Source organism: Carassius carassius, chromosome 9 (genome assembly GCF_963082965.1).
Source record: "Carassius carassius chromosome 9, fCarCar2.1, whole genome shotgun sequence".
Taxonomy (NCBI): Eukaryota; Metazoa; Chordata; class Actinopteri; order Cypriniformes; family Cyprinidae; genus Carassius; species Carassius carassius.
The window spans coordinates 7,262,081-7,390,492 of NC_081763.1; the positions used below are offsets into that span (position 1 = coordinate 7,262,081).

Genomic DNA, 128,412 nt, shown 5'->3' on the forward strand with positions numbered 1-128,412 from the left:
TTGAGATGTCAAAACAAATGGCAACAAAAAGTTGGGAGAAAAAAGGGAAGTGATGCACCTGTGGTTTGGCCTCTATGGATCGAGAGCTGTGCGGTGGGCAGCTGGGCCACTACATACAGCTGTTTGGCAGCTGCTTCCCTCTTGCATTTGTTTCATATTAATGTATGTTTGTGTTAGCGAGTATGTTGGACATAATAACGTACTCTGGGAATAAGAGCACACAGTCAGTTCTTCAGCTAAAAACACATGCAAAAGCACAGCCTGCATTCACACAGTCATTGTATTTAATATCAAGTTTAATTCACAAACCGTCTCGTTCACAGAACAACTTACCCTTCATAAATATGGAAATGCAGGACACTTGAAACATAAGTTCATGTGGAAAAACACAAACGTTAAAACTGCAGGTTTGTGGAGCATATTGTATATTTTTACATATTGTATTTATTATTTACTGTTGAGTTTATATATTTTTTATATTTACACACACACACACACACACACATATGTATGTGTATATACTATATATACACTCACTGGCCACTTTATACGTACACCTGTTCAATTGTTTGGTAACACAAATTGCTAATCAGCCAATCACATGGCAGCAACTCAATGCATTTAGGTGTCTAGATGTGGTGAAGACGACTTGCTGAAGTTCAAACCGAGCATCATAATAGGGAAGAAAAGGGATTTGTTTTGTTGGAGTATTTACAAAAACTGCTGATCTACTGGGATTTTCACACACAACCATCTCTAGGGTTTACAGCGAATGGTCAGAAAAAGAATATCCAGTGAGCAGCAGTTGTGTGGATGAAAATGCCTTGTTGATGTCAGAGGTCAGAGGAGAATGGACAGACTGGTTAGAGATGATAGAAAGACAACAGTAACTCAAATAACAACTGGTTACAACCAAGATAAGCAGAATACCATCTCTGAACACACAACACGTCGAATACTGAAGCAGATGAGCTACAGCAGCAGAAGATCACACCGAGTGTCGCTCCTGTCAGATAAGAGCAGGAAACAGAGGATATTATTCACACAGGATCACCAGAATTGAACAATAGAAGACAGGAGAAATGCTGCCTGGTCTGATGAGTCTGGAGTTCAGACATTCAGATGGTGGGGTCAGAATTTGGTGTAAAGAACATGAAAGCATGGATCCATCCTGCCTTGTCTCAATGGTTCAGGCTGCTGCTGGTGTAACGGTGTGGGGGATGTTTTCTTGGCACACTTTGGGTCTCTTAATACCAATTGAGAAATGTTTAACACCAGCCTACCTGAGTATTGTTTCTGACAATGTTCATAACTTTATGACTTCCAGCAGGATAATGAACCATGTCACAAAGCTCAAATCATCTCAGACTGGTTTCTTGAACATGATAATGAGTTCACTTTACTCAAATGGCCTCCACAGTCAGCAGATCTCAATCCAATAGAGCAGCTTTGAGATGTGGAGGAACGAGAGATTCACATCATGGATCTGCAGCCGACAAATCTGCAGCAACTGAGTGATGCTTTTATGACAATATGGACCAAAATCTCTGAGGAATGTTTCCAACACCTTGTTGAATCTATACCATGAAGAATTAAGACAGTCCTGAAGGCAAAAGGGGGTCCAACCCGGTACTAGCAAGGTGTACCTATATAATAAAGTGGATGTGTGTGTGTGTGTGTGTGTGTATGTGTGTATATAAAAATAACAATATTACATACATGCATACATGAGGAACACCTCATGCGTCTGTCATCCTTTTGTTTGAAGTTAGGATTGTACTGCTGATAGATCTGAGCAGGATTAGAGGCTTCGGTGAGTCATGACGGTCAGGAGTGTTTGTGACTCATCTCCTGAAGGATAATGAACATCTCTCTACGCCCTGAGCCATGACACCCCCACCCCTCAAATTCCACAGTCCACCCTCACCACCCTAACCTCACTCAGCCAAATCTTCATACGCACAATATCTGCCTCTCGCAGCGGGAGAGAAACATCATCAATGAATATTAATGACTCAGAGGTGGCAGCTGAGCACATCAATGCTACGTCAAAACCCCTTCTGATATGAAATGGAGAAAAGTGCAGAATCTTTCAGCAGCTTCCCAAATCTCATTTACTCACACGCATTTTAATGACGTAGCAACTGAGAGGAGACTGATCTCATCTTCATGTGTTTTTCTTTCCATTGCGTGTGTATTCAGACTTCTTAGTCATCAGCTGCACCTTGGTGACTTTGGAATTCACTGAAATGTTCAGGCATTTCTTTCCGAATGCAATTATGACAATAAACGAAATGCACATTTAGAAAGTGCAAAAATGCATTTACTTTCAATTTACACTGTAATTTTTATATTGACTATACATGCCTGCAGTGACAGAGTGAATCAATAATACGTCTGTTTTGCCTGTCTTGATCAATAGTAATATAAGACATTATTATAGAAGACATTAATTCTGGTAGCTTCTACAGTACAGTGCTGCATACTAATCATGACTTCTCATTTTTGCTTCAGTTTCTGTCTAATCTTAGAAATGCAAGTATAAATAACAGATTATGCAAATTATACATGCAATTGACAATTTAATGTATTATAAATCCACTATAAATACCCTATATGTACTATTTATGCTTTCAAAAAAATGTGTGTGAAGGTTTTGTAAACATTGACTTATTCTCCTTCACTTTGTGTATCTTATACAATAGCAGGGCATTCACGTGGCCTGAAGGCAATAAGGCATCTTGTTGATTTTGAACGATGTCACTTGAAGATGAAATCGCGCCAAGGGGAATTCTTTTTTATTAAAAATAATAATAATAATAATTAAAAAATATATATATTGCATGCATATACGTATACAGTTTATATAGTCTTAGTGCACAACAGTAATAGGCTTAATATAAAAAAAAACTATCAACCATTGTATCAAAGCAAACACACCCTCAACAACAGATAACCAGAACACCTGTGTCCATGTTTTCCAGAGGCATTCATGCTGTAATTGAGCTGTGCTTATAAACTTCTTCTGTCTCGTATTGATTTATGGCAGACAGCTATTGTGACCCTCACTGCAATTTAGCAAATAACTTGCATACAGGAAATTTGTGCTGGGAAATAATACTTTAAACATCACAAAGCATCTATTTTAAAGAAAATAAATATACAGTTTTTTTGTTGTTGTTGTTGTTGTTGTTTTACCTCTGTTTGTCTTGATACACCACATCGGCTGGATGATTTGAATACAAGCTTATTGATTTACCATTACCTTCAATGGGAATGAAAAATCCATGGCTTTCTCTTTAAATAACCATCAAATGTGCTCAAGCAAATGTGCTGAGGGAATTACAGTGAACATAACATGTGATAGTGTTATTCAGTGTGAAAAACAAGATTTGGCCTTTGTAACTATTTGCTTACTTTTGAATACATTTTTTTATTTTCTAATGTAGTATTTTCTTTGGATGCTATTTGTGAGTGGCTTATGCGTCTAATCAAAGAAGTGATTAAAATGCATGTAAAAGGTATTCATTATTATACGTGTTCACACAAAAAAGGCCTAAATCTAAGAATTATGTATTTGAATTGCATATAAAATTTACATCCATCTGAATTATTTAGTTTTAACACAAACTTAAACTTCATTCATCAATGAAGCAGGTAGGATTTCTGCACTCAAAAAAGGCATATTTTATTACTAACTATTTGCATAATTTTTTAAGTGACGTGACATTCAGCCAAGTATGGTGACCCATACTCAGAATTCGTGCTTTGCATTTAACCCATCCAAAGTGCACACACACACACACACACACTGTGAACACACACCCGGAGCAGTGGGCAGCCATTTAGCCATTTAATTTATTTTATTTAAATCATATTCTTAAAATGCATTTATTCAAATGCATAGAATCAGCAAAAAATCTGTTCATTGTGAAAACAGTTCCATTCATTTAGTTAAAAAGTATGAATGGTTAATATATGGCTAGCCGTCAAACAGACAATATCCGATAAAATGTATGAGATTAAAAGAAAGTGGATTTGATAAATATACTGTATAAATCCAATTATTGTGTATTTAAAACATTTCTTAAAAATCTTACCTGTTTCATTTATGTATGAATGACAAATATGCATCATATTAAAGTAATAGTTGCAAAAATGAAAGTCTGCTGGAAATCGTCTAAACAGATGAGAAATTTAGCATTACATGACCTGCTCAACAATGGATCCTCTGCAGTGAATGGGTGCCGTCAGAACGAGAATCTAAACAGCTAATAAAAACATTACAATAATCCACAAGTAACACCACTCCAGACCACCAATTAATGTCTTGTGAAGCAAAAAGTTAAGTGTTTAAAAGAAACAAATCCATCATTAAGACGTTTTTAACTTCAGACAGTTGCTTCCAGCTAAAATACTATTGTTTTAGTCTATGCTTAAATTTTGCTACCATGCCAAGCAGGAAGCAACTATTTTTTTGTAGTTGTGTGCTATTGTACTTTTGCATTCCATAAAGCAAAACCGACTTGTGATCTTAAAATGAACCCATTTGTCACTTGTTTAAAAAAGGAAATTCTATTCTATTCTTGCTCAACATTTCCACATTCCTCATTGTAATTTCATCTGATTGTATCTTTTAAATCACAGTTTGAAACAAAACACCCCCCATCCAATCACCTGCGTGGGCTGCTCGTCATTCCCTGGCAGATTCCTACATGCCTGCATTTCCATATAGATGGAGCACCACATTAAACTGCAATGCATTGTCCATTTATCCTATCACAGTTTGTTCGAGATATTCTTTTTTAATATGCTTCATCTTACCTGGCACATCCACAATCGTTGTTTTATTATGTGTGTGATTGGTTTCATCTGCCCAAGTGAATGTGTTATGTTGTAACATTGGCTTAATGGTCTTCGGGTACCAAGACCTCAAGGTTGCTGTGTGAAATAGCCCAGACCCTGAGACCAGATAGTCATGTTTCTAATGGATTAAAAAGTTTTGTTACTGTAACTGTTTTCAGGTTGACTCAGTAATGTCAAACAATATTGAAACATTGCACAAAAGTTCTTTATATTGGAAAAAGTTCTTCAGATCATTAAAATGTTCTTTGTACTAAGACTTTATTTACATTTATTTAAGCACAGTTTATTCAATTTTTTTTGGAGAACCTTAAATGATTCTTCTTTTGCATGGCTATGTAAACCCCCATTTGGAACCTTCGTTTTTAAGAGTGTAGTTCTGTCATTATTTATTTACCTCGTGTCATTACAAACCTGCATTTCTTTCTTCTGTGATACACAGAAGAAGATATTTTGAAGAACATTTGGGTCCAAACAGCATTTGATCCCTTTGACATTCAGTGTATGGACCAAACACAGACTTTTTCACAATAACTTCTTTTCGGGTTTGAATGACTTGATGGTCCCTTCTGAGGGATATTCCAAACCAAAATTAAAATAGTGTTTAAAATCATGCCATTTTAAACCTGTATGACTTCCTTCTGTGGAACATAAAATAAGTCATTTTGAATTATATTGGTAACTAAACAGTTTTGGTTCCCATTGGGCTCCCATTGTTTTTTTATACAAATGGGAACCGAAACTGTTTCTTTTAAATATCTTCTTTTGTGTTTCACAGAAGAAAGAAGGCCATACAAATTTGGAATGACATGATTACCTATTTTTGGGTGAACTATCATTTTAAGCAGTTGTCTCCATTTTAACCACTTGTTGAATAGGAGAAACATGAGATATTAATATATGCCAGCATTAATTTCCCATACAGGACTTAATCAAAATGCTGCTTAGCGTCTTTTATGCCTGCCAAACCAGTTCATATTTAGCTGTCCCTCCTCTCTATACATCTTTACTGACAGTATGCAGTATTTTAGACTAAAGGCAGTCAGTGTAGATGGATGGATGAGACAGCATGCTTCATTGCGTGATATAGTATTGACAGGTCAGCCACCACAGTCCTGCCGGATCCCTCTGCACCCTGGGGGACTATGCTGTCTGTTTTGGACCCCCTCCCCCTCAGCCGACAATCCCAACCCCCTTCATGTGCTCTGGGGGTAGAGGAGCATGTGCCGTGGTACTTTCTGATGAGCAGACACCCCTACCAGCAATGTGCATAACAATGACACAGAGAGCGCATCTTAATAATTCATAAAAGAAAGAAAATTAACTCTATATTTTATCTGACCAATCATGTAATAATTGAAAGATAATGGAATTCTGAAGCTCGCAGCTCAGGGAGATGCATTCTGACTGCACTTGAAATGCTTTGCAGGTATAAAGAATACATTGGAAATGACTTTCTGATGCAATCACATTTCTTTTTTAAGGCTTGCTATATGGTAAATCTCGATAATCATTGAATATAGCACCATTTTTGGAATGCTCGTGTAAAGAAAGCTCATGTAACTTCTTCAGAAATGTATTTTCTGTCATATCGCATGCGGTTTTGATATCAGGTCATTAGGATACTGGGATTTAATGAGCTCCCACTGAGCTGAGATAGACTGCCTGTAGGCCCCTCTTAACATTTTCTAATACTCTTCCAGCCCTCGACCAATCCTCTTCCATGACCCTTTATAGCGGGATAAATGCAACGCTTGGCTGGGCAATGGAAGCTACACTTAGTCTGGCACACACTCTCTCTCTCTCTCCGTCAATCCCTTTCTTTCTTTAGCACTTAGGTGCCTGGCACTCAATATGTGGAACCCCTATTTTGGGTGTTCTGTGAATGAGTTTCCATAAATGGAAAAGCTCTGCAACAATCACAGTTTAAGATCTCTTTGAGAGGTTTCCATCCAGTCAACTGTCTTTTGCTGCCAACCAGAGCACTCTTGAAATGGTTAAGGTCATTGTCATTATCATGAGCTGTGTCTGGAATTCCTGAGCTCTTATGGTATACTCAATTTGATTAAGACTTACTTCTCATAGTATAAATATTTTCCTGGAAATATACTGAATCTGCTATGTTGGTATTGTTCTTTGGCAAACAACTTTCTTGGTCCCCATAACTTGAAAAGATTCACTTAAACATAAAGGTTCCAAAAGAGTTTTTTTTTTTATAGAGATGCCAAACAATAACCAATTCAGGTTTTCAAAAGAACCTTTCAGTGGACAATTATTAAAAGAAAAATTTGTTTTCTTGGTGTAAAGATTATTTGAATGATAATAATGAATAATAATAATAAAATAAAACTCCACTATAAAGAACGTTTTTTCCAATGGAAAGGTTCGGAATGCTAAAGGTTCTTCATGGAACCATAGATTCCAATGAAGAACTTTTGTTTGTGTAGGCCTACTGTTTCATAAATAGCCTATACTTCAGATATACAAATTTAACATTCTGCTTTTTGAATACTAAGTAATTTATTGCTTTTGATACAAAGTGAAGTATGCATATTCAGATTTAACTTTCACTGATAATACGAAAAAATTCTGGTCCATCTTGCATGAGATTGAACTGCAATATCTGAGAGAATGGTTTCGTATAGTGATGAACAGCACTGAATTTGATGGAAGAAAATGTGCAGCTCCTAAAATGAATGTAGCATTGCAGTAGAAGTTGTAGTTAATATAGCCTATATATTTTCTAATGCATGTTGTGCTGGATATAGCCTATAAAGATATGAGGTGAGGGGATTTTATAGGGTTAAATCTAAACTCATATTTCTAAAAATTAAACTCCAACTACCTGTCATCGATACTTATATAACACCAGGTGTAGAGCAACCATCGTTAATCCCCGTCGTTAATATATTCAACCATTTTCTACTGCCTGTTCCTACCGCAGCAGGGTGTGTTCTTCTGGAGAGAAATACAGCGCGAGGATCAATTTCTCTTCATCAAAACACAATATTCGTCCATAAAATGTGTGACATATTGTGTTTCTGTGTGAACATTTCAGTGTGCAAATAGAGAACGTAATAAAACCCAAGAACCAGCTATATTTGCGCTTTCTTTTTCATGGCCATATATGGAGATTAGCTTGGCTGTTGACGCGCCAACCTCATTTTAACCCTTTAGTGCCTGAATTTTATTCGCTGGTAATAATCATAAAGATAAAGGTGTAATAATTGGTGCACTGTACATAATGCGTTTTAGTAATGACCTACGATTTAAAATCCTCAGATGTGCGAAAGTTGCGTCATATTATAGTCTATAAAACTGAATACATTATAGGTGTTAATGCCTTCAGCTATTAATGCGCTATGTTGGCGGTAAGATATAGACCTTCTGGCGTTCAACTGAGGAGCCTTTAATAGAACTAATTTACATAACAGATTTATAGGTGCATCCAAGTATTTTGTCTCTGTGTGCTTCCTCCCAGCAATGTTAAGGCTTTAAGCTAATAATGTACGCTGCTGGGGGTAAACGAGTGGTTAATTTACCTGTGAGGTGTCTTTAATAGAACAACTCGTTTACATGACATGTTCAGAGGTGTAAATATAGGTATTTAGCTAGTTTCTGGTTCCTGAGTATTTTGGCATCACGTTTAGTTATTAATTATTATTATTATTATTATTGATTGTTTATTGGAAATGAAAAAGGACTAGAATTGCTTTAATAGTAACCTATATAATGCAGATTTAGAGACAGTCTCAACCTGTTTCTAACACATTATACATCGAAAAAAATACATTCTTTTTGGTATGAAATGCATTACAACTAGCCTAAATGTGATAGATAGATAGATAGATAGATAGATAGATAGATAGATAGATAGATAGATAGATAACATGTTAGGTGAGATTTTAAGCCATAGCAAGCTGTATTCATGCCTATTTTTCAAGTTCTTAATTACCGCAAGCAACACCGTTTATACACACACACACACACGTCTGGTGCACTATCCTTAGACTCTCCATAGACGTAAATGGTTTTTATACTGTACAAACTGTATTTTCTATCACACTATACACCAACCCTACACCTAAACCTACCCCCCAAAGGAAACTTTCTGCATTTTTATAATCTCAAAAAAAAAAACATTCTGTTTGATGCTTTGTACCCATGGGGACCTCAATTTAGGTCCCCACGGTGACACAAGTCCCCATGAGTTGGAGTGTATTCAGGTTTAAGTCCCCACCAGTATACAAAAACCTGTAACACACACACACACACACACTACAGCTTTATATTGTGCATTTGGCACAGTTCTCAACCTCCCCTCCTCGCGCGCTGACGTCACGCGCCTGCCTTGTCTTATTATTGCATGAAGTATTTTCTGTAGTAGCAGCACCAGTGAGCTTTTCCCGGTGCCTGCCGCTTAACGTGGAGACAAATACGAGCGAGAGAGGGGAAGAGGAGGGGTACGGGACAAATTCATCTTGGGCCACAGCGGTGGCACAGCGCGAGACGGCAAAGCGTTGCAGCGAAGATTGTATTTTGCTCGTTCGCTGGAAACGGGCGGCGGACACGGGATGGATCTACCTGCCGTCGGGGAGCATGTGTTCGCGGTGGAGGGCATCGAAAAGAAGCGTCTACGGAAGGTAAAACTGCCGCGAACTAGAACGAACGTTAGTTAGTAGAACGTTAATGGTGCGGAGGATATATCTGTTGTTCCTGTCCCCAACGCGTTTTCGTTGTTTTTCAGGGCAGAATCGAGTATCTGGTGAAGTGGCGAGGATGGTCAGCCAAGTGAGTGTTTAATTGGTTTATATGCGTTATTTTAAGACACATTAACAGTAAATGCCGAGCAATGTTGTTCTTGAACGCCCGGAGTCCTACATTGGTTGCGCGCTGGGCTGTTTTTACGGATTCCATCACAAATTTTACGCGACTGAATGTCATCATAATGACATTTTACTTTACGTGATAAAATAAACTCGAATGTATTTGCTTGCATTATCAGTAGGCTACAAATGTGTGTGTTTTTTTCGCGCAGTAGGCTAATCTGTAAAAAATATATATATATTTTACGCAACCCTTGAATTTAACATATGGTTTTCTTCATTTTCATATTCTCTCGTCAATATGACAGATATAACACATGGGAACCCGAGGAAAACATTCTTGACCCGCGCCTTCTCGTGGCTTTCCAAAACAGGTGAGACGAGGGACGAAGAACTGAACTTGTGGTAATGACCATATATGGTCACGGGAGGCGGGGCCAAGTCCCTGCACATCGCAGTAGAGGATTAATGGTAGCCCCACGGGTCAGGTCTGACTGCTACAAAGACTCTCTTGATGTTTGCCTTTTATCCAGTTTTGTAAACACCCCATTGTTATTACCAGTGCTAGTCCTACAAAATGAATGTGCCATTGTATATTGACCAAATAAAGATTAAATTTTTTTCCTGTCAGGGTAGTGGTTCTCAAACCAGGGGACCATGACCCTCTGGAGGCCCCATTAAACACATTAAACTTTCAAAGGATGTGGGTGATGACATATATATGAATGAAACTTCTGTAATCAGAAACATTTATTGAAAATATAAATTTCAGAAGAAAAAAAAACTTAATATTGTCTTGAGTCAGCAAGTTTGATATCAGCACTGAAAATAACTAAGCTTTAGAACAACTTGGATCAAATAATTTCATACATTCCTTGAAAAATACATCAGTAACAGTGTTCTCTGGCATACCCCTATGTATGCACTCATGTCTATGATCTAATCTGCTGTCAGTGGTTTTGTGATGTTCACACACCCCTTTCTGTCTGCACTGTTCTGTTCTGAAGATAAAAGTATAATGAGTATCAAAGCATTCCAGAAACTCAAGGAAAAGACTTGTTAAGTTTAGATAGCAGTTTTCGCAATATGTTTCTTGAGTTGCATTCAGTGGTTAAGCTGCACTAGAAGATTGAGAGTGTCATGTTACTCACTGTGTTCTTGTCTTGTGTAACCTGCTGATCAAAGGGATCGATTCGACTGTGGCTTGTGATCTGAATGTTGCACTAATGTTGATAAGTACACTCTTGAAATTAAATGTTCCAAAAGTTTTTTTACAGCAGTGCCACAAAAGAACCATTCAGGGTTCCCCAAAGAACATTTCGTTGAAAATTCCTAAATAACCATTTTCTTGGTGTGAAGGACATTTTAATAAAAGTAAAGAACCTTTAGTACAATGGAAAGCTTCCATGGATTTTAAAGTTCTTAATGGAACTGTAGATGCTAATAAAGATCGGTTAATTTCAAGAGTGAATGAGGATATTGGTTCTATTACACATGAATGGGTTAATGAATGGTCCATTAAGCATTTTAACACTGCAGTTTTACTGTAGTGAAAACCGTAGTTTGAATATCCAGTGTGTTGTGTTGAAAATATTGAATTTATGTATATATTTTATGCATTGTTTTCAGAGAAAGGCAGGAGCAAATGGTGGGATATCGCAAAAGAGGGCCTAAACCCAAACACCCTCTTGTCCAGGTATTTTGTTATTCCAATTGCAGTTTTTCCAATTGCAGTGCATCAGTTGGCAATATTTTTTTGTTAACACATATTCTCTCTTTGTTCCAGCTTCCTGCGTTTGCTCGTAGATCAAGCATCCTGGGTGGTCTTCAGGACACATCATTGGATGAGGAGAACCAGCCCAAAGTGGAGCCCCTCCAGCTCCACTGCTCACGGCCGCAGCACTACCAGCTGAACAGCAAAAAACACCACCTGTACCAGCCCAGCTGCAGGGAGATCTCCGTAGAACAACATGTGATTGGGAAAAAGAAGCACTTCTACCAGCTGAACAGCAAGAAACATCATCACTACCAGCCGGACCCCAAGATGTATGACACACCACTCACGGGACCCAATGAGGTCAAGGTTCAAGACCCTTCCAGCAAAGTTTGGAACCTCCCTCCAGCCTTGCAACAGAAGTGGATTAAGAACAAAGATACCAGCTGCCTGAGTAAAGTGAAAGATCTGTCTATCCAGCTCAAGAGCCTGCCGGATAATGCTGACAAAGCGGAGTGGGCACTTAAGACGAAGGCCAAAGAGTTCGCACTTCCTAACGGCATCAGCAGCAAGATGAAAATAATCAAGAACAAAAACAAAAACGGACGAATTGTGATTGTAATGAGCAAATACATGGACAAAGGTGTGCATTCATCTAAAGTAAAAAACAAGGATGTTTCTCAAGTGGAAACGCAGCACAATGAGGAATCTACACTGAATAATAAGGACAATCTTTCTGATGGTGAAACTTCAGAAGGCCGTGAGAATGGCACTGCTGAGAACACTAACACATTTTCTTCTTCTAGTGAATGCGTTCATGAAAACTCCATCAAAAAGGCTGAACTTCCAAAAGCTACGTCTACAGAGACTGAACAAACAGTGATGTATATATGCGACCAACCAAACTTTTCTCCCATGGAAGCAGAGAAGGCCCCCCCATCCCACATGGACACCAAACTCAATCACCGCAAGAGGAACCTCTCAGAACCCAGTGAGGATGTGAGAAACTGTAAGCAGTTCATCAGCTCCAGGAGTATACGTGCACCAAACACCGTGCTTTCATCCCCTCAGAGAGAACCTATAGACCTGCATTACAGAGGCTGCCTTGCCAGCAGAGCCTACAGTTATGACTTAAGCGACACCATTCCTGAAGAGCCTATTGACTTGAGCTGTGGTCCAACTAAAACTCTTAAACAGTTTCCCACAGCGGAGAAGGTTTCAGGAAGCTCAGTGCAAGCGGAGAATACAAACAACAATTTTAAACCATTTGTGGGTAACGTTATCATCACTGATATCACTACGAACTGCTTAACCGTGACCTTTAAGGAATACATTCAAGGATAATGACTACAATTCGCTGGACTGAAATTTGTTCATTTGAACCAGCTCAAAGTTGATTCATGTCAGATGCACTAATCATAACCATTCCTGATAATGTGGAGACGTTTAAGCAAACAAAACCTATATATACATAGACAGAGAGTTTGTTTAGATGTTTGTTTTCTAATACATAAAACTGAGATGTTTGGCATTTTGCTGCTGTGGAATTTAAATTTAAAATCCCATCAGTGTATAGTGTGTGTAATATTGTTTATAACGCTTTTGAATTTTAATGCTACCTGAGGAAATATAGCGGCCTATGGGAGAAAGCACACTGGTGGATTTTAAGAATTCGTTGAAGATTGATGTTGCCATTGTATATGAATGTACCTTTAAAAAGTATTTTTTTCTGAATGTTTTGCTGATATATTTTACTTGACTGGATTTCCAGATTGTGGTTGGCCTGTGAGGTCTTCCTGTGCAATGCTAGATAAACAACTGGATTGTTTGGTGTTCACTCTTTGTAAGAAGTTTAAAGGGATAATTCACCCAAAAATGAAAATTTGATGTTTATCTGCTTACCCCCAGGACATCCAAGATGTAGGTGACTTTGTTTCTTCAGTAGAACACAGACTAATTTTTTTAAAACAAACCGTTGCAATCTGTTAGTCATATAATGGAAGTAAATGGGAATCACAGCTAAAACATACAATAAAAAACATATACAAAACCAATTTAAACCCTGCGGCTCGTGACGATACACTGATGTGTAAAGACACAAAACAATTCGTCTGTGCAATAAACTAAACAGTATTTATATCAGGGTTTTTTTTTACCTCTGATTCACGCAATGTGAACTTTTAAAACTCTCCTGAGCGCGTTCTCAAGCAGCAGGCGCATAAGGCATCTTCTTCTTCTTGCTTTATAGTGGATTGCAGACTAATAAGTGCATTACTGCCCTCTATCTATCTATCAAATGGACCATTGACACTCTATCTACAATCTCAATTAGATTAGATTAGATTAGATTCAACTTTATTGTCATTATGCAGAGTACAAGTACAGAGCTAATGAAATGCAGTTAGCATCTAACCAGAAGTGCAAGAATATAGTGTTTTATATACATAAAAGTGCAGAGTAAGTAAAGCTATGATATACAGAATGTACAGTGGAGTTGCTATGTACAATATTGATCAAAGTACAGAATATAAATATGAATGCAATGTAGGGATTGTATTTACATTATGAACAGAGCAATGAAGGATTATATATATATACATTATTAAATAGCAGGAACGTGAGAACAGTGGTAATAAATACAGTTGGATGAGTGTGCAAAAGTATTGTTGAACAATGAATTATATGCAAAATAACAGTAGTGCAATGACATTTTTTGTAGAAATAGTTTACTGTGCTTGTACAGTAACAACTTTAGAAAGTTTATAGTGTAATAGCTTAAACCATGTGCAGTCTGTGCAAAATATGAATAGTGCAAATAATGTATGTAAAGTACTGTGACCAGTGCAGTAAAAGAGCAGGTGCAGGTTAGATTGGTGGTGTGGAGTTTAGAAGTGTCACAGCCTCAGGAAAGAAGCTCTTTCTGAGCCTACTAGTTCGAGAGCGTAGGCTCCTGTAACGCCTGCCGGATGGAAGGAGGGTGAAAAGTCCATGGTTAGGGTGAGAGGCATCCTTGATGATGTTTCTTGCCCTGCCCAGACAGCGCTTGTAATACAACCCGAATTCCGGAAAAGTTGGGACGTTTTTTTAAATTTTAATAAAATGAAAACTAAAAGACTTTCAAATCACATGAGCCAATATTTTATTCACAATAGAACATAGATAACATAGCAAATGTTTAAACTGAGAAAGTTTACAATTTTATGCACAAAATGAGCTCATTTCAATTTTGATTTCTGCTACAGGTCTCAAAATAGTTGGGACGGGGCATGTTTACCATGGTGTAGCATCTCCTTTTCTTTTCAAAACAGTTTGAAGACGTCTGGGCATTGAGGCTATGAGTTGCTGGAGTTTTCCTGTTGGAATTTGGTCCCATTCTTGCCTTATATAGATTTCCAGCTGCTGAAGAGTTCGTGGTCGTCTTTGACATATTTTTCGTTTAATGATGCGCCAAATGTTCTCTATAGGTGAAAGATCTGGACTGCAGGCAGGCCAGGTTAGCACCCGGACTCTTCTACGACGAAGCCATGCTGTTGTTATAGCTGCAGTATGTGGTTTTGCATTGTCCTGCTGAAATAAACAAGGCCTTCCCTGAAATAGACGTTGTTTGGAGGGAAGCATATGTTGCTCTAAAACCTTTATATACCTTTCAGCATTCACAGAGCCTTCCAAAACATGCAAGCTGCCCATACCGTATGCACTTATGCACCCCCATACCATCAGAGATGCTGGCTTTTGAACTGAACGCTGATAACATGCTGGAAGGTCTCCCTCCTCTTTAGCCCGGAGGACACGGCGTCCGTGATTTCCAACAAGAATGTCAAATTTGGACTCGTCTGACCATAAAACACTATTCCACTTTGAAATAGTCCATTTTAAATGAGCCTTGGCCCACAGGACACGACGGCGCTTCTGGACCATGTTCACATATGGCTTCCTTTTTGTATGATAGAGCTTTAGTTGGCATCTGCTGATGGCACGGCGGATTGTGTTTACCGACAGTGGTTTCTGAAAGTATTCCTGGGCCCATTTAGTAATGTCATTGACACAATCATGCCGATGAGTGATGCAGTGTCGTCTGAGAGCCCGAAGACCACGGGCATCCAATAAAGGTCTCCGGCCTTGTCCCTTACGTACAGAGATTTCTCCAGTTTCTCTGAATCTTTTGATGATGTTATGCACTGTAGATGATGAGATTTGCAAAGCCTTTGCAATTTGACGTTGAGGAACATTGTTTTTAAAGTTTTCCAAAAATTTTTTACGCAGTCTTTCACAGATTGGAGAGCCTCTGCCCATCTTTACTTTAATTTTACAGAGAGACTCTGCTTCTCTAAGACAAAGCTTTTATAGCTAATCATGTTACAGACCTGATATCAATTAACTTAATTAATCACTAGATGTTCTCCCAGCTGAATCTTTTCAAAACTGCTTGCTTTTTTAGCCATTTGTTGCCCCCGTGCCAACTTTTTTGAGACCTGTAGCAGGCATTAAATTTTAAATGCAACCAGTTTCTCAAAGCACTTGGCAATGATGGGGGTGTGGACAGTGTGAGAGGCAGTTCACTGGGTTGATGCTCAGCTTTGAGTGAGATCTCCTTATTATTTTTATCAAAACGAGCATAAAAGTGATTGAGCTCGTCTGGGAGGGAGGCAGAGCTGGAGGGGGACACAGAGTTAGGTGGTTTGTAATCTGTGATAGATTGTATGCCTTGCCACATACGCCGGGGGTCTGAAGAATTGAAGTGTTCTTCAATCCTCTGTTTATGTTTGAGTTTGGCCTGGCAGAGACCCTTCCTCAGGTTGGCTCTGGCTGAGCTGTAAGCCTCCCGGTCTCCAGACCTGAAGGCTGCATCTCTTGCTTTGAGCAGGAGGCGAACCTCTCTGTTCATCCAGGGCTTCTGATTGGGGAAAATTTTAATTTTTTTGTGTGTGGTCACTCTGCCCACACATCTGTTGATGTGCTCCAGGACAGAGTTGGTGTAATTGTCAATGTTGATCTGAGAGTTTGTGGTGGCCTGGGCAGCAAACTCACTCCAGTCTGTGTGCTGGAATTGATGTTGAAGAGTGGAGTCAGCACCTTCCAGACAGATTTTAACAGTCTTTATTGTAGGTTTCACACATTTGATAACCGGGGTATACTTGGGGAGCAGGAACAAAGAGAGGTGGTCAGACTGACCCAGATGGGGGAGGGGTGTGACTTTGTAGGCATCAGTAACATTAGTATAAACGTGGTCCAGTGTTTTATGTCACCTTGTAGTGCAGGAGACATTTTGATGAAATTTAGGGAGAACAGATCTTAGGAGAATTAGGAGTGTCAGTCATCTTGGATGTCCTGGGGGTAAGCAGATAAACATCAAATCTTCATTTTTGGGTGACCTATACCTTTAAGTTGCACTTTATCATCTCCTGGATCTGTTTTGTTAATAAATTCAGTTTTAAAAACTCAGTAAAGGCTGTTTAACCTTGCAGAATAATTTGTAATAATAATCTGTAACAGCAGTTTGACTGTGGTCAGAGATCACCAGAACATGCAAACTGTTACATATGGCCAGAAAGCACATATAAGATTGATGCTATAGATTTGGTATGTATTGGATTTTACAGTATGTATCAATTTACAGTCAATGCAATGTAATGTACAGTATGTAATGTACAAATTACAGTTATGCCTAACTGTGTAAGGCCATTTATATGCATAATGGCATGTAAACTTTGAATTTTCGTTTGAAAATGCTTCTTAAATCAATATTAAACTCTGTTAAAAAATAAACGTGAATGATTTGTTTTATAATGTGTCATTGATATTTTTTTATTCCATTTTGTCTGATTAACTGCATCCTGAGAAAATATACACTGACCGGCCACTTTATTAGGTACACCTGTTCAATTGCTTGGTAACACAAATTTCTAATCAGCCAATCACATGGCAGGAACTCAATGCATTTAGGTGTCTAGATGTGGTGAAGACAACTTGCTGAAGTTCAAACTGAGCATCAGAATGGGGAAGAAAGGAGATTTAAGTGATTATGAACGTGGAGTGGTTGTTGGTGACAGACGGGCTGGTCTGAGTATAGACAATGAGTTCACTTTACTCAAATGGCCTCCACAGTCAGCAGATCTCAATCCAATAGAGCAGCTTTGAGATGTGGAGGAACGAGAGATTCACATCATGGATGTGCAGCTGAGAAATCTGCAGCAACTGAGTGATGCTTTCATGTCAATATGGACCAAAATCTCTGAGGATTGTTTCCAACACCTTGTTGAATCTATACCATGAAGAATTAAGAAAGTTCTGAAGGCAAAAAGGGGTCCAACCCGGTACTAGCAAGGTGTACCTAATAAAGTGGCCAGTGAGTGTATTTGATGAATTGAAATGTTTCCTTACATATTAGAGACCCTAATAAATTAGAGCAATTTAGCAATGCTGCCTCCTAGGTGCAGGACCATGTTAATAAAGCACCATATCTGTCTTATATTGACCAGAAAACAACCCCATCATCGCAACATCATTTTTTTTTTTTACTATACATAGAGTAGCTGTATTAAAGTAAAATACATATAGGTCATCTTTCTGGGTGAGTCAGCTAAATCCATCTACTGTATGTCAAGAAGATCTTAAAAAATAACACATTTTCTTATTTATAAATGATCAGGAAAAGTGGCATGGATCCATATATTATAATGAGCTGTCCCAGTGTGAGATGTAGATGTTGGTATTATAATTTTGTATTAAATAATATTTAAGATATAATAATACATTTAGATCAATGAGAGAGGAGGTTCATAAATGTTCTGCTTTACTATTATATTATATTATATTATATTATATTATATTATATTATATTATATTATATTATATTATATTATATTATATTATATTATATTATATATTAGGCTATGTGACCTGTTTCCATATGTAAACATGAAATGTAAAAAAGAAAATTTGCTCAAGGTAACAATTCGAATTAATAAAGTTTAATGAATTAAATGAATAAAGAAATTACTATCATATTCCTCCTAACTTATCTCTCTCTCTCTCTCTCTAACTTGAATTTAATTTAGGTTATCAGAAGATAAAATATTTTTAAAATATGTTGTATGTCAGCTGGATTAAAAAAAACACTTCGGCACTAAGGCTATATATATATATATATATATATATATATATTGCCTCCGGTTCGACTGTTTTATTTATGAATCTGAATATTTGTATGACTGTTTAAAATAACGATGGATTATTTGAATTAGCACAGACACTAAAAAAAACAGCTATTAATTTAGCCTACTATTCAATTTAAGTGAACAAATTGTCGCTCTTTTTGACTGAATTTCTAAGATTTCTTATCGTCATAAAATAGGCTATTATATTTTTTCTCGATAAAACGGGTAAAGAATTAGTTTTTTTAATAATAATAGTAAAATAAGTAACGAGGATTTTTTTGATTAATTTTAATTCATTGAATCGAAACAAATAACAAAACATGGCGTTAAATAAAATAAGATAATTTCCTAAATTTGTTATTATCCGTTGCATCGAATGATTTGGACAAAAATCGAATTAATCTTTCAAATCAAATAATTCAAATAAAAGATTAGTTGCTGTATATCAGAGAGCGGGTCATTTCCATTTCAACGCTGAGGACAATTTAGAATTAAAATTCCACACGACAGTAAAATATAATTTCTTAACAGAAAAAAACATTCATTAAAAATAGTAAACTAGGCTACAAGAAAATGTAAAGAAAGAAAGAAAGAAAGAAAGAAAGAAAGAAAGAAAGAAAGAAATAACTAATTTTTAAATCTTTTCATCTTCATCTTTAAAATCTTAAAATCGTTTAAGAATGCTAAGAGCGTTTTGGTTTATGATTTGCACAATATTGCAAAATTACCCTCCAGTAGGCTAACACTTAACCTAACTAGATTTACTTTGCCTCAATGGAGTCGGATCGGGGAGGGTAAAATATCGATACGATGGGCCTAGCTATCGACATAACTGTGGATTTATAATTTATAAAGTTGATTTATCCTAAAAGTGGATTTATGACCAGCCCAAAAATCGTTATGTAGCCTATTTACGTATTTTATTCATTTTTTTATTGTATTTTTTATTATTATTATTATTATTTCGTTATCTGTATTGAATTAAAACGTGTTTTTTTCTGTAATTTGGGATGGCATATGTGGAGGGGAATATAGGCTATGGATGCACAGATTTGCGTTTCGTGAAGGTTTAAATTAAAGAATGTGCTTGGACGTCTGGATTTCAGTCCTATTAAATACAAATAAATAAATATATTAATAAAACGCTATTTATCACTATATATATATATATATATAGGTATATCCTACTCGAGCAACTCCTTCTACAAAGAATGCCGAATCTTGACGCAAAGGAAAGTGCCATTAAATTTCCGTGAACATGCGACTAATACGGGACTCGTCAAAACGCCATGACTGCAGTCACTCTAGACTAGTATTGAAATAAACACTACATATTTGTTTCCCAAACAGCACTCATAAATGACACTTCTACGTGCACGCGCGTCCTCTAGTTCAGCCGCGTTTGACTCCTCCTCCCCAACTCCAACTCCAATCACACAGCAGGTGCCATGGTAACCGTTTAGAACGTGATGACGTCTCCGCGGAGAGACTATTATGGGCTATCGAGGATTATTCAGGGAGAGGGCTGAGGGGGAAAAAAATAGCTGCAAGGTAGAAGTAAATATGGAGCTCTCAGCCGTCGGGGAGCGGGTCTTCGCCGCCGAATCCATCATTAAACGGCGCATAAGGAGAGTAAGTCTTCCCAGCCTGCTCATCGGGGCTTCGGCGCTGTTACAGAGGCGCCTGGTTATTTTTTAATGCCCGCTCAAGTGACATGTTAAACGCGATAGGTTAGCCTAGCAGCGTTAGCTTGCTAATTTGAGTCTCCCTTTGCTTTTGCCCGCAGGGTCGGATGGAGTATCTGGTCAAATGGAAGGGCTGGTCTCAAAAGTGAGTGGTAATGACACGTTAACGGCAGGTGTTGCAATGGAAGGAGCGGTTTCGGGCTTCCCGAGCTCGCCTAGTGTTAGCACGGCTGAAGCGGGGACTGTGTAACGGGGCTCCGGTGAACGTTAGCTGACAAGGCCAGTGATGGAAGGCAGTCGAGATGCATCGTTCAAAAAGCATTATTAGCTGGAAAATACACGAATATACAGAATATGTATCCCTTTATATATGTAGCAATAAATATTATACATGCACATACAAAATCTCTTGAAATAAGTGATGCAAAATGCACCTATTAGTAATAAATGTGTAAAAAGGTAACGTAACTGTGTAAACATGATTTTGGACGTTCTTGTGTGCGTATAATTGAACATGCAATTATTGGTGCAGATACAGCACCTGGGAACCCGAGGAGAATATTCTGGATGAGCGTCTTTTCGCTGCTTTTGAAGAAAGGTAAACGTTTCTTCGTGATTTCTGTAATCGCAGTAGACAGATTAAATATTTTTGTCGTTTTAAAATGGCTTTTCTCAGCCTTGTTTTCTTTATTTTTTTTTATTGCAGAGAGCGTGAGAGGGAGATGTATGGGCCAAAAAAGAGAGGCCCTAAACCAGAAACTTTTTTAATGAAGGTGAAAGAATTATATATTACTTAAAACTGTTTTTTTTGTGAACTTGCATGTTTAATATTTCTAAGATTTTTTTTTTTTGGCTTTCTTTTTAGTGCATTGATTTTTACTTATTGTCTTGCACTTTAATGCATTGAAACCGTGGTATCATGTTGCTGTTTTTTTTTTTTTTTATAGGCAAAAGCTAAAGCAAAAGGCAAAAACTTTGAGTTCAGACAGGAAATGTCTCGAGATTTGCATGTGTCATTCCCGGTAGCCGAACCGGTTGTGACACCCAGAGCACGTGAGGGACTGCGGACAGTTGTGCCAACGATTTTTCCTCCGAGCACCATCAACAGAGGCGAAAGTGTCCGTGTGCGTCTACCGGACCCTGAGAGAGACCCACTGATGCATGGGATGCTGGTACAACGCCCGCTGGATTTTGCCAGCTCACCAAAAAAGCGAGGACCAAAGCCAAAGTTGCGTCCAGTAGGTTCATCCACCGCAGGTGTTAAAAGAAAGGCAGATGAACCATTATCTTATCGACCTTCCAAATCTGAGAGATTGGGAGAGACTTCGAACTGTGATGTCACCCAATTAACCAAGAAGTTTCAAGCAGAATCCAGCCACGTACAAAAGCAAATGGGAAGCAGGTCAAGTGATGTAAATTTCACACATGGTGGCACCATCTTAAAAGCTGGGCTTGGTGTTTTGGGACCTCGACGGAAGGAGAGCCCAAGTGGTGCCATAAAGCACTCCAAAATGAAACATCCTCCCAAAAGCAATCTATTTCGATCCACCGATCAAACCAGAGAGCAGTTGTCTCTGAGTTTTATAGACGAAACCGATCAGTCCTGGTTGCCTTGTTTGAAGAATATGGAGAAAATAGTTGTTACTGACGTAACAAGTAACTCTTTGACTGTAACCATAAAAGAGAGTTCAACGGACAAAGGTTTCTTCAAAGAAAACAGATGATGTGATTTTAGTTACTGTATGTGTATACAATATTGTAATCAAATTAGAAACAATCTACATTTCTATATCATTTCTAGTTTATAAATGTAAAGTCTTGCAATCATGCACAAAATGCAAAAAAAAAAGAGTATATAGTTTATGTTTGGCCTACATTTCCATTCGCATTTTCTATGAAAATGAAGTTTATTTTTCTATTTCCCAGATTTTATGTAAAGTATACCAGTTGGTTCTTTATTTTGGTTGCCTTCTTCAGCTTTATTATGAATGTAGGTTTTAGAGGCTGTTAACGCATATTAACGTTTCAACTTAATGCACCTTTTTAAGGGATATATTGTAAGTCCCTCTTTTATGAACTTCTGGTATTTTTCTGGTTAAATTTTGTATATATGTGAAGGTCCAAACAGTAGTTTCTATTAAAGCACACCCTTTAAAAAGAGTGAAGGGAAATATGCTGCAGTTACATTCAAACCCGTGTAGGCTCAGTTTAGGCCTAAATATTTGAGGCACAATCATTTAGGGTTTAGAATCGTATTTCGTTATTTTTCGTTTATCTATTGAACATATAATTGATGTGGATGTTAAAATTTCAATATAAAGCTGCTTTACGATTCTGTTGCCATTCAAAAACGAAAGAAATTGATGTCGTACAAATAATTTCTAAACTTGCGGAATACTTCAGTGAGCTCAAAGCCTGTTTAAGTGATGAAAATAAACATTTTAATAAAATTAAACGATGTTAACTCGTTTAATTAACGGTGGATAATAAATAAGAGTTGAGTATTTTTGCAGAGAGTCAATGTGTATCAAATCGAAAATAAAAGTGTAGGTAATTTATCTATGTCTGTATTGATTCAAAACTCACGCATAATGATTAAAAATTGAATATTATATCGGAAAGCCTTTTTTAATCGGGGGATAAATTACAGACTGCGTGCCTGTAAGCAAAGTCTAAAATAAATGGTAAACCGATATATATATAATATTTTAAACCGCATGTCGGCATATTTTGTTCATCTGAGTAAAATGAAAAAAAGTGTAAAAATAAAAACAAAATATTCTGGCGATTGTTCAAATCCAATCATTGGTTGTAGCTCAGATATTCACTCTGTTTCAAACTTATTTCTAATATAGAATTTATTATACACATAAAATAGCATAATATTACCATTATATGTTATATTTTATAAATTTTATTATTAAGAATAATACGCCACCGTATAAGTGTCGTATAGCGGACAATAATTAGTCATTTCTGTAGGCTATTTCTATTTTTAAAGATCTCTAATGAAAGAAATCATTTCTGACTGGTGTTTAATGTTTCAACAAACTCCACTATTATTTTGTTAATATTTTCCAATAATTGCAAAAATACAAACTCTAAAATTGATTTCATTAGAGGCGTGATTTCAGATTGAATGTCATGTTTTGTAGGCCTACTAGTGAGATCTTGTTTAGGAAGTTCAGTTGACCAAAAGCCACAAGATGTCGCCGTGAACTTGATACAGCAGATATGTATTCCTTTTAATAATCCTTTAATTCCGTCTATCACTGATATACTGTGATTTTTGCTTCAAAATGAAATATTGAAAAACGCACAGGGCCTATAACTAACAGTCCCAGACTGCTCGCTGTGTCAAAGGTCCCTGTTTGTACTGTAGTTTCCTTGTCATTGGTTTAATTTTGAATAATCTGTGTTTTGTGTTTTAGAATTCAAATGTAAAATAAACATCTGAGACAATAAGATTCCAACACGTAACACTGAAATAAATGTGAAAATAATTCTAATGTTTTGAGTTTTTGAATGATTTTTTTTTTTTTAAGAAAAACTGCGCTATTTATTTAACCGCAACCAATGTCTTTTAAATCTAACAATATCTTAGCTTTTTTGGTCACACGGTTTGATTTTGACTTAGGCTAAATATCCAAATATCTGAAACCCATATTGTCCAGAATTATATATAAAAGTTGACATATATTCAGCCAATCATAATTTCGAAAGTTAATAAAGTTAAATGTCGGTTTTATTGAAAAAAAAAAAAGTTTTTTTCCACTTTGCGACCGTTTGGGCGCGCACTCGTCTGATGATATTTTTCTGAGAATAAATGGGATGATTCAACATAGGCTAGTATTATTATATTAGCCTATCTACTATAAGTTTAACTTTTTTTTAAAGAGCTAAACTGTTTAAGCCAATGATCTCTCATGCATTCTTAAATTTTTGTGGACTTAAAGTGTTACCAATGTCCACCTCTTTTACTCGGCTGATGACTAACCTCTCTAACTAACCAGTGACCGATATGACAGGGTCATCATCACCTTTGACATGCTGCTTTTAAAGCTTCCCACAATGTTCATATATAACCTGTGTTAAATCCATGCATGTTAACAACCTCAAACACACGTCTGACATGTTTGCATTTAGTCAGTAGCTACCTTTTATCTGAAAAAGAGTCATTTCATTTCATTTGTATTGCAGAGTTTATTCTGATGAATTACCAATAAATGGGTAATATTGTGGGGAATGGGGAAGTTGTGGCCTAATGGTTAGAGAGTCGGACTCCCAATCGAAAGGTTGTGAGTTCGAGCCCCGGGCCGGCAGGAATTGTGGGTGGGGGGAGTGCATGTACAGTTCTCTCTCCACCTTCAATACCACGACTTAGGTGCCCTTGAGCAAGGCATCGAACCCCCAACTGCTCCCCGGGCGCCGCAGCATAAATGGCTGCCCACTGCTCCGGGTGTGTGCTCACAGTGTGTGTGTGTGTTCACTGCTCTGTGTGTGTGCATTTCGGATGGGTTAAATGCAGAGCACAAATTCTGAGTATGGGTCACCATACTTGGCTGAATGTCACTTCACTTTCACTTTCATATATAGGCATAAAAATGTGCATGAATGAACATAAAATAATAAATACCGTGAAAATACATTCGATTAGATTCGAATTTCCATTTTTCCAAATTTAAACATTTCCTAATTCAAAATACAAAGTTCTAAATATTAATATTCACCAGAGCAGCCTTTCAGCTTCAAGGCAGGATTAAGGCCTACAGATTATCTGACATTTTTATTGAATTAAATGAAAATAGGTTTGATTCTTGTGCACTCAAAATAAGACAGAGAGGTGCAGATGTGCTGAATGTTACTTCATCAGTAGACGGGTGTTGTTGTCTCCGAGCAAAATTCTGAAAGAATAAAACATATCTTAATCCAGTCAAACTGAGAACTAAATAATATGGCAGATTAATGATGATTTCAGCTCTGTCTGTGGAACTCACAATGCTTGACTCAAGTCTCACCTGACTAATGCAGCAGCGATAAGGCCACCAGTAATGGGTCCCACCCAGTAAACCCAGTGGTGAGTCCAATAGTTGGTCAGCACTGCAGGACCCAGCGCTCTTGCAGGATTTAAGCATGTACCAGACACATCACCACTGAAACACACAGAATTCATTCATCTCCAGACCACACACAGAAAATTTTGTGTAACATAATTAATGAACTCACCCCACTAGTACATTAATGATGACTGTGCAGCCCACCAAAAATGGGACCAAAGGACTTTTGCTCTTGGTATTAACTGCACCCAGTAAGACCACCATGGTAACAAGACACGTCATGGCAATTTCTCCAAATAACGGCTTCAAAACATGGTCATCAGCCTGGAGAACCGTAAATGCCGCACCTTGAGCTTGAGCATATTTCTCATTTGAGGTCATTCCCTGAAAGGGATTAAGAAAAACATGTAAAATCCGTTGAACTGAATGGTTCGAGGCCACATGTGTTTTACTCACGTTGGCCATGACTGCACCAAGTAAACCTCCAGTAAGCTGAGAGATCAGGTACGGCGCCACCATTTTCAGCTCCATCCCACCACAGAGGTAGACGGCAATGGTGAATGATGGATTGAAATGTGAGCCACTGTGTCAGAAGAAAAAAATAATAATAATTGCATTATTCATCAGTAAGCAGATGCTTTTTATCCAAGGCAGCTTCTGAGGTATGCTCAGGACTGGGACAAAACCTTTGGAGAAACCAGACGAGACGAGACCACACCAGGTCAACCAAAGCCACATCACTCTGAAGATGGAGCGTTTTCACCATCCCTGCTGGTGCTGCAGGGGGTCGCTGGATTCATATTTATAAGACTGCAGAAGATAATATAAGAGGTTGAAGATCCTGACTAATAGATGCATCAGATTATCGTATCTTACATGAAACACAACTTTATTATTCATTTTGATTTATTTACTGATTTAATTAAAAAATTTACTAATATATAATTATACTAATTTAATAAAAAAATAAAAAGCATAATAAAATATTAATTATAAAAAAATCTATAAATAAATATAAAAATGTAACACAATTTATATTTTGTAATCATATAGTTTACATAAAAACAGTTTGTAATTCACGTTTTTAATAATTATAGAGAACCTGAGAGATAATTGTTAATATAATTTAATATATATAATTTATAAATATTAAAATGTAAAATAAAAATGAAATGTAAAATATAAACTATATATAATTATATGTATAGTTTTAAACTATTCAATTTAATATTTATTATATAGCAATATGTTTTAATATAATTTATGTAACTAATATATATTTTATAAAAATGTATTTTATTAGCTATATATATAGCTACTGTATATTATCCTACATCATAAGCGATATATGTTATTAGGCCTATATAAAATATAATTTGTAATTCTTTTAAATACATTTGTAAATTTTACAAACACACACACACACACACACACACACACACACACACACACACACACATATATATATATATATTACGCATTTATATTATATTGTAGGCTATTGCATGCGGTTTGCATGAAAATGGGGTTAAAATGTTCATTATAAAAATAAAGATTAGTTTTGTTTATATGTAAATCTACTTGGTCTAGGCTACATATGTTTTTGTTCACAAATAAAAAAAAAACAATAAAAGAAATATCAAAAAGACATTTTTTTCCAACTTTTAATTTTATTTTCAAACTTTTAAAAAAGGTCACACTCGGTATGCTATTTTTTACCATATATATTGTTTTTGTTCTTTTTGGGAGCCACATACAGCATGCTATCTCCATGAGTAAAAACGCATTTCTTCCCACCTGATCTCCGCCATACAGGCGATCAGCACCGCCAGCGCGAGCCCGTGAGCCAGCGCAGGCTGCAGTCTGCCGGTGTCCGACGCGTCTTCGATGACGGACACACACCCGATGAACACGAAGAAAGCGGTTCCCACCAGCTCGGCTACACACGGCTGAAAGAGCCGCTCAAACAGGCTCGGCTCTCTCACATCATGTTGTCCCATCTTATCCATCAGAGCTCTCTCCATGTTGTGAAGCTCCACTTTGTCTTCAGCCATTCTCTCTGAGGCACGAATATCAAATATGTTGTTGGAGGATGCTACTCTCCATTTAAATGGGAGTGAACTGCTCAATGACCTTTAAGGGCAATTGATGATTTAAAAGACTAATAATAAACGTTAAATGTTGACCAGTGGTAAATAATACATATTGAAGGAAATTAAAATGTAACAGCTTTAGTTTTAGACGAGAAATGACTAGAAACTAATTAAACAGCAGAAAGTTTAACCTGTGCTGGTTATATAGAATAGGCCTACAAGGAAACTACAAACACGTCGAAGTTCAATACCTGAATCAGTTGTTTAATGATGGAAACCATTCTGTTCTTTTATCTGAACAAAAACATTGCGTTATGCTGCTGGACACTGCAACATTGAGCCTATTTGTTATCATTAAATTCATTATCATAATCATAAACGCATGCTGAATCGTAACGCAAATAGTTTTACCGTTTACTGCACTTTGTGTTTCTTTTAGTTATTTAGTGAATCGAACATTCAAATAAAAGAAAAGAAAAGAAAATTAAAATCTTGTCCTATACTGTGAAGGCCAAATGTCACTCACGATTGAAGATTTTTGGCCACTAGGTGGCAGAAGACAACTTTAATAAAAGTCTAGTACAGAAACAGACCGAAAAGTAAATAAATAAAAAAAAAATTGTCTTATATGTTTAGTGTTTTTCAGTGTCAGTATGAACGTTTATTAATTATAGATTAAAAAAAGGTTTAATTGTGCAAGAATGATCTGGACTTGCTAAATTGCTTACAGTGTTTCTTCATATTTTAGCTGTAGTAATATTTTTTAAGCTAAACACTTACTGGACAGAAACAACTTAGGTTTGCTTGATTATCCATACATAAAACCAGAGGTGGAAAGAGTACAAAAATATTCTACTCAAGTAAAAGTACCATTACATTAATGAAATTTTACTTAAGTACAAGTAAAAGTACCAGTCTAAAAAATCAACTCAAGTAAAAGTAAAAAGTAGCTCATTTAAAATTTACTCAGAGTAAAAATTACTTAGTTACATTTTAACAGTGGGAGGGAGTCAAAAATGGGACAGGCCAAGGGTGTCAAACTCAGTTCCTGGAGGGCCACAGTCATGCACAGTTTAGATTTAACCCTAATTAAACACACCTGATCCAGCTAATCTAATCATTTAGGTTTATTTGAAAACTACATGATATGTGTGCTGGAGCAGGGTTAGAACTAAACTCTGCAGGGCTACGGCCCTCCAGGAACTGAGTTTGACACCCCTGGGATAGGTCTATTAATCTCAAACTAGTTGTTTTTAATTAAAGGAATCAGTTATTTAGAATAATAAAACATTTGGGCTGTTACCAGGCAAATCATTATCAACAAACTCATCTTTTCAATACAGAGGAAATGCAAAAGCTTCATCGGACGTGGCATTTAGATGTATTTACACACTGTTTAGTGCAGGACAAGAATGCATTTAACCTGCAGTTACAAATGCATGAATAATGTTTTGATATGCCAGACATAAAATGTTGAATGCTCATTTGAAATTATAAAAACTTAAATGTGAAATTAAAATGGCCAGTATGTGTCAGCAAGTCACTGTTAATAAGTGAGTCATTGCGATTGAACCAAATCATTTAAACGGTTGATTCATTCAGAAACGAAACACTGTCATGTTGCTCAGAGATGCAAAATTTTGCTTTGGTGGCTGTGTTTGGAATAAATTTTTGTTGTAGAAATAGAGCAAAAACCGGCAATATGGTGTCTAAAACGCAAGTCTCTTAGTTTGCTGTCCTGTTGTAAAAAAAAAATATATATATATATATATAAATATATATATATATATAAATATAAATATATATTTAATAAATATAAATATAAATATATAAATATATATATATATATATATCATTGGCGGCTGCTGGTCTTTCAAAGAGGGGAAGCTCATTTTCGGCCTACATTATAACCCTCTGATGGTCTTCATTTGTAGTGACACTCGGGGTCTTTTTGACCCCAGACAATAACATTTCATTTTGTAATAGTAAAATATTTAAATTTTTTACAAATATAATTTTACTCTGTTCATTTATGTTTTTACTAAACTTTGTACAGTTTTTGGAGGATTTAAATCTTTTACATTTCTATAAATAAATAAATATTTATTTAAATAGGCTTTTTTTTTTTTACAAAAAAAGAAAAAAGCATTTCAGGTAAAATTCACTTCATAAAAGACCCAGATTTCTAACTTTCATACATGGGGATACCATGGATAATTTTATAAGGTTTAATGTAAGATTTTTGCCCATTTTTGGGGAAATTAGTTTAAAAATTGTAATAAATCCCTTTAACCACTAGATGGCTATAGTGTGTGTGTGTGTGTGTGTGTGTGTGTGTGTGTGTGTGTGTGTGTGTGTGTGTGTGTGTGTGCGTGCGTGCGCGCGCACATTTTCAATCTTAGTTACCAATTCAATTTTGTGGTGGTTCTGCATTTTACAAATATCAAGAAATATTGCCGCAGTTTGCCTTTCGAATACACTTGAGAAATCCGCGATCATGGGACTGAGCGTGAAACAGCTTCACCGACTTCTTATGGTGCAGACCGCTGTCAGTCAAAAGGAGATCGACAGATCCTCCAATCATCACGCGGAAGCCCAGTCTTCATTCACCTCCAGAGACGATGAGCGTCCGTGGGCGGGACATAATCGCAGCATTTATCCAATGACCGTCTAGCTTCGGAGCACAGAAAAAAACTGTTCAAAGAAAGCCCCATTGAAGTCGCTCGGCTTCTTTAGGGAAATGCACTGTGACGCTGCGGGAATGTATGAGAAGAAAATCGAGTCAGCCGACTTGTAGCTGATTAACACAATACATAATACACAATAGTACATATTTGACCGTTGGTTTTTTTTTTTTTACATTACGTGGGGTTGATGTCTTGTCGAGATTTTATAAACTGCTAGTTTGGTCTCCCTAGGCAAGCACAGCATACACAGCATAATAGAGTATAAATATGGGCAGGGGTTCACTTCATTTCAGATTTGGTCTGAAAGTTATACAATAATCAAATGTCAGCCTTTATGGCTAATTCAGGAGCATTTTTATGGAATATATTTCTTGATTTGTATTCAGCATGAGGCTTTATTATCCCTTTTTGCAAAATTGTTCTTCTAAATCTTAGTGAAGATGTAAGGTCAACTGCATATTAAAGCTTATTCTCTTTCAGCAGCTATTACGCTGAAGATGGCGCTATTACAGAGAAAAATGAGTAATGTAACTTCATAATACACAATGAATGGATTTAAAGGGAGTTGCTCGTTATTTAGATTTTTGCAATAAAAAAATCATAAATCTGAGCCTATAACATATATCCACCAAGCCATCTGATTAAGAGTGTTGTTTAATCAGACTATCTCAGTCAAGGTGTCATGTGTCACAGCCCACTCTGCTCCACAATAGGGAAGTGAACTGCACTTCCTATTTCCTCAATGTAACTGCTGTCTACTGACTAACCCAGAAATCTAGAGGATGAGAAACGAAAGGAACACGTTTGACGCACGGTTCATAAATGAATATGAGCAGTGAATGACACATACTCTGCGGCTCGGATCCAGTTGTGCGCGCGCAATGGGAGCGTCGCGCGTGCGGGCGGCAGTTTGATAAAACAGTCACTTCTCAAAAGTTTTTTTTTTTAAGTTGGCGGCTGAAGACGATTCAAGATGAAGAAACAGTTTGACCGCATGAAACAGCTCGCCAACCAGACCGTTGGCAGGTTAGTCTGTTATATACTGTTTTTGTAATGGTTCGTGTAAAATATGTACACTAGAGTTAGCAGTGTCGCTGTGTGTGCGCGCGCGCAGGACTGAACAGTGATAAAACTGAGGTGTACATAGCAAAAGACAGGTCTGAGGAGGTCAAAGTTATAAACTACACATGCTATATGACCATGGCTCGTTATTCTATTAATTAAACCACTTTATATTGTAATGGTAGGTCTATGTGTTTGATATTTGCGTGTAGAAGTGTTTACACAACTCAACTGACAGAATGAGATTGAGACATTTTGGTCTTCTCTATTTTTATATTAATAGGCCTATCTCTATCTGGATCATCAAACATCTATTTGACTGAAATAAGAAATACAGTATATAAACAGTTTAAAAAAGTGAAATTCATATTGGCTGACTGATAAATTTGTATACCTCTGTAACAGTTTTAGTTTTTTTAGTTGAAGTGACTTGGCAGGTGACTGACATTTTATTAAGAAAATTTAGCTAGTATTCAGTACTGTGACTTTCTCATTTAACAATAATTATGGATGCACCAAAAATGAAAAATTGATTGATATATGGGTAAATATATATATATATATATATATATATATATATATATATATATATATATATATATATATATATATATATATATATATATATATATATATATATATATATTTGTAATGTTTTTTTTTTTTCATTTTTTTCTCAATTTCAAATAAATGTTGCGAGGTTTAAGTGGCATTAAAGCATTATAATGTTTGTATGGATAAATATTAGTTTTAAAATAAATAGTTAATGGGAAAGTAGAAATTATGATCATTATTATATCATTGCGCTCTTAAAGAATGAAATTTAATCTAAAATCAAAAAGTAGTTGGAGCTACTTGCCTTATACTGCAAACATGAACATTGTTAGTTTTAGTTTATCACTGCAGATCTCAAGGGACTAACTTGCTTGGAAACAGTAAGAGGAAATTTGTCTTAAGTTGCCTTGCTTTGCACATTTTTTTTACAAGGGTGAAAGGGTTAAGTTTGGTCACAATTTCTTAAATGCTTTTTACATTGAGCTTGATTTTGCCTTTTGTTTTTGCCAAGAAATTGTCTTTATTTACATTCACACGTCCTCTTGTGTGAGTTAAACATCTCGGACAGCTGCTAGATTCATCAGTCGCTTGTCACAGTCTATCCGAGTGTGTGATGCAGAATGCAGATCTGGGGTAATCCAGAGTCAGAGGTAGAAGAGTCAGGCCAACTCTCATGGCAGCTTTCCAGGCCAGAGAGACGCCACGTTTTTGATACAGTCGGTTAAGTTATGGTCCCAGTTGGTTTTGTCTCCGCTGCGAAAGGAAACACTGTCAGAGATTTTACAGTGATGAAATACATAGGAAATTGCTTGGTTTTCTGTGATGTATAAAGTTGCTGATATTCATTTTAACCTGGGTAACTTTTAATCCTTGATTAAAAATGATAAATGTTGTAGGAGATGTTCTGTATCTTTAGTGATGCTGCATACTTTTGTAGTGAAGTCTTGAACTTAGGAAATGTAACAATCTAGCTTGAGATGTAATTGACTTTGAATCAGATGCGAATCAGAAATGGCGTAAACACGAATAAATACACAGTTGCATCCAAAATATTGCACTCTGGTGGCAATTTTATGTTAAAATCCGGCAAAAATGGTGGCATAGACAGCAGGGCTCTGTCCATTTAGACCCAGGACACTTAAGCTTTTTAAACATGCTGATGATCATAGAAGTTCCTTCTTTTCCAGAAACCTGAACCAGATGTTCAGTGAGCTGGTCAAAAGAAAATGGTGGCATGAGGCACTCTGTCTACATGCTTTATTATATGTCATTGATCTTAGGAGTTAATTGATCTAACATCAGGGAACATTCTCAGAACTTTGGCTAACATTCTGAGGTTCTCTCGAACGTTCTTTCAGAAACATAAATGGAATGTTTACAGTTATCTGGTCTTTAATAATGTTTTCAAAACGTTAGCACAAAAATGGTGTGTATGTACATTTAGTTTTCGTTAAGGACGCTTATCTTACTTCTTTTGAATGTTCAGATAAATGTTCCCATGGTGTCTGGAAAATGCTAAATGGATGGCATTCAGAAGTAACGTTTTCATAACTTAATTAGCAAAATGTTCTTAGAGTATTTATTTTGTGAGCTTGCAGTGTTGCCTCTGAGAGCTGGAGTTGGAAGTGGGGCAAGCGGTTTGATTCGGTTTTTAAGTCAAAGGAAATAAAAAGTAGGTGACAATATCTCTTTTGTTGAATGACCAAATACCAACTAACATAATCTGGAGAGATTTTAATCTTTTCAAATAAACACATTGCCACTTAAACCCCTTGTTTAGGAGGGTCAAACGGGTTTGCATTATGCAAGATGTGAGCTCCAGTACTGTTTATCAGCTGTTTACAATCAGATTCTGCCTGAATATGGCTTAAGATTGTGCTTTTTATTCTTTACAGTTTGTCGTAATTGAGCATTATCAATTTATGTTAGTGCAAACTAAAAGGAAAAAAACAAAGTTCGAAACGGTCACCCACAATTAAACATTCAACACTGGTGTCAATGATATGGTATCACTAATAATATGTTTTTGTGTGCCAATTAAATAAATGTTGTGTACTCAAAGAAAGCTTGAGTACATAGAGTTATCTTGTGTTGCTTACAGATCACAGAATAACACATTACTCATTGTTATGGTGCAGTTTATCTTGTGCTCAGAACCAGATTACTTGGAGATATTACGGACTTTAGTGATCAATCACGTACCTTAAAGGACGTTTTGATGGTCCAAGCTTAGATCTTGATAAATCTTTATAATATCATGTATGCTGTATTCTCAACTTTGAATGTATGAAATGTTAGCTGAGGTATTTCTGGAGGTTTACACAGAACCCGATATGCGTTTGCTGAACACAGGATCAATGCTAATTCAGTATTGATGGAAATCTAAAAATTCCCTCCTGCCTAATGCGAGGTCATTCTCAACCTGTGTAATGAGATCTCAGTGATATTTTCTCTTGTTACACCAATTTTGTGACCTTTTTTCTAAGTTTTCTGTTCTGTATGTGTGTAGAGTATATCCTGTTATTTCTCATTGCTTCTCTCTTTTATAAAAGTTGTTGTATATTGCATTTAACAACCTCTTATATCTGTCAAGAACTTTAATATTGATCTACTCAACCAAAATAATCATCATGGTGATAGACATTGAGAAAGGTCTCTTTATCCGGAGGGATTGTCTGTCTGTGTGTCAGTTCATCACACGAAAGTAGACATAAATAGCAGTTGCACTTGTTGAGTGCTATAAAAAAAGTTTCAAGGTTTCACCTTTTTTTTTTCAAGGGGTCATATGATGCTGCTAATAAAGAACATTATTTGGTGTAATGAAATGTGCTTATGCCGTGAAATGTAAAAAAAAAACACATTATTTTCCATGTAATGCACATTATTGTTTCTCCTCTATGCCCCGCCTTCTGAATGTGTCGATTTTTACAAGCTCATCGTTCTGAAAAGCGAGGTGTGCTCTGATTGGCCAGCTATCCAGTGCGTTGTGATTGGCCGAATGCCTCAAGCGTGAGACGGAAATGTTACGCTCCTTAACATACTGTGATACTGTGTGTGTGATGCTAGCGCGGTGAGATAGAACCATAAAAACCATTACAAACGAGGCATTTGTTGCATCCAGTGGGGACTTAATTAATGATTATAATGACTTATACTGTACTTTTTATGCGTTGCGTTGCGTTGCGTTGCATCACGCCGCACACACATAATGTTTATAACTGTATCTCTGTCAGTCACTCTGATATTTAGTTGAATGAGTGCTGTCTATTTTATAGAGCTAAATGCTATAGCCCCGCTAAAAAAGCCTATCGATGCCCATGCTTCTTGTGTACATTTCAGAGAACCAGGATATTTCAATCGATCGCTCAGGCATTTATGAGGCACCCGAAATCTGCGTTCTGATTCGGTTCGGTTCATACCGGTTCCATAGGTACCAGTGCCATATTGGTACCGGGTTTCGGTACCCAACCCTAGTAAACATAAAACCATGTCTGCATTTGTGATCAGAGAAATGACAAACAACAAGCGCTTCTCTACACAGCTCAAAACTCATGTTTGAATCATCAGTGGTAAATTCTTTACATACGTAAAAGTACTTACAGACTGTGAGTCAGAATTATTTGTCAAAACATCAGCACTGTAGGCTACTCTCCCAGGAAACAGTCCTTGCCCTCTGTAAAATGTGCTGCACACATCTGAATACTTGGGCTGAACTGTTCTGGAACAGTGTTGTAAATACAACTTTACCACTGATTTCTAGTCGTGTCCACTTTTGGAAGAACAAACAAAGTAGTTTCACCTTTGCAATGAAACAAGCAGTTACTCCACTACATGGCGGTGGCAGCAATAATAAAGTTACTCCTTCTTTCCTTGCGTGAACATTTGAGCGGCATTATGCAAATCTTCCCACATTGTGATGTAAACATGTGGGGGCGTGTTTAAACGGGTGTTTCAGGGGGGCGTGGACGAGTCTTATCTCTTATAAAGAATATCTCTTTAGGTCTGAGACTAGAGTCTTTGCAGCTTCAGGGATCTTATCTATTCACAACAGCTTGTAACACTCCAAAGAGTGTTAAACACTCCAGTGTTTAACTACACTGCTGGCTCAGCAGTTTTACCACATAAAAATAACACTCCACTCAAACACAATTTCATAAGCAATACTATCTGTTCTTAATTTTTGAAGACAAGACAGATGTACATCAGATTAATAGACTATTATTATTATTATTATTATTAACATTATTATTATTATTATGAAGACAAAAGGTTTTATTTCCAGTAATTGCTTTCTTTTTTTTCTCTAGCTGTTTTTTCCCTTTTTCAATAAATAAAACTCCCAAAATAATGTTAGATTTAGCAAAAATAAGTTCAATATGCGTTCTCTGAAAACAAGGCTCATTTTCTCATTCTCTCAAGTTTTTCTTACTTTAAAGATGACCAAATATTCTTACTGCAAAGATTAAGGCTTTTTCAAGTGTAAAAGACTTGTTCAAAATAATGTGCATAACACATATCAACTATATATAAATAAATGAAAATGCTGAAACTATCACAGATGATGCCATAATAAAGTTCTGTCAGAGGGAGTCTCTGCTCATTAGTTATGAAGCTCCACCCATTTTTGCAGACAGAGTGTGTGTAAAGCATCAATAGCCCTGCCTCCTTTACTTCGGTTTCCATAACAGCAATGTGAAATGCAGAGAGCAGGAAGTGGATTTTTTTTTTATTCTGACGTGTCCCAGTTTGTTGACATAGTTGTAAAATAAATGATATGTTTCATTTAAAAAAGTGAAGTGCAGCGGATGTTTTGAATGGATGATATTAATGATAAAATGAATTGTAGTGAAGGCTTTACACAAAGATATGTTTGTTTGGTATCTTTTTATAGTGATACTGGCCTAACCTGCTTTCACAGTCACCCTGAGGAAGAGCACCAGTCACATGAAGCACTGCACATTTATCTGCTATATAACCAATCACTGTTTTCCCTTTTTTTGTCCACAGAGCAGAGAAGACAGAAGTACTGAGTGATGACCTTCTTATGGTGAATATTTAAATATTATGACTTGATCCTGACTTTATCCCAACTATGAATGACTGCACAAATCACCTAAAATTCCACCCAGGGCACAGCTGTTATTTTAGTCTTATGTGTATACTATTAAAATTTTTATTAGCATTTTAATATTTTGTCACTTTAATATTTTTTTAATGTCACTATCTAGGTTTGATTTATCTTTTTATTTATTTTAGTATTCTTAGTATTTAATATTTTTAGTTTTTATTTATTTTCAGTTAGCAATTTTGCTGCTTTAACAGTTCTAATACTGTATTTATATTTTTATACTTAATTTAAATGAAACAATATTTTTTATATTTTAAATTTCAGTCCACAATACTATAATAACCCTAGAAGTCACTGAATTATTATTTATTGCTAATTTCAGGTGCTAAGCATTACTTAGTACACCTTTAAGAAATTAATAACAAGAGTATTATGTCTTATTTCATGGCTCTCTTGAATAGTTGATTCTGATTGTTCAACCACTGCATAATGAATGTAGACTATATGATTGCCAAACGATGTCCTACAATATGCAATGCATTTTCATATCTTTCCACAGCCATTTTCTCCCATGCATATCTTCTCAAAACAACATTTATTAATCAATATTTAATATTTACATTTATTTATTTGTTAAGTAGTTGTGCAATAAGCAGGATAATGTACAGTAAACTGGTCAAATATATTATGTTTTGCAGACTAGCTGATTGTAAATGATCATTTATATTCATATTAATCACAGTATCAATGATATTGTGCTCTAGTATGCTCTTATTTAGTGTTAATCTTGAGCTTCTCTAATCGTCTCCTTTGCTTTCTCTTACACTATGAGTGTCTCAGTTGACCTTTGGTCCTTTACCTTCATCTTTTTCTTTCACACAATCTCTCCTCTTTCACACTCCTCCTTGTTCCTTTTTTCGGACTAGTTGTAAATAACAGGAAAGCAGCTGACTGTCTGGATATAACTCATTTTAATATTTCTGACACCACACAGCCCATGTTTGCGTGAGCATGAGCATAACTATGGCTGTTATAAACAAAGGAAAGCCCAAAATAGCTCAAAAAGCACCAAGCCCTAGCAGCTTTATGTAGACGCTGGTAATTATGCATATAAATCTAAATCTAAATCTATGTCATTTGATGCATGAGACCCATAATCTTTCAAAGCAAACACTCACTCCAAAAACAAAACCAATCAGCCTAATCTGTCACTACCTCTTTGTTTAAAAAGCAGCTCGTGTTGAAACATGCCTGTGTGAAACACTGTACAGCTGAAGTGAAATCATTGAAGCTCGACGGACTCTCGCCAGAGCTTTATACGCCGCTCCTTCACCTTCATTCATGCATTCCTTGTCCAAGGGTCAAAGTTTAACTACCTGATTGCTCTGCGACTTACGCTGCCTCGGCTCTGCAGGAGGGAAAGGAAACATGATAATGGGCCATGCACTCACTCCCTCTTGAAATGAGTCAGAGGGAGATGTTTTCTGGCTTTTGAAGGTCTGCCAGGTTCAAATGCAGCGGTGTTGGCAGATGACCCTGTTAGAGCTGTACTACCGCTGGTCTCTGGTTGTGGTTGAGTTTTTGTGAACCAGTATTGGAGAGTAACACAGCTAGCTGAACGACATTTTTCAGTTGCTGGTTTCAAAACAGGAAAGCTTTTTTCTACTAATGAGCTGCTTTTTCCAACCAGCAGATCATCACTAAATCCTGTATTTTTTTTCTCTTTCACATTGTGTTGCATAGAAATGAAGCAATAATCATACACTCTCCTAAAATATATTTTCTTATGTTTATAGTATCGCAAAGTCCCATTCATTTTTTTGTGGATGATTGATGTAAATACACTGTGGAAAAAATTCACAGATTAATTTAATTACAGATCAGGGTTTTATAAACCTAAAAAAAAGTCGTTATTTGAAATAAATGTAAACTGAAATAAAAGTTAAATTTTAAAACTAATAAATAACAGTATATAGACATATAAAAAAATAACAACAAAAACAACAAATTTACATATGTATATGTCTTTTTTAAACGTGTTATGTATATATATATATATATATATATATATACATTTGTGTGTGTGTTTCTGATATATATATACACACACACACACACACACACATACAATTGCATAATAAATGAAAAGAAAATAGAATACAAAAAGATTAGAAAGGTAGTTAGATTTTTTTTTAAGAATAGAATTAGAATAGTGAGTGTTAAAGTTAGAGGGTCAAATAAAGATGGAAGAGATATGCTTTAAGCCGATACTTGAAAATGGCTAAGGACTCAGCTGCTCGAATTGAGTTGGGGAGGTCATTCCACCCGGAGGGAACATTTAATTTAAAAGTTCGTAAAAGTGACTTTGTGCTTCTTTGGGATGAACAATCAAGCGACGTTCACTTGCAGAACGCAAGATTCTAGAGGCACATAAGTCTGAAGTAACAAATTTAGGTAAATGGGTGCAGAGCCAGTTGTAGTTTTGTAGTTAAACATCAATGCCTTGAATTTCATGCAAGCAGCTATTGGAAGCCAGTGCAAATTGATAAACAGAGGTGTGACGTGTATTCTTTTTGGCTCATTAAAAATTAATCTTGCTGCTGCGTTCTGAATTAATTGTAAAGGTTTGATAGGAATTGGCTGGAAGGCCTGCCAAGAGGGCATTGCAATAGTCCAGCCTGGACAGAACAAGAGCTTGAACAAGGAGTTGCGCTGCATGTTTCGAAAGAAAGGGCTTGATCTTCTTGATGTTGAATAAAGTAAATCTGCAGGATCGGACAGTTTTAGCAATGTGGTCTGAGAAAGTCATCAACTGTCAAGTCATCAGCTGATCATCAATCATAACTCCAAGGCTTCTAGCTGTTTTTGAAGGAGTTATGGTTGATGTGCCTAACTTGATGGTGAAATTGTGATGAAACGATGGGTTTGCTGGAATCACAAGCAGTTCTGTCTTGGCAAGGTTGAGTTGAAGGTGATGGTCCATCATCCAGGAAGAAATGTCTGTTAGACAAGCTGAGATGCGAATAGCTACCGTCAATTCACCAGGATGGAATGAGATGTAGAGTTGATAGTCATCAGCATAGCAGAGAAGAGAAGTGGTCCAAGAACTGAGCCCTGAGGCACCCCAGTAGTTAGATGTTGTGACTTGGACACCTCACCTCTCCAAGATACTTTGAAGGACCTATCTGATAGGTAAGACTCAAACCATTGAAGTGTGGTTCCTGAGATGCCTTTTGCCAGTAGGGTTGATAGGAGGATCTGGTGGTTAACTGTGTCAAAAGCAGCGGACAGATCAAGCAGGATAAGTTCTGAAGATTTGGATTCTGCTCTTGCCAGTCTTAGAGCTTCAACAACTGAGAGGAAGGCCGTCTCATTTGAATGTCCACTTCTGAAGCCAGATTGGTTGCTGTCACGGAGGTTGTTGTGTGTGAGAAATGTAGAGACTTGGTTGAACACAGCTCGTTCAAGTGTTTTTGCAATGAAAGGAAGAAGGGAAAGTGGTCTGTAGTTCTCTAAAAGAGATGGGTTGAGGTTGGGTTTCTTAAGTAGTGGAGTTATACGTGCCTGTCTAAATGATGAGGGAAAAACACCAGTGTGGAGGGATGTGTTGATGATGTGAGTGAGTGCAGGTACAACTGCAGGAGAAATGGCTTGAAGGAGATGAGATGGAATAGGATCAAGCAGGCAAGTAGTAGGGTGATTAGAAAGGATGAGTTTTGAGACTTCTGCCTCAGAGAGTGAAGAGAAGGATGTAAATGAGTGTAAGGTTGCTGGTGATATGAGCTTGACTGATTGTGGTGTGGAAAATTGTGCACTAATGTGTTTAATTTTATTAATGAAAAACGTAGCAAAGTCGTCAGCTATTAGAGATGAAGCAGGAGGTGGAGGAGGAGGACAAAGAAGTGAGGAAAATGTTTTAAAAAGGATGCAAGAGTTAGACGTTAGAGTTAGAGTTATTAGTTAGAGTTAGTTATATATATATATATATATATATATATATATATATATATATATATATATATATGTGTGTGTGTGTGTATGTATACACAGGTATATCAATTTTTTTGCAGCGTTGCAAACTGCCAAATTGTGACAAGACTGCATTATTTGATTGGCATAAATCCTTTAGTGTATCAGGTGCTGAAACAACACAGATAGTGAGTGCAGAATAAACAGTGCCCATACAAACAGAGTGTAGGTTGCATATATTGGTTGCAGTTTTTAATCTTGTGTCTTTGTGGTGAGCTTTTATTGAAATGCGTTTGAGTTGCTGAAACGAGCAGTCAGCTCACGCGGAGTTTCGGTTCCACTGCGACTGTCTGGAACTATTTGAGGGACTGTCAGGCACATTTTTAGGAGTCGCCACTTGTGCATACATTTGAGAAAGAAATCTGCTAGAAAACAATCAGCCAGTTTGGCAGCTTTCTGTGCCAGCTGCAAGAAGACAGATTGTGGATTGTGCAAACTGAAAACAGACCTCGATCCAAACTGGCCCAATTTTATTCACCTTAAAAAGTACCTTAAAAAGATTTGCATTCCAAATATAAACTACCTTCAATTGTAAAGGTGTTAAAGGTGCGATTTTCCAATCCAGGCGTCTGTTTATGACTGCAGGTCATGAGTCTAGAATTGATGGCCAACTTAATGAAGAAACTGCCAGAAAGCAACATTTTCCTGCTTTTCCCAGAGAAGATCATATTTTTCGTAATAACACATCCATATTTCCATATATACTTCAAGAAATTTAGCAAGATTGCGTTAAACTGAAAGTAAAGACAATTATTACGTTTATTAAAAAGATTTCTGTTGTTCTTTTGAACTTTCTATTCATCTTTTTTCTGTGAAAGAATTAGCATATTAAGCAATGGTTTTTAACATTGATAAGATGTGTTTCTTGAGCAGCGAATCAGCATATTCAGATGATTTCTGAAAGATGATTTGACACTGAAGAATTCAGCTTTAATATCACAGGACTGCATTACATTTTCAAAGATATTAAATGACTATGATGCGACTTGTTCTGGTGTCCTCATCATGCTTTTTAACCAGCTTAACCCAAAGGACTTTGTAAATTGTAAATTTATTTAATTCGGTCCTCACAGACAATCAGTCATACAAAAATAAATGAAGTTATACATAATAACCGAAAAAAGGTGTAGGCTGAAGCCTCTGCTTATTACGCCTACCCTTTGTACATAATTATCAATCAAATGAGCGGCACTTTTTACTAGTAGTGATTAATACAAGACACACATACATATACAAAGTTTATAAAGAAAAAAGAAAAAAAAAGAAAGAAGGAAGGAAAAATAACTTTTTAATACCCGTTAAATTAAATAATTATTAACCACCTTGTTTTTAAACATTTTCTTGAATTTACAAAGTGAATTACACAATTTTAATTCCGTATGCAAATTATTCCATAGATTAACCCCTTTGACAGATATGCATCTATTTTTTGTATTAGTTCTTACCCTTTTTTTTTTAAACATATGCATTCCTCTTATTCCATACTGACTTTCTCTTATTTCAAACAGCCTCTGGATACAGTTTGGAAGCAAATTATTGTAGACTTTATACATTGTCTGTACAGTATAGAAATTTACTAAATCAAAATTTTTTAAAGCATTTAAATTACTAAACAATTGATTAGTTGGCTCGTGATAGTCAACATGTTTTATAATCCTTATTGCTCTTTTTTGTAACATATATATTGGATTTATATTGGTTTTATATGCATGTCCCCAAACCTCCACACAATAGATCATGTATGGAACTATGAGCGCACAATACAAAATATATAATGAATTTTCATTCAGAATATGTTTAGTTTTATGTAATATTGCAATGGATTGTGACATTTTTCTTTTTACATAATTAATATGTGGTTTCCAACATAATTTATGATCTATTATAACACCTAGAAATTTATTTTCATATACTCTATCTATTTCCTCATTGTTAATCCTAATTTTAACTTTATTAAAACTCTTTCGATTACCAAATATTATGAACTTTGTTTTACTTAAATTCAATGACAATCTATTATCATCAAACCATTTTTTTAAGATCATCAATTCAATTTCCACTGTATTCAGAAGCTGTTCCAAATTTTTCCCTGAACAATATAAATTAGTGTCATCAGCAAACAAAACCATTTTTAATATTTTTGACACTTCACAAATATCATTTATGTACAGTACAAACATTATGGGGCCTAACACCGAGCCCTGTGGAACACCACAAGTAACTTTCATTAAATCTGATCTAACATCATTTATTTGGACAAACTGATATCTGTCATCAAGGTAACTTTTTAACCAAAACTAGGCTTTGCCTCTTATACCATATCTTTCCAGTTTCCTCATTAATAGACCATGATCAATAGTGTCAAAAGCTTTTTTTAAATCCAGGAACACCCCCACAGTATATTCATTATTATCCATTGAAGTGGAAATCTCTTCTACCATTTCCATCACTGCCATTGAAGTTGACCTATTTGCTCTAAAGCCATACTGATGTTCACTCAATAGTTTATGTTTGTCTATGAAGTTGTCTAGCCTACGCACAAATAGTTTCTCCAAAATTTTAGAGAACTGGGAAAGCAGAGAAATTGGTCTGTAATTGGAAAAAAGATGTCTATCACCGCTTTTAAAGATAGGAATAATTTTAGCTATTTTCATATTATTTTGAAATATACCTGTTAAAAACGATTGATTACAAATATATGTAAATGGTTTTACTATATATTCTATGATATTTTTTAATAATGACATGTCAATATCATTACAATCAGTAGATTTTTTATTCTTACAATTATTAACAATATCAAGTATTTCCATTTCACGAGTTCCCCTAATAAATATTGAATGGATATTACTAGGGATATCTACTTCATCTGGCCTTTCCTCATTTCTCTGCTCCACAATCTCTTGTGCTAACTTATAACCAACATTTACAAAATACTCATTAAATGTATTGACAATGTCATTCACTTTATTTATAATTCCTGAGTCATCATTTACAAAATAATTTGGGTAATCTACTTTTCCTCTATTCGTTTTAATTATACTATTAAGTACTTCCCATGTTTTTTTAGTATTACTCTTATACTTGGTCAATAATGTATGATAATAGTCCTTTTTACTAAATCTTATAATACTTACTAATTTATTTTTATAAATTTTATAATTATTTTCAGCTTGTTTTGTCATTGTTGCAATACATTTCCTGTATAATGCATTCTTCTTTTTACATGCCTTCTCTATTCCATTTGTAATCCATGGTTTGTCCAAATTTTTTCGCTTCCTTACAAACTTCTTGAAAAAACAATGTTTTTCATATTTTTCAATCAGTATGGTTAAAAAAGCATTATAGGCTCTATTAGGATCTTAATTTTCATAAACCTCACTCCAGTTAAGTTTCTTTAAATCCTCCCCAAGGGCAGCAATGGCTTCTGGTGTTCTATGTCGAATCATTTTAACATTGTTTGTCCTATTTTCATTTGGTTTTGTAAAAAATCTTTGAAAGATCGCAAAAACTGGGAGATGATCAGTCATATCATTTATAAATAATCCTCCTACAATTTCCCCTTCAATTTCATTTGTATATATATTATCAATTAGTGTAGCAGTGTCTGATGTTATTCTGCTTAGTTTTGTAATCACCGGAAATATACCTTTACTATACATTGTATCAATAAAATCAGATGTTCTCTTATGTCCATTTGGATTTAACAAATCAATGTTAAAATCTCCACATATAATTTGTAACTTGTTCTCATTCCATTTATTTAACACCCCTACTAATCTATTCATAAATGTATCAATACATGATCCTGGTGTTCTATACACACAAGTAATTATTATATTTTTAGATCTTTCAAAGTTGATTTCTATGGTTAAGCATTCCAGAATATTTTCTATAGTCCATGACATACTTTTAATCGGACTACATTTTAACGCTGTGTCAACATATAAAGCAACTCCTCCTCCTTTTTTGTTAACTCTGTTAATCGTCAACAAATTATATCCATCCAATTCCACATCTTGTGCTTTCTCATTATCAAGCCAAGTCTCTGACACAGCAATCACATCAAATTTATTAAACTTGCACAAAAAAAATCCTTAATTTGTACGAAGTTTTTATAGAGACTTCTGCTATTAAAATGTATTATTGATAATGCCCCTTCCATTTCCACATTTCTATTAAATTGTTCTTCTGTATAGTACTCACAACAATTATTATTTATATTATTGAAAAAGTGGTTTTCTGGGTCTATGTCATTATCAATCTCATACATTTTGTAATCTGTGTGATTGAAAGTTTTAAAATTTAAATGTTCATACTTACAGTGACTTTGTAAATCACCAGACACACAGACTTCTTTTATAAAACAGTGTTGGTTGAATACTTCCACCAGTTTTGCACCACAGTCCTTCAATACCAGAATCACAGTCCAGATGTAATTAATGAAGAGGCACATTTAACTCGAAGGGTGTTAGTGTGCAGGACATACAATACTTTCAAAAGTGTTGCAGGAAATGCAGAACAGGTGTGCATGTAACTATGATCATTAGTGTGCTGAATTGATTGATGGAACTGGGAATCGCTGGAATCCTGGTGAATTTGAATCAAATGCGCGCATTATATTACAGATTGAGCGGCGCCTTGAAAATATGCGACTGGTCTCTCATAATGCGCACAAGAGGATGGTCGTGTGTCTGCAGGGTAACGTGGGCTCAGATGTGGAGAAGAGACATGTAAGTCATAGCTGCTTTTACATTTGCAAATCCCTCCGAAGTGCACATTTCTGAAATGATTTTTTTTATTCCTCTTAGAAAAAGCTTCCTCTCACAGCTCTTTCACAATCCATGCTGGATGGAGGAAGTCAGCTCGGAGATGAGTCCCTCATCGGGTGAGTTTATGAACTCTTTGACTCTTTGACAGACATGTATCCTCCAGAACCATCCCATAATCTGGTCCATCTGACCTGTGATTCATACCCATTATGAGATAGATTTGAACGTTCACTCTTTTCTGAGTCAAACAGAGAGGCGATTTCATTAGCCATGTGTCCAAACATCTCTGAATCATCTGTTATGTCAGGAAATCGATGTATTTAATTGTGATGTGACATACGGCTAAGTATGGTGACCCATACTCAGAATTCGTGCTCTGCTTTTAACCCATCCAAAGTGCACACACACAGAAGTGAACACACACACACCGTGAACACACACCCGGAGCAGTGGGTCAGTGGGTCTTTACGGACCTGATCTGTGAAAATATAGAGTGGAAGCATCATAGTCCAGTTAAATTCATAAAAGTGTGATGTAACATATACAATTATTATCGTTCATGATGGAAAATGTGACTTCATGCTGCTGATGATGATTGGTTGATAGCGATAGATAAGCAAGAGTACATTGTTTTTTGGATCATGCTGGTTGCGTTTGATGTGTTTTATGGAATATAACCCAACCAAAGTATTTATTACCCATGTTTTAATTTATACAGTATCTTGTTTGACCAAAAACAAAAAATGCAATGTTTTATTTTCAAAGACTGATTTCATTATTTAAAGTCTTATGAATTAATTAAAATAGTCAAATAGTTGAGTTGCACACAAAATAGTTTATTTATTTTAAATATAAGTGTCTTGTGAAATATTATTAAATCATAAACCCATCATGGCCTCCAAATTAGACATTAGCTTAATCAGTTATTTTTTTTATATATATATATATTTTTGCATTGTGAAATATAATGAAATCATGTAAAAAAAAAAAGATTGGAAAAATTAAATGGAAAACAGAATATGGAAAAAATAAATAAAAGGCCGGAAATTAAACCGTTGCTTATTCTGTGGAGTTTATGTGTAAACAAACAAGTTTTGGTTAAATTGATTCTCAAGGTCTAACAAACACGTGGAATGCATTTCCTTCACCATTAATTTTTCAAAATGAATATGTTCGAATGATATGGAAAAAGATATTGTGGTAATATTTTTAAGAGCCAATATCCCCAGCCCTATTATCTAGCATGACCAGACAGCATGTGTCCTTTGTCTGTTTGTATCTACAGGAAGATGATGGAAGTGTGTGGAGAAGCTGAAAGCAAACTGGCCTTTGAGCAGAGCCAACATGAAGTTCAGCTGGAGAGAGAGATTCTAGAGCCTATCAACCAGCTGGCAGAGGTACATGAAGCCAAAGACATGCGGATAACCTGCTTTTTAAACACGCACTGTAGCTTACATCTCTGTTTCTGTGCTTGAAGGTGGATATTCCTAACATTTTGAAGCAGAGGAAACATTTAGCCAAGCTTGTGTTGGATTTTGATTCTGCAAAAGCCAGGTGTGTATATATACTACAGATTTGGGGTCAGCACGATTATATTTTATTTTTATTAATACGATTCGAATAATAATTCGAATAATAGTGAAAATACTTTAAACTCTGATAATACAGGTATCAGCAGGCCACAAAGGCGTATCCATCCGCTGCAAATGCTCAAGCAATGGCTGCCAAAGTTGACACACTTAAAGAGGAGATGGATGAAGCTCAGAACAAAATGGAAATATGCAAGGTATGGATATGTGTCTGATTTTATTGAGGATTCTAGGCAACCTTCGGTAGCCCATTCAATCTAGTCTGATCTGTTTTTGTCTTCAGGATCAACTGGCAGCAGACATGTACAGCTTTTCCTCCAAGGAAGGAGAATATGCTCGCTATTATGTGTTGGTAAGTCATTTCTAAAACAAATAATGTCTGATAAAGTTCGATTTATACTGGAATGATGAATTTGACTTGCAAATAAGGAATCAGAATGACCTTTAATTATGACACTGATCATTATTAAGAAACCGGTCAAAGGTTGATGGTATTCATAGGTCTTCTTACTATACACTGGTAGCATATCTGGTCAGCAGAGTTAACTTAAATGAATATATACTATATTTTACAGGATTTAGGCAATTATTAGATAATTTAGTCCAAAAATGTTTGTCTTCTCAAACAAAATTAGAAAAAGTGTGACGTTTTTGTGTATTTGACTTGTAGTTGTTAGAAGCTCAAGCTGAATACCACAGAAGAGCTTTGGCATCCATCGAGAGTGTCCTGCCCAGCATACAGTCCCAGCAAGGTGGGATATTTTCTCTTCACTTCCTGGACAGTCCTGCACTGAGCATCTGCTGGATTAATAAGAGAGAGAGAGATTTTTTTTTACAGTAATATATTATAGGTGTTTTATTTATTTTAAATTTTCAATCATATATTAAATCATACTGACTTACAGAATCTATGTTCCACACACCCACCTAGTGATGCTTCTTAAGTGTTTCCTGCCATAACTCAAATCATTCTCACTTCATCTCATCATCTGGCATAGATAAATGGACAGAGAAGCCAGCATTTGGCACGGCTCTGGAAGAACATCTGAAACGCACTAGCAGAGAGATCGCTCTGCCCTTAGAGGCCTGCATTATGATGCTACTGGAAACCGGCATGCAGGAAGAGGTACCTGACAAATGGATGCACATTGTTACTGCATACACAATGGCGGATAGTGGTCATTTTCAGGGAAGTGGTCAATATTTCTGCCTTGTGAATATTTAGCGATGGGTACTTTTATACAGAACCAGTCTTAAATGGTTGGATTTATTTGACATGCATTTAAAAAATGAAGTTGCATAGTTGTCAGAATCCAAATAAAAGAAGCAGAATCTGCCTGTATTTACGTGTGTGTTGATCTTCTCAATATTTGTCTTTTATTCCTTTTGTCTCTGGATGGATGGATTGATGGATGGATGGGTGGGTAAATGATAAATAGATGAAAGATGGGATGGTGGATGGATAGACAGATGGATGATAGATGATGAATGGATGGGTGGGTAGATGATAGACAGAAGATAAATAAATGATGCATGGATGATAGGTAATGGATGGATGGGTGGGTAGATGATGGATGGATGGACAGATGGATAGATGTTTAGATGGATAGATGTTTGGATGGGTGGATGGATGGATGGATGGACAGATGGATAGATGTTTAGATGGATAGATGGGTGGATGGATGGATGGACAGATGATGGATGGATGGACGGATGGATGGATGGATGGACAAATGATAGATGGATGGATGGACAGATGTTTGGATGGATGGATGACAGATGTATAGATGTTTAGATGGATGGATGGATAGATGGATGGATGGACAGATGGATAGATGTTTAGATGGATGGATGGATGGACAAATGGATGGATGGATGGATGGACAGATGGATAGATGTTTAGATGGATGGATGGATGGACAAATGGATGGATGGATGGACAGATGGATAGATGTTTAGATGGATTGGATGGACAAATGGATGGATAGATGGATGGATGGACAGATGTTTGGATGGACAGATGGATAGATGTTTAGATGGATGGATAATAGATGATGAATGAATGGTGAAATTGATAGATAAATAAATAATGGATGGATGATTGATGGATGGGTGGATAGATGATAGATAAATGATAAATGGATGGCTAGGTGGAATAATGATAGGTAGATGATAAAGAAATGATGGATGGACAGATGGTTAGATGGATGGATGTATGGATGAATAAAGGGGTGGGTGGATAGATGATGAATGATGAATGTGTAGATGATAGTCGGTTGGTTGGATAGATGGATAGATGTTTAGATAGATGGATGGATGGATGGACAAATAGATAGATTTTTGGATAGATGGATGGATGGATGGCTAGATAGATCGACCTTGATGATTTCTGACACTTTAGCAGTGTATCTGTGTTTGAGACGTCTACTGATTCACTTCTGCTTTTTGGTTATAGCAAATCTAATAATAGCAGTGAAACGAAACAATCAATTCCCTGTGAAACCATCCCTGACACATAAGAAAACAGCCTTTTCAGTCATTTTTTATACATCAGGATCTCAGTTTATATTGTACTGCACATTGCAAAGGTCTTGTGTGTTCTCCACATTTCCTTTGGTGCCAGGGTTTGTTCCGTATCGCTGCTGGAGCCTCTAAACTGAAGAAGTTAAAGGCGGCGCTGGACTGTTCCACTTCCCAACTGGAGGAGTTTTACTCTGACCCTCATGCTGTAGCCGGTACAATCCATTTTTCCTAAATGAAACCGTAGAAGGATGCAGTTTGTTTGCAGCTAGTTTTTTTTTTTTTAGCATTTTTGCATTTTGAATGATTACCAAAAATGAAAGTGAGACTATATTTCTTTGATTTTACCCCCGTGTTTGGTTGTATTTTTGATTACAAAACCAGAATTCTGCTTCTGATCTGTTTTGAAACCTGGACATTTTCAGTTCTGCTCACCAGACTGAAGAGTACCACAGCTATAGCCCAATATTTGAATCCACTTCTATTCAGATCTCACTTTGCATGTCATGTTAAAACTAAAATTGGTGGTTTTCAAATCCATTTGATGTTGGTTTTGTTTTTGCGTGATTATTTAGGAGCCCTCAAATCTTACCTGAGGGAGCTGCCTGAACCTCTGATGACCTACCAGCTGTACGAAGAGTGGATCCAAGCCTCAAAGTAAAGCACATTCACATACTGCACATCAATGTCCATGTGACTTCAGTGCCTCGGTATTCAGAAGAAAATACAGGTTTTTTAGTGAGACTCGCCAAATCTTGAACATTTGGTTAAAAACTTGAATGACTAACTTAGGTATATGCATAAAACCATATTAGCAAACAAACAATGAATTGCAAAGAGATTAGCTTTGAAGAGCAACTAATATAATAATTCTGTATCAGTCATAATCTATCAAAACCAACAACCCATTATTTACATGCTTCAATTCAAAATACACCACCAAAACCTTGCGGCCGGCAATGTTTTTAATTTTTTTTGAAAGAAGTCTCTCATGTCTAACAAGGCTGTATTCATTTGATATTTTTAGTTCTAACCCTAAATGCAAAATAAAGTGTCACTTCCTGTAAAGAAAAAGCCGTGAAAAATGACACCCATGCTTATATTTTGCTGATTAAAAAGTGTGCGAGTTTAAGAAATGAAATGGATGAAGATGTTTCATGTTTTAAACTCATCACTCATATAAAAAGTGATTATATCTACTTGCTTTTCAGTTTTTGTTGTGTGCTGAAGCCGCTTATGAGATCCTTGTAACATATATCTGTTTTTCTCTTGTTTTCTCTGCTCTGCAGTATCTCTGACCCTGATAAGAGGCTTCAGGCACTGTGGGTGGTATGTGACATGTTACCAAAGGCCAACAAGTCCAACTTTAGGTCTGCTTGTTAATACACTAAACTAACTTTTGACATTGTCCTGTAATGGCTGTTGTAATCGTAACAAGCTAATCTGTGTCTGTGAAGGTACCTGGTGAAGTTTCTTGCCAAGCTTGCTCTGGGAAGTGATGTAAATAAGATGACGGCAAGCAACATCGCCATCGTACTGGGACCCAATTTACTGTGGGCCAGGACAGAGGGGTGAGATAACCCAACAGCAATCCACTCACATAATAATAACCCATAATACTTCTCAAATTGATTATGTTATCAGTTAAATGTCCTTGTTTAGGTGTCTTGAGGAACAGTTTGATATGTTGCAGTTTTGTTGTTCTTCTAGAAGCCTGGCTGAGATGGCAGCTACTACCTCCATCCATGTGGTGTCTATAATAGAACTGATAATCAACCATGCAAGCTGGTTCTTCCCTGAAGGTCAGAGTTGCCCTGTCTAAAACCTAGTGAGCTTCCTCACTGCTAACTGTCTAGATCTTAAATGGGATGTAACCTCATAAGTGACTCCTCACGAGAAGCGCAATGGAGATTTGACTAACGCTTCCAGCTGAATATGCTGCATGCTATTTCTGCCTTTTCCAGCTTTGAAATTTCAAACATGGAATTTCCAGCTTCCTATTGGAAGAGTCACATTTGAAATCAGGCTTGAAACACAGCTGTACATTATAAAGATTTGAATCAAATACCTGCAAAACAGCAAATTACAATTTGCAGCCATGATCTAATGTGAGCATTAAACTCACATTTGCTAAGCTAAGAACTTGTTAATAAATATTACGTTTTTAGCAATACTTTTCAGAGCTTTACCTAAAATATTGATATATAACCAATGCTTCATCCTCCATCTTGGATTTTAGATTTATTTTTCGTATTTTTGTATTCATTAGAATTTTATTTGAAGCTTTGTTAATTTTGTCAAGTCAAAATTGTTTTCCATAGGATATTTAAAAGCAACAGAGTTGCGCCAAAGTGCTGTACAACAAAACACAATATATAAAAAGCATAATAGAAAACATGCATTATACAAAAAAACTGTAATTGTTAATTTATGCATTTAGCAAACACTTTTATACAAAGCAACATGCAAAACATAGCACAAAACAAAAGCAATTTCTCAAAAAGCCAACAATATTCCTAATGTTTTTATATTTGTCTGTATAATGAAACATGAAGAAGTAACAATATTTGTAATAGACATTACCAGGTTAAGCACATAATGTAATGTGCTTTTGTCATTTTTATTGGTTTGTAATAATATTTCTATATAGCTTTAATTTTATTGCTTTTAGTACTAAATCTAAGTTAGTTGACAACTTAACATTTCTAATTTTTTGTTTGAGTTTTTAAAGTTTATTAAATTTTTTTTTTTTTTTTTTTTTTATCTAATATGTATTTTATTTTTATTATTAAAGTCACTAGGGATGGGCACTGAGCTTGACTTTGTTAAGATCAGTGTTCTCTGAGTTTACTCAGTCATGGCTGTGTCTTAATATCCCCCGCTCTTTTGCTCTTCAGACGAGGACTTCAATGTTTCAGGCATGTTTGCTATGCCTGGGTGCCCCGGGACCCCTGACTCAGAAGCTGGAACCATAGACAGGAGGCGCCCAGGCAGCCAGGGGTCGCTCGAATCTGACACACCCCGCAAAGACAGGTACAAGTCTCAACCCTGCAATCATAGACATGACTCCAACTCTACAGTAGTGTCCGCATCATTTGTAGTGGCCAGTGAGTCCGTCACGGTCAAAGCAGACAGTCTGAGACCTGAATCTATTGATTTCATATGACACATTCATCTTTTTCAGTTTTGCTTTGTTTTTCTTTAGATTTTTTTTTTTTTGATTTTGTCAACCGTTGCTTAGGCCTAAAAAATAAAATTGTTTGGTTCCGGTTTCCGACTGACCCTGTCAATTTATGTGCGACCCAAATTTATTTTATGAGACTGGGGAAGAACGGTCTTTCACACATCGTTAATTAAATTACAGTTTCCTTTAAATGCTGTTTTACACTTAAGTAATCCGTTAAAAACCATTAAGTATTGCATCAAAACCCTTTAACTGTCAATTCCTAAAGTGAGCTATAACTTAAGGTTTGGAAATCGTAACATTAAGAGAAACACGGGGGGAGTCAACAATATATCGCGGAACAGAGAGGGCACTGACAACATGCTGACAGACAGGACATTAACATTACCAGCTTACTTTTAATATGAAACAAAGTCTCATTTGGTTATTTCACCTTTCAAATGTGGTCATTTTTTAAAGAAATGTAAACAATAAATACCGTTTTGTGGCTCTTGAATGTGTCGAACAGATCGCTGTAAGTTAGATCATCAGTTAAAACTAACTGATCGTCTCTTGCTTCTAGTTAATTTATAGCATCAAAATCAAATAAACCACATAAATGAACATCATAAAGAATGTTGTTTGATTACAAAAAGATGTCTGTACACTCCGTTTTTCAAGTTCAAATCCTCCATGTTAATCTACTATGAGATCGCCTGTCAAACTCCCGCGAAGGCTTTTTGTGTGTGTGTGTGTGCGTTTTGCGTGTCTATGGCAACAACAGAGTTTAAACGGGAATACAGAATCACTGTCGTAAAAGTACCGGTACACACATTTAAAATCAGCGCGCGCGCGTGTGTGTGTGTGTGTGTGTGTAAAACTGCCACTGGAGAAAAAAATAAATAAATAAAATAAAATAAAAATCCCTACCGACCAATGACCTCAACTGACAACCAACCGGAACCAAACTTTTTTTTTTTTAGGCCTTATTGTATGCTTTCTGAAATAAATGAACTTTATGCTCATAGCTTTGTATAAATGCATTACTGATATATTTCATTATTATGAAATGGGTGCCCATTTCAGAGAAGAAAAAAGCCAGGTTTTTGACTTGCATTTCAAAAACACTGATGCAGCATTAAAAGAAATGAGAGGTTATAATGAAATGATGTGTCTCCAGTAAATCCAGGCCTAGTTTCTATAATTCCAGTTCTATTTTTTCAGTGAGGGGAAGCAGGAAATGTTCAGTCCCCTGTCAACAGTGCTCTTGTTGGTTTGGTATGTTCAGAACGAGTCAAACAGCTCCTCTCCCGCAGACCATCACACCTAAAATTCAGAGAATGTAAAGGTGAATGTTTTTGTGCCTCAGGCACAGGAGAGTCCTTCAGCTGAATGTCACCGGCTGACATGTCTCTTTCTAAAATAGATTTGACTGCTTCATTAATAAGCAACTCAAGTACAGCCAATGTTATTTTAGTAATATTTACAAATACATCTTTTTATAAATATATTTATTTTATGGTAATTCTTAATATTTTTAATTAGCTTTTATTTTTTACATGTACATTTTTTTATTTTAGTTTAAGTTTGAGTGATTTTACATTTATGCATTTAGCAGATGCTTGCAAAAGAAGAACAAAAGCAATCCGTCAAAGAGCTGACAGTATTCATAAAAGACCAGGTTTATCACATTTTGTTATCTGCTTTCTCATTTTTATTAGTTTTTATAATTATATAATTATACTTTTTTAAAGTAAAAACTATTTTTAATAGTTTTAGTTAACAATAAGAACATATTAAATGGATAGTTCACCCAAAAATGGAAATTACCCCGTGATTTCCTAACCCTCAGTTTACACGACAACGTTGTAGTCAAAAACTGAAAGGTTTTCCCCTTGTTTTTAAAAAGTTTCATGTAGACATGACAACATTTTCAAATTGATCTGCATTTACACATATCTGCGAAAACGGCCCAAAACACTGTATAACGTATGCCAGGCCAGTAGATGGCGATGTCCCCTTGTTAGTAAACAGTACATGTAGGGAAGTGACGATTATATGTTGTATATGATGCGTCTCTGCTGTTGGTTGTAATATTGGTCAAGTAAATCTTCACCACGTTAGCAAACTCTTGAGCAGCAACAACAGTACCATGTGCTCCGTCATTGTTGTGTATGTTTGTTCTCACTTGCCTGTAAATTTACTGTATTTTTACATTTAGCAATGCAACATTCAGTTGCATAGTGTGCACTATACTTTATAGCTGACCCTGGACCATGAAACTAATCATAAGGGTAAATATTTCGAAATTGAGATTTATACATCTTCTGAAAGCTGAATGAATAAGCTTTCCATTAATGTATGTTTTATTAGGATTGAATAACTATTTGCAAATCTGGAATCTGAGGGTGCAAAAAAATCTAAACATTGAGGAAAGTTGTCCGAATGAATTCTAAGCAATGCATATTAGTAATAAAAAATTACGTTTTAATATATTTTCGGTAGGTAAATATCTTCATGGAGCATGATCTTTACTTAATATCCTAATGATTTTTGGCATAAAAGAAAATTCAATCATTTTGACCCATACAATGTATTTTGGGCTATTGCTACAAATATACCCCAGCGACTTTGTGCTCCAGGGTCACATATTTATTGGCTATTTTTGCTCTGTCAGCAAAACCAGTTCCAAAGAAGAGCAACCATCACAGGTCTCAGAGCAACACACACTAGTGGTTATCCTAAATAATCACATTTTTTTGATGAATAGGTTAAGTGACAGTCACTACTAGTCTACTAATACTACTCTACTACTACTCACACTAGTTTTGTTCCTGTGGCATAACTATAAAACTTGCAGAAAGAGTATATATAGAGTACACGTGTGTGTGTGTGTGTGTGTGTGTGTGTGTGTGTATACAGAATTATGTTTTATGTTAAGTTGGGATGCTGAATCCTCAAATTTGACAAACCATCTGAAATCTCAGCTGTTCTCATCACATGTCTCCTGTCCTTCTGTGGACACTAATACCCCACTGTCAGTCTCTGGGTTGAGTGTTTCATGCTGTCTCCCCTCTTCCCTGTAGCCCTGCTAACAAACAGCCGGAAATCGCCCCTCGTAGACCTGGCACATTAACCAAAAAGCAGCACTCCTTGCCTAACTTCCAGCCCTCTCTCCCTCCCATTGACGTGTTTGAGCCCTTCCCCCTGTCGCCCACTGGCGGGGGTCTGGAGGCTGGGCAGGCGGTTCCTCAGACCCATCAGCCTTTAGATCAGCAGCCCGCGGAGAACAGGTAAGGACTGGAGCGACCGTAAAAATCTCCCACCGCTGCCAGATGTCAGGAGATCTGTGTGTCGTTTTGTGCCATTCTCTTGATTATTGCTTCAAAACCCCGGCTAACAATCGGGTGTAATCACAGGGAAAGGTTAGAAACATTTCAGGAGACCTGGGATGGCAATAATCAAATGCTGTTGTTTGTCGCTGTGTCATGGACGTCATCTTTTTGTGCCATTCTCATGTTGTTTTTTTGCTTTAAACACAATTACAATCAGAAAATGATCACTGGAAAGTCATAAACTATTACAGTTGCACCCTTGATTAAGGTTATTTTCTACCCTAAATTTATCCAGACAGGGTCATTACTCAAATTCACAGGGCCCAGGACACATGTTTTATGAGTGAACCCCGTTTCTCTCTATATATGTAGGGTTAATTCAGGATAATTAAAAAAAAAATCGCTGTCATCATAATCGCAAAAAAATATAAATAAATAAAAACATAAAAAAAGTGTTTCAATTTACCAGAATTAAGTAAATTAAGTTTTAATATATAGCCTGCTGTGTAAAAATTAAACTGTGAAACTGTTGTACTGAAACTAAAAATTATTATAAATAAACTGATTTTGTTTTTTTTTTTATAGTTTTTGCATGTTTGGATAGTGTGTAGGATTTTTTTGTTTCAAAATAAATAAATATAAATTAAATGTAGTTTATTATTAAACGTTTATTATGAAGTTATAATTGATTTATGTTTTAATCAAATGGGGAAGATTGAAGCAAATGCCTCTCAAGTTGAGTCTAGTGTCTCTTTTCTGCAGAATATTCTCTATTTCTTGAATTTGTGTGTCCTGCCTTGACTTTCTCTATTGCTTATTCTTTGTTTAGTGGAAAAGATGGCGTGCATGCCGAATAACACACTGCTAACTATGCTAACTGTTTTTCCTTAACACATGTACTACTGTATATAGTGCAAGACCATTTTAACTTCGCTGCATGTGAACTGATAGGTGTACACATACTGCAGTGTGATCCCATGAGACGTGCTTCTCTTCTCTCCCCAGTAACACCCCCCGAGATCCTGCATCCACGCCCCCTGCCACGAGGAACGGGCCGGGAGGTTCGAATGGGACGCCCGCTCAGCTGAATGTGGGGACCCCGACCTCAGGTCCTAAGGGCCCCAGTCCATTCGTGGTGCGCAGAGGTCAGTCCTAATCCTCATATTATTGTGTGGTATTACAGGTTACCGTTTGAAAGTTTGCAGAAATCTATACTTTTATTCAGCAGCGATGCATTAAATTGATCACAGTATTGCTGTTTCAAATAAATGCTAAACTTTCTGTTCATGAAAGATTCTTGGGCAAGAAATATCACGAAAGGATCACGTGTCACTAAAGACTGGACTAATGGCTGCTGAAAATCTGGCTTTGCCATTACAGAACAAAATTAAAAAATAAATAAAATAATAATAATATATATTATTATAATTATTATTTTCAGATAGAAAACAGTTATTTGAAATTTTAATAATATTTCACAATATATAATTTTTTATTGTTTTCTATACAACAAATTCATATTGGTGAAAATAAGATACTTTTTATTTTTTCAAAAACATCAATAACTCTTACTAACACCAAACTTTGGAACAGCAGTGCGTATATATATATATATATATATATATATATATTATTACATTTTGTGTTGTAAGTTGTTAATTTTTATGCTCATTTCATCAATTTCTTTTCATCAAACTCTTTGAAATAATAATTTAATAACACTGCTACGTTATAATGTTGTGATGTCTAAATGCACTTGTAACATTTGAAAGATTTTTGTGTGTTTATATTTTGTTTGTTTTATGAATTAATTAATTAATTATTTTAGACAAAAAATTATTTGTTATTAGGACATTTATGAACTAATTAATTAGAAAACAATTATTTAAAACGTTATTATCAGTGCATCCCTAAAATGCATGTTGTCTAGTCATGTAAAATCATGTCTGGACTGTTTGGTTTCAGGTACAAAGAAACAGGCGCCGGCGCCTCCCAAACAGGCCGCCCCTTCCACACCTCAGAGCGTAAAAGTGGTTCCTAACCAGCCCACACCAAACCAGTCCTCAGCCCCGAGCACCCCTCAGCCTCTCACTGCATCCCGTCGCAACAACCAGACCCCCATCCAGGCCCCCAGCCACCCTCCTCCTCGACCTCCTTCCCAGAGCACAGAAGAAGCCGAACCGTCCCCTCCCAGGACGCCCACTCCTCCCGGGACACCTCCTTACGACAGCTCCCAGCCACGCCCCAGGCCCACCCCTCGAGCGCGGCCCAAACCCAGCGGCCCGCCCCCACCACAGCCAACTAGCGACGGTGCCGATGGTGTCTGTGTTTCTGGATCCAAGATCATCTCCGGTAACAATCTGCTCTTTTATTTGTCACTCGTGGAAACACTCCAACAACATGCTGACATTTTTGCACAAAATAATAATTTCTGTTCTTTTATAAATAAAAAAATATATAATTGTTTAAAATTATAATTATTTAATAATGTTAGTTTATTATGTTTAAATATAAGTCTTTAAATATTAAATATGCACATTTAAAAAAATTCTTCAATTATTAATATGAAACAAAACCAAAATCTTTTACATTGTATAGCCAATAAAATTATAATAAATAATAATGGAAATAATTACATACTTTTATAAATAAATAAAAATAAATAAAATTATTTTATTTTTTTATAATATGATTCATTATTTCATTTATTGTTTAAAATACAGCAAACGAGCCAAAATGTTGTACACTGCATAGCCAATACAATTACAGTAATTGTGCAAATAATTACAATTATTTTATGTACAAAACTAATATTTCATTTTATTTGCAGAACATAATCATACAGCACATGACCAAAATGGTAATATAATGATAAGGGAAATAATTCAATACTTTAATAAATAAAAATCATTATTTTATTATATTCTAAAATGATTCATTGTTTCTATTTATTTCTAGAAAATACAAATACAGCGTATGACCAGATGTTACAAGCTATATGGTTGCATCCAGACATTTTCTTCATAAATAAAACTAATAGAAAATGAAATTTTCAGAGAAAACAGCACAGATGACTTTATCCGTTTCCTGAGGGCAAATGCACACAATTATAAAAACATGTACATTAAGGTCAATCTCTCAATGGATGTCATTTGCACACACATTTCTACAGCTCAATCAACTCTAGAAACCTGGAAACACACTCATCTAGAGTCTGTATATCAGTGTCAGCTGATTGTGTACCTCTTTAATAGCTCATTATTGGGAAGGAAGCCCAGCACTCGCCCCTGCCAGACAACAGCCCTGGGGTTTCCCTCCATTAGGCTCGTTTCACTCGACGAAAGACACCTGCAGATGATGGTGTCCATGCCATGTTATTATAGAGTTATTACACAATCCCAGATCCAGAGTTAACAAGCCTTATTTTCAGAAGTAGGTTTGTGATGATGGATGAAGCACACAGTGTGCAGTTGTTAGCAGCATACAGCAGTGTTGTCTGATCAATAAATCTTTCATACGGGCCAAAACAGGTCCTTTTGATAACTGTGTTTTAGGCATTACTTACTGTATAGTCGGGTCTAGTTTCTGTTTAACATTTACATTTAATATAAAGGTCACAGAATTATCAATCCTTCAAGATTTCATTTCCTCGATCCTTTAAAGGAATGTTCCAGGATACATTAAATAATAATAAAGTGAAGAATTAATAATAGCGTGTAATAAAGGTGAATTAAATAGACGTTAAGCTCTACAGACAGCATCCACGGCATGTAGAAGATACCTATGAATTATAAAATGTAAATCATTAAAAAAAAAAAATTAAATACAAGAAGGAATGTTCCAGCTTATATTAAATGTTAGACTCTATGGGTAGCATTTAACAAAAACAATAATAATATTTTAATTTTATTAATTAAAAATAATGCAATTTTATATTAACTTCTAAAATGTATTAGTTAAACTCTATGCCCAGCATCAAAGACATGTAGAAAATACGGATGAATTATAAAATGGAAATAATTTCAAATAAAGAATAAAATAATTTACAACAATAACAATCTAATGAAGCAAGCAAAAATACAGTTTACAGAAATGCATTTACAATGAAAGTCTCTAAAGGCAATCATGATAAATGTATAACTACATTTTAGTTTTTTGCCAAATTAAGGATTAAGTTCAATTTATACTGACCGTGAAACATTCCTTGAATGTCATGTAATCGTTTTTGTAAACTGGCATGAAAATCTCCTCCTGAAACAGACCATCGCTGGAGTTGAGCAGAAATGTAGCCAAAGAAAAAAAACGTTTGAACAGGGAGAAAGAAAATTTGGATGAGGAATTCTATTGATGGAAAACCAAATGTTCCGTGACGGTTAATTATCATCATTTATTATTATTATCCCTCATGCCTTTCAGCACCTTTGTGATGTTTACTTGACCTTTGCATACGTTAATTCAACTCAGGACTGAACATAGATCTTTAGTTTAGTGTTTAATACATAAATTGACTTCCAGCCACACACACACATCTTCATGTCTGGATTTCACATTTCTCCCTCATTACACAAAATGTCATCATTGGCCTGGCTGTAGGATGCGTCGTGTATAATCATCTTAGTCGTAAGTTTGGGTCAGTGAAACCACAGGCTGCAAAAGTCGGATCGGTTTCCAGCGAGCGGTTGTGGAAATATCAGCAGCTGCCAGGAGCGAGGTTCAGTCGCTGCATCTGCGTGAGAGAGAGCTGCGATGCTGCCACGTTTAATGACATTACCACCACCATGATTAATGCTCCTAGCATTGTTTAAAGAAATCACCTCTTTCAGTGATTAATGACACTTTTCTTGGTGGTTCATTGCCATCAGAACTTCATCATGAAAAGCCAACATGAAGTCTGACCGTGTTTGCTCTCCTAATACACGTTCCTGATATTATTTATCATGCATTTAAACATTTCAAAATGTGACCAACTCCAAACGTTCGACCAGTGGTGATTGCAATTAGCATAATCCAATGAGTTTTGCCCTTTTAGAAGTAATATGGGTTGCAGACAGTGTTTCATGTGAACTTTAAAAGGCTGAGATGTGATTGGATTGGCCATCTGAAATGTGATTCGCTGCTGGTCATCAGTGTTTGATGTTGTGATGCTGTTGCACTGTTACAGATGTGTGATCTTCTTCCTGTGAGGTGTGTTGTGAGTGCCAGGCGATGGTAAGGACTGTTGTGTGTGTCTGAACGCTTTCTTCGCCTGTTTAACCTGACTAACAGCAGTTCACCTGCATGACAAGCTGCCTAACCAGTGTCTTTGTGGCATGTTTTAGGATAAAATACCAGCACATGCTTTCTGCAACTAAACACACAGTAGTAACTAGTTACTCTAGTAACTCCTGCCTATGAACCTCAGCCGCTTCTGCAGGGTGGATGTTAGCTGTGCAACAGATACTCTATTATTTAGCATGATTGATTATTTTACATTTTAATGCGCTACAGTATGGGGTCAGGTTTTTTTTTTTTTTTGAAAGAATTATCACTTTTGTTCATTAAGGATGCATTAAATTGATCAAAAATGACAGTACGGATATATATATATATATATTTATTATTATTATTTTTATTTTTTTTGAGTAAATTATGTTCCTTTAAACTTTGTATTTCTCTGACAATTCTGGAAAAAAAATTAATCACAGTTTCGACAAAAATATGAAGCAGCACAACTGTTTTCAGCATCGATACGATTTCTTTTTTACGGCAAATCAACATATTCGAAAGATTTCTGAAGGTGAATCATGTGACACTGATCTGGAGTGATGCTGATCACGGGAATTAATTATATTTTAAAAGTATATTAAAGTAGAAATCTGTTATGCAAAATTGTATTAATATTTCACAATTTTACTGCTTTTGCTGTATTTTTGGTCAAATAAATGCAGCCTTGGTGAGCAAAAGAGACTTCATTCAAAAACATTTTGAACAGCTGTGTACATTATATCATGTTTGGAAATTAATGATGTATAATATAAGTATTGTAACAATAATAAAAGTATTTTTTATTAAATGAAAGCAATATGAAAATAATTTAAGTTGACAGAATATATATATATTTAAGTTTATTTGAATGTCTGTCACAACTAAACTACATTATTTTCATAATGCTATCGTTTAAATATAATAACATTAATACTGGATATGATCCAAGTCTATCTTGTTAAATGATACATATCATCCATTGCTTGTTTTCCTTGAAGGTCAGGTTTTTTGGAAGCTTAATTTCGGTGGAAATATGATGTAATGTTCTCTTTGAAATCTCCTAACTATGCATTATGATTGCGCAGATGGAGATGGAGAGGAGAGATCTTTGACGGGACTAGGGCTGGATCTTGTCCCGGAGCTTGAGGAAGATGAAACCACAGAAACACTCCCAGAAGATGCAAACCAATCAGAAAACACCGCCCTGTGAAGTGGGCGGAGTCCAGTCCTCACACAGCCAATCGAAAGCTATGTTCGTAATGGAATACTCGCATACTTACCGCGTAGTTTATTCTTACTGTTGTTTCTAAGGATGTGAAAGTATTCAAAATAAAAAACATTTTAAACATGACCTCAGTTACCGTATGAGTAAATACAGGTATTAAGCATTCAGATTTAAGTAAAAAAATGTCTTTTAACTTTTATGAGATTGATCAAATGATGAGTCATCGCAGTTGCTTCTGGTTCAAACGTCACACTGGAAATGGAAGGTCAAGTCGATGCATTGCATTGTGGGATATGGTACCCATCACAGTGTGCAATTATAGTAGGTAGGTCATCTGGGTATTAGAAGCATACAGAAAATGTGTATGCCATCATGCAGTAGTATACATACTACATTCAGCACAAGTAGTGAACGCAGTGTGATAGTATGCTATCCTGAACATAGCCATTCACTTTAAACTCTGACCCCTGTAGAAGACAATACATTTACACAAAATACAAAAAAAAAAAACTGTAAAACATCAGGTGGTTCCTGGAGTCTCTCTGTCCTCACAATGCTGGCACATTGTAACCATATACCAGAAGAAAGAAAAAAAACTGTACGCACCTGTAAACGTGCTATACAAGCTTGATTTCATTCACAAATGGCATAAAGCTGGTTTGGGTTCTAATCAAATATGAATGTCTTTATGTTTTGTGATGTTTTGCATACAAGTGTTATATATGTGTGCCTTGATGTCCCACACACTTCGCTTAGCATGGTGAATGTCCTTTATTTGAATCATTCCTTTCAATAATTCTTTTAAGATGTGACAAAAATTGGATTTCAAAAAGGTTAAGACACAATGAATAATAATGGTTCTAAAGATACAATTGATTTACTACATGCAAAAATATGATTTGTATTGGAAGTATTTTTCCTGGGGTGCAATGCAGACTGCAATGTAGTGTTAGGGCATTACAGTCATTTTTGTATTAGTATAGTAGTTTTTAACATTTGTGATTGTGTTTTACAGGGTTTACTTTAGTGGAGTATGTACTACCAAGTACCATTATCAATTTATTTGATTAATCATTCTCTTTTGACCACTGAAATAAACCCTGCAAAATCTATTATGAAATACTTCATTCTCAAAATGACCAAAGATGCTTTATTTAAAGTGCATGATCGTGTGTCAGAGCTTTAGTGGGCTGTTTCATGTTGTATGTGATGCAGAAACGGCACTGACAACATTAATGTGAACGAAAGGGTTAATGGATCAGTCGAGCTCAGGAACCGTCAGCTAGAAAGCCAAAGTCATTCATTCCTTTCATCAATGAGTATGCATGTTTATTTCTGTGGATATGTTATCTTGAATAGGTTTTCTTAATTTTACTTATTGAGTTTTTGTTTCACCCCCTTTTGTGGTGTGTGTGTGTGTGTGTGTGTGTGTGTGTGTGTGTGTGTGTGTGTGTGTGTGTGTGTGTGTGTGTGTGTGTGTGCATTTCCTCCATCTGAATTCTAGTTCTTCACATTCTCCAATGCCTCAGATGAACAATTGTTGTACAAATTCATTTTTTTGTTTTCTGATTACTATAGTCTAATAAAACGCTTAATTACAGGAACCAAATATATCTCAGTTTTTTTTTAGTACCGTTTAATTTACAGAAACAATGAAGTGTTGGTTGCACAACAGTAAAAACTGATTTATGATGATATATAAATAAGCACATTGGGGTTTTTATTAAGTATATACTCTTCTTTCACACCAGTCAGTCACAAAACATTATAAAGTGGAAGTGACTAAGCCCAGAAAGCGAAGAGGAACACAGCCACTGATATACAGATGATGAGGTTGGCGTTTACCAGGTGTCTCGTACAGGGGTCTTCCTCGAGCGAACACGTCAGAGTCTCTGGAGGAGGAGACTTGGGCTTCTCTCCTTTCTGCTTCTCCATTCCACAGATCCAGAACAGAGCAGATTTGAGTTTAGATGAACCCGCCTTGCTGGACGCAGAACTACAGGAGTCTGGTGACAAATAATGCATTTAAAATTACGTGTAAACAAGTTTTACCTGCATGAATATACTTTGAGGATGAAGTGTATTTTTTCTTAAATGCACTGATGGTCAGATATTAATTGTGATGTAGAATGCCAAGTAATTTTTGGTGTCATTGTATGCTCAAATCTATTTAATTTTCTCCAAATATTTTAGATATTTCTCATATCTTTCCCCTAATTGCAACTAATTTTAAATAACTAATGACTCTGTCTCCCTCTGCTGGATAACTTCACTATTAAAGTAAAAGAAATATGCATAAAACTAAATAGATCCAAATAAACTGAACAATTTGCATGGCCATTTACTGTATCTGTGCATGCATATGGATGGGGCAAGGTACCTTCTTTTGTAGGATTTGCATCGTTGTCCATGTCTTTTGGGCACACTGTGGCGTCCTCAAACGTCTGGAGATCTGAAACTGCAACCTCTTCGCTTTCTTTCACAGGATCAAAGCGTGTGTACCACGTCAATCGACTGATCTGGAAAATGACAAACCTGTATATGAGCGTATTCCTCAAAATAAATTAATAGTTCACCCAAAAATGTTCATTCCGTCATCATTTCCTCACCTTCAAGCTGTGCCAAACATGTATTAGTTTCTCTTTAGAAAGAAACTATTCTAAAGGATGCCTGTAACCAAAACAGCCATTGATTTCTATAGTAAATGAAGACAGTATTTTCATTTTTGAGTGGACTATCCCTTTAAGGCAGGGTTATTCAAATCTTGTCCTGGAGGGCCAATGCACTGCAGAGTTTAGCTCCAACCCTGATCAAACTCACCCACCTGTGATTTTCTAATGATCCTGAAGACACTGATTATCATGCTCAGGTGTGTTTGATTAGGGTTAGAGCTAAACCCTGCAGAAAAGTGGATCTCGTGGGACACATTTGAGTTCCCCCTTTTTCTTTTGAGAAATTTCAAACTGGGTAAGTGTTGGTTTTGTGTGAGTGAGTGTGTGTGCACGCTTTCTAACCTGCTCTGGTTTGGGCTTCTCTGTAGCCAGACTAACACACACAACCACGATGAGTGTGAGGAGAGTGAGAATGACAGAGAAGTACAGGTAGTGAACATATTTGATGATGTCAGGCCTGGTGTCGCTCTCGTAGCACTGGGGTGTGGGATAGACGAAATCCAGAATCATCCTTGTACAGCCCACCACCATGCCCACTATCAGACCCCAGAATGCACCCTACACCAACACAACAGAAAAATGAATGAAACAAGACCATGTGTGTCCCAAACTGTGAACTTGTGACCTCTATCTACTTTGTAGAATAAATGAATAGTGTTCAAACTGAAAATTCCAAAAGACTGCATTCAAATTCTCAGATGATGGGCTCGCTTAATATGAAAATAAATAAATAAATAAAAACTTGTTGCACTTATTGAACTCAAAAAAGCAGAGAAGGGGCTATCAGACTCAGATACTAGATTATAAATAACCTTCTGAGATTCATACGATAGTCAAAAGTACATGATGGAAAAAAATGCTTTGGTAAAACAATTATAAAATTGAAATTATTAGATGCTATGTCATAATTATAATGAGATAAGTCAAACCATGAAGCTCAAATATGAGATAAAACGTTTATAAAAAGTATAAATTATAAGATACTGCCATTGAGAAGTCTGAGATTCTAAGTCATAGTTACGAGATACATTTTATGAAATCAAAAAGTTGAAATTATGGCATACTGTCATAATTATTAGATAAAATCATGAATCAAGTCATAAATCTGAGATAAAAAGCTAATGAAAAAGTCATCATTATGAGATGTTTTATGACAAAAAGCTGAAATTATGAGTCATCGTTTTTGAGATAGAAAGTCATTATGACAAAAAAAATCATGGGTCATTATGAGATAGAAAGTCAATATAGCAAAAAGACAAAATAATGAGTCATAATTATGAGCTAAAAGGTTAAAATTATGACATAGTAAGTCATGATTATGCGTCATAATGACTGTCATAAGTTTGGCTTTTTATGTCCTTATGATTTGCGAAAGCATGTTTTTTATTATTATTCTGTGGCAGAAATGGGCTTATGTAGTACATATATAAGTGCATAGTGTATATAGTAGGTCATTTGGGACACAACTAATGAGTGAGTCATTGATTCATAAACTACTAATCCATACTACTCAAACCTCATTCACAGTTTCACCCATAATACAGGTGTAATTTTAAACAAATGATTAATAATTGCTTTTCAAAATCATATCAAATCTTGATCTTACTTGAGTGCTTAATCTACTGTAAGTACAGAAGTTTTGTACCTTCTCATTGGTCCGTTTCCAGAAGCATCCCGTGAAGAAGATGACCGTTATGGGGGGCTGCAGGTACATACTGATAGACTGGATGTAAATGAAGAGCTGCCCCCCCTGACTGGCCTGAACCAGAGGAATCCACAGCACTGACACCACCACTAACACCAACACAAACACTCTTTGAGATGGAAACACACACAAACGCAGCAGCTGAAACAGTCCCGCTTTACAAGAGAGCAACATTTAGCTTTGCAGTAGTAGAATGACAATACTAGATTAATTTACCATAAGCAAACCAATGAAAGAAGGAATTTATTTGTTAATAGCTTCTAACCACCCAGCATCATGAGAGGTTGATATTTGGTTGAATATAAGATCTGACATAGGGTGACCAAAATTCTATGTCAGGAGAATGTCAATATGACGTAGGACACTTAAGAAATTCTGCTGATGTTGATATTTCATTGCTTTTAATTTGTGCTATTAAAGAATCAAAATTCAGTGTCTTTCAAGCCATCTTACTGATGTTAAACATTGACAGTTAATCGTCAACCATGAAAATGTAATCAAAAACCAATGTCTGCTAACATCAAAATGTTAATGTCCACAAAACGTCATTAGATGTTGATATTTTATTGGTTTTCAGTCATGGTATTAAATAACCTAAATTCAGTGTGTGTCCAATGCTGGAGGTTTATGCAAGCCAACATTGGGTTTTGGCGTCAATTCGATTTTCCTTTCCAACCAAAATACAACATTTTCCAATGTTGGAAGTTGATGTCAAGCCATTGTTGTGTGTTGGCATCAAAATGATTTTCATTTCCAGCCAAATTAACACTGACGAATAATGCTGATGTTGATATTTTATTGGTTTTAAGTTGTGGTATAAAATTACCAAGATTCAATGTCTTTCAAACATCATGTTGATGTTAAACACTGACAGTTAATCATGTGGTAGCCTATAGTAATCAAAAACAAATGTCTCCTAAATAGGACAATGTTAATATCTACATGACATTAAATGATAAGATCATTAGATGTTGATTTTTCATTGGTTTTCAGTCTGGGTTTTAAACAACCAATATTCAGTGTCTGTCCAATGTTAGAGGTTGATGCAAGCCATTGTTGGGTTTTGGCATTAACCCATTTTTAATTTCCAACCAAATTAACGTCAGCCTGTTGTTGGAGCCTTTCTGTGTACTTTTAAATGCAAACAGCCATTCTATGTCTGGACAATGTTTAATGTCATGTCAATTTGATGTAGAACACTGACAAATACAGCTGATGTTGATATTTGGTTGGTTTTCATGCTACTAAGTAACCAAAATTCAATGTCTTTCAAACATCATACTGACATTAAACACTGACAGCTAATCATGAGTTAGCGTATGGTTTATCAAAAACCAATGTGTTAAAACCTATTAAAGTTAATGTCCAAATAACATTAGATTAAAACATCATTAGAGATTGCTATTTCATTTAATTAATGATGGAGGATGAAGTCAAGCCAACCCTGGATTTTGGTGTCAACCTGATTTTCCTTTCCAACCAAATGGTCCAATGATGGAGTCTTTCTGGGTACTTTTAAATGCAAATAGCAATATTCAGGAAAGAGAAATTGATCAATTGGTCATTAGAATCTAGTGTGTATATCAGCTTGTTGAAGTCAAACCTTCCCACAATCATGAGCTCCCACTCGGAGGCAGTGCGGCGGATGTTTCTCCAAAGGTCCATGGTGAAAATGGTGCTGGAACTGTTGAATATGGAGGTCAGAGAGGACATGAGAGCAGCCAACATCACAGCCATCATTAAACCCCTCAGACCTTGACAAACACAGAGGAAGAAAATGATTAATCACAGCCACCTGTTCTAGAAACGAATAAATTGTAGAAAAACAACCTACATACAACTTTTATTACAGAGGCTAAGTAGAATAGGTTTTAGTGAAACTGCTATAAATTGGTTCAATGATTATTTATCGGAAAAAAAACTTTTATTTCAAATGATCAAAAAATGAGAAAAGGTGTTCCACAGGGTTCTATTTTAGGAGCAGTTTTATTTTTTATTTATATTAATGACATTGGTCGTGGGATAACCTAGCCAGAATTAATTTATATGCTGATGACACAATTATTTACACAGTAGCACATCCGGTGAATCAAGCCATAGAGGTCTTGCAAGAATCCCTGCAACTGTCATTGTCCAACTTAAAATTGGTTTTAAACTCAAAGAAAACAAAATACATGCTTTTCACTCATCGTCACACTGAAACAGATTACTCTATTTCAACTTTACAAGGAGAATCTATTGAAAGAGTAAGTTGTTATACATTCTTGGGCATATGGTTGGATAACAAATTGGAATTTTATGGGCATATTAAAAAACTTTTGAAAGTGAAGTGAAAGTGACGTGACATTCAGCCAAGTATGGTGACCCATACTCAGAATTTGTGCTCTGCATTTAACCCATCCGAAATGCACACACACAGAGCAGTGAACACACACACACACACACACTGTGAGCACACGCCCGGAGCAGTGGGCAGCCATTTATGCTGCGGCGCCCGGGGAGCAGTTGGGGGTTCGATGCCTTGCTCAAGGGCACCCAAGTCGTGGTATTGAAGGTGGAGAGAGAACTGTACATGCACTCCCCCCACCCACAATTCCTGCCGGCCCGGGACTCGAACTCACAACCTTTCGATTGGGAGTCCAACTCTCTAACCATTAGGCCACGACTTCCCTCCGGGAAGAAGGCTAGACTAAAATTGGGTTTTCTTTCCTGCTTAAAGAAATGTTTTCCTTTTGAAGCGAGAAAGAGAATTATACAAAGTTGTTTCCTGTCAGTGTTAGATTATAGTACGTGATGCATTCATGTTTATCTTCACGTAAAAAGTTGGACTATGTACACCATGCTGCCTTACGTGTTGTGACAAGCGCTTCTTCACGCACTCATCATTGTATACTGTATGAATTGGTGGGATGGTCCTCTTTGTTTCAAAGAAGGAAAGTGCACATGCTGTTGTTTATCGCTAAGGACTGTTAGGTAAATTACCTTTTATCTTTTATCCTTTTACACATGTAATTACAAAACTAGATCTTCTGCTAAAGAAGTATATTCAAAGCTTGGCAAAACTGCCTTCTCTTTTTTTGCTCCCTCATTATGGAGTGAGTTGCAGAGTGTTATTATGCTGGAAACACTCCCCTCTTTAAATTTTGTAAAAAACCTTTCATGGTCTACTCTTAAGAAAACATGTACTTTCTATGAGTAAATGCTTGTTGTTTTTTTATACAAAATTTTGTCACATATTTGTAATCATCTGAATGTAGGACACAATTTTGTTTGTTTTATGTTTTTGTAATTGTTTTATTTTGAAACTTTTTGTGCTGCCATTTTGGCCAGGACTATCTTGGTAAAATAAAGGATGAATAAAAATAAAGAAATAATCCTGGAATCTCACTGATACCTGCAGGAAGGAGCTCCATGACCAGTTTGGCGTAAGCAATGTCTGAGCAGCCCACCGGATTCCCACAAACTTGTTTACACACATCCGGGTCTCCACAGCCCACCTCATCTACAATACACACACATTCACATACATTTTAAGATAACAAGCAGTGCTTTAGATGTTCAAAGGCCTTCAACTTTAGTGTTTGCTTCAGTGACGCACCAGGGTAAAGTATCCTGCTGATCATGCCTGGAATCACCATCATGAAGAAGGGCAGGACTTTGAGGTAAGCCGCAAGCAAAGATCCTCCTTTAGCATGCACAATGTTCTTCGAAGCAAGTGAACGTTGAACTATCACCTTCAAACAGGAGCGATAACAAAATATATTATGTTTGGAGACAGATGTTGAACATCAGATTAGATATATCTACTTCTGTATATCTGGACTGATAGTTCTAGAAGAAGCCATCATGAGCACTGTGTTTAAAATAAGTATGTCCAGTAGCACTTGCTGGTTCTTCACCTGGTCAGAACACCAGTACCACATGGAGGGTATGGACATGCCCAGGATCACCCCCGGCCAGGGCAGGTCAGAGGTCACAGGGTGACGAAATATGTGAAAGGCATCCTCCCGTGGGATCCCGCAGGTGGTGTTGGGCACTCGGATGGAGGGTATAGCCTGAGGATACTTGTCCAGGACAGCTTGAAAACCCCCAACCTCTACAAAACCTTCACAGCGACATTGAGAAGAGTATTTTATTATTGTTTTAAAGGCTTCAGGACTTCAATCCACATCAATGCCATAGACACTCACTGAAGCCCATCAGGATCAGGGCACCGATCACCATGATGAGAGTCTGAACCGCATCGGTGTAGATCACTGCCGCCAGACCACCTGTGAACACATCAGTCAAGAAATGCTTTAGCAGATTAGAAGACTTCCTCATTTCTGATTTTATTAGAATAGTGCTGTCTACACTGCAACTATAACATTTTTCCATCTGATGAACGATCACAAAAAAATAAAAACATTGGGTTACACTTTATTTTAAGGTGTCCTTGTTGCAGTTTAATTATACATGTAAGTACTGAGTAATATTAATTAACTAAATGCACTTACTATACGGTTAAGGCTAGGATTAGGGTTTGGCTTAGGGGTAACGTTACTTGCATGTAATTATGCATAGTTATTATAATAGTAAGTACATGTAATGCGTAAATAAAGTGTTGACAAACATTTTATGAGAATAGTGAAGTCCACACTGCAACTATAACATTTATTATAATTAAGTATGCAAGTAAGCAGTTGTTTTATATAGTTTTACCATAGACATAAAAACTATTTTATATGTCTATGATTTTTAAGGTTTCACTGCTCCCTATTTACTGCTGCAAATATATTACTGTTCTAAAGCAATTAGTTGTTTTTACGGAATTTTGAACCCACTCACACAAAACACTTGAAGAGACAGAGGGAGAATAGGCGCTAATATAGTTATCATTATAGTTATCGCTAGTGATAAAATATCTGACCTGCGATGGTGTATAGAGCAGTAATGCCAAGAAGCAGAACCACAGCGAGGTAGATGTTCCACTGCAGAGCCTGCTGGATGAACACAGCTCCTGCATACATGTCCACCTGCACACACAGCTCACAGCTGATCAGCAGGTCCGCTCTGCTGATTACACTTTTACATTTGCCATACTTACTGATATTTTTGTGAAGATGTAGATAAATAGATATAAAACACAAAGAAATAACTGTATTCTTTTTCCACCAAATCTTTTCTGTAGATACTCGGGCATTGTTGTGACCTGCAAAATAGTGTAAATTCATCTTAATTCACACAAATTGTAAAATTCAACCAGATGGACACAGTTGCAAATTGATATATGCAACTTTTGAACATTAATTGTAAAAATGTTTCCTGTCACTTTTAACCAGTTAAATGTGTCCTTGGTAAATAAAGGTATTTAATTTCATTTTAAAAAGTAAGGACTTAATATACACACACTGACCGGCCACTTTATACGTACACCTGTTCAATTGCTTGGTAACACAAATTTCTAATCAGCCAATCACATGGCAGCAACTCAATGCATTTAGGTGTCTAGATGTGGTGAAGACGACTTGCTGAAGTTCAAACCGAGCATCAGAACGGGGAAGAAAGGAGATTTAAGTGATTTTGAACGTGGATTGGTTGTTGGTGACCGACGGGCTGATCTACTGGGATTTTCACACACAACCATCTCTAGGGTTTACAGCGAATGGTCATAAAAAGAGAAAATATCCAGTGAGCAGCAGTTGTGTAGATGAAAATGCCTTGTTGATGTCAGAGGTCAGAGGAGAATGGACAGACTGGTTAGAGATGATAGAAAGACAACAGTAACTCAAATAACAACTGGTTACAACCAAGATTAGCAGAATACCATCTCTGAACACACAACACGTCGAATACTGAAGCAGATGAGCTACAGCAGCAGAAGATCACACCGAGTGTCGCTCCTGTCAGATAAGAGCAGGAAACAGAGGATATTATTCACACAGGATCACCAGAATTGAACAATAGAAGATTGGAGAAACGCTGCCTGGTCTGATGAGTCTGGAGTTCAGACATTCAGATGGTGGGGTCAGAATTTGGTGTAAAGAACATGAAAGCATGGATCCATCCTGCCTTGTCTCAATGGTTCAGGCTGCTGCTGGTGTAACGGTGTGGGGGATGTTTTCTTGGCACACTTTTGGCCCCTTAATATCAATTGAGCATCATTTAAACACCACAGTCTACCTGAGTATTGTTTCTGACCATCTACATCCCTTTATGACTACAGTCTACCCGTCTTCTGATGACTACTTCCAGCAGGATAATGAACCATGTCACAAAGCTCAAATCATCTCAGACTGGTTTCTTGAACATGATAATGAGTTCACTTTACTCAAATGGCCTCCACAGTCAGCAGATCTCAATCCAATAGAGCAGCTTTGAGATGTGGAGGAACGAGAGATTCACATCATGGATCTGCAGCCGACAAATCTGCAGCAACTGAGTGATGCTTTCATGACAATATGGACCAAAATCCAACCCGGTACTAGCAAGGTGTACCCAATGAAGTGGCCAGTGAGTGTATATATACACACACACACACACACACAACTTAAAAGTGACAGGAAACATTTTTACAATCAATGTGGAAACACTTTATAATAAACTGCATTAATAAATCATTAACAAACATTATATAATGCTTAAAGGATCATTAGTTAATATAAATTCACATAGCTAGAAATGTTTACTAATAAACTTATTAAACACTATCTAATGCTTAACAGATCGTTATTTAGTATAAATTAAAATGCTTAGAAATGTCATAAAACTTATATGATTCAATTAAATATATTAATTAAATATGTCATTAGATAGTATTCAAAAGTGTAACAAATCAGCTTTTAATCATTGTATGATTTGTTAAAATCATTTGTAGATTTTTAAGAAGTGCATGACCGTATGAATTGAAAGTTTAATGACATGTAAGCATTAACTAATGATATTTTAAGCATTATATAATAGTTGTTAATGATTTATTAATGTAAGTTATTATAAATAAATACTATAAATAAATACTACAGTTACCGACTGTAGTAACGATGCTGAGAATTCAGCTTTACCATCACACAAATAACATGTTAAAATAATGTAACTATATTTCACAATATTACTGTTTTTACTGTATTTTTTTAATCAAATAAATGCAGCCATTGTGAGCATATAAGACTTATATTAAAAAAATGCTTAAAAATGTTACAAACTGCAAACATTTGAATAGCAGTACATACACTTTCTTTTAATAAATCACATTTATTGCTTGAGATCAGTTAAATATACCACAAGTGTATGCATTACTGAATTCTGTTGCTGTCTCACCCTTGATGCAATATAGATGGGTAAAAACAGCCAGCCCAAGAGCAGCACCATCAGCATGCCCTGCACGCCAACACAAGACATGATGAATCTCTGAGACATTACCTCTGTTACAGCAGAAGCACATTTCTGTCATGACAACTCTCAGACAATCTATACAGGTGGAGCTGGGGAAGGAGGAGGGTTTCTGAAGCAAGCTGTGACTGCTATGGCCATCTCAAGTCATATATCTGAATGTTGAGCAGCGAGCTCATTGGCTACTGATACAGGAGAGAACCAATCAGCTGTGCCATGTGATAATGATGTCATTACGTCAGACTGAGATAGACCTGGCTCAGAGTTTCATGCCAGAACTCTGTGTGTAGACGTCACCTCATTCCCAGAATTCTTAGCTTTTTTACATAATGTAATCTATAAAGTGGTATATTAATGCACTCTCTATCTCTTCAATCGTAGATGTCGTGTGCTTACATTCCATTCATAAGCAGTGGCAGCGATACCCGCGGCCGCCCCAGAGCCGGCGAGACCGATGAAGTGACCACTGCCCACATTACTGGCAAACAGAGAGGCGCCCACCTGCACAAACACCACAGACGAGGCCGAAATTACACCCGACTTAAGATAAACTAAAACAGATACAGTAAATTTTTTTTTTTTATAAAAAACAAAAACAAAAAAAGAGAAGAGAAAAAACAACAACAAAATGACTAAAACTAACCAAAATTAAAATGAAATCTGAAAATATAAAAGTAAAATCTGATTCAAACTATCAACAAGAACCGGTGGGGAAATTGTGCTTAAATGTCATGAAAATAATGACAGAAAATGTTAATGGTCCTAAAAATAGGCTTTTATTTTAAGCATACATTTTTTGAGAAGTAACACTGTATAAGGCATACATTTTTTTTATTAAAAGAAATGAAAATAACGTCAAATGTAAATGGTCTTAAAAATAAGCTTTATGGTTTGATTGAGATTTACTCACTTACCGGCCACCAAGTCATATTTTTGCCAGCAAGGAAGTATCCATCCACTGTGCTCCTCTTGGTCTTCCACATGGACTGATGAGTGAGCAAAGGTTATAAATATTCCATAAACAAGATGTGAAGCCATAAATGTGATAAGTAGCTCATTTACTGGAGTTAAATTCAGCTACAATGCATGTATTATTACACAGACAACAGACACTTATAGAGAATTGTGTCCCTGTGAAACACATCATCTAGATACAGCTTCAGTAAACTTACCCATAAGCCCACTGCCAGAACCAAGAGGAAGTAGATGACAAGCACCACTATATCTGTGTTGGCCAGGGTGGTCGGGCGCGAGATGTGCTCTGCGGTGGGGGAAGGGGAAACATCGGGATGCTCGGTGGCAGCCATGAGGAGTTTCTCAGATACGTGTCACTTTATAACAACAGATAACAGATAATCGCTGTCATCAGCACACTGACAAAACACACTCGGTGTAATGATACGAAGACGTAACTGTATGTCAGTACATTATCTAGCCTGTATGTGCATGTTAATACTTCTCCAAGAATCACAGAGAGACTGGGTATAAGTTACAGAGGAATGGCAAATGTTTGCCTATGGAGTGTAAAACTTAAATTAACCCCTTAGTAAGTTTAGCAAAACCTCAAACAGAAATGGCATTACCCTCGCATTTTCTGATTTCAAATCCAAATTTGATAAAGAAACCATACATAAGCCATGTCTCCTCGCAGATACTTTGGATTTAATCGTTTTTACTCTTGATAGAAGAGACAAAAGATATGCAGACATGCTTACAGCAGCCTTTCAAAGTTTGATTTTAGCATTAAAGTTTGTTAAAGCATTTGCATTATCTTCCGTCTCAAAATATCTGAAAATACACACTATTAGTTACCTACTAATGGGTTTCCACTTATTTTGACTACTCAAGTTGTTCATAATACAGAATTTAATGTTTGCATTTCTAAAGTGCAATTTAGAAACTTTTAAAACTAGTTTTAAAAAAGAGCAAGGGCTAAAAATGATCATTGTAAAATGTTTAAGGTGTTGACCTTCAGCCTAAACCTGAAAATGTCAGCATTAGTAAGTTCTAATACTAGTTACCCATACTAAATCATACCCAAGTAACAACATATCTCCATATTTTACTGATATAGTCAATTTTACTTAAAACTGGCATGTAAAAATGCGCAGTATAAAGTTGTAGCAGTATAAGAGAAACAGAGGAACTAAAGTTAAAGACTCACCTATATAACGGGTCGGAAACAGGAAGAGATCTTTAACTTAATATACGGTGCATTTAAATAGGACAGAAGGGTCTCCAGTGAATGTGCGCAGAAGTTTCTCTCAGTAGCGTAGAGATGATCCCTCTCTGATCAAAGGGATCAAACTCCACACGCTTTCATGTAACTCTTCACGCTGGTTAAAATGTAAGAGCATTTTATTACCAAAACAGTAATGACAACAGAATGTTGCAACATCTCTTATACAGAGTTACTTAGTAGAAGCAGCAGCATGGATTATACATGATTCATTACAAAAGAAAGGAAAACATATTCTGAAATAACTTTCATGTAATTTCTCAAATTAATGAACAATAATTAAAGTCCTGTATACTGCCCTAGAAGTGTTCATAACTTCAGTAGTTGGTGTTTTTTTTTTTTTGCATTTACTGTATTAACAACAGATATTTGTCTTATATGGCACTTTCAGTCCAGGTCCTTCAATTGTATCATTTTTTTCTTTGGGCCATCATCCCGTCCATGATGAGAGTATGAAATTAGCTTTTAACATTGTGAAACATGTCCTAAAATAAACCATTAAAACAACAAGTAAAATACAAACATGTTGCGAACTTTACTGACATTCAAATAATGACTTGTAAATTATAAATAACAATAATAAATGACAGCTAGGAAATATGCTATGATGCATACATTTTCTTTTTTTTTCATATTACAAGTACCTTACATTCAGTGGTGATTAAAACAAAAAAGAGGCAAAGATGAGTTAATAATAAACATGATAAATATCAATGATAAATATTACTATATAAAGATTTTTACACCTGGAAAACCAGTCAACATTTTGATAAAGTCTCAATCACATGTGCATTTATTTATTTATTTTTACATTCCGATAGTTTAATAAAAATCACACGGAAAGTTCCATATAATTCTTTAAACATTCATTATAACTCAGTGCGATGGACAGAATGATACAGGAATCATATGATTATTATTACTATGGGAATAAAGAATTAAAAGCAGCACAAAAGTTAAATGTTAATTAAAAGTTAATATTTAAAAATACCAAATGCATTTAGTGAAGTCATAATCTAGCTCATCGTTGTTTTCAATAGCTAGTAAAGCAATAATATAAGAACCGTATCTTGTATTGTACAATAATATATCTTGATCTATTCACTTTGCACTTATATATTCTGTGTATGAGAAATTACTTTTTATCATTTAAGACATTAAATCATCAAAATATTGGTTTACAGTACAATGACCAACAAACAACTCCAACCCAGGATGTTTGAATACATTAAAGCAGAATTAAGACACATTGTTAAAGCACTTCTCCTAAACAACGGCTTCATTAAAATATCAAGTCAGTCGAGATCTGACATCCACAGTCCTAATTACATTCTAAATTAAACATCTTATCTAACTGCACTTATTATGATTTACAAAATCCACAGCAAAAAGTCTTGTGGCAATTTTGCCCCAACTATTGACTCCATTCCTGGTCTTTGAGTGCCAAGAACAATCACAGAGTCCATCCCAGCCCATCTTTCCCTGTACCTTTTGCTCTACTACAGAAGCTTTCCTGTCCAATCTGTGCCTGGGAGTTCACTTTTATAACTGTGCCTGGAAGTTCACATGTGCATTAGTTGCTATTGTACACATGTCCTTGACTTACTATAGGCCTATAACTAAATTTAGACTGGACAGTGGACAGTAAGTGAACATTTATGTACTGTAAGTCTCTAATCATTTGTTTGTATGAGTATGTTTGCCTCATGTTGGGTGGGTTCTTCACCAGGCTTCAGGAGAGGTCATGCGAGGGCTCCTGGGGCTGCGTGGAGGGTTTTCTGTAGACTGGATATCACTCAAAGTCCTCTAAACAGAGCAGCACACAGCAAACACATTGAAAAACATATATTGAATTGCATTGAAACCTCATGGCCACTCTTAAAAATAAAGGTTCCAAAAGAGGGTTATTGTAATGCAACTAATAAAAAACATTTTGGGTTGGCTAAAGAAACTTTCAGTGAAAGCTTCTTTGGCTAATCAAGATGAAATTTTGATACAATCTTGGAAATATTTAGCATTACACCATTTGCTCAACAATGGATCTTCAGAAGTGAATTTGTATTTTTGGTCAGAAGGGATAGTTTAATGATGGATTTGTTTCTTACAAACATGCATCTTTTCACTTCACAAGACATTGATTGATGGACTGGAGTCGTGTGGATTACTTGTGGATAACTGTGATGATTTTATCAGCTGTTTGGACTCTCATTTTGACGGCACCCATTCACTCCAGAGGATCTTGCCCATTTCTTGCTCACCAATGCTACATTTCTCCAAATCTGTTCTGATGAAGAAACAAAATCATCTACATATTGGATGGCCTGAGGGGTGAGTACGTTTTCATTTTGGGTGAAATATTCCTTTAAAATGAACTTTAAATGATCTTTTAGTGTGAAAAACATTTTAATAATTTAATGAAACTTCTTCCACTAAAGCACCTTTTGTGCATTGAAGAGGTTCTATGGATGTTAAAGCTGCATTATATGTACGTATATATGTCTTTTTTGGGGGGGGTTAAAAAGTATCCAAAATAAATTACTGAGCAAGAACATATCAATGTTCAAAACCATCTCCTTACCGTAGCCCGATTCACAGCGGTGAGCTTGTAATGTTTTATCATTTGAGTAAAACTCCAAACTTACGTAATGCCGCTTTAAATGTTCTCTTGGAAACACTGATGCAAATAAAGAACCTTTAATTTTAAGAGTGTACACATCAAAGTCTAATAACTGTCATTATTAAATGAAAAAAAAAAAGATATATATATATATCAGCCAATATTCAATGAATATCAAGGGTACATCTATTCAACAATGAGATTCATGCTTTTCTTTATTGTGCATATTGCAACTTTCATTTCTTTTGATTTAGCAGTGCATTCAGTGTTGTTCTTTGTAATAAACATTGTTAATGTCTGTTAACTAGTTGTGTGGTAAGCGATCAGAATGTACATAAAAAAGCCCTCAAGAGAGCTGGGAAGGAAGAGTGCCCTATTTTATGCCACATTTATCTACCATCATTCACCTCATTTACTAGATTTTCATGAAAATATCCATCAAGACGTCTAATACAAAACCTACCTCAAACTTAGCCATGAACTCGGCAAAGATACCGAAGAAACTCTCTGTGGTGGTGGTCTTTCCATCCTCACCAAAGAAAGATGCAACTTTGCAGAACTCTTCCATTGCCCTCTGCTGCAGAGACTCCAGAGACTGCACTGCAGGGTGGCTGTTTTCCAGAAACCCCTTCATGCAAGTAGTTAAGGTGGTTTGTTATGAATTTGGCAGCTATCAAGTATATTCAGTGGTTGAAATCTTCATATAATCTTGTCCTTATGGGTGGGAATCTGACCTGGATCTGCTTGGAAAAGTCTTACAGTTTCAAATATGGCACAGTGAAACCTTGTAGAAGACCATATACAGTCAATTTTGATGTTTTGGTGGAAGGATACACTCATAACAATGGAAAATCGGTCCTCAGCAGTGGCTGGCATCTTCTGGCAGGCGAAACGAATGTCCTGGATTGTGGCATGTAAGTCGTTGAAGTCAGAAGTGATGTTTCTCTGATTCACTGTGGAGATCAAAGCAATGAAAAATATGAGGAGATCTGACCTCTGCAGAACAAAAAAACTACATTAAATGGGAATGCTGCTCCACATTTTGGACAAAACTTGATGAGGAGCACCATGGATTGTGTAAATTAGTGTTTGAGTGTGAAGACTATGAGACAACACTGGAATTTAAAAACAAAAAAAAAAAAAATTAATAATAATAATAATTTGGATTGCATATGAGTCTAGGAGTCTAGATCTTAACCTTTGGCGGCTTGTGGGACTGTGTCAAGCTCCTTCCCAAAGTCCAGAACCTCGGGAAAATGCTGGCACAATGATTTCACCAGGATATGCAGAAATGTTGACTTTCCATCCACTGTTTTGGTGGTACTAAGCTTCAACCAGAGAAATGTAGAGTTACATTTATATAATGTTATAGAAAATCAACTTTAAACATTTATTGATGAACGCCATGAACTCATCTGCAAAAGATGCATACACAGTGACAAGGCTTACTTCAGTGAGAAAATTGATCTTAAATCCAGTTGTTTTATTGGTCTTGGGTTGGCCGTTATTCAGATAATTCCCCATAGCCAGCACAAACTGGAAAAAAATAAGGAAATTAATATACATGCCATAAAAAGAAGATCATATTTATCCAAAGTGTTCACAGGCACAGTATGAAAACCTGCCACATCAACACTCCTTTATCTGTTTATCCTCTTGTTTTCAAGACTGTATGATTATGTGAGCCTAGGCAGAAACTAAACTAAATTATACCTCCAGAATCTTGGCCAGTTTTTTGCTGTTCTTGAGCTCCAATGAAGCCTTGAAAACACAGTCGTAGGCCCCCCTCATCTCTTCTGTTTTCTCTTGCAATGTAGTCTTAAAATGCAGGCTTTTCAAACGGGTCTTATACTCTGGCACAAATAGCATCTGAATATATACAATATACACAAAATACATACCATATATACAATATATATATAAAATAGCACATATTTTGTTAGAATTATACTAAAATTAAATTCAATAAAAAATAAGTAACGTGTATATATTTTAATCCAACTTTACATTTAATCGTAATGTCAAATGCAAACCCCAGAAAACTTGTTAAATCAAAATAATCATAATTTATTCATGAAACTCTATCATTATTTGTCATGTACCTGTAGGACAAACTGATCGGGCTCACTGAGTTTACTCGGGTCGTCTCTGTACTGCTCGTATTGTCTAACCTCATCATCGTCTGGTGCATATAGGAGCAATTGTTTAATATGTGAGGACTCTAAACGTTCACTCGACATCGTCATCAGCACCTGGCGTAGCTCACTTGGTGACAGCTTCAGATGGGCAATCAAAATTGCTATAAAAATGGTAGAAGAGTCTTAATAACAAAGTGTACAAGGGCCATGTGCTTATAGGCTAATGGCTAAAGCTAAGAAGCTTGTAGTCTAACAGTTGGGACAGTTAGCTAAAGGAGCATGCTATTATCAAGACTAATTTTAAAACCAAAAAGCATGGTAGCAGAGCAAGACAAAAAAAGGAAACATGTATAAGTTAACACTTGACATAAACATTATATAAACATTTACAGGTAAACTCCACTGAACACTTACATGAGCATGAATTTCCAATTTACAGCCCATTACACTTTTGTAATGCAATGTATTTCCAAAAAGGAAAATATATGACACATTGTTTGCTACTCACAAGCATTGTAGGCTTTCTTATGGGAGAGAATCTCCACCACATCTTTCTTCTTGAAAGTCTCCACCTGAGGTGAGGGTTCTGGAAGAGAAACTGAGACATGAACCATAGCGTGAGTGAAAAGAACTTGTGACAACAAAACATTGTGTCAAATAATTAAAGGATAGTCAGGACCAGTGCTGCCTTCAGGTCCTCCTAGAAAGTCCATACATATGAGCTTGTAAGTGATTTTGGTAGGAAGTGACAGGAAAAAGTAGGCACACATGTCATATACTGGAATAGTAGGCTCAGTCTTAGACGTTATGACCATTGACTGTTGGCTGAATCTCGGATACATATAGCACACAAAACATCATCATCTGATTGGTTGAATCTCCAGGACTTCTGGGGTGTGTTCTTTAATAGTCGACTTTGAAACATAGCACAACAAAACAAAGCCATTGAGATCATAACTGTGTCAATGATCACTTATCAGAATCAACTAAATGCTGGATTTTCAAAATTATGTAAAGTTCAGAGCAACATCGTTGCAATAAACTTGCATGAAGTTCTTGAATCATTTGAACACTGGTCTGTCACTGTACGGACATAGACTCTACATTTTCACTCCCCTTAATGTGAAGCTGCACAAAACTAACTGATTCATTGCTGTACATGTCTGTCAGAAATCCTCTTGGGCCTTCCTTGGCCAATGAAAGCTGCTATGGAGTCCAGACCTTCTGGCATCGGTTTGAAGTTCTGGCTAAAAGAGACTACTGGAGTAGTGCTTTCTGGCAAGTTTTATCACCATTCTTCATCCAAAATAAACAAAAATAATCTGTACAGCCAACATTTGCAATTAAATATTTGTTATGGCTAATAATATTATGCTTTAACCATTATAAATAGACACACGGCAAGTCAGAAAGTCTGGGAAGTTGTGGTGACATTGTGGTGCACACCACTGGACCCAGAAGTTTAATTTTCATCTTATAAGACCATAAACTCTTCCTCTATATCTTGTTTGTCTTCCACAAGATGTGCTATAAAGATGTTATCTCAAGGTTAGAGTTTCCCCCAACTTTCTTCTTGCAACCCTTTAGTTTGAGCTAAATTTATGAAATGTGCAGGCTGTTGTCTCAGTTGACTCCTTCAGAGCTTCTTGTCTGAATACTCCAATTTGGAGGACAACCAGTTCTGGGCGGATTTACAGGTGTTCTTCATTTTCTCACTATAAATTATGGACTTCACGATGCTTTTAAGTATTAGAAAACACAGAAATTGAGTTCAGTACCCTCTACAAGCAACAACTGACACATTCTACCTATGGACCACACTGCATCTTTCTGTTCGAAAGATATGAAAAGCAACTCCCATCTTAGCTGGTGAACAGCTTTTTTTTTCCCTTGGAAATTAGTTATACATATTACTTTTCTCACATTTTACTCACCAGGGCTCTTTTGTGTCCCAAAATGAAGCTCCAAGTCTAGGTATTTCACCATATCACTCAGCTTGTCATAATCAGAGTCTTCTTCCAGCTGCAGTGAGAAACCACATCTGTCCTTACATTGTTCATTCTAATAGACTGAGACAAACTAATAATGATGGACATACTGAAATGTTCCAATATGTATTCCAATATATCATACAGTAGACCAATATGTTTCATATAGCATACTACTTTTTTCATGCTCTCCTCCAACTATTACTAGAGAATTTAACATTGTCAGTTTGGCTCATATGGTGTCATCTGTTTGAAATTGAAAATATAAGTGACCACGAGATTTAGATCTCCTTTAGCTAAAACTGATGCAAAACATAATCAAGATTCACTGGGTCAAGAACAAATGCTATAAATAGCCAATACCAGCCATTTAAGACACAAACAATTCACACAAACACTTCTTACCTGTCCCCAAATGGTTCCCTCAGAATTTTCCACTTGTTCCCATCGTAACCGCTTTACACTCATATGACTGGAATCAGATTTTTGCGGTGAGGTCTTTGGGAGCGGAGGAGGCATGCAAGGTGGGGGTAAAGGTGGAGGAGGAGGTGGCTCCACAGTTGAACCTTCATTGTGGTGGTGAGTTTGAGGTTGGGGTGTACTTGGTGGTTGTATTTGGGACTGGGCCTCAAGGTGGTTGTGATGGTGGTGACGATGATCGTGGTACATGGGTTGCGGGCTCTGTCTGGCCTGTGCAATGGGGTGATTCTGTGGGGTTGAGCGATGTTGTTGCTGCTGCTGAATCTGCTGTTGGTGCTGAAGCTGTTGTTGCTGCTGAATCTGCTGTTTCTGCTGCTGAAGCTGCTGCTGCTGAATCTGCTGTTGCTGCTGCTGAAGCTGCTGCTGCTGAATCTGCTGTTGCTGCTGCTGAAGCTGGTGCTGCCTAATCTGCTGTTGCTGCTGCTGAAGCTGTTGCTGCTGCTGAAGTTGTTGCTGCTGCTGCATTTGCTGTTGCTGCTGCTGAAGTTGTTGCTGCTGTTGTGAAGGATGAGGCTGAAAAGTTGATAGAATCTGTTGGGTCTGTTGAGGTTGGTGGGGCTGATGGATCTGATGGTACTGAGGAGCTGACTGGATTGGCTGAACCTGGTGTATGTGCTCAATCTGATGAATGTGGCGGGTTGGTGGAGGAGACTGGGTTAGTGGGTAGGCTTGATGAGCTTGATGCATCTGGTGGTGGTACTGTTGCTGAGTTTGTTGAGATGGTTGAATAGCATGAGAAACTGCTTGAGGCATGTGTGCCAGGTGCATTTGTCTGTCCACTCTCTCCAGTCTCTCGATTCGTTCCATATGCTCCAATCGTTCCAAACGCTGGATCTGCTCCAATCGGTCAAGTCTATCCATGGAGCTTGAGAGGTGAGCCTGATGACTCTGATGCATCTGATAATCATGGTGTACTTGTTGTTCTGGATGCAAGGGTTGGGGCTGCATGTCATAGATATGTCTATCAAAGTGTTCTTTTCTTTCAATCCTGTCAAGCCTATCCATGGAGCTAGAGAGTTGAGTCTGAATAGTCTGGTGTGAGCGATGGCTTTGGTGTACTTTGATAGACTGAGACTGGCGACTTGGTTTTTTTTGATGAATTGGATGCATCTGGTGTTCCTGTTGCACCTGGTGGTGTTGATGTACCTGCTGAGCTGGATGAACCTGATGGTGCATCTCATAGATTGCATGACTGGGGATGGGTGACTGGTTTATTTCTGGAGAGGGCATAGGGGGCAGAGACTGATGCATCTGCTGCTGAGATTGCTGAGGGTGGCTGGCTGTTGGTTGAACTGGAAGCGAGTGGTGCTCCTGAAAGACTTGGTGCTGGGTCATCAGCTCATCATTTGTGGGCAGCACCTTGCGAATGGATTGTCTTTTTGGAGGTGGATTAGCTCTTGGCGGAGGTGGCGGAGGAGGTCCCGGGTGGCGACGGAAAGTCAGCTGTCGGGGTGCATGGTCAGGAGTGAATCTAGCAGGTGGAGGGGGATCATTAAACTGGACAGGGGGAGGGGGAGGAGGAGTCTGAGGGGGTGGAGGAATGTGCTCTGAGCTGGAGGAGTAGGTAAGAGAGCTGGCATCCTCACTGCTACTATGTACTTCACTTGGACTGCTTAGCTCGGGAGGCATGTACGGACCCTCTTCCTCCTCCTCCTCCTCCTCCTCCTCCTCCTCCTCTTCCTCTTCCTCCTCTTCCTCATTCTGGAATGTCATCTGGACAACTTCCTGGAGATCATTTGAAGTAAAATATACAGATATCATTAAGTTTTTGCAATAAAGATTAAGCCATTGAAGATTAGCCACTGTACTTGTCAAGCCAATGAAGCATTGTCAAAACAATAAAAGCAAATATCAAGTCAATTAACCATTCTAATATACAAACCTCTTCATAGTCATTCTCTGGTGACAGGAAGTCATCCACAGATAACTGCTGTCCTAGCTGTTCACTCAGAACCTCCATGAACAAATCTGTGTCAGGGGTACGAGGGGGACGTGAAAAGGTGTATCGCTTCTTCCGAATGGGTGGACTAGGGGGGTAGTCCGGAGGAGAGGGTGGAGAGAGAGGTGGACTGTCTAAACTGATGTATGGGTTGGATTCAGCACTGGTTTGAGAGGGAAGATCTGAAGGGTAACAGAGGCACTGGGGACTCAGTGGAGGCTCCTGCGACCAAGAGTCAGGTTGTGGAGGAGGTGGTGGAGGTGGCGGCACATGCTGGGCTGATGCAGATTTGCGGCTACCTGAGGGATGAAGATGGAAAAACAAACGTTAAGAAGATAAAGATGTCTCTGCATCAGATGAAATTCCCACCTATTACACAAAGAAACGACAAGAATTTCCTAAAATTCAAAAGCTAGAATGCCGATAAAAACTTATAAGTACACTGACTGTACCTGAAGTGGCCCTAACAGATGGAGAAGAAGAGTGTGCCCTGATGGACTGTGAGGAAGCATGTGGGAAGATATCTACGTTAACCAGAGTTTCAGGAGCTGGAGGAGGTCGAGTCTTCAGGGATTTGGATCTCTTCCCGGCATAGACATTCTCCAGCTCAGCATACACAGCTGACAGCTAGATAGAGCACAGGGACTGGGATATTAATATAAAGACAGCACCCTTGCTCAATCATTTCAGTGTTTGTAATCCCTTAAAAAAATCAAAGAGCGCTCACATTAGTCAGATTGTTGGGCGTCTCTGGTAAGGATGTTCCATCCCCTGATTGTCTCTCTGCAGGAGTCAGTCGCATAGGTGCAACCTCCACTGGCTCAGTGGAAATACCTCATGAAGTAAGAAAATAGCCCACCAACTCATTTCAGTGTGCTAAGAAAGCTGCAGTTTTAATGATACATGGTACATGATGCCTACAATGCTACAATAATATCTAAAATGCTGTTTTCATGATGCATAATACTGGATATGAAAGTTGACACAATTTCACTACATACATAGGTAACTAAATATGTGTATGCCAAAGAATGCCCGCATGCCAGCTGGAGTCTGCAGACCTCCTGGTTCTTGGTTGCTGGTGGAAAATGAGAATTTTGCTAAATGTATAAGGTCTGTCAAAGTTCATTTTTTAAACACTTTGTGAGGCTAGTCAGAAATTATAAGATCACCACTTTCTTTGAATATAGACAGCCCTAGTTTTATAACAGTAATAGCATCAAACAATTACAAAACGCTGTCCTATGTTATAATGTGTACTACAACATAGTGTTTGAAGACAGCTTACCCATTCCCAGGTGAGTGCCGATGACCAGATCATCTGAGCTGCGTCCCCTCACACTGCTCCTGTAGGTGGTTCCTGTCACCTTCATGGAGCTGCTACGCCTATGAGGCTCATGGGCTGGAGGTTCAGGTTCTGCTGATGGCACTAACCAAAAATAAATACATGCAAGCATACATATGTATGTGCTTATACTCTATACAGATTGAAGAGGAACAACAAGACAAAGTAGGGCTCACGTGTAACTTTATAGCCAAGGAAATGGGAGATCTTGTTCTGGCAGTGTTCCTGCTCCTCATAGGTCAGCAGCTGGTAAATGAACTGCCAAATCACCTGTTTTGCTGGGGTATCCAACACAGGGAAGATGTCCACAATCAAAGTGTCTACATTTCTAAAAGGCACGAAAGAAAAATGAATCAAATCAGGTTTCACACAAAGTTAAGGGACGTTCTCAGAGAAGCAATGGGAACAATCTCGGATTCCATCTAATAATACTCTTTCTTTCTTTCTTTCTTTCTTTCTTTCTTTCTTTCTTTCTTTCTTTCTTTCTTTCTTTCTTTCTTTCACTAAATTATTATTGGTATGTCCTTCACCTGTGCTGGAAGAAGGCTTCCAGGGCCTTGCAGATGGTGTATCTCTCCTGGAGTGTGAGAAGGTGCTCAAGCTGCTGGCTGAAGGTGCGACCTTGTACGCGGATACTGGGAGGCAAGATCTCTGCAATCCACTGCAGGGAGCTAAGCACAGGAGCACGGGAGCGGGGAGAAACCTCCACCTGTTCGGGCTCGGTCACAGTGAAGGCCGGCAAGCCATCTTCAACCACCAGGCTGGGCATTGCCCCACTCCCCTGCAGCATGGACACAACCTTCTCATGTGAACAGTTCCTGAGAGAATGTAAAAAAATAAAATAAAGCGTATACGGTGTTAGATTATGAACATGAAGAACCCATCTTATGCATAATAATAGTAATGCCTGCTTTAGACTTTATTTCGGTTCCACATTAGGATAAAAGCAATGTATTCCAAGGCAAGCCAACCACAAGCATCACCTCATGTCCAACCCATTGAGAAACAGGATGCGATCTCCAGGTTTGAGACCCGCCTTCTCAGCAGGGCTGCCTGCAAGAGGAATAAATGAATGAATAAATGAATGAATAAATGAATGAATAAATGAATGATGCATTTAACTAGCACTTTATTGTGTATTGCTGTACACCCAAAGCACTTCATGTGTGTGTGGGGGGGGGGGGTGTCTCTCCTCAACCACCACTAGTGTGCAGCATCCACTTGGATAATGCGACAGCAGCCACAGTACAATGCTGCCAGTGCTCTCACCACACACCAGTTACAGGTGGAGAGGAGAGAGAGTCATAGAGCCAATCAAGTGGTTGGGGATTACTAGGAGGCCAAGATTGACAAAGGCCATTGGCAGCAATTTGGCCAGGACACCGGGGTTACACCCCTACTCTTTTACAAGAAGCGCCATGGGATTTTTAAGGACCACAGAGAGTAAGGACCTCGGTTTAACGTCTCATCCAAAGGACGGTGCTTTTTTGATAGTATAGTGTCCCCATCACTATTCTGGGGCGTTTGGACCCACACAGACCACAGGGTGAACACCCCCTGCTGGCCTCACTAACACCTCTGCCAAAAGCAACCTAGTTTTCCCAGGTGGTCTCCCATCCAGGTACTGACCAGGCTCAACCCTGCTTAGCTTCAGTGGGAAACCAGTCTTGGGCTGCAGGGTGATATGGCTGTGGCAACAAACCAAGCATAAATAATTTCTGACAGTACGTCATAAGGGCTCCAACTGAGAATAAGCTGTGCTCATAAAATGCCCTTTGAATTGACGTCAGATCTATAAGTCAAGACACTGCAGCTTGGGTGTTTGTCACATACTGCCCAAGAATGGATGTCTCTTTTTGGATTTTGAGGGCTAGATGTGGGAAAAGTGTGAATCTAAAAGGATTTGTGCTAGATACAAACAGAGCTCTACCACCTGTGCCCCTCTTACTCAGCTTCTGAAGACTATTCTGTTGTGTGTTGTCTCTCTCTCTCTCTCTCTCTCTCTCTCTCTCTCTCGTCTCCTGCTGTTCTTGCACACTGCCAGTTTTTTTCGCCTAACTTTTTAATGGCTGCCATGAGTCAGAAATGACAGAACTTTTATTATTTCAGCATTCACGTCATCTGCTTCAGTAATATGTCTGATATTTGTTTCAAGTCCAAAATAATTTTTTTTCATCTTTCTAAAATAGCTTTTTTTTTGTTCTAGGATGTCAAATAAAATAAATGTACCACAGGACACAAGCCCTTCCCTCATGACAACAAAATACAATGTCTGAAAACACTAAGAGAATAATGTTGTTGTGTTAAATCTTAATTAAGTATCAAATGTATCAACATCAAAATAAGACACTACAGTTCTATCAATATTATAAATAAAATTTGCGTATATTTCATACCTGGTATTACAGAGTCGATCCACACTGGAGCATGGCCGCGCAGAGTAAACCCGAAACTCTGGTTCCCTTTGTACACCCGTACAGTCCTAGTGAAACATGAATACAACCTATAGATGGCATCTTGAATCTTTATATAATGCAGATTAACTCAAATAGTTGTTTATCAAACTAATATTCATTTGATATTATTGGAAAATATCTATATGATATAGATATTATAGATTTACATACATGTATATAGTAAAAATTTGAAATAATGCATGTTTTTGTCATAGTACTACTGAACGTGTTCTGACATATCTCAAATGTCAAATGACAGATATTATAAAATATTAATAGAAACAGTCAGACAAGCTCTGAACTTTCAGTTTTCCACATTATTAAAAATAAACTACATTGCTTGAGACATATCATTAAGTGTGTATTGTACTAATGTTTGACAAGTTTTCACATCCACCCACCTTTTCCTATCAGACACGTCAATTCAAGCTTGTGAAATACTGTGCACAAGAGTAGTAATGTTTAAAGCATAAAATAGGCTATAATGAGGAGGTTGAATCTTAATGATGTGTCATATTGATGCTCACACATACACAGGTGTCCAACAGCATGTCTAAAAATAACGAATTATAAGAGTGAAATATTGCAGTGGCATAAAATCAACATCAGTTACAGCCTACAATAGCTGTGAAATTGGAAATCCAACAAGAAAGGATGAATTTCGGTTATCAGTTAAACAATTTGTGTATGACTTTATCAGTTAATCTATCTATCCATTACCCAGCATTATATTTATATGAATCTAAGCAAAAACAAATTAAAATATAATAAAAGCATTAACACTTTACAGTGTTCTTGTTACACATTACATGTATTATAATTGTTATTATAGTAAATTATGGATAATCACACGCAGCTAACCCTGAAACCTAATAGTACGTTAATTAATATTACTTAGTACTTGAATGTGTGATTACACTGTAAAAAGGACACCGTAAAATAAAATGTAACCAATAAAAGCATTAATAAATTAAAAAACGTGAATTAAATTAAAAATAAAGTAAAATAAAACTGAAACAATGTAACAAATACACCTTAAAATAAAGTGTAATTAATAGAAGCAAAAATAAAATACAATAATGAAATGAATAAAATGAATCTAAACAAAATGAATTAAAAGTTAATGTGTTGCATATGTGTTGAAAACGTCTATCTATCTGATTTATTGGCATAGGCTACATAAAAACTTGAGAATTAGTAAAGAACACGCTCGAAAACTCAAAATATGAATTAGGAAAAAACATCAAAGAGCAAAATATGGAAGCAAAAGGCAATTAAAAATTCCACCCCATCAGTAACAAAATGCAAATGCAAATGCAAAAAAAAAAAAGGAACATTAAAATGTGCAACTGTTCCCAGTGTGACCCTTCCACTGACCTGCGGGTGGAGAAGGAGCTGGCATGGCCTGCGATGAGTGAGGTGGTCTTGCGGAGGCCACGGCCAGGAGGCATGACCACTTCTTCATTGGTGGTCCGGGGCACAGAGCTGGCTCGGGTGGACACAGACAGCAGCCGTTCGGGGTGGTCTTCGCTCCGGCTGCGTCGTAGCCGATTGTTCCTGTGCTCGCTGAAGCTGCGGCCCCTCAAGCGACTGATCAGACTCTGGGAGACCATCTCATCAAAGCGCTGCCTGTGCTTCTTAGGGATGAAGATCCTAACAAACATGGCACACACACAGCAGACGGAGTCACAGAGGAGAAACTGTTCAGGCGTGTGTGAACATACTCTCAAGCCTGCAGAGAGAAACACTGGATGGAGACACACACAAATGGAGAGGAGGAGGAGGGACGGCTATGAGAAAGTCTGCTATAATTACACCAGACTGCGGAGATGTTTGTGACCTGCTATGAAAGAGAAAAAAGAGCTCATGTGATGCAATGAAGCGTTTGTTTTCTGTCCTGTGAAGAGAGGTAGGTAAAAATATCATGTTTGATCAACATCAAAAGCTAAGCAGGTGAATCCTGAAAGATGTCCTGAGAGGATGAAAGAGAGAGCGCTTTCTAGCCCTTTGTGATATAAGCCCTCTCTAAATTTTTCATTCGCACTATCCTTTAAAACCAAATTACAGAGCTATAAACCAACCTGAACCACTGAATTATCCCTTCAATGCTTTTAATCACAAGAACATCATTCGGAGGTGAATCTTAAGATCACAACCTGCAGTTTCCACAGTTGTAATTGCAATTGTAAATACAAACATTTCAGCCATTCTGTACACAACCTATGCTGGTTTTCCTGCATCTGAAGAGCTCAGGGCCCAGCAGTGGTACTGAAACATCACAACCCCCCAAAAAACTAAACTAATAATAACTTAAAACTAATATCTGTACAGTCGTGGCCAAAAGTTTTGAGAATTACAGAAATATTGGAAATTGGAAAAGTTGCTGCTTAAGTTTTTATAATAGCAATTTGCATATACTCCAGAATGTTATGAAGAGTGATCAGATGAATTGCATAGTCCTTCTTTGCCATGAAAATTAACTTAATCCCAAAAAAACCTTTCCACTGCATTTATGCGTTGCATAAAAATGGCTTCACAGGCAAGGATATTGTGGCTACTAAGATTGCACCTAAATCAACAATTTATAGGATCATCAAGAACTTCAAGGAAAGAGGTTCAATTCTTGTAAAGAAGGCTTCAGGGCGTCCAAGAAAGTCCAGCAAGCGCCAGGATCGTCTCCTAAAGAGGATTCAGCTGCGGGATCGGAGTGCCACTAGTGCAGAGCTTGCTCAGGAATGGCAGCAGGCAGGTGTGAGCGCATCTGTACGCACAGTGAGGCGAAGACTTTTGGAAGATGGCCTGGTGTCAAGAAGGGCAGCAAAGAAGCCACTTCTCTCCAAAAAAAACATCAGGGACAGATTGATCTTCTGCAGAAAGTATAGTGAATGGACTGCTGAGGACTGGGGCAAAGTCATATTCTCAGATGAAGCCCCTTTACGATTGTTTGGGGCATCTGGAAAAAGGCTTGTCCGGAGAAGAAAAGGTGAGCGCTACCATCAGTCCTGTGTCATGCCAACAGTAAAGCATCCTGACACCATTCATGTGTGGGGTTGCTTCTCATCCAAGGGAGTGGGCTCACTCACAATTCTGCCCAAAAACACAGCCATGAATAAAGAATGGTACCAAAACACCCTCCAACAGCAACTTCTTCCAACAACCCAACAACAGTTTGGTGAAGAACAATGCATTTTCCAGCACAATTTTTTTTTTGGGTCCATGGCCTGGAAACTCCCCAGATCTTAATCCCATTGAGAACTTGTGGTCAATCCTCAAGAGGCGGGTGGACAAACAAAAACCCACTAATTCTGACAAACTCCAAGAAGTGATTATGAAAGAATGGGTTGCTATCAGTCAGGTTTTAGCCCAGAAGTTGATTGAGAGCATGCCCAGTCGAATTGCAGAGGTCCTGAAAAAGAAGGGCCAACACTGCAAATACTGACTCTTTGCATAAATGTCATGTAATTGTCGATAAAAGCCTTTGAAACGTATGAAGTGCTTGTAATTATATTTCAGTACATCACAGAAACAACTGAAACAAAGATCTAAAAGCAGTTTAGGAGCAAACTTTTTGAAAACTAATATTTATGTAATTCTCAAAACTTTTGGCCAAGACTGTACGATATCTCAAATATGATCAAATCTATAGTGTAACTCAAGTTTTACAAAAAACGAGCACTTTATCAGTTGGATTCATTGATGAAAATTTCCTAATTCAACATAAATCCATTTCTCTCTCAAAGTTAACTTCCATTTAGTTCAGGATGCCCTCAATTAGAAGGAGGCCACAGGAAATCTAAAATTAACCCCCGAGTCAGAGAGGGGAGGGAACGCAGATCAAGGACACACTTTTCAAAATGACTGAAAGTGGGAATGAAGAACGTATTCAACAATCTCAGATATAAAAGATGTCTATTAACACAAGCAAGTGATCTCTAAACCTATTTTAGTTCATCTTTGAATGCCTCTACTCACATTAACAAAGCATGCCATGCATTTACAAACGGATTAACATTCTCCGTTTAATGACGTAAAATGAAAGAACTCATTATTTTAAAAAAGCAAGCTCAACAAGGCCTCAATACGATTTTCAAGTAAAATGACAAAAGCAAACCGAAAGAATTTCACAGTAGGTCTCATAGCTTTAATGTCTTTTCTATTTGCTCCATAGCTATAGTCCAATATTGCATGAAACTGTATAAATTATAAAGAGTTGTACAATTTCCCCTAGAAATTTCTTACCGAAAAGGCTTGGAGAAACCCCTGTCACGGCCCATCTCTCCTTTAAATTATGTCTCAAACGAAAATATACGTTCTTGATCTCAGTGCAGGAGTCTTCATAAAGCTGGAATAACCTTTCAGTGAATAGAACAGTATAATCGGAAAAGCCATTATCTCCAGTATCCAGATGAGGAGATGCTTATTAGTGCCAACTTGAAGAGCGATGACGTTGCATGGATGAAGAAGCGAACTTCAGGTCACGTCATCATCGAGTCAACTTTGGCAAGATCGCCACATCTCCGTGCTGAGCTGCCTTGGGGAGTTTAACGTTAAAAAGGAGTCTACATCCAGAACGTAGACCAGATGCCTTCAACTGCAAATGAGAGCCAAAGTTGCAGCTGCTTCAGATGTGAAGAGAGAGAACAGAATGAAAGAGTGGAGCAGGAACAGAGAGCGAGTGAAAAAATAGATACCGTCCCACTGGAAATCGAAGCCAGGTCAGCACGAATTACTCAATCCACACTCGATCCACATAATGTGCACGAGTCAGAAGATCCTCAAGTATCCAAGACGCAAAGACAAAAGCAGAGTCTACACAGAAAACACCAACCAGATAAAAAGATGTTGTTTCATGCCTTAAAAACATTTCCTTCAAAATCCTTCTTGGCTGCTTTGTACCTCTGCTGGAAACACGCAACTTTAAAGCAAGAAAGTTGTTATGTGGATTGTGTGCAAACTTCTGGTGCGTCACAGACCTAAGACAGGTTTATTATAAGAAGTAGGCTGCTTAAAAATAGGGAGGTTCCATGGGGAGAACTGGACAGAATTTTAGCAGGGACAGAGCGCAGCATACAAGCTGGTCAGAGACAAAGGTGACTGAAGGACTGTGAAAATGCAGTGATATATGCCAAATGCAAGTGATATCGACGAAGATGAACTAGAAAGATCATGCTCTCACTGAGATGCTTACATGCATTCAATTTACATTTGTCTGCCATGGAAGCTTGTTTCTGATATGGTTTAGGAAATTATAATGGCAATTGCTACTTTTTATTCAGTTTTTTTTCCTCATCTTTCCTCAGAAGGTATCTTGTTTCAGCCATGGAATGATTCAGGTCCAGGGTCAGGTCCACCAATGTTAATCTACTCCCCTGTCTGGTGTCTTTGTCGGACAACATGGAAAATTCGGCAGATGATTGGTCGGATCGCCTGTCAATCAAACTCCCAGCAAAGGGTCAATTGTGAGGCAAGTCAGAATTCTGAGTTGATAACTTGTGAAGTTGAGATTGACTTTTTTCATATTCACAATTCTAATTTTTTATTTCTCATTTCAGAATTTTTTCTTCTAATACAGAATGTGAGATATAAATGTGCAATTATGAGTTGTGAATAAAAATTCTTTAACTATAAAAAGAAAAAAAAAGTAAAAAAGAAAATCACAAAAAAGAAAAAAGTCAGAATTGCAAGATGCAAAATCAGAGTTGTGTTATAAACAACAACAACAACCAAAAACACACAACAAAACTTAATTATAAAGTTTATATCTCACAATTTTCAATTGTGTGATAATAAGTCGCAATTACCCTTTTTATTTATTTTTTATCCAGTGGCAGAAACAGGCTTCCAGACTGAACTACTTTTTCATTCAAAGTAAAATCTGATCAATATTCAAAACTGACACCATCTACAGTCCGCTGCTTATACTTCACATTCTGAAGACATGCAACAAACATCCCATAAAAAGCAACTTGTCTCTGAACAATACAAATGAGAGAAAAATCTAAGCTTTGTCCATGTACAAAAAACTTTTCTTACTTGCTAAAGAAGGCATTCATGGTTCCAGATAATACAAGGACAGGCTTTCAAGGGTTAATAAGAACAAGCAGATGAAAAGTGTGAATCTAGGTATCTGGAGCATGCTGTTCTTCCTCATAGCTCACTCCTCATGGCGATAAGGGTGATCTAAAAGTGGTCCCATTTTCATAGTTTCCAAGCATATAACTTCAAAAAATAGCATGCATATTTGATAAACACTTGATGAAACAATATGTTATCCAGTAAACCTCACATGTATAATTCCTCACTGGTAGCGAGAGGCGGCTGCTGTTAAAACTGCTCTCTCAGTGTAACTGAAAACATTTCAGCTTTGAGACGCATCAAATTCTCCTGACAAAGACCCTCATCAGCGAGTTATTACACCGAGAGACCTATGAGAGGGAGACTTCTTATAGTGTACATTTACACAAAATAGAATACTATTAAATCTAATAACAATAGTTACGTAAAATAAAGAAATATCAAAAAATATTTAAATATAATGTATTTTCTGTATTTTAAGCTTTAAGCATGTTGAAACGAACTAAAAAGACGATAGAACGAGATTAAAGAAGGATGCCAGCTCATTAAAGATGGCCACATGCAATGAAATGGCAAGTTTATGTTCATAAAGCTGCTTTATATATAAATAAATAAATAATAGGGAGGCGGGTCATGTAATTGGACTTATGAAAACTGACTGATACCTGATGCTGTCAATCAGTTGCTGATGTTCCTCGGTGAGCAGTATTTCTGGAAGTGTAGACGCCAGACCTTCAACATCCCTCTCATTTGCATACTGCTTCAGCAAATCAAACAGCCTCTCTTTCACCTCAGGCTCCTCCCCTAAAATCTCCTCAACCTATACAAATTCAGAACAGACCATCTGAACTTCGAGTTTGAAAGTGCCAGTGAAAAATACTGTATGATGTTTAACCAGCCCAGACGAACTTTTCGAAGGTTCGAGTTCAAGAACACTTTAGTTTAGGGACCAACTAACTAGTTGTTTATTAGCATGCATATTACTAGGCTGTTTATTTGCACTTCTAAAACACATATTTATGCCTTATTCTGCCTGACCATATTTTAAATACTTTATCTGACCCCATATGTAAACACAACCTCACTAACTATTAAGCAGCAGCAAAAGTCATGGTTAATAGTGAGAACTGGTGTCCAAACTAAAGTGTGACCCAGGCCCATCCAAGCCCCTTGAGACTGACCTTCTTGTTGAACTCCAGGGCTTTGTGCTTGCGGTCCTGCCTCACCATGTCTCCGCTCTGGTAGGTCTCTTTCATGCTGCTGCTGGTGCGTTTCTGCCAGCGGTTGATCCGCAGCACGCCCAGACGCAGCGTACGTCCCTGAGAGGTCTTGATCATGGCCGCCGCCGTCTCGTGCTGTTTCACTGGAATCCCATTCACCTCCATCACATAGTCACCTACTCGCAGTCCACTCCGGCCGGCTGGAGAGTTCGGCATGCAGTCCTCCACCAGCAGGGGACTGTCCCCCACTATAGTGAAGCCAAAGCGACCATCGGGCCCCGGGGCAATGTCCATCTGTGGAGGTAAAGTGGATAAGGGTGAGTGACACTGGTTTGCTCCTGAGTTTTTCCAAATGAATTCTTAGCAATGCATATTACTAATCAAAAAATAAGTTGTCATATATTTACGGTAGGAAATTTACAAAATATTTTCATGGAACACGATCTTTACTTAATATCCTAATGATTTTTGGCATAAAAGACAAATATATAATTTTGACCCATACAATGTTTTTTTTGGCTGTTGCAAAAAATAAACCCCAGTGACTCAAGACTGGTTTTGTGCTCCAGGGTCACATATTCTAATGATATTATATATAATGTTATTCTTCAAATTATTATTTTATATATCTACGCTACGGTTTAAAAGTGCATTTATCAAGAGACTTTAATATTACAAAATATTTCTATTCCAAGTAAATGCTGTTCTTTTGAGCTATCAATCTATTGATCAAAGAATGAAATTATTATTTTTTTTTTTTCATAAAATGTTATTGCTCGGAAAAACATTTCCGTAAATCTATTAAGCCGCAATAACGATTTTCAACACTGAAAATAATAAGAAATCAGCATATAAAATACAGCTTTGCATCACAGGAATAAATTACTGTGTATTTATTATATGCATAATATATAATACATTTTAAAATATATGCAAATAGAAAATAGACAATATTACAGAGTAAGAAACTTCAAAAAACTAAAATATATATATATATATATATATATATATATATATTTATATTTTTTGAGAAAAAAAAATAATATTTGTTGCTATGCCATTCATGCATTTTTGGCTTGACTTAAAGGTACAATTTGTAAGATATTTGCAGTAAAATATCCAAAAACCACTAGACTAGTGTTATATATTTTGTCCAGCTGATTACTAACAACATCTCTAATGTTTTCAACTACTTGTAAATCATGAGAAAATTCCCAAGTCTAAACAGTGACACGGGGCAGTGCAGCCGCCTGTCGATGACGTTAGTTCTTCTTCTTAGTTTTATGGCAGATTGCAACCATGGCTTATCAGGTGCATACCGCCACCTACTGTATCGGAGTATGTAGCATGGCTGTGAATCTAATTACAATCTAACATAATCTAACATAACAACAGTTTCGTGGACAAATGCGGAAGTAGCTTCGCAACAAACTTCAACTAGACAGAGATGCCGATCTCGCTTGTGTTTTACTCGACAGGTGAGTTGTTTGGATTCGTATCTTTACAGAAAATGTATGCTATTATAACGATCAACAAGATTAGTATTATGGGGCATACACACCAAACACGGGGCATCGGTTCTCTAGACCTGCGCGAGGACGCGTCTGATCAATAGTCTGATCTCGTCTTTGCATTGACTTTGTATGTAATCTACTCGCGCAAATCATTGAACTCGCATTAAATCCATGATTTATCTTTCCGTCTGATTGATGGCAGCCAGCGGTTGGGTAGAAGAAAACAAATCCCATCATTCCACGCTCCTTTTTAGCGTCATCAAACCACGCGATTGTTATTGTTTTGGTAGTGCGCCCTCTAGTGGCAGGTCCTACAACCTGTACCTTTAAGTGTCCAAATGCTTCTTATGGCAACTGTATTTATATAGAGAGATAATATATAGGCAATTTTGGACATTTGTTAAGACCTCGCTTTTCTATTTAATAACCAACCAATTTCCCATATGAACTGCTTTCTTCTCTTATATTACGCCACATTTAACCAAATTTACTCAGTTTTGTTATTGACAGTAAATGGCATGTCAGTAAAAACTGGCCTGTTCAATTCTAGACACAACGCCGATGCTGGGCGGGACAGTCTTAAGGGTCTGGGCCAGAGCGATGAGGGCTTTAGTGCTGAGGGATGAGACGTTCTGCCCATCGATCTCCAGAACCTGGTCCCCTGGCTGCAGTCCGGCCATGTAAGCGCTGCTGCCCTCCACCACAGAGAGGATGTAACTGGGTCCATCTCCACCCAGCTTGAAGCCAAAGTCCTCTGGCCAACCCTGGTTATTTGCTGGAAGGGCCAGTTCTGAAAAACGCCAGTACATGAGAGATAGAGAACAGTTCATGCATTACATTTGCAGCACTTCATCATATAGCAGACTGTACCTAAAAACAGAGGGAGGGGAAAAACGGTCAAGAAATTACTTTACGCACCAATATCCAGTGTGAAATCTCTCAGCACATTAGGGTTTGGGTCTGTGGAATTGGAGAAACATATTAATTTATGTATATATATATATATATATATATATATATATATATATATATATATATATATATATATATATATATATATATAAAGAGATAGAAAGAGCTAGAGAAATGGAGAGGGTTTATGTATATATATGTATACATCTAAACTAATAAAATATACATTCTTTAATAAAATGAACTGAAAATAAAACTGAAAGCCTGTTTTTCTGAGTTCCCACCTCACAGTGTTCAGCTTTATGAACTTACAGAAATCTTTGGAGGCACTGCGGGATCCTGATCGGCTTTGACGGAGAGAGAAGCGGCCCTTCTGGCTCTTCAGAAATCTTCTCATCATGGTTTCTGGGTCTTCTGTGTAGAAGTCGAGCTGTACGAGGTCACCCTCCTCCAGAAGTCACTGCTCCATCATTACCAAACGCAATCGATGCGGCAGGTTTAGTCTCCATCAGTCCAGAGTAGATCAGGAGAGCGCTGTCAAGCTCTCTGCAGCCGTGGCTCTACATCTCCACTGAGTTAGTCCAGTTCAAACCATCTTGCAGAGCGCTGAGCAGAATCTGGGACAAGCTAGCTGGGTCTTTTAATGATTCTTTTGCAGGAAAAGGTACAGTGAAGCCCCATTTTTCTATAAATACCTCCCTCTCTCTCTGTGTGTGTGATGCTGGTGGATTGGGCCCTCTCTCAGGGCTGAGGAGTGACCCAGAAACTGCCTGTCAGAGCAGCAAAGGACGGCGCTCCCATTACAGATCCTCAGAGATGCTGTGGTACAGTTAGATGTAGTCTGGTACATTTAACTCCAGTTCCCCTTCTAAGAATCTGATCCGGTATCATTCTTCCAACTGTTCCTTAATCAAGCACAGCCTCAGAGCAGCAGGAATGGTTAACCTCCAACACTGCAGTGATAGATATGGTTTAATATGATATTAATAGCATTTACAGCATGAAGGCAGAAAGTAATGAGGAGGTCTGTGCTGCTCAGGGCTGGTAGTCAGGTTGCTGGTTTGACCTCTGCAAGGAAAATGCCACCCAACTGTGCCCTTACCCTTAGGTTATGGTAAATGAAGTAAATAAAGTACTTTGTTTACTTCCCTGTAAACAAATAACTTGGAATAAAAGGGTGAATCTCCCAAAATGTCAACAAAAAAAAAATTATTGGTCACAAAACAAAAAACACATTAAAAAAATTTAATAAAAAACATTTAGATTTAGATTTAAAATACAAAAACAAAACAAAAAATATATATATATTTTTAAATAAATGTAAATAAAACAATTAAAATTTATTTAAATTGAAAAAAAAAGCTAAATGAACAAAACTAAATAAAACAAAAAGTTACAATTGTAATTTTAACATTCAAATTTTTTTTCTCACATTTGAAATACAAAATAAAAAAGTATATACAATTTTTATAAACAAAAATTAAACAAATAACAAAACTAAAATGAAAAGTAAAATGAAATTTTGCAAAAAAAAGGCATCTCATGCATGCATATATATATATATATATTAGACATAGTGTTTAACTATAAAAAATAAATAAATAAAGGTCCTAATGTCCTCATTTTTTAATGCAAAATATCTTGTATTTCTTTTGATTTGGGGGATAGGATTAGGTTATAATGCCTTTGCTGGCTATAACGATAACATTTCAAAAACAAAACAGTGTTTTAAAAGGCATTGTTCACTACAAGATGAACGTTGATATTTATTTAATATCACTTTGAAACATGTCAAACCAGAGGGTGCAACTCTTTTTCAATGGATCATCTGCAAGTCAGGTCAGGGATTTAATTATAGCTGGAAATAAAAAAACATGTCATTATATATGGGCATATGTGAAGGCCTGAAGGGGCAAAGCACTACAACATGTGCGCTGATGGGAGGGAGAACGGATAGTGAAGGTGACCAGAGCTTCAATATGCCCTCAATCTGCCAGAATCTCCCGCCTCGATCTATCTGGATATAGAAAAATACATCAACCTCATGCATGCATGCTTACTAACCTCAAAGGGCAATATTAAGCCAAATTTTCAACTCCTGTTAGGATTATGAACATTGAAATAGCAGAAAGGCATCAACAATGTGCAGGTATTATGTCAATAAATTATAAATGAAAGTTCAATAAAGCTCCTTCTAAAAAAGCATATCTATATTTTTATATTTATTATAAATATGCACAAATGAGAACTGATCAATGAAGGAAAAAATTCAGAGGCACATGAAAATATATTTTTAATGTTTTGTACTGTTGTTCCCTGCCAGGTGTTTTATGTGGCAACATGTTACATTACATAATCATGAGTAGATGATAGTCGTATATGATTATATGACATGCATCAGAGAGAAACTATGATACGGCAGCATCACATTAAACAAATAGAAAAAACATGGTTTCACCATCTACTGAAAATGGCGTTAGTTCATTGGTATAAACCTGCAGCTCGTTTAAAACCCAAAACACAAACGTCTGAAAGTTTCCATAAGCAAAAGTCACGAATCCATCTTGCAGCGCAGATTATGTGGATTAAGGAAATGCTACACCACGGCTGTTCAAAACCTGCATCTTAGACCACTACCACAGTCTGGATCTCCATTTCGTCGGGTGAAGCGATGACGTACTGCTCCTCTTGCTCCATTGTCTCAACATCCTCAGCTGATACCATTGTGACTGTGGTGTGGGGCGTCTCAGTGGCTCCCTCTGTGGCCGTCGTGAGGATGGTGCCGTCACTGATGGCATTAGCGAGTGTCATTGCCACCTGCTCGGTCAAACTCTCAGGGGTGGCGATGGTGATGGTGTCTCCACAGTCCGAGATGCCCGGGGTCTCGTCTTCGGCCACGTTGCGCACGATGATCTGGTGGCCTCCATGTGATTGGCTGACGATCTGCTGCACCACCTTCATGATGTGACTGTCCATCTGAAGTCAGACACAGCGAACAATGTGGTTAACCCTATTCGGCTGACAAACTGTCCTTTTTCATCCTGCTTACATTTGCTTTAGGTTGACATTGACTTGATTCTATCCCTGAAAAGAACGCCGGACATCGCGCGACTAGTCTCAACCCCTGGCTCACAAAGGGTATTTTAAAATCTATCACCCATAAAAATAAGCTTTATAAACGTTTCTTAAAATGCCCAAGTGTTATGAACAAGGATATATATACTAGATACAGGAATAAACTCACTAATATAAGGAAAAGTAAAAATAACCACTATACATATCTCATAAAAGCATCACAGGGTGACTCTAAGAAGTCCTGGAAAGTGCTAAATGAAGTCCTTAACAAGAGCAAAAACAACGTTGTGCTTCCTAATGCTGTGGGCTTACCCTCAAATTTGGATAATAAATATACGCATGACATTAATTTAGCAAATAATTTGAATAATTACCTTAACTTTATTGGGGAAAAACTCTCTAACAAAATAGTTCAACCTCAGGGTATCACTTTCGACCATTATTTACGGGGCTCTTATGCACATCCTTTTTTTATGAAACCAACTAATTGTGATGAAGTCTATAAAATAATTACAAATTTACGAAGTTCGTACACTGCTGGTGAGGATGAAATTTGTGGTAAAATTCTGAAAGCCATAGCATTTAAAATCATGGAGCCATTGACTTATTGTATTAATCTCTCTCTGCTTGTTGGAATTGTACCAAAAAGGACAAAAATTGCCAGAATGATACCAGTGTTCAAATCTGGGGATAAAAATGATATGTGCAATTATCCAATATCAATATCCAATATCAATCTTGCCCACAATTTCTAAGGTTTTAGAGAGAGTAGTGTACAATAGGCTATATGGCTACCTTGATAAATTAAATATTATTGCTTCTTCTCAATATGGTTTTAGAAAAAAAAGAACCACATGCATGGCGGTACTCGATCTGATCGAAAAGATCAATGATGCCATTAATAAAGGTGATAGCGGTATTGGTATTTTTTTAGATTTATCTAAGGCGTTTGATACTATTAATTTTGACATCCTATTGAATAAATTACACCATTATGAAGTTAGAGGATTAGCCGTTAGCTGGTTCAGAAGTTATTTGTCTGGTAGACAGCGGTATGTAAGTATCAATGAACAAATTTCAGTAAGTAAACCCATTAAATGTGGAGTCCCTCAGGGATCCATTTTGGGCCTTCTTCTTTTTTTATATATATATAAATGATTTTGAAAATTCCACAAGGGTTTTACACAAGGTTTTATTTGCTGATGACACAAACCTATTTATGTCACATAAGAGTCCAGATGAAATGGAAGAAATAATAGAGAGCTAAGAAATGTTGCTATCTGGTTTCGGTGCAGTAAATTATCTCTTAACATAAACAAGACAAACTACATCGTATTTCATTCCAAACAAAATCAATTGGCAAATAAGCATTTCTGTCTTAAAATAAATGAACAAATTATTGAAAGAGTAAATACCACTAAATTTCTCGGAATCTTTATTGATGAATGTCTACAATTTAAATGTCATATTGATCAGTTAATAAAAAAAATTATCAAAATACGTTGGATTATTTTTCTCCCACTGTCAGCACTTGTCATCTTATATAAAACCTTGTTAGAGTCCCATATAAACTATTGCAATGTCATATGGTGTTACACTTTTACTAGCTACCTGAAAAAAATACAGTCTTTACAGAAAAAAATTATACGGGTATTAACGTGGTCTGAGCCAAATACCCCTTCGAGTCCCTTGTTTCATCGCCTTGGTCTATTAAGACTTACCGAATATAATACTTTTCATAATGCCTGTATGATATTCCAGGTTGTTCATAAGTTAAATTACAGGTTGTGTGAACTTGTCCCAATCAGCCTACCCCAGCATACATATCACACAAGGGAAAAACATTTAATTACTGGTAAAATAAGACGATTGAAATGTACGAGCCTGAGTGCTGTCTGTAGAGGTCCGCAGATTTGGAACGAGCTTGAGGAAAACCTTAAATTGATGCATTCTGTCTCCGTTTTCAAGAAAAATCTTAAGGAAAAACTGCTTTTAACATATACTTTTTTATCATTTTGAAAGTGTTACATTTGTGCTGGGATCGTTTGTTTGCTGTAGTGTTTGTCTTGTATTTATATTTATTTGTTTTTATGGATTGAGCTTTTTGTTCTTGTATGTTATATGTTGTATGGTGTTATTGGGCCCCCTTCCTAAAAGCTTTCAGTAGCTTCTTTGGGGTTTCCCCTTTTTACACACAATAACCTTTCTGTAACTATTGTTAATTTTGTCTTTAAAATGATGAAGTGTGTGAAATAAATTCATCAAAAAAAAAGAAAAAAGAAAAAAAACTGAAATTAACCTGCTGCTGATTATCTTGGATTATTACTTCTTCCCCCTGAGTTGCTTCCTCAGCTGGTGTCTGAAAAAAATAAAAAAAAATAAAACAATTGAATCCAAAAATTATAATCACTATATTGCAACAGCAACTTTACCATATTTTTAAAACTTTAGATTTCCATATTATTGATTATCAAATATTTGTATATATACACTAGCATTTGAAAGTTTGGGGTCAGTATGACTTTAAAAAATATATTATTTTTATTTAGCAAGAATGCATTAAACTGATCAAAAGTGATGGTAAAAGTTACAAAATAACGGTTTAAAATCACGGTTTCCACAACAATATTAAGCAGCATGGCTTTTTTGAACATTGATAATAATATTAAATGTTTCGTGAGCAGCAAATCATCATATCAGAACGATTTGTGAAGGATCATGTGACACTGAAGACTGAAGTAATGATGCTGAAAATACAGCTTTACATCACAGGAATAAATTCTATTTTAAATATAGTGAAATACAAAACATTTATTTTAAATCGTAATAATAGTTCACAATATCACTGTTTTTACTGTATTCCTGAGCAAATACGTGCAGCTTTGGGGAGTATAAGAGACTTATTTCAAAAACAAGAAAATAATTCTTACTGACTGAAGTTGTGAAAGGGAGTGAAAAATATTGCTGGTATGTGCATGTAACGATATGACATTTAATATAAGAAAATTTATTCAATTTATTTAAATATAAAAATCACAAAAAACTGGTTGGATTTTCATCATCATAAATTATAATAATTTTTTATGTTGTTCATATATACATTTTCATCTGATTATATATACACACATAAGCAGTATATTGGCCATGCATCAGGGTACGTAACACAAGTGCTGTTTACCCCTATGATGTATTCCTGAGTGTCGGCCACCACTGAGGAGAACTCCACCAGCACAGCATGAGGGTCGTCTGACACGATCTCAGCCGCCAGCTCCTGCTCCTCACAGCTCCCTGCGTGCTCAGAGTCCTTCTGCTCCCCTGCAGAACAGCCCCCTGACCACACACACACACACACACACACATTACAAGGGACTACTGGAAGAATGCATGATGTCTACACACAGCTTGGAGAGAATAATGTATACACTTAGATTAGATTCAACTTCATTGTCATTGTGATGAGTGCTAGTACAGAGCCAACTGAAATACATATATATATATATAAAATCTGTTATATTGCAAAATAAAACTTAACTTTAAAATAAGTTTTGTATATATTTTAAAATCCTGAGATGCAAAGCTGTATTTTCAGCAACTTTAGTCCAGTCTTCAGAGTCACATGATCCTTTAGACTGTACGTTGCTTTTGATAAATGCGTCTTCTAAATAAATGTAAAACATTTATAAATGTACATTTTCGTTATTTGCAATAAAATAATCATTAATTGAAATAATATAGTAAAAAAAAACTTCAGCTAATTTTCCTTTAGCTGAAGTTGAAGCACTATAACTATAACTGATTTTATAGTTTTATAGTAATGATTAGAAATAAATAAATTATAACTGATAAAAAAATACACATACTATACAGACATTCTTAAGAAAACTATTACTACAATTAAAGTTAAAATAGAAAGTATACAAATGAAGAAGAGTTCGAATTATTTGAATGTTTAATTGATTAATCATTTGAGTGATAGCCGTTTCTAAACCTTTAGCTCGCAGGTGACGGTTCAGCGTGCCGTGCTCAGCAAAGCCCCGGCCACAGTTGGAGCACTTGAAGGGCTTTTCTCCCGTGTGATGTCGGATGTGGCGCACCAAAGCGCTCTTTTCCCGGAAGCCACGAGTGCAGTGCGGACACACGTAAGGTTTTTCGTCTCCATGAGTGCGATGGTGGACCTGCAGAGCATTCTGGAACACGACACACAGAACATGCTTCAAAGATGACACTAGGGGCGTTTCCATTACAAATGTGCGCAAAACTATGCAGATATTTTATTAATGTCGTTAAAAATGTATTGCAAAATGACGACGTTATGCAACGTCAACGATGCTATGCAACTAAAACTTAATTTTTTCATGACAGCGGATGGGATTTTGACTACACGTGCCATTATATTTAACTGAAGTGTTACTTGGAGGTAAGTACATTGAGGAATGATCATATGACTTTTTACGTACACCATGTGACCTGTTAATACGAAGAAAAAAAAATTCTCCCTTGCAGTTTTGTGAATTATTCCTTGTTCTCATTGCCTGAAAAACCACCTCATGTGAGCGTAAAAACTTTTTCGCGATATTTTGACGTTTTTGCGTCAAATTCAATTTGCTATTTAAATTTACGCAATTTGGGGAGTAATGGAAACGCTCCTAATGTAAAACCTACGGACTGTGTTTGCACATGGACCTCACCTTGGTCTTGTAGCTCTTGTCACAGAAGTTGCAGTGGAACGGTCTCTCGTCTGAATGTGCTCTCATGTGTTCGCGCACGTGTCCGATGGCTTTAAACTGTTTGCCGCACTCACCGCATTTGTATCGGCGCTCGCTGATGTGCGTCTCCATGTGTTTCTTCAGCACATAGCCCGTCAGGAACTCCTTCTGACATGTTAAGCACTTAAACGGCTTGTAACCTGCGGAAGAAAAAAAAAACATTCAGAGACTCAGATATTAATAGAATAGACACCGCTATTCCATATTGTTAATGAATAAATTGCTTTGAATGGAGCTTACCAACATGCCCTTTGACATGGACCCTCAGGTAGGCCAACGTCTTGAACATGCGTTCGCAGTGAGGACATTTGTATAATTTTGTCTCAATGGGTTCGTCTTCCTTCACAGAGGAATCCTAGAACGGATGAAAGAGTTTGGAGTTTATTGTGTTATTTTATTGGAATAAAACATGGCGTCTTCATTCAAGAAACTCACTTGTGTTTCCTCGGCCACAGTCTCCACACATTCCTCCGTCACCTGGATCTCAGTGAGTCTGGCGTCAGTCTCAGGAGTCTGCAGGACTGCTTTAGGTGACGGGACCTGTGCCTGCTCGGCCGCCTCTGTGGCTTCGGTCTCCAGCGCGATGCCAGAGTTAATGATGGCCTGGCAGATGAGATTGTCGGCTTCAACCACAGTCTCAGTTTGAGGCTGAGACACGACCTGTTGCGGACAGAGGACATACATTAACTCTAGTCTAACAAACGTCCTGGTACTTTACAAAGCATCTTAATTTATACTAATTGAAACTTTTTTTGTTAAAGCTATTAAAAACAATTAGGCCTGTGCTGTTAGTTTAGCTTTTTAGCCATTTTTTTTTTACAAATATTATTTATGTAACACTTCATAATAAGGTTTAATTATTTAGCATTTGTTAATGTAGTAACAATTAGTTAATGTTGGTAATGATTTGGGCCACCATTTATACAGCATTTATCTATATAAATACTAATTTATAAATATACTTTTGTTCTTTGTTGAATTATATGTTCTCATAATACATTAACTGGTTACACTTTACAATAAGGTTCATTAGTTAACTACTTTAGTTAACATGAACAATACTTCTACAACATTTATTAATCTTAATCTAATGAAGCATTACTTAAAATCAAAAGTTGTGCTTGTTAACATTAGTTAATGCACTGTGAATTAACATGAACTAACAGTGAACAAAGATGAATAAATACTGTAATAAATGTTAATACATTAACTAAAGGAACTTTATTGTAAAGTGTTACCTGTTAATCTACACTACCTGAAATGCTAAAACATTTACAGTATATGTAGAAATCAATCTAATACACGTAATAACCTGAACCTTGTAAGCTGTTATGATTCATGATAATGAAACCGAATTGTCATACAGACATAAGTAAATATCAATTTTACATTATTTTAATTATATAATCTTATCAATATTGGCAAAGCAAAAGGAAATCTCAACTACTGGCTATACTGTCAAGACTAGGTTAAACTGTAGCCCCCAAAAATGCAATAACTCTTCATGTTGTTTTATTAGTGCAATTCAACATGCTTTTCCACACCAAAAATATTTGCAATTAACATACTAGTTTTGTTAATCTCAGACCTGTTGCACTTGTCCTACCACCTGGATCTGGATGATCTCCTGGCCAGCTTCCACAACTCTCACGACAGGAATCTGCTCCTTCTCGGGTTCAGGAGGGGACGGCTGAACTTCTAGAAACATACCCGACAGCAATACACTCAGAAAACTGAAGAAGAATGTCGGCGTGAAATGAAAACCGAAATGCATGCTATAGATCTTATTCATTCTGCTTTTGAAAACAGACATCTCTCTAGTGGTGACATATGCCAGACTTCACCAATCATTTAGTCCACTTAAATCCTGCAAAGTCAAGTTCATCCACCCGCATCTCAATCATCTAATCAAAAAAATGATGCATGGAACCCCCCATCTTCTGTTTTTTTTCCCGATCTGTTGCTGAAGAGGTCATTATGAAAGGCTTCGTACCTTTCTGGACTCCATCCTTGCTAACAAGTATCTCTTTACACTGACTGTAGCGGATCTTCTCAGTGCAAGGCGTGAGAGACTTCAGATGTCTGGTTAGCGCTCCGGACTCTCTGAACGCCAGTCCACACTGACTGCAGCGGTACGGACGCTCATCTGCCAAAGGAAATGATATCATAATACTTAGAAAGACACAGACACTAAATAACTCTCACCACTTAACAGAGTCCAGTACAAGGACGCTTCGTTTTACCCGTGTGCCGACGATTGTGTCGGATCAACGAACCCTTGGTCCTAAAAGCAGTGTTGCATATTTCACACTTAAAGTCCTTCTGGTCAGTGTGCGTGAACATGTGGGTTCTGAGAATATTTGTCTGCGGGACAAATAAACGGGAAAAAATGTACAACTGAAGTGAGTTTTGCTTGCATACTCCTAAATAAGAGAAGTATTCAAATGCATCAAAATGATCAAAGATTGTACCGTTTTGAAGGTCTTCTCACATATCTCACAGATGTACCGGCCCTCCGTGTTTAGCTTCCAACCGACTTTTGCAGGACTGGAGCTGTCATCCTCGCTTGCAGAGCGGCTTCTCTTTTCTCCTCCAGCTGCCGCTTTATCTTCCTTGTCTGAAGGAGCAAAGCGACTTTATTTAGTGCCCAAACAAAGACAGATGGATTGGTAAATGATGTTCAATTCAAATCTCTCAATACAAGGACAGTTATGTTTCATTGACTCCACTAAATAAAAAGTGAAGTACCTGCATTCGACATTCCCGCTTCATCAGATGAGCTATCATTTTCACTTAATTTCACCTTAACGGCAGGGACATTTGTCTGAGGAAGGAGACCGACAGATGAAAACTGATGTATCCTGAGCTTACATGTTGGATGATACTCACAGATACTCTGCAGTTTAAAAATTTGGGGTTGTTAAACTCTTTTATGATTTTGAAAAAAAGTCTTGTATGTTCTGCAAGGATGCATATATTTGATCAAAAACTACAGTAAAAACAGAAATATTATCATTTTAAATAACTTTTTTCTATTTGAATATACTGAAAACTGTATTTTATTCCCGTGATGTTAAAGCTGGATTTTCAGAGTCACGTGATCCTTCAGAAATCATTCTGACATGCTGATTGGCTGCTCAAGAAATATTTCTTATTATGAACAATAATGAAAAAAGTTTTTGTTTAATTTTTGTGTGGAAAACATGATCCATTTTTTCTTCCAGGATTCTTTGATGACTAATACATATGTGCAGTCAATCACTCTGGATATGAAAGTATCCAGATATTATTTGACACAAACCTGAAGGTCGTGCTGAGGACGCCTGCAGCTCCTGATGAGTTTATGTCGGATGAAAGCATCCAGAGCGGAGAACTCCTCCAGACATCTCCCACATTTATGAATATCCTCATCTGAGAGGGAACACCAAACATTGCATATAGCACTTTCAGTCTGACGGATCGTGCACACGTGAAACAAACAATGCAACAAACAGGAATATTTATCGATCTAAAATACTCACATTTTGCCACGACTGTGGCATCCAATATTTTTTTTTATATAAAATACATTTATAAAAATGTTTTCATATTTTTAATTGTAAAATAAAGTGTTAATTCTTAATGTATAATTTAATGTTATAATGCAATTAATATAACTTGAAAAGTATATACTATTATAGTTTTGGGTTCGTTTTTATTTTTATTTTCTGTTTTCATTATGATTTTTAGTCATCTTTGTACTATAACTGAGGAAATTGTGTTTTCAGAGAGCTGATATACAAACCAGATTACACAAAAGTTGGGACACTGTACAAATTGTGTATCTAAACATGATCCAGAAGCGCAGGCGTTTTCTCTGGGCCAAGGCTCATTTAAAATAGACTGTGGCAAAGTGGAAAACTGTTCTGTGATCAGACGAATCAAAATTGGGAAACTGGGATGCCATGTCATCCGGACTAAAGAGGACAAGGACAACCCAAGTTATAAGCGCTCAGTTCAGAAGCCTGCATCTCTGATGGTATGGGGTTGCATGAGTGCGTGTGGCATGGGCAGCTTACACATCTGGAAAGGCACCATCAGTGCTGAAAGGTATATCCAAGTTCTAGAACAACACATGCTCCCATCGAGATGTCATCTCTTTTAGGGAATACCTTGCATTTTCCAACATGACAATCCCAGACCACACATTGCATCAATTACAACATCATGGCTGCGTAGAAGGATCCGGGTACTGAAATGGCCAGCATGCAGTCCAGATCTTTCCCCCATAGAAAACATTTGACGTGTCATAAAGAGGATGATGTGACAAAGAAGACCTAAGACAGTTGAGCAACTAGAAGCCTGTATTAGACAAGAATGGGACAACATTCCTATTCCTAAACTTGAGCAACTTGTCTCCTCAGTCCCCAGACATTTGCAGACTGATATAAAAAGAAGAGGGGATGCCACACAGTGGTAAACATGGCCTTGTACCAACTTTTTTGAGATGTGTTGATGCCATGAAATTTAAAATCAACATTTTTCCCTTAAAATTATACATTTTCTCAATTTAAACATTTGATATGTCATCTATGTTGTTTTCTGAATAAAATATTTGAAACTGCCACATCATTGCATTCTGTTTTTATTCACAATTTGTACAGTGTCTCAACTTTTGGAATCGGGTTTGTACATAAAAAGGATAATTAACACAACCAAATAGGTGAATAAACAGCCGACTCCTGCTGCCGTGCGGTTTAATATCAAACAGTCTTGGATGGTAAAGTTAACGTGTGTGTGTGTGTGTGTGTTGTCAGATCTTCCTCCAGTACAGATGGATGCTAAGCAGCATTAGCATGCTGCTCAGAAACAACACTGCGGCTAATGGAGACTCTGTTAGCGTGACTGAACGAGCCTAAGTCAGGCCACACATTAATCTCGTTTCTCCCACGCGACTGCGTCCCGTCCCACCCCACTGTTTCTACCTTCGTCTCCGAGCGTGGTCTGGATTGTGATGATGTTGCCATGCTCCGCTTGGTCGCTAACTGTTGCTGCCGTATTATTATTTTCTTCAGTCATGTCGTTCCAGACCTCCGTCTCTGTCGCAACGCTTCAACAGGGAAAACATGGCGGATTTACGACCTCGTAGTCATAACAACAAAAGGGCGGTGCGGGGAGGAAGAACGAGCACGTCATAATAGATTCGAAATAAAGGCGCGCTCATTTTCTCCGGTCAAATTGGTTCTTTCGAACAGTTCATTTCAGAGAATCGGTTCAGCGATTGGCATCCATGATCTAAAACGTTCAACTTGAGCAATATATGGCTATTTATAATGTATTTTAAAAAGTTGTATGTTTTAGATGTAAGGACGTCTGTTGTAATTTCATGTGTTCCAGAATTAGTTTGTGTAAGTTAGTTGTTTCTTTCAAATCGATGATGTTTCAACAATAACGTACTAAAAATATTTAGGAATTGACTCGTTTTAACAACGCAAATATGAAACAAAGGTAGTTTTAATAAATACGATTGCGTAAACCTTGCAACGTTTCTTCAAAGAGGTGTTTATTCATTTTTGTATTGTTGTTTCATGTAATTGTTAGTAATAGAATCGGACAGGTTTTGTGAACCGGTTGAACTGATCCGTTTAAAAGATCTGATTCAAAAAGAACGATTCATTCACGAATCGGACTTCGCTACATTACTTGATTTGATTAAATTAGTAAAAATTCTTATATTTAAGTTTATTAAAGACATCATGTCACACCACAATGTCATATATTTGACAAACTTTTTATAACTGTGATGATAACCATTTTGTAATGTAATGTCTGAAATCCTAGAAACCATCGAATCTTAAATATTGCGTTTTTGCAGTAATAAACACAGTGAAAACTGTACAAGTACAAAATAGCTTTTATTTTAAGTTGCAAACACACATGCAGACACAAAACCCCACAGAAATAAATCCAAGCAAGTAACACAAGCTCTATGGCCAGCAGGTATCCCGTTTTAATGTTTTGAGTAGTAAATGCTTCTATAGCTAATGCAGAACTATATCTGTAATAGTGATAGCACGAAACATGCCAAGTATGTTTAATCGACTGTGACGATTTACAGAGCTGTTTGTGCTCCTCAAACGTACAAATGTACAAAATACATTTTGCGTGTCAAAGAAATGAATGATGATTGTGTTCCATCCCTAGACATTCATAATAATAATAATTATAATTTTAAAAACACATTAGCTGAACCTGCAAAGGCAAATAATTTAGATCATTTTGAGTCAGCTCAAAAACAGATTAATTAAATGTATCAGTGTGTAGTCTTGTAAGTCCACTTCTTCAAGAAGTGCATACACAGTGTAATAAGAGAACTTCTGTGAAACTTTTACTAATGTTGTCACATTATGGAATTTTCTTCCTGTTGTTCCACTTGTCTGTTTCACCTCTTTTTCGGAGGATCCTCTTTTGGCTGTCCGTTGAGTTTTATGATTCGTTCTACATCAACCACCATCTCATGAAGTCTTCCTATGTGTTCGTTGACATTCTCTTCCGTCCACTCCTCTAAAGTGTCTGGGTAGAAGATTGCCTCCATACTTTGCCGGAAAGTCAATAAAAAGGAATCCCATTCATCCATCAATCTGACAAGAGGGAAAAAGTCAGAATATATAAGATACTATATATTTCCATTTATGAACCTCACAGAATTAATAAGCTTAACCAGAATTTCTAGTGTGAAATAATCTGCAAAAATACAGTTTTCACACCACGGTTATTTAAGCATCATGAAGATACTATTATAGTTTTTATAAATATTTTTGATAAGCTAATTTCAGTTAAAGCTTTAGGAATGTTTTTGTAATTTTTATTAGATTTTTTGTTAAATATGTCTATACAGGTTTAATAATTTTTTACTTAATTGAAGTAGTATTAAACAAAAAATAGAAATGTTATATTTTTTTTTTCAAGTAACAAAATAGTGTTTTTAATGGTTATAGTTTTAGTTAATAATTATTGATTTAATTTTTTTTTTTTTGTAAATTCTGATACAGACTTATACATTATTTATGAACAATTTCTGACAAATTCATTGAAAAGAAGGATTTCAAAACCCTGTATCCAAATAATAACCAAAATGTTTTATGAGAAACACAAAAAGACAATATGTTTGCTACTAAATGTTAACCTCTAGTGCTAAAAAAAACTTACTTTTTCAGTTCATTTTTGAAAAATGCAAGATTTCGAGGGTTTGCAAAGTTGTGTTTGCGATGATATTTGCTGAATGATCCTTTGACGTGGCTGCGAGACACAAGACAAAGGAAATAATCAAGCAACAGAATGTTCAAGATAAAGAATTTAGTTGCACTAAAAGAGAAAAAAATAGCAGTGGCTTATGCTCTGTGTGAATGTCATCTAATCTCATGTTTATATGTAAGGTCATTCAGAAACAGGATCACTCACTAGCTTTGCATGATCTTTTTAACTGAACCCTCAAGGTTGTTGTTGATCTTCTGCACCATTTCATAAACATCTGAGCCAGGAAAGGATGCACCCTTACTGCAGTCAACAGTACATTAAGAGAACATCGTTTACAAACATCACGAGCTATTCAAACATATCTACAGTATGTCAACAACTTCCTACCACTCATTTTTGCTCAGCTCAACCTGACACCCAAGGAAGCGCTGTGCCTCCTTCTGTGCCTTGGCATCAAATGATCCTAAAGCAAACAAAACACATGATAGCATGACACCTTTTGCAATAGATCACATACAGTATGATTTTAATCTAACAGCAAGTCACATTCTGAACCCCTCCAGAAAAAAACACTGACCGTGTTTCAGTGTCTGAAGACAGACAGCCAGAGAAGGGATGGCCACTGGGAGAAGCTCACACAGCACAGTGTGATGCTCATACCTTCAAAGAGAGAAAGAGGTTTTAATATGAATGTTATGTTGTCATATATGCATGTATGTATCCTCTTAACTGCGAACACAGTAATGCTTTGATGACACACAATATTATTAAGAAACCGTTCGGTAAAACTGCAGGCTCACCTCTGCCAGCCAGTCAGAGCAATGCCTTGAAATCTCACAGACTTGTACTGCGGCATGGATTTAATGACTTTCTGCCACTGGAGGTGGTTTTGTAAGTGGTGATTGATTGGAGTCCATCTCTGGTCAATTCCAGAGGCTCCTTTAAAAGCGCTAGCAAACCACACACCCTTAAATCCAGCCTGCTCATACTTATGTATATAGCTACCTACAAACAATGAGTACATGTGGAGTACAATGAATGAGTACATTAGATTTGGTTTGACATACACTATCATACAAAAGTTAAAGGAAGTGACTTGTGCTTACCAAAAATATGGTAAAAACTATAAAATATTAAACATTTCCATTTTATTTCCATTTAAAATAACTGCTTTATATATATATATATATATATATATATATATACACACACACACAGTGGGGAAAATAAGTATTTTGTCAGCCACCAATTGTACAAGTTCTCCCATTTAAAAAGATGAGAGAGGCCTTTAATTTTCATCATAGATACACTTCAACTATGAGAGACAAAATGTTTAAAAAAATCCAGAAAATAGGACTTTTTATGAATTTATTTGCAAATTATGTTGGAAAATAAGTATTTGGTCACCTACAAACAAGCAAGATTTCTGGCTCTGGCTCTGACAAGTTCTTTAAGAGGCTCCTCTGTCCTCCACTTGTTATCAGTATAAAAGACACCTGTCCACAACCTCAAACAGTCACACTCCAAACTCCACTATGGCCGAGACCAAAGAGCTGTCAAAGGACACCAGAAACAAAATGGTAGACCTGCACCAGGCTGGGAAGACTGAATCTGCAATAGCTAAGCAGCTTGGTGTGAAGAAATCAACTGTGGGAGCAATTATTAGGAAATGGAAGACATACAAGACCAATGATAATCTCCCTCGATCTGGGGCTCCACACAAGATCTCACCCCGTGGGGTCATGACCACAACAACGGTGAGCAAAAATCTCAGAACCACACAGGGGGACCTAGTGAATGACCCGCAGAGAGCTGGGACCAAAGTGACAATCGCTACCATCAGTAACACACTACGCCGCCAGGGACTCAAATCCTGCAGTGCCACACGTGTCCCTCTGCTTAAGCCAGTACATGTCTGAAGTTTGCTAGAGAGCATTTGGATGATCCAGAAGAGGATTGGGACAGTGTCATATGGTCAGATGAAACCAAAATAGAACTTTTTGGTAAAAACTCAACTTGTCGTGTTTGGAGGAGAAAGAACACCATACCTACTGTGAAGCATGAGGGTGGAAACATCGTGCTTCGGGGCTGTTTTTCTGCAAAGGGACCTGGACAACTGATCCGTGTAAAGGAAAGAATGAATGGGGCCATGTATCGTGAGATTTTGAGTGGAAACCTCCTTCCATCATCAAGGGCCATGAAGATGAAACATGGCTGGGTCTTTCAGCATGACAATGATCCCAAACACACCGCCTGGGTAACGAAGAAGTGGTTTCGTAAGAAGCATTTCAAGGTCCTGGAGTGACCTAGCCAGTCTCCAGATCTCAACCCCATAGAAAATCTTTGGAGGGAGTTGAAAGTCTGTGATGCCCAAAAACATCACTGCTCTAGAGGAGATCTGCATGGAGGAATGGGCCAAAATACCAGCAACAGTGTGTGCAAAAACCTTGTGAAGACTTACAGAAAATGTTTGACCTCTGTCATCGCCAACAAAGGGTATATATTAAAGTATTGAGATAAACTTTCATTATTGACCAAATACTTATTTTCCACATTAATTTGCAAATAAATTCATTAAAAATCCTACAATGTGATTTTCTGGATATTTTTTTTACATTTTGTCTCTCATAGTTGAAGTGTACCTATGATGAAAATTACAGGCCTCTTTTATCTTTTTAAATGGGAGAACTTGTACAATTGGTGGCTGACAAAATACTTATTTTCCCCACTGTATATATATATAGAGATAGTGAGAGAGAGAGAGAGAGAGAGAGAGAGAGAGAGAGAGAGAGAGAGAGAGAGAGAGATCGTGAATTGGTGGGTTTTTGTTAAATGTGAGCTGAAATCATCACAATTAAAAGAACCAAAGACTTAAACTTCAGTCTGTGTGCACTGAATTTATTTAATACGAGTTTCACAATTTGAGTTAAATTACTGAAATAAATGAACTTTTCCCCGACATTCTAATCTCTAAGAAACACCTGTTTGTGTGTGTGTGTGTGTGTATATGTATGTTTATTTATTTATTTATTTATTTATTTATTTATTTATATTTTCAAATAGAAAAATAGAAAAATATTAAAAGATATTTAAAAAAATGACATTTTATGATACTTTTTTTTTTCAGGATTCTTTGATCAATAGAAAGAACATCATTTATTACCTTTTAACATTGTAAATGTGTTTCCTGTCACTATTAATTCATTTAATGGATCACTGCTGAATAAAAAAGTATGACTTTATTTAAAATAAAAAATAAAAACGTTCTAAACCCCAAACGTTCGAACCGTAGTGTACACAACGGTGTACATATAATCGGTCATATTGATGCATGAATATCGATAGGTAGTGATATGTGATATATTTTTAAAATACAATTATTAAAAGTCAAACGCATTTAAAAAGAGAGAATTATTCCGAGATGGTTTTTGAATATTGTCCTTTTCAAGATTACAAAGAGAACACTTTTCCCCTCTGAACAATGTGCACAGAGGAATCAATATTTTCATACACTGTAAGAGCCGGAACAGCGTCTTACCAATCTCTTTCACATCCATGTTCGGGATGTAATTCCATATCATTGGCGATGCAATGTCTCGCAAACCCGATTCTAAAAAGTAAACACCAACATCAGAACAAAAAAGCACTACTGCGTTATTAACATTGTTAAGCTTAAAAGGTGCATCAAGCAACATCTTCCATTGTAAAAGTCTCCATCCTGCCATGTTAATATACCTCTCATTTTATATTAGTATCCCCCCATTTTCATACTGTAAAGAATAATAATAATAATAATTTCACAAGGTACACCTGTGAATAGGACACTGACAGTATAATGGCTTCGGTAACCATTGACCACATCATTAGATGTAACTGTTAAGTCTAAAAATAACTATCAGAAGTACTTTGTACTATCATTATATGCAAATAGTAAAAGTGAGTCTTACTGGTGACACCTGCTATTTGATAATGGGAAAACAGACTTTCTCATTCTACCTTTGATCGTGTCGGGGCTAACCTTCCTAAGCATGTCATCCCACAAGATCAACTTGATTCCTTGATTTAGTTTGGTGATAAATCTCCCAACTGTGGTAACATGATTGAGGAAAAGCTTCCCCGTGTCTCTATTGTTGGCTTCCAACCAGCGCTTCGAATCGTCACTTTCCCCCAGGCCACGTACCTGAATGCATGTTATCCACAGCAGATATGAGCTTACATTTGAAAAGGAGCAGGTCACTCCAAAATGGAAACAGTTTCCATGAAATACAGCTATTTTTAATGATCTGTAGAGATCCACTGACCTCATCGGCACCGATGTGGAACCACTTTGCTTCTGGGTGCTTCTTCATAACCTGCGTTAGCATGTCTTGAACGAGATCCATGCTTCCTGGGGCCAGAGAGTTTAGGCTATTGGGAAATGTTTCCACTTCTCTCAATCTGAAATACTTCTCGTGTTTCAAGACGAACTGAAATGTGAACAGAAAGACTGGTACAGAGTGTACAGTATGCTAATGAAGTAAAACCACAGTGCATCCACAGCATTTGAATGATTTTTGCCTCTACATCAACTGTTGATGGTTGACTTATATAAGTGCATGGTAAAAAAAAATGTAAATGTTCCTTTAATGCTTTGCTGAAGTATGTGGGGTGCACATGTTTGAGATTCTGAACTTGCCTCCATGTGTCCGAACACCTGCACCAGAGGAATCAGTTCAAGCGTGTGCCGTTTGGCCAGAGACTTCATTTCCTCTATATCTTCAGGACTTAACAAGAAATAATAAAGATAAGCACGTTCAAATATGTCTAAAGAGAAATAAAGCTCAACAGATCATCTGCTTATGGTCTCTGAATATATTATTGCAATAGTTCGACTAAAAAAGATTTTTTTTTTTAGCTTTGGTGGAACGGAGGATTCAGTGAATAATGTAACAATGACTCAAATTTCAATCTGTGCCTCATGCAGAGTTACTGTATTTGGCTTCAGTAGACTTGAAGACTACTGAAAATATTGAAAATATTGTACAAGTGTGTATCGTGTAAACGCATTTCTATGGTATTTGTATGTTTTGTTCACTCCTTTTTGAAGCTTGACATATGTGGTAATGTTCTTCAGTAATTCAAATAAAATTACTTTTAAAAGAAATTTTAATATTCGATAAAAAAACCTAAACTTACATTTTTTTAATAAATATTGGAAATGTTGTCTCAGCAACATTTAGCTGAAGTACTAAAATTACCAAAACTGAAATTAAAAATGAATTAAAGCTAAATACAATTATTTAAAATCAACAAAATGACAAAATCGATCAAATGAAAAATTTTATCTCAAAATGTTAATAAACCTAAAATATTCAGAAATCCTATAACAGTTATAATAATAATAATCTTTCTTTTTATAGCACCTTTAAAAGCTTCATCTATAAGTTCTTTACTAAATAGAGCATAGAAGTACAAAAAAAAAAATCTAGATGAAAATATGCATCATAACAATTTAAGATTTATGTAACAAAATAAAAACAACATAGATCATTTTTCTCAATAAATAAATGACAAAGCATATATTTTTGCCTCATTTGTTTGATTGGATATTCTTTGTCAACTTTCAGGACTTGTGTAAAAATGATGCTTTGGGTCATATTTCTGCAGAAATATATGCAATTCTCTCTCGCTCTCTCTCTCTCTCTCTCTCTCTCTCTCTCTCTCTCTCTCTCTCTCTCTCTATATATATATATATATATATATATATATATGGGTGATTATTATTCACTGTCATTTTATGGAAAAGTGCTGCATAGAGTAAATATTCTTTAAAATATCACCTTTTGTTCACCACTAAAATAACAGCATACAGGTTTAGAATCAGATAAAGCCAGAATTGAAATGTTTGGGTGACCTGAGCCAAATGAAGTCCAGCTCAGTTAATCAGGTGCTCAGAATCAGTCACTCACCTGTATGCAAAGCTTGATTTGAGAATGCTGAGTTCCCCTTCATAAGGAAACATATCCTCATATTCCAGCAATATCCCATTAGCACCCAGAGAGGACAGTAGAGGGAATATCTACAAAAGAACATAAGGCAAACAGTAATGCATTGTACCACATGTTAAATCCACATCCCTGTTTGCACATACTGTTTTCTTACCTGTTCAAGGTATTTGACTTTGGGTGCAGCACCTTTCAGATCTAAGTGCACGATTTTTAATGAATCTGTGTGCGTATCATCAGGAATTCCTGGTTCTGACTCTTGGTTTGATTGGATCTTCTCTTTTTTCCCTGGCTGAACCTCTGTGTTGTCTTTATGTTCTTTTTTGACAGGATCCTCCTGCATATGAACCAAATTCAGCTGTGGGATACGCTGGTTAGTCCAGAATTTACCTCCTTGTATGATTTGGTGGGTCTTGTGACTTGTGTCTTTGTTCGAGCTATAAACAGAAGTCAAATAAACATCAATTACAGGCTTGTCTGGGAAAGTGAAGCATGGTTTGATGCACATGTACACGAAGACCCATGAGAACTGCAATCCTCACCTGGGACTAAAGAAATATTTCATCATGGCAACGATCACCAAGAAGCCGATGAGCAACCTAATAAACTTCTGATTGTTCATGTTTGCTTTTCTGCAGGTGAATGGGATAGAATGGCATAGAAATTAAGGCAGGTGTTGAACTCAGAGGTGACCTTCGAAACTAAATTTGCATTGAAAATCACAAGACATAATGAAAAGCTCAGAAATATTTACCTTTTTAAATGACAATAGATTTACAAACGCATGCATTAAATAATAATAACGACAATAATACACTGTACAAGTGATACAAATAATACATTTCACACTTTACAATACATTTTGGAAATTAGAATTTTTTTAAAAAAAAATGGGTTAATGCCTCAAAATCAAAGTAGATCAACAATTTAACTTGCATTTAATATATTTACTCACAATTAGGACTATTTAGCATTAAAGGAGAAATGTTTTCCTGCACACAGAATTTGTGAGGCTTTATAAATGAATGCAGGTGTCTATCACTTTTGTAAAACATCGAAATGTGTACTCACTTTGCTAAAGAACATTAATCCTTCAGGTAAAAGACTTTGTAAGCAGACTCAGGATTACTTCTGTGTGCAGTTTAATGCTGCAGCAAGTGTATTTGTGTGAAAAACGAGACAAGTTCAACCTGTTTAACGTGACGTACTTACAATAGTATATTTGCATTGATAATTTTCGTTGACAGATGGTTGGCAGACGTTTGTGCACCTGAAGGAGAGGAGCGTGACAGTGAAAGGTGCGCGTCATGCGCGTGATGTTCAGTACTTCGAATACAGGGCAGCCGTAACATCGCAAATAAATCCCCACAAAAATACATTTTGATAGTTGTCATAACCTGTCAAGAAGTGACAGCGAAGTCCAGCTGTGTTACACGATATATTTAATCTCCAACAGCATTTTCTAATTATTGTATAATGATTTTACATGCGGTTTTTATGTTTTCAATGACTATGTAATATCCTTATTTTTCAAGATACGCTGACTAGTTACAACATCAACCAATTATATTGTACATAGCAAGTCCAATGTCTAGTGAAAGTATTATATTTTCGCATTATTTTAATGTAAAAACGCTCTCTCTGTCTCCTTTTTTATTTTTACAAATATGTCTTTTAATTTGTGTCTTATTTTCAAATACTTTATCTTAAACTGAAACATATATTAAAATGTATCTAGCCTATCTCGTGAAATGCAAAAACTTGGACCCCGAATCGATAACGAGAAGTGACAGGTGAGTCCCGCCCTTACCCTCTCACTCTGTGCTCTGATTGGGCAGAGCCACTTCCGAGTGGCCTGAGATTGGACAGTTTAGAAGTCATTCACAGAGCCCTGCCAACCGCATCACAGGAATATAGTCAATAGCAGTCAATAACAATAACAGTCAATAACAGTGCTTCAGGGGGGTATTCCAGAAAGCAGGTTATGTGACATACCCGGGTATGTTTAAGAGTAAGTAAATGGATAACCTGAACTTTCGGATCCAAAAACGGAGGTAACTTTCAGGTTATGTTAGTTGTCATAGCAACTCACTCTCTGAACATAACCTGCTCCAGAGCAGGTTATGTTCCAGGATTAGTTCCAGGATTAGTTCATATATATATATATATATATATATGTTAATTAGGAAGCGCTAATATAAGTAATAAATAAGGTAATATATTATTCTAATATGATTATTTATTTTATTGGCATATATAAGAGTTATCTGTAAATTATGTATTAAGAGGTATGTATAAATTATAAAACACTATGACAAGGTAATGTTTAACTTATATATATTTATATATTTTATTTATTATATGTTATATCTCACTGCATGGAGTGGCATTTTTCTATAATGTATAAATTCTAAATCAAAATACATATCTGATATGACTTAATGTATAATTAGCATAAAACAAGCAATATAATTCACATTCTCAAGTATTAAAGATTAAATGGAAAAAAATAAAAATGATTGCACAGCCATCAATTAGGTGGCGATATGCTCTAAGCATGTAAACAACTAATTAACAAAAGAAGAAGAAAGAAACAGCATGGCGCGCTTTTTCTTAGCGTCCGTTTCTATAGTGACTCGTCAAATCGTCGCTCTGTTGAGAATGTCTTGAGTCTTAACCAGGAACATACTCTGAGTTGAATTAACTTACTCCCGGACGAGTTTTTGGAACCACATACCTCGAGTAAGCAAGGTTTGGGGTTAATCAACCGTGAGTTCAGGTTTTAGTTCACGGTAAGTTAACCCTGCTTTCTGGAATACCCCCCAGCTCGCTCCTCACGGATCTGGATGATTTTATTACTCCGTCTCAGGTCTAATAGCGTTTACTTTGAGTCAGATGGGTATGGATAGGAGAGAAAAAAAGATAAACGGACGTAACATTGTGTAGAAAACGATACAGTTTATAAAAGTGACACGTTTCTCACAACCACATTGAAATGACTGCATGTCACTTATCAATAATCAAAAAAATTTATTTCCAAAAAAGACATTGCATCACAGTTAGGTGTTGTATATTATTCAGAATGTATTTTCATCCACTAAAAGTTAGTTACTGTTACACCACTTGTTTAAAAATCTGCTGATTACACTTGACCTTTTGTCATATCATATATTTGTCATCTAACGCAGTCACAATACTTTTTTAAGTATAACCTTAAGTATATAAAGTCAGTGGTTCCCAACCTTTTTCACCTCGCGGCCCACACAACCAAACATGTTTGCGCGGCCCAATGCAAAAAAATTAATTGACCCCGCTATTGTTGGGTTAATAACTCAGAAGCTAGATTGTTAACTCTATTTACTGAATGAACTAGGGCTGTGCGACATGGACAAAAAAAAACTATCGCGATTTCTTTGATACATTTTGAGATTTCGATTTTTATAACAATTTTGACACACACGGATATGCTTTACAGTCATAAATGCATTCAGGATGATTTTGAAACATATTTCCAAACGAAAACCAATTAGAGCTTTATCAAAAAGTTACAGTAACATCTCTAGAACAGAGACAAGTCAAAATAATCACTATAGTAAAAGTGTGACAAAATTTATAGACTTATAGAAAAAAAAAAAAATCCAGATCCAGTGTCCAGGGACTTTTTTCATTTTTGCCATATATTTTTCATAGAGCTCATTAATTGTAGCGGTGCCTCAGGCGTTCAAATCGATTTGTTATACATTATACAGGTTCACACGTTTGCAGTGTGTATACAGTATGTGTGAGCTGTGCAGAAGCAAGAGCGCGTTATTGTAAGCGAAAGCACATTAAAATAATGCACGAGCGTGAATCTATCTGTTCGCACGCAGATTTCCTTTGCTCTGTCACAAAACCTGTCCTGTGCAATCACAACTCTCTCTATGCTCATGTGCTAGATATTAATTATTTTTGCATGTTTTTATGAAAAAAAAGGCGCATCACAGACAGTGTGTGAACCTGGAGTTAGGCATATGCCCGGTCTGTTCTGTTCTCGCGCTAGGCGCAATGCATTCTGATTGGATCATTGGAAAGCATACTGCGGGAGGTCAGGACCGCGGAAAATCGTGCTCTAAAGGCATTTAGAAATCGCGCACGCTCAAATTGAGATTTGATGACGATTTCTATTAATCGCACAGCCCTAGAATGAACAGGTAATGAACAGAAAATAACTCGGGCTGGCACCGCGCAGCAAAACGGGAAAACCAGATCCAGTCAGAGCTCGGCAGCGAGTGGAGCAAGCAGTCAGGAAGGAACATGTTGACAGCCATTTATGCGTGTTTGAATTTGTTGTTCTGTAGCATATGCAGCAAAAATATAAATTGTTGGTTTATTCCTTAGTTACAGTTTAATATTTATTTTTTGTTATTTAATTATATATAGGAAATGGTGCTATTTTGTTATGACTTAGACATTTTTACATATATTAACAATATTATTATTTATTTTAATAGTAATTGGCGGCCCGCCTGCAATACCACAGGTTGGAAACCACTGACCTAAGTAACGTTTTACAAAAACTGTTTGGGGTCGGTAAGATTATTATGACTTTGGTAGAAGTCTCTTATGCTCAGCAAGGCTGCATTTATTTGATCTAAAGAACAGTGAAAACAGAAATTTCATGACATATTATGACAATTAAAAATATCTGCTTTCTATTTGAATATATTTAAAAATGCAATCTATTCTAGTGATGTTAACGCTGTATTTTCAGCATCATTACTCCAGTCTTCAGTGTCACATGATCCTTCAGAAATCATGCTAATATGATGATGTGGAGCTCCAAGAAACATTTCTGATTATTATTAATGTTGAAAACAGTTGTTCTGCTTCATATTTATGTGGAAACAATGATGCATTTTTTCAGGATTCTTTAAGAAAGTTCCGAAGAACAACGTTTATTTCAAACATAAATATTTTAGGAAGATTATTAATGTCTTTACTGACACTTGTGTTCCATATTACACTTCCTTGCTGAATAAAAATATAAAATAAAAGCAAAAAAAACAAACAACTCCTGATCACCAACAGAGTCACGAGGAACTGTATTGTGTGCTGCGTCAAGTCCATTACACTCACTGACCCACAATGCTTTGTGCCAAATACAAAGTCTCACATACAGTATTTTAATACCTTGATTTGAGGCCACTGCTTTATGCTTTTATTTGTATGTTTAAGTTGTGTTAATGTAGTTTAAATATATTGTTAATTTATTTGTTGTTTAAACTTATAATAAACCTTTTTTTTTGGTCTCTGAAATGCTTTGTTTTGCAGCTTTCATGAAGCTAATCAACTGTGAAACACTTCTTTATTTGCATCAAATATTAACGAATTAAACTGAGTGACATGCAAATTTCACGCATTAATAGGAAATCAGGTTTTATTTGTATAAAAGGATATTTAATTAAATATGAATTTAAAAAAAATTATTAGATTTTTTCCACACTTATTTACATTTACATGACAAATCTTCTCTCTGTCCGATTTATAGGTGACGTTCTGAAGATGTTGGAAGAGGAGAATGTGTCTTTTAAATAATGTTACAAAGATCCCAGAACTGTGTTATTTGCTCACCAGAGTTTAGGGTCAGTAGATTTTCAAACATTTATTTAGCAAGGTTGCATTAGATAACGAATAAAATTATAAAAATGTACATTTCAAATAAAAATGCTGTTCTTTTAAAAATCTCTATATTTAATTAGACAATCTCTCAACTGTTTCCAACATTGATAATAATAAATGTGCTAAATCATCATGTCAGAATGATTTCTGAAGGATCACTGACCCTGTAGAGTCATGATGCTTTGCCATCAGAGGAGTAAATTACACTTAAAATATATTCAAATAGAAAACAGCTAAAAGAGTTCTCTTTTATCGTAAATAGTAATAAGATTTCACAATATTATTGTTTTTCTTTATTTCCGATCAAATAAACGCAGCCTTAGTGAGAATCTTTCAAAAATATTTTAAAAAATCTTGCCGACTTCAAGGTTTTGTATGCTGGTTTATTTTATTATAAACTTGTTTTTAAATGTTAGAAATATTAACCATGGTTTTCGAGTCAGACCAAGAAAACCTAGAAATATGAAAGCTAATAATATATATATTATATATAAGGAAAATGATTTTTTTCATGGAAATTATTAAAGTCTTAGATTATGCTAATACTTAATTCTATTGCCAATGTAACTTTTTCCAGCCATGCTTAATTTTTTTAAAGTATTTCTTTAGCTAGAAATTACTAGAAAGATATTTGTAATTTATTGATTTTTGCATTAAGTAATTTTTAACAAATGATTTTTATGAAGTCATATTGAAAAATCACGTTTTTTGACTGGAAATTGGTCAGAAATTCTGGAACCATGTAACATTGTGGTATTCTTGAAAGTACATTAAAATACCATAGTATATGAATACAATAATAATTCATGGCTTGTACTGAAATACCTTGTTATTAAGACCTGATAAATCACTATACTTATGTACTACCACAGTACTGTTATTTTAAGGAATAATATGCATTGCGTTGAATGCAAAAGATGCAAAGGATGTTACTATGTAGTATGCACTGAAAGTAATTTTTTCTTTAAATATCTTTTGATTTATGATTATACAAATATGATCGCATTTTGCCTTGCATGTGGTCATTCCATGAATTTAATTCTATTTATTGAGAAAATAAACGATAAATATATTTTACTCAAGGTTTTTTGTTTTTTTTTCATGTTTGTGATGAGTTTATTTTTATCTTTTTTTAATAAAGGTATTTTGATTCAGGGCTTTTTTTGAATGACCAAAACAACAACAAAAAGAGTATTAAATATTAAAGTATTACATATGAGGTATTAAATTAGTCCTGATATTAATATTAATGTGTGCACGGTACACCATTTTCACATATGTGTGACAATTTGATACTTTTAACTATTAGAATTTTAATTTAAAACAGGACAGTTGGGAGTTTTTTTATCATTAGTACTTAATATTGTTTTATACAAAAGCAGGTAATAAAACATCATTAATCTAAAGTGTCGTTGAATTTACGACAAAAAACCCTGGAAAGAGCCGTTTACATTTACATTAAGACTTTATTCAGTTTGAACAATGTAATTATAATTAATAATATCGGTTATTTTTGATGCCAAAAAGTGCAAGTTCAGCTGAAACAATGGATGAGCTAAAACCAGGCTAAGAGCTGAAATCAGTATGCAGTATTTTCTACATTCAAAATCATACAGAGACATCAAAATAAAACGCAATTTAATCAAATGTCATTTCCTGATGGACATAAAAATATACCAAATCTTATTTTGCAGGAACACCTCGCTTTGTTTATAACATTATATTAAAAATGATTCTTTTTGATTTACAAAATAAAACATTGCACATTAAGACAAACATTTCGAAGATAAAACTATAATTTAACCACACGACATTGGTTCATGGCCTGGATCTTCCCAAAAGCTGAACGTGTCAAAAAATAAAATTTGTGTAAATAAACTTTTGCCTAAAACACAGAACTAGTACATTTGTGTTGTCTATAAATGCAAATCAATGGCATTAATGTATTCTTTCAACGATGAAAACATTCTAGATATTTGTTTTGTTTGATCTATTGCAGTGGTTTAAAAGTGTGGTTTTACAGGCTGACAGTGCTGTGTATTGCTCAGTGAAGACGATACGCTGCCTTAAAGAAAAAACATGAAACTAAACTGCTCAATAATTGTGCTTTTGTTATGAATGGAGTTCCTGCATGTGCCTCATGTCCTGCTATTGTTAGTGAAGTGATGAGCAGATATAAAAGTAGTGCTGATGACCAGCGCAGAGACAAGCCTGAGAGCTCAGTTCTTCGGGACTTTAAAGCGGTCCTTCTCTTTACGGATGTTTCTCATGGCTTCAATCGGGTTACTGCTCCCAGCATGCTCTTGTACCGACTTCTCTCTGAGTTGCAAACACATGGGGAAAAACTGACACACTACAGCAAAAGATAGAAATAACTGACT

At 36.5% G+C, this 128,412-nt stretch overlaps 9 protein-coding genes across 16 annotated transcripts in view; 3 read left to right on the forward strand and 6 right to left on the reverse strand.

Moving 5' to 3' along the window:
• The first annotated feature begins 9,265 nt into the window (after window positions 1-9,265).
• On the forward strand, window positions 9,266-12,851 carry LOC132148814 (E3 SUMO-protein ligase CBX4-like). The gene is made up of 5 exons (XM_059557534.1): window positions 9,266-9,506; window positions 9,611-9,654; window positions 9,998-10,063; window positions 11,319-11,385; window positions 11,476-12,851. Exons 1-5 carry the CDS (start codon window positions 9,438-9,440, stop codon window positions 12,745-12,747), a joined length of 1,518 nt encoding a protein of 505 aa, XP_059413517.1. The 5' UTR covers window positions 9,266-9,437; the 3' UTR covers window positions 12,748-12,851.
• A 7,187-nt stretch (window positions 12,852-20,038) lies between these two features.
• Window positions 20,039-22,322, forward strand: LOC132148815 (chromobox protein homolog 8-like). The gene is made up of 5 exons (XM_059557535.1): window positions 20,039-20,192; window positions 20,347-20,390; window positions 20,778-20,843; window positions 20,952-21,018; window positions 21,193-22,322. Exons 1-5 carry the CDS (start codon window positions 20,055-20,057, stop codon window positions 21,967-21,969), a joined length of 1,092 nt encoding a protein of 363 aa, XP_059413518.1. The 5' UTR covers window positions 20,039-20,054; the 3' UTR covers window positions 21,970-22,322.
• Window positions 22,323-24,942: 2,620 nt separating this feature from the next.
• Window positions 24,943-27,376, reverse strand: aqp8b (aquaporin 8b). Its single transcript, XM_059557536.1, has 5 exons — window positions 27,100-27,376; window positions 25,759-25,885; window positions 25,472-25,686; window positions 25,264-25,398; window positions 24,943-25,149 (listed from the first exon to the last, which is right to left on the reverse strand). Exons 1-5 carry the CDS (start codon window positions 27,354-27,356, stop codon window positions 25,107-25,109), a joined length of 777 nt encoding a protein of 258 aa, XP_059413519.1. The 5' UTR covers window positions 27,357-27,376; the 3' UTR covers window positions 24,943-25,106.
• A 3,439-nt stretch (window positions 27,377-30,815) lies between these two features.
• LOC132148817 (rho GTPase-activating protein 17-like) lies at window positions 30,816-63,378 on the forward strand. 2 transcript variants are annotated; one of them, XM_059557537.1, is made up of 20 exons: window positions 30,817-31,108; window positions 36,707-36,746; window positions 45,425-45,529; window positions 45,608-45,684; window positions 46,854-46,965; window positions 47,046-47,122; window positions 47,237-47,354; window positions 47,441-47,509; window positions 47,828-47,909; window positions 48,156-48,283; window positions 49,781-49,892; window positions 50,253-50,334; window positions 50,967-51,047; window positions 51,135-51,248; window positions 51,388-51,479; window positions 52,575-52,710; window positions 55,927-56,133; window positions 57,181-57,320; window positions 58,141-58,527; window positions 62,505-63,378. In XM_059557537.1, the coding sequence occupies exons 1-20, from the start codon at window positions 31,056-31,058 to the stop codon at window positions 62,627-62,629; spliced, it is 2,337 nt and encodes a 778-aa protein (XP_059413520.1). In that variant the 5' UTR covers window positions 30,817-31,055; the 3' UTR covers window positions 62,630-63,378. The 2 variants fall into 2 exon arrangements, with proteins under 2 accessions (XP_059413521.1, XP_059413520.1); XM_059557538.1 differs by lacking the exon at window positions 55,927-56,133 and having other exon boundaries at window positions 30,816-31,108.
• Window positions 63,379-64,126: 748 nt separating this feature from the next.
• Window positions 64,127-76,650, reverse strand: LOC132148820 (sodium/myo-inositol cotransporter 2-like). The gene is made up of 16 exons (XM_059557543.1): window positions 76,554-76,650; window positions 75,562-75,720; window positions 75,304-75,375; window positions 74,786-74,890; window positions 74,318-74,377; window positions 72,108-72,212; window positions 71,931-72,036; window positions 71,212-71,292; window positions 70,921-71,126; window positions 70,620-70,755; window positions 70,416-70,523; window positions 68,625-68,775; window positions 66,962-67,130; window positions 65,659-65,874; window positions 65,025-65,163; window positions 64,127-64,650 (listed from the first exon to the last, which is right to left on the reverse strand). The coding sequence occupies exons 2-16, from the start codon at window positions 75,694-75,696 to the stop codon at window positions 64,427-64,429; spliced, it is 2,013 nt and encodes a 670-aa protein (XP_059413526.1). The 5' UTR covers window positions 75,697-75,720; window positions 76,554-76,650; the 3' UTR covers window positions 64,127-64,426.
• A 79-nt stretch (window positions 76,651-76,729) lies between these two features.
• On the reverse strand, window positions 76,730-99,750 carry LOC132148818 (delphilin-like). 4 transcript variants are annotated; one of them, XM_059557540.1, is made up of 24 exons: window positions 99,625-99,750; window positions 99,319-99,360; window positions 98,937-99,190; window positions 96,848-97,180; window positions 96,332-96,486; window positions 90,969-91,244; window positions 89,532-89,617; window positions 88,119-88,188; window positions 87,666-87,953; window positions 87,312-87,463; window positions 87,079-87,207; window positions 86,518-86,624; window positions 86,243-86,417; window positions 85,734-86,089; window positions 83,777-85,576; window positions 83,318-83,405; window positions 81,892-81,981; window positions 81,348-81,544; window positions 80,959-81,114; window positions 80,695-80,781; window positions 80,444-80,573; window positions 80,080-80,198; window positions 79,709-79,873; window positions 76,730-78,434 (listed from the first exon to the last, which is right to left on the reverse strand). In XM_059557540.1, the coding sequence occupies exons 1-24, from the start codon at window positions 99,710-99,712 to the stop codon at window positions 78,351-78,353; spliced, it is 5,427 nt and encodes a 1,808-aa protein (XP_059413523.1). In that variant the 5' UTR covers window positions 99,713-99,750; the 3' UTR covers window positions 76,730-78,350. The 4 variants fall into 4 exon arrangements, with proteins under 4 accessions (XP_059413523.1, XP_059413522.1, XP_059413525.1 ...); XM_059557539.1 differs by having other exon boundaries at window positions 87,079-87,219; XM_059557541.1 differs by lacking the exon at window positions 76,730-78,434 and adding an exon at window positions 78,463-78,912 and having other exon boundaries at window positions 87,079-87,219.
• A 2,047-nt stretch (window positions 99,751-101,797) lies between these two features.
• On the reverse strand, window positions 101,798-112,285 carry LOC132148821 (transcription factor E4F1-like). 2 transcript variants are annotated; one of them, XM_059557546.1, is made up of 14 exons: window positions 112,118-112,285; window positions 110,455-110,564; window positions 109,902-109,977; window positions 109,625-109,770; window positions 109,397-109,517; window positions 109,147-109,299; window positions 108,763-108,851; window positions 107,589-107,813; window positions 107,394-107,508; window positions 107,076-107,293; window positions 106,376-106,574; window positions 105,566-105,717; window positions 104,687-104,746; window positions 101,798-102,288 (listed from the first exon to the last, which is right to left on the reverse strand). In XM_059557546.1, exons 1-14 carry the CDS (start codon window positions 112,209-112,211, stop codon window positions 101,938-101,940), a joined length of 2,109 nt encoding a protein of 702 aa, XP_059413529.1. In that variant the 5' UTR covers window positions 112,212-112,285; the 3' UTR covers window positions 101,798-101,937. The 2 variants fall into 2 exon arrangements, with proteins under 2 accessions (XP_059413529.1, XP_059413528.1); XM_059557545.1 differs by having other exon boundaries at window positions 108,742-108,851.
• Window positions 112,286-113,111: 826 nt separating this feature from the next.
• Window positions 113,112-121,639, reverse strand: LOC132148505 (hexosaminidase D-like). Its single transcript, XM_059557194.1, has 14 exons — window positions 121,445-121,639; window positions 120,916-121,005; window positions 120,531-120,810; window positions 120,338-120,447; window positions 119,065-119,152; window positions 118,691-118,855; window positions 118,386-118,569; window positions 117,928-117,999; window positions 115,190-115,394; window positions 114,967-115,049; window positions 114,777-114,852; window positions 114,594-114,689; window positions 114,342-114,431; window positions 113,112-113,773 (listed from the first exon to the last, which is right to left on the reverse strand). The coding sequence occupies exons 2-14, from the start codon at window positions 120,993-120,995 to the stop codon at window positions 113,575-113,577; spliced, it is 1,728 nt and encodes a 575-aa protein (XP_059413177.1). The 5' UTR covers window positions 120,996-121,005; window positions 121,445-121,639; the 3' UTR covers window positions 113,112-113,574.
• A 5,838-nt stretch (window positions 121,640-127,477) lies between these two features.
• Window positions 127,478-128,412, reverse strand: part of LOC132148822 (hydroxyacylglutathione hydrolase, mitochondrial) — a 10,087-nt gene continuing 9,152 nt past the window's right edge. For all 3 annotated transcript variants that reach the window (XM_059557549.1, XM_059557548.1, XM_059557547.1), the window contains exon 9: window positions 127,478-128,350. In XM_059557549.1, the coding sequence (XP_059413532.1) occupies window positions 128,251-128,350 (100 nt within the window). In that variant the 3' untranslated portion in view covers window positions 127,478-128,250. The remainder of the gene's footprint in view (window positions 128,351-128,412) is intronic.

Excerpts from the sequence above, each read along its gene's own strand:
- LOC132148814 (XM_059557534.1), top strand. The coding sequence starts at position 9,438 with ATGGATCTACCTGCCGTCGGGGAGCATGTGTTCGCGGTGGAGGGCATC. Across the intron at positions 9,655-9,997 it reads TGGCGAGGATGGTCAGCCAA|ATATAACACATGGGAACCCG; the intron begins GTGAGTGTTTAA and ends TCAATATGACAG. Across the intron at positions 10,064-11,318 it reads CTCGTGGCTTTCCAAAACAG|AGAAAGGCAGGAGCAAATGG; the intron begins GTGAGACGAGGG and ends CATTGTTTTCAG.
- LOC132148815 (XM_059557535.1), top strand. The coding sequence starts at position 20,055 with ATGGGCTATCGAGGATTATTCAGGGAGAGGGCTGAGGGGGAAAAAAAT. Across the intron at positions 20,193-20,346 it reads TTAAACGGCGCATAAGGAGA|GGTCGGATGGAGTATCTGGT; the intron begins GTAAGTCTTCCC and ends TTTTGCCCGCAG. Across the intron at positions 20,844-20,951 it reads TTCGCTGCTTTTGAAGAAAG|AGAGCGTGAGAGGGAGATGT; the intron begins GTAAACGTTTCT and ends TTTTTATTGCAG.
- aqp8b (XM_059557536.1), bottom strand. The coding sequence starts at position 27,356 with ATGGCTGAAGACAAAGTGGAGCTTCACAACATGGAGAGAGCTCTGATG. Across the intron at positions 25,399-25,471 it reads ATCATTAATGTACTAGTGGG|TGGTGATGTGTCTGGTACAT; the intron begins GTGAGTTCATTA and ends TGTGTGTTTCAG. Across the intron at positions 25,150-25,263 it reads ATCGCTGCTGCATTAGTCAG|AATTTTGCTCGGAGACAACA; the intron begins GTGAGACTTGAG and ends TTATTCTTTCAG.
- LOC132148817 (XM_059557537.1), top strand. The coding sequence starts at position 31,056 with ATGAAGAAACAGTTTGACCGCATGAAACAGCTCGCCAACCAGACCGTT. Across the intron at positions 49,893-50,252 it reads TGACCCTCATGCTGTAGCCG|GAGCCCTCAAATCTTACCTG; the intron begins GTACAATCCATT and ends GTGATTATTTAG. Across the intron at positions 51,480-52,574 it reads AAGCTGGTTCTTCCCTGAAG|ACGAGGACTTCAATGTTTCA; the intron begins GTCAGAGTTGCC and ends TTTGCTCTTCAG.
- LOC132148820 (XM_059557543.1), bottom strand. The coding sequence starts at position 75,696 with ATGGCTGCCACCGAGCATCCCGATGTTTCCCCTTCCCCCACCGCAGAG. Across the intron at positions 65,875-66,961 it reads GGAAACGGACCAATGAGAAG|GGTGCATTCTGGGGTCTGAT; the intron begins GTACAAAACTTC and ends GTGTTGGTGTAG. Across the intron at positions 64,651-65,024 it reads TGCAAATCCTACAAAAGAAG|ACTCCTGTAGTTCTGCGTCC; the intron begins GTACCTTGCCCC and ends ATTTGTCACCAG.
- LOC132148818 (XM_059557539.1), bottom strand. The coding sequence starts at position 99,712 with ATGATGAGAAGATTTCTGAAGAGCCAGAAGGGCCGCTTCTCTCTCCGT. Across the intron at positions 96,487-96,847 it reads CCCTGGAGTTCAACAAGAAG|GTTGAGGAGATTTTAGGGGA; the intron begins GTCAGTCTCAAG and ends GAATTTGTATAG. Across the intron at positions 80,199-80,443 it reads AGTCCCACAAGCCGCCAAAG|TGAATCAGAGAAACATCACT; the intron begins GTTAAGATCTAG and ends TGATCTCCACAG.
- LOC132148821 (XM_059557545.1), bottom strand. The coding sequence starts at position 112,211 with ATGACTGAAGAAAATAATAATACGGCAGCAACAGTTAGCGACCAAGCG. Across the intron at positions 110,565-112,117 it reads GACCACGCTCGGAGACGAAG|ATGAGGATATTCATAAATGT; the intron begins GTAGAAACAGTG and ends GTTCCCTCTCAG. Across the intron at positions 108,852-109,146 it reads CAAGGATGGAGTCCAGAAAG|AAGTTCAGCCGTCCCCTCCT; the intron begins GTACGAAGCCTT and ends GTATGTTTCTAG.
- LOC132148505 (XM_059557194.1), bottom strand. The coding sequence starts at position 120,995 with ATGAACAATCAGAAGTTTATTAGGTTGCTCATCGGCTTCTTGGTGATC. Across the intron at positions 120,811-120,915 it reads AAATATTTCTTTAGTCCCAG|CTCGAACAAAGACACAAGTC; the intron begins GTGAGGATTGCA and ends TTCTGTTTATAG. Across the intron at positions 114,853-114,966 it reads TCTTCAGACACTGAAACACG|GATCATTTGATGCCAAGGCA; the intron begins GTCAGTGTTTTT and ends TGTTTGCTTTAG.